The 118,312-nt window shown below is 41.6% G+C and overlaps 1 protein-coding gene, 1 long non-coding RNA gene and 1 other non-coding gene across 3 annotated transcripts; 1 reads left to right on the top strand and 2 right to left on the bottom strand.

Moving 5' to 3' along the window:
- Positions 1-7,234: 7,234 nt before the first annotated feature.
- LOC124621789 lies at positions 7,235-11,128 on the bottom strand. The gene is made up of 2 exons (XR_006980567.1): positions 10,981-11,128; positions 7,235-7,425 (listed from the first exon to the last, which is right to left on the bottom strand). It is a non-coding gene; the product is annotated as an uncharacterized LOC124621789 (long non-coding RNA).
- Positions 11,129-11,897: 769 nt separating this feature from the next.
- Trnas-cga lies at positions 11,898-11,972 on the bottom strand. Its single transcript has one exon. It is a non-coding gene; the product is annotated as a tRNA-Ser (tRNA).
- Positions 11,973-14,201: 2,229 nt separating this feature from the next.
- LOC124622694 lies at positions 14,202-104,748 on the top strand. The gene is made up of 4 exons (XM_047148484.1): positions 14,202-14,272; positions 82,984-83,130; positions 96,639-96,791; positions 104,600-104,748. The coding sequence occupies exons 1-4, from the start codon at positions 14,202-14,204 to the stop codon at positions 104,604-104,606; spliced, it is 378 nt and encodes a 125-aa protein (XP_047004440.1). The 3' UTR covers positions 104,607-104,748.
- The last annotated feature ends 13,564 nt before the right edge of the window (positions 104,749-118,312 follow it).

The raw sequence follows: 118,312 nt of genomic DNA, 5'->3' as shown, positions 1-118,312 counted from the left end.
AGTAAGGACATTTCTTCACTGTATGTGTCCATTTAGTTAGAAGTCTGTTGACGTTTCATTGTATTTATCTGTGTTTTACTGTGAAACTTATAAGCTCTGGGAAAAAGCCAAAGAAATTGTTATTTGTATCGACTAGCAACGATAATAGCAGTGCTTGTGCGTTGTAAAATCTTTGGGTAGGGAGTTGTTGCACAGAGCGCTCAGAGAGAGCGGGAGACGGGTTCCTGGGCTTGTAGTGTGAGGAAGTGTGGTGTTAACGCTCTCGCAGTAGAGAGTACCATTGTCGGCGGCATCGTGTGCGCCCGCCGGCCTGATGTCTAGAGCAGGAGTACGGACGGTGGACGGGCGGAAGAGGCTGTATTAATTACGATTGCACGTTCCTATAATTAGCCGTGGCTCTTCAGCAACAGCAGCAGTTCCTGCAACACAGTTTTGTCGTCGGCTCCGAGTTTCGTCGTATGCACAGCACTGAAGTAAGGCTGTTCATTGGTAGGAAGTATTAACAGCTAACCCAGCAGCACAACTGAATGTGATTTGATTGATAAGATTTTTATAAACAATAATCAGTTAAACTCAGGGCGATTGTGTCCTCATCGCCCCCAGACATTGTTACCAAGCAGGATCCTTGTTCCTCTTTTTTTCTAATATGCTAACTGAGTGTCATAAGAAACAAACTGAATAGTTACAGCCAGTTTATTGATGAATAAATTCTCTTTTAAGAATTTTAGCCTCAGTCTACTTTCAATTAACTGTTGTACAACAGATGCTTCAGTATGTGACTAAAGTAAAGCGATTTCATTTTTCAAGTCTGAGAATCAATCATTGGAAAAAATCCAAATGTAAAGAAATGCACAAATTAAGAGTACGGAAGTTTTATTTATTTTGGACATGGCTGTTTAGTTTGGTACGCGTTCTAGTATTTAATTCTGTTCAGGTCAGTAAAAAGAAGGCTCAGTTGTTCAGACAATAATATGAAATCCAATTAGCGAAATAAGTACGGAAAAGTAAAAAGTGCTTGCTTTTTTTCTAAATTTCTTTGATGACGTTATGCTGAGGTCACTGAAAGTCATTGTTCACGTAACGAAGTTCAGTACTAACGTACAGTTTAATTGCATATTTTCAAATCATTACTCGATTGCCTTTTTTAAAATTTAATGCCAAACATAATGTAAGAGTGACTTATCAGTTTTCTGTATCATTACACACTCACTTAAAATTAGTGTCAAAAAACAGGACAACCTTCAGTTGCCACGTCACTGTTTAATAATGCATGTTTTTCTTTCCCATCATCTTTTACAGGATTTTGGATGTAAATTGCCCTGGTGGGCTGGCGACCGTTAATTATTTCCTTTTTGTTCATTAGTGTAACTTTTGGATTCATGATCAGTGGTATCCCTTTTTCTGTCCAGTGTTGTTCGTGAATGAATGCACAAAATAACTTTCATTTTCCAAATTACAGCCTGTTCGGTTTAATTACTTTCTATTTTCAGTAGACATTCCATCAGAAGGGTAGGTTGTACACTTTCCTCCTACTTATCGGTATCACTTCTTCGGGAAAGATAGCCTTATCCTATTAGAAAAATCCATTAGGCATAGACGCGATCCACGGTCATATTTTATATTGCTAGCAGGATAGGCCGATTAGTAAGAGGGAGGTTACACATTGGTACCACAGGTCCCGTGCAAGCGCAGGAGAATACCTTCCATAGCACAATACTGCTCCCACCAGTCTGTGTCCGTGGTGCGCTGCATCTTTCGAACCGCCCTTCAGGTCGATGACGGCGTTTGTGGAGTCGACCACCGACCTAGTGTAGCAAAAATGTGATTCACTCGAAGAGCCGACACGTTTCCCTTGATCGAAGGTCGAATTCCGATGGTCCCGTGCCCACAACAGTCGTGAATCACGATGTCGTTGGGTCAACATGTGGACACGTAGGGGTGGTCTGCGGTGGAGCTCCATCTTCAACAATGTACGATGAAACACTTGTGTGTGCACCAGCGATATTCTCGTTCAGCAGAGATGCCGCAGATCACCGCCTATGCTACTTCGCACAGCAGACAAGCATCCGAAACCCACTTTCTGTGAAGAGCCGTGGACGTCCAACCATTTGGTGCCTAATGGTAGTTTCAATATCCTTTCACTTCTTTCTGTAGATGCTCACGACATTACCACGTGAACATTCGACTTGCTTCTCCGTTTTCGAGATGCTCGTTCGCAGGCTCTGCGTAATAATAATCTGCCCTATGTCAAAACTCGATCATCTGAATGGATTTCCCCATTTGCAGCATCTTCGCTAGGGTGATACCCCGTCCGTGTCTGCTCCGCTTGCTACAGCGTCACGTGCCCGCAACGCCACCAAGCGGCATGCGACGTCGCGGCGGGCAGTGGTCGTAATGTTTTGGCTTATCAGTGTAAGTGTCCCCGTATACTTCTGATCACGCACTCTAGCTTATCGTTGGGATGAATATACAACAATGTCAGTGACTTTTCCGCAAGACCTGGCACGCCAATTTCAACATTCCGTGACGTGAAGGGAGGATATACAGGGTGAAAAGTATTTAAACCGACAAACTCTGGGAGGTTGAAGAGGACATAAAAACAAATATTTTTTCCTAATGTCATTTTTGCCTATGAGGAGTACTTAAACCGGTGGAGGCCGTATTACGCTCTTCAGTTGTTAGAGGCCGTATTACGATCTTCAGTTGTAGGCAACTACTGTCCACCAGTGTAATAGTGCATTGTCTCCGTTTACTAACGGAGCGATACACCTGGAGTGAGTACACTGATATGGTTGGTGCGTACTACGTAGCGCACCGCAACGGACGAGCTGCACAGCGGGTTTATCAATAACAATATCCTAATCACCGTATCCCGCATCATACGACCTTTGCTGCAGTGTACCAACGTCTGCGTGAGACCGGGTCATTTAGCAGGTTACCCGGACAGGGACGCCATCGCACGGTAAGAACGCTGCAATTTGAGGAAGCTATCTTGTAGCATGTGGAGCGGTATCCTTCAATCGGCACTCGTGCAATTGCACATAACATGGGGACGAATCAGACGAATGTACGAACAGTCCTTCGAGAGCAATTGTTACGGCCATTTCACTTACAGCGTGTCCACACCCTGGAACCAGTTGATTATCCACCCAGAGCACAGTTTTCGCAGTGGTACCTGGAACAGTGTGAAATGCAACCTACATTTCCATCCTCTGTGTTGTTTACCGATGAAGCAACGTTCGGGCGTGATGGAGTCTTCAACATGCACAATTCGCATGTATTGAGTGAGGATAACCCACACGTCACAGTTACTTGCGCTCATCAAGTGAGGTTCTTCATTAATGTGTGGATCGGTGTTGTTGAGGATTGTTTAATTGGACCGTATCTGCTACCTAGGCCATTAAATGGCAGGGACTATTACAATTTCCTCGCCAGACCTTTGCCAGTATTGCTGGAAGGGTCCCACTCCCTACAAGACAACGCGTGTGGTTGCAACATGACAGGGCGCCGGCACATTTCAGTCGTCGTGTGCGTCGATTCCTCGACCGATGGTTCGGCATTTTTGAAAATCTACTGTAATTGAAATTTGATTGTGGTATTGTGTTGTCTCTTGGTCATAAAAAATGGAAAAGTGTTTGTTGGTTTAATTAATTAGCCGCCAGAGAAATCTTCCTCTGCCGGTTTAAATACTCCTAACAGGAAAAAAATGACATTAGGGCAAAATATTTGTTTTGATGCTCCCTACAACCTCCCAGAGTTTGTCGGTTTAAATACTTTTCACCCTATTTACAGTACGTTCAGTTTTACCGTTTAACTGTTAATCGTTGAACTATTTGGGTACCTCCATCATTATGAGGAAAATTATTTGAACCATAGCATTCATATTTGTGAGAGATGTAATAAAGAAACTGTCATCTGAATGTGTCACCGCTTTAAATAACACACTAATCTGTCAGATCGTTTGAAACGTCCCATTAGAAAAATTATGAATGACTGTGCTGATAAACCTCTTACGTTATTTAATTTTCAAACAGTTGAGCAAAACTGAACGTACTCAGACTTTTATCTCTTTACTTATTCTGATCATCAGTAAACTGACACACAATATTTTTTTAGCGCAACGCCATCTGACTTTCAATAATCCCTACAAAACAATGGCCCTGACTAACAATAACCTACACTTTTCATGAATCACTTATCTCACAAAAATCTTCGTCACTCTACTGCAATACAGCGAGCATAATACTGCCAGCTGAATAAAAGATTCTAACTACTGAAGGCACTAACTACTGATAGGCACAGTTAGCAAATGAAAGATTTTGATAGAGAACAAACAATGTATTTACCTTAATAGTGTTCAAAAGCCATCAATTCATGACATCCATCTTTACAAATTTCCTTTTTCTGGCGGACACACGTCCAGGTCGTCCTCTTATAGTGACCTCTCAAGACTCTGGCATCTCTCGCTCCACATCCAACACTGCTGGCGGCTCACCTCCAACTGCCCAACGCTACGTGCTGTTCGCATCCAACTGCCCAGCACTACACAAGCGAATATTCCAACAATGAGTCCAACCAGCCACAGACTGCACACAGCACCGTCAGTGATTTTCATACAGGGCGCTACGTGGCGTTACCAACATAAGAACCTAAACAGTCTACTTACACATTTCATACACATGTACTGCTATAGGATCTTGTGGTGGATAGTACACCGGCATTTAATCCATGGCGGTCAAGTATATTTATTAAGATACTCTATGATAAAGCATCGAAGGCCTTGTGCTTCGTGATGAAATGTCTTACGGCTTAATAAGTCCACTAGTATGGCGTGGGTGTAAGATTATTTTGAAAACATAACAAGACAGACAAGATGATACATTGAATTGTCTTAACGGCAGACAGCTCATTTCAATATCCTTACCAGCTTTTATTTAAAGATGTAGTTATGGCTGCGATAGTTTTTGAAATTACTGGCACTATTACAGTAGGCTCTTTTCTTTCAACTGAGTTTCTGTCTCCTTTCTTATACCTCGGCAACACGATAGTTGATAGGGAACTGTGTCTGCTTTTCACATCTGATGTGTGACGGAATACAGAGACCAGCTAACTGTAATTACTTTTTTTAATCATAAAGTTAGAGAAACTGTAGATATCGTCTGCTCTAGAATTGAGCAGTTTGGTGACTGCATATGCAATGTTCGTAGATTAGTTAATTTTCCAATGGAAAATACCTACGTTTACCAAGATTGTGCTCGTTATAGTTAACCCCAGTAGCCACTGGACTGGGTGTTATTTTGAATTATAGCCACAGATTACGTCAAGTACAATGCAATCCACAAATTTTATACAAAATGACTAGGTATTCTGTTCAGTCTATTTTTTTCCAATCATATGTTCCTGAAGTATATAGTTTCATGTCTCCTACCGTGATCTACACATCGAGCATCAATGACAAGTGACGGAAAACAATTTTTACAAACCACTGAAAGTGATTAAATATTTATTCGTATCTTATCGACCAGGACGCAATGTCTTTGATATTAAGGATGTGTCAGAGACGAAAAAACAAGGGATTAATGAGAAGGAGGTGTGTATCATGCCAGCACTGAAGTAATTGGGACTGCAGATGACAGCTACAGAATAAGATATGTAGCTACTCATGTGGGCTATCAGAATGTCATGTTGTTTAGTCTTGGGGGAAATCGAAAGGGACATTGTTACTGACATTTCAATAAGATTTTGTCCAATTCAGTGCAGGACACCGTAAGAGAAACTTAAACTAACTCCAATCCAAAGAGAATTCATCATGTAAAATGGACTTAAATGTATGACGTGGTTTTGCGATTATCAGTGCCACATCCTTCACCCATCGGACGTTATTACAGCAAAGTAATCAATACAGTCTGAAAAGTGGGCAAGAGGTTGTAAGCTAATTATGCTTTCCTAATTCTATGAATACATGTAAATATAGATCTGCAAACATGTACTGAATAATCGCCTTTTTTGGTGTGTATAACATCGTACACAAGAGTAACGAGAGGTGGGCTAGAGAGGGATGCAGCAACTGTCAACATAGGAAAGCTGGTTGGGAGCAGAAATGATCAGCAAACAAGTTAACGATGTAACAGAGAATTTATTTAACTTGTACTTCTCGAAGGATATGAGGACTAATTACAAATATGGCAGCAAGAAACAGAGTCCAGCTGACACAATAGAAACAAGGATGAGGCTAAACTAATGCATGAATGACAGTGCTGGAGACGCAACGAGGCAGCACCTCTGTAGCGTCACATAGTGAAAAGGCTCCCAGTGTGAATGGGCCGTGCCGCTACTGCCGGCCATTCTAGATCGCAGCAGCAGAGGGAGCTCGTGGTTCGGAGCTACGTGACGTGTGGCTCAGTGGGCACGCTCCATTGGGTTCGCCGAATCCCACACGATTGATGTTAGCATCTGATGCAAATGTTGCAATTCTGTTGCCAACTTTGACACCCGAGGGATCGTATCGATACATGATGACACATTTTTCACGTAAAGTTTAGATCCACAATTTTCACGTAAAGTTTAGATCCAAGAAATGATACCTAACGCAAGTTGACTCTATTTCAAAAAGTGGAAAGGAACATATTAAAGGTTGTTACTACTTGCTTTGCACAATGGAAAGAATAGTGGGTATAAGTGAGTATTTAAGTGAATTTGATTATTCAACTTCATTTCTACAAGCTAATAATCTAATTCCAAGAATGTGAAGTTAACATCCCTTATAGCCAAGTAACATGCAATGAGCATACGTGGCTCAGTCTGTTAACTGAACACTTTGTACCTATAAACGTGAAGCCTAAAGAGAAATAGCAGTCACATCACACATAATAAGACATGCAGCCAGTTCTCTCAGAATTTTCGGGCCGTCACTTACCTTCTGACCTGTAAGGCATACAAAGACCTATAAAAGTGTGTGTGTTTGCTGATAACATTAGCGCCTCTCATCGACTACTGTGTCTGCCGAAGGCAGAGAAGGTGTAAGGGTTCATGAAGTTAAATGCCTATTGCGCTGTCCACACAGTAGCAAGACAGTAATAGAATCCTTAAACATGAACTTTTCGGTGACAAGGAAACAGGAATAAATTGGTAATTATTTAGTCCAAAACATAATCATTGGTACAAGAATGCATACGATCGTCTATACGTGAAACACATATCGTAGTAGACTACTAAAAGAGAAATATGCGATGGGTAGTTTTGGAAACATATATTTTGGATAAATCAGTAATACATTAAGAGACAGAAATATCTAATTCTTTGCCTAATTTTATCTCAGACACAAACATGTCAACGCAAAATAAATTATAACAGCATGCAGAGTGAAGTCTCCTTTCCAAGGGATTCACAATCAGCTGTGCTGACAGGATCACATCACCACGCAACCTAGAATAAAAAGTGAAAAACAAGTTAAGTATTGCAAATGCAATCATTAGAACGATTTTTTTTTACGAATTTCAACATTAAGTTCTCTTCTTCTGGAACGAATGGAAATGTAACGGATTTTTAGTATCTTATAACTGTGCACTGCGCTCCACATTCCCATTGCGATTGTTAAATTTCGGAATTGCTTAATTCACTCTCTCGGAAGGCCGCACAACTTGCAAAGAATGTCAGTTTAGCCAAGAAAACATGGGAACAGGCCGGCCGGTGTGGCCGTGCGGTTCTAGGCGCTTCAGTCTGGAACCGCGTGACCGCTACGGTCGCAGGCTCAAATCCTGCCTCGGACATGGATGTGTGTGGTGTCCTTAGGCTAGTTAGGTTCAAGTAGTTCTAAGTTCTAGGGGATTGATGACCTCAGAAGTTAAGTCGCGTAGTGCTCAGAGCCATTTGAACGTGAGAACACGTCGCGGCACAGGAGAAGATAGGATATAAAATGCATACTGGAGATAGCCAGCAAAGCATTTCTGAAAAAGAGGAATTTGTTAAAAACTAATATAGTGTTAGAAAGTATATGCTGGGAGTTTTTATCTGGAGAGTAGCTTTATACAGAAGTAAAAAGTGCACGGTAAGCAGTTGAGAGGAGAAGAGAAGAGAATCTTTTGAATTGTGACTCTACAGAAGAGTGCTGAGGATGAGATGTGTGGATCTAATAACTAATGAGAACTGAATAGAATTGCGGAAAAATGAAATTTGACTAGAAGTAGGGATCGGTTAATAGCACACATCAAGAAATAGTCCATCTGGTAAGGCAGGAACGTGTGTGAGATTGCAATTGTAGACAGAGATTTAGGCATGAGTGCTGTAGACAGGTTCAAAAGAATGTAGGTTGTAGTGGTGACTGAGAAATGGAGAGAGTCGATCTGCCTCTAACCTGGAGAGCAGCGTCAAACCGATCTTTGGTCTGAAGATCACAACAACCCCAACAATAACAATAACAACAAGCATTGTAACCATTATTATAATAACTCCCGCAAATTTTGTGAAACACCCGGTCATCAATATTTCATAGCACATTTGGGAGTGATATTTTTGGGGGTGAAGGTGTATCTTCAATTTGATTTGTAGTTTCTTCAGTTGATGCACACGGCTTTTCGGAACTGTTGGAGCTCTCATACCCATGTGCTATGTCCCCACGCATTTCTGCGTTATGATGTATATATAATATGCTTGCAAACAGCACATCTTTCACTTCAAATAAATCTTCATTATCCAGAACTTAAATTCGACGTGCGTTTCACGCAGCAGGTTAAAAACGTTCACAGGACTTTGATGATGAAACTGAAATTCAAACATTAGCTGCTGTCAAGCACTGAAGTAAATTCAGAGGTGACAAAATTTGACTCTAACACGGGTTTTAGCCTTACGCGAGTGGTCGACTTCAATTCTTCGGCTATCTGAGCAAGCTTCACGTTCAACCCAATTTTCCAACTTGTCACACTGTACGTACGTAGCGTCTCCTGTCCATTACCCTCATGGGTCGCAGTCACACTTTGATTCCCGGAAAAGGTCAGACGAAGAGTGCATCTGCACTGAATGATCGTTAATTTTTGCCGTCAAGGTGTATATACTATGTGATCAAAAGTATCCGAACACCTGGCTGAAAATGACTTACAAGTTCGCGGAACCCTCCATCGGTAATGCTGGAATTCAGTATGGTGCTGGCCCACCCTTAGCCTTGATAACAGCTTCCACTATAGCACCCATACATTCAATCAGGAGCTGGAACATTTCTTGGGGAATGGCAGCCCATTCTTCACGGAGTGCTGCACTGAGAAGAGGTATCGGTGTCGGTCGGTGACGCCTGGCACGAAGTCGGTGTTCCAAAACATCCCGAAGGTGTTCTATAGGATCCAGGTAAGGACTCTGTGCAGGCCAGTCCATTACAGGCCGTACATTATGAACAGGTGCTCGATCGTGTTGAAAGATGCATAGATTGACATATGATCAAGTGCCAATATTATAGATTAATGCATTAACTAGATAATCTTGTTCATGCACTGGTACGGAGTTTTTTCATTCTTTTCTTGCAACGGCGTGCCGCGGGGTACGAGGGGTCCTCTGGGGTCACGTTCCTCCAACCACTTCTCTCCTATGCGTAATTCTGGCGTTAGCGCTAACACAGGGCGCTGATTGTGTGCGGAAGTACGTTTTCTTTCATTGCTTCTGTAGCTATTTGAGCCGGCCGCTGTAGGCGAGTGGTTCTAGGCGCTTTAGTGCGGAATCGCGCTGCTGCTACGGTCGCAGGTTCGAATCCTGCCCCGGGCATGGTTATGTGTGATGTCCTTAGATTAGTTAGGTTTAAGTAGTTCTAAGTCTAGGGGCTGATGACCTCAGATGTTAAGTCCCATAGTGCTTAGAGCCATTTGAACCATTTTTGTAGCTATTTGTTTGATAGATTTTTATATTATTCTGTGTATTATGAAAGCTGTTTACTGTTTATGTCATTATCTATAATATTGGCGCTTGAGCATGTGTCAATTACTGTCTCTTATCTCTTCTTCTTTTTAACATTGTCTTTTGCCGTGTTATATTTCATCGCTTTTTATTACTGTAATGCATCTTACAAGCCCATTACAGACTTTACCGATTGTATCCCCCCATTTTATTTTATGTTGTGCAATTAGTCATTGAAGACTATGTGTATACCCACAGTAGCGACATCTGGTGGACTTAACAACACAAACATTTTGTGGCTACTGTACTTCAGTTTGTTTTGAACAATAGTGCTGCTGACAAGACGACTCTTGCATATGCTGTTACTTATATATATTTGACGACGCTGGTGCGATTAACATTTGACGATGCCACACTGGCTGCAGTACATCAGGACATGATTTTATAAAATAAGTATGCCTCTTCAAACATAAAGCGCAAGAATGTTTATGTATGTCAGTAGTAATTATCATTATGGTCTATTTTATTGTTTTAGGGTGTAGACAATCTGCTAGTGTATTTATGTTTTTCCCTATTTTGCTGCAGATCTGAAGATGGTCATTATACTCCGAAACCGATGGTCTGATGACAAAAAGTTTGTGACCATAGACGTAAAGTAAAGGAAATTTACTTGTCAAGTCTTTTCCTCAGACCTTAATGTTGTTTCAGATTTTCATCTCCTGATGACATATGAAGTCCTCATTGATCCTACTTCCAAGATATTTAAATGCTCAGCGTCAATCAAGGCGTTTTAATTTATTGTTTCTTTTCTACAAACTGTTCGCAACACATTTGCAGATGGTATCCGCATACACCACTGAGTGTACATGCAAAATTAGATCATTGTACGACACACAGTTCAGGAGATATCAGGTCATGAACACTGTGTTGCGTGAAAAACTAGCTTTAGTTAAAACGAAGCGAAAATTATTCCGACTATACTCATCAAGTGTTTGATAATGAGTGTACTTAGTGTCTTCCAACAAATTTTAAACGTAAGTAGCCAGGCGCTTGAAGCTGTTTTATACATGTATGTTCGAAATACAGAAATACAGAAATAAGTACCGTCTTTCTGCTGACAGTTGTGCACTTCCATGAGACAGGGGTTGTTGAATTTCTTGGTGACGCCTCCCTTGCAGCGAGCCGTAAGTGGGCGGAATTCTCGGGTGCAGATGGATGGGCACTGCGCCTCACAGCTCGCCAGCAATGACAACAGCACTGCACAAGAAGAAAACACGGGAATAGCACCACATTATCGTGTAATTCTAAACACGGCATTATCAGTAAAAATATAGAAACCCTTCAGATTCCAACATTTGCTAGCGAACGTAAAATCATACCTCTCATGACAACAACAGTCGTGAAAATCGTTTATATAGTAGCACACTGCAAGCATTGATTCACTGAAGAGCCAAAGAAACTGGTACACCTGCCTAGTATCGTGTAGGGCCCCCGCGAGCACGCGGAAGTGCCGCAACACGACGAGGCAGGGACTCGACTAATGTCTAAAGTAGTGCTGTAGGGAACTGACTCCATGAATCATGCAAGGTTATCCATAAATCCGTAAGAGTACGAGGGGGTGGAGATCTCTTCCGAACAGCACGTTGCCAGGCATCGTAGATATTCCTAATAATGTTAATGTCTTGGGAGTCTGGTGGCCAGCGGAAGTGTTTAAACTCAGAAGAGTTTTACTGAAGCCACTCTGCAGCAGTTCTGGGCGTGTAGGGTGTCGCATTGTTCTGCTATAAATGCCCACGTTCGTCGGAATGCACAATGGACATGAATGGACGCAGGTGATCAGACAGGATGCTAACGTCCATGTCACCTGTCGGAGTCGTATCCAGACGTATGAGAGGTCCCATATCACTCCAACTGCACACGTCCCACACCATAACAGAGCCTCCACCGGCCTGAACAGTTCCCTGCTGACAAGCAGGGTCATGGATTCATGAGGTTGAAACTTCCTGGCAGATTAAAACTGTGTGCCGGGCCGAGACTCGAACTCGGGACCTTTGCCTTTCGCGGGCAAGTGCTCTACCAACTGAGCTACCCAAGCACGACTCACGCCCCGTCCTCACAGCTTTATTTCTGCCAGTACCTCGTCTCCTACCTTCCAAACTTTACAGAAGCTCTTCTGCGAACCTTGCAGAACTAGCACTCCTGAAAGAAAGGATATTGCGGAGACATGGCTTAGCCACAGCCTTGGGGATGTTTCCAGAATGAAATTTTCACCCTGCAGCGTAGTGTGCGCTGATATGAAACTTCCTGGCAGATTAAAACTGTGTGCCAAGCCGAGACGCGAACTCGGGACCTTTGCCTTTCGCGGGCAGGTGCTCTACCTCCGCTGCAGAGTGAAAATCTCATTCTGGAAACATCCCCGAGGCTGTGGCTAAGCCATGTCTCCGCAATATCCTTTCTTTCAGGAGTGCTAGTTTGCAAGGTTCGCAGGAGAGCTTCTGTAAAGTTTGGAAGTTAGGAGACGAGGTACTTGCAGAACTAAAGCTGTGAGGACGGGGCGTGAGTCGTGCTTGGGTAGCTCAGTTGGTAGAGCACTTGCCCGTTAAAGGCAAAGGTCCCGAGTTCGAGTCTCGGCCCGGCACACACATTTAATCTGCCAGGAAGTTTCATATCAGCGCACACTCCGCTGCAGAGTGAAAATCTCATTCTGGGTTCATGAGGTTGTCTCCATATCCCTACACGTCGATTCGCTCGATACAATTTGAAACGAGACTCGTCCGACCAAGCAACATGTTTTCAGTCATCAACAGTCCACATGAGCGGGCCTTCGGCTACGAAAGCCCATATCGATGACGTTTCGTAGAATGGTTCGCACGCTGACACTTGTTGATGGCCCAGCATTGAAATTTGCAGCAGTTTGTGGAATCGTTGCCTTTCTGTCATGTTGAACGATTTTCTTCAGCCGTTGTTGGTCCCGTTCTTGCAGGATCTCTTTCCGGCCGCAGCGATGTCGGAGATTTGATGTTTTACAGGATTCCTGATGTTCACTGTACACTCGTGAAATTGTCGTACGGAACATCCCCCACTTCATCGCTACCTCGGAGATGCTGTGTCCCATCGCTCGTGCGCCGACTATAACACCACGTTCAAACTCATTTAAATCTATTTGATGACCTGCCATTGTAGCAGCAGTAACCGATCCAACAACTGCGTCAGACACTTGTCTTACGTAAACGCTGCCGACCGCAGCGCCGCATTCTGTCTGTTATTTGAATACGCATGCCAATACCAGTTTCTATGCCGCTTGAGTATAAATGAGACGCTGGTGTTATAGGACAGGTGGACGGGAAAGGCTCTTAACTACACATCTGTGAGCTGTGGAGGAAGGAAGGGGCAGGGGACTGGCCTGTTAACACGATGGATTGTCAGGAGAAATGAAAGCGACAGGAGAGAAATGGTTTACAGTGGTTGTCCCACGTAATTGCACCAGTAGTATTTCGTAAACCATCCAAGGGACAAACTTTTAGACAAATGGAAGAACACAAAACTCCGAATATTTATTTATGTGCCATATGCAGTTTAGAATAGAGTTCTGAAAACTACTGGTCTTTTTCAATGTGTTTGGAGAACTAAATTACATTGCTTTTAAGAATTACAGTACAATGATCAAGCAAGTGTTAATATTTTATAAGAGCTTTAACTGAAGTTGGCGTTAAGGCTGAAAAGGAAGGTTTCACTTTACCAGTTTTTGCTAGTGACAGATGTCAGACTGTACTGTTGTGGTACTTTGTGCCTTCACGTACACGCATCGTTTTAAATCCATCATGCAGTAAATGTGTGTTATTTACCAAACATTTTTTTTCTGTTTCTTTCAGACCTGTCTACTTTATGTGCAAAGATATTATGTCTTTCATTTTTGCTTATTAAATTGAAACAGACGATTTTCTCAAACATTGCAGTATTGTCATCCGATAGCGACTTCAAAACCAAATATCAACGTGTCACCTGTGGACAGGAGAAGTCATCGCGGAGCTGTGTGCTCTCAGCTGTCCTCCGGGGTTTCACTCGTGAGTCCATCTCGCTTTTCTCGCTTTATGTCAATGACATTTCATCTGTGCATCACTCTTGTGACTACCACTTATTCGCTGATGATATCCAGTTGTACCTGACTGCCAATCCAAAGAACCCTGCTGTGGCTGTCGTAGGTATGAATGACAATTTGTGATAAGTATTATAATGGGCACAAAACCCATGTTTTAAATCTACAACTAAGACGTCACTGATCATCCTTGATGCGTCGTCCGAAGATCGGTGTGCCAAAGCAAGGCATGGCCACCCCTGCTCCAGATTCTCCACCCCACCGCAACGGCTCGTCTACTGCAGCTCGGCCCAATTTGGGGTCAGTGATCAAGGCGGCAGCAACGTCTTAGATAGGCCACCAGTGTGTTAAATGCCCTATGCGGAACATCATGTCCATTAGCCTTCAAGTGAAGAGTCTTGTAAATTTGTCAGTATGAAGTGATATTTTATTACTCAGAGACAGTTTTAAATACTCAGAACTTTCGTGTGGAAATGGATTACACAAAGTTATGCAAATCTTCACATCTTACACGTTATAAGCTCCACTTCATCTCCTTCTGGAGCAAACCAAAGAACCCAACAAGGGCCAGCGAGTGCACTTCCACATGGCAGGACAATCCTCATACCAAACTGAAAGTTGATCAGCTGACATTTTGGGGAGATACTTCTTAATTGTATCCAAATATACATATCACAAAACAGTAAAAGACATTGCGATAATCTTAGAAGAGTATCTAAATTGCGAAGGAAAAAAAGCTGTTTCATCGTGCAGGAAAGATCTTTCCTTTCTACATGAAACGCAAAAATTTAGAAATATTCACCCACCTCAAATTAGACAAAAACTAGAACATTCTTTGGTCCCGCCAAATCTTCATTATTGTGATGTAGTTTTGCATGGCGCAAATGCTGTAGTAAAAACTGCAAAACTGCAGACGACGCTAGCTAGCTGTGAATACTTGCGTAAGATATGTCTGCAACATCTGGTTGTTTGATCACATCAGTCCTTCCTGCACTCAATTAAGTTGGATGTGATGTTCACAAGCTCAGTATACTCGTCAGTTTCTTAGTCACTGGGTCGGTAACACCTCTCCTCACATATCAGATACTTGCCATAGCTGCTGTACCAGGTGGGATACTTCCAGCATCTGGGCTGTACCTTGCATAAAACTAAGTCTTTTTCGTTACGTTATCCGTTGCAGCTATAAATCTTTGGAACAAGTTACGCTGTGGCCTGCGCCTTGCCGAAAACCACTCAGCATTCAAAAGGATACCAAGGTTTTCTTTTGAGGATCGGCGTAGGTGGAACCAATGTCCCTGTAGCGTTGTAAACTATCTATGCCTTTCTCATCCATTTCTGTTTCTGTTTTTTATCTCTCCATCTCATCTGCTAATATTACCCTGTCATTTCTCGCTCTTCCTCTGACTGGTCAACCTTTTCTCCACATGGATTCCTTCTGTGCTGTTGCCACACATTCGTGTAGTATCATTATCCACGTTCGACAAGAACCTAATAAGGAAGTTGTTTAATTAAATGTTAGTAAGACTGACTTTTCTCTAATTACATGCATTCATTATTACATGCTGCCATTATTATTATTATTGTTGTATGTATAGCTCACATACTATACAGATTGTAATGTTTATACACTGAGGAAGTCTGACTCAGGGCCTCAAGGCTTTAATTTTGCCAGGTAAAATTGATGCATGGATAAATAAACAAATAAATGTACTGGGTGCAGCAAACAAAGTCTTCCAGAATTTCAGGACACACTTCCCATACCTATAAAAATGCTCACGTTGTGTACAGCTATGATATGGTTGGGAAACTTTTCAATATGATGCCCCTCGTCATTGGTTTACATCCCATTTTGTTGGCTTCTTTACTGAAATTATAACACGATATTAGCAGTGGTGGTAGTTCTGCAATAAGAAATGAGGCCGCATCTACATTATAATTATGCTACTTAAATACACTGCCTAACAAAAAAGTAACAGATCCGAAAGACATGGTCGGTTATCAAGTAACTTCGTACATGTACACAACAAAGGCAGGTATTTCAGATGATTAGAGTTGCAGTTTTTTGTGGCTTGGTAGAATGACTACCGGCGTGAATTAGCGCTGTTCGTGTTTTGTGTTGTTACCAGGACTGGTAGGATGATCAAGGGGCTTGAAGAGCGTCAGATGTTAAATGACCAGTCTGAAGGAGACGGAGACGCCGCACACTCGTGTGGGCGGTGTTGTCAACATCTGACTGCTTTCGAAAGCGGTCTCATCTTGTGTCTTCATTTGTCCGGCTGGTCGAACTGAGCAACATACAGTTTTGGGGCATTGGAATGTGAGGACAGCATGAGCTTTGACTGCATGGGAACTTGAGGGCAGCCGTACTCTTCGTTTAGGTTCCTGTCTACCAGTTTTGACCACCACGAGGGAGGATCGCTGTTTTTTGCTCCAAACACCTCATAAACAGCTATACACCTGCGCCTGCCATCCGGCAAGTAATGGTCTCCCTGCAACACACCGTGTCATCACATACCATGAGTCAAAGACTTGCAGCAGCCATACTAAGGAATTAACATTCCATGCTTATAATTACATTTTCCCTGAGACATTTCAGTCACGTCTTTACGATAATGTTGGAAGCCGAAGAAATGAATTAAAACTTGTCCCGCGGCCGGGACTCAATCACAGGTCTTCTTGCTTACTAATGCGAAAATGCTGACCATTACACCACAAACTTCAGTTCATCTCCAGCTTATTTTCCTCTTACATTGTCACTGTTACCAGGGCTCTCCGTCATTGGAATTGCATCCCAGCGTTGGACGTAGTGTGAAAGTCCTGTACTACACGTGATCGTATAGATCTTATAATTAAAATTTCCCTGAGACATTTAATAGTGACAATTAAAGGGGGAAATAAACTGGAAATATTAACTGATATTTGGGAGGGCATTCGACTTCGGTAGTTCTTGTAGGAATGTCGACCGTAGTCTTGCGGTGGTGTAATGATCAGCATTTCTGCTTAGTACACAAGAAGACACGGGTCGCGACACAAATTTTATTTAATTTCTTCAGCTTCCAGTGTTATCGTAGTTCCATGCTTAGATTACCGTTACCACCACAACACAAACGGCTGTGTTTGGAGCGAAGCCGTGGCTGGAAAGCATGGACGGTATCAGCTATCAACTGCAGTTCTGCAGTGCAGTGTATCAGATGCATCATCTGCAGCTAGCATTGCTGCCTCTGGCTCACAGGGTCCCGAGTTCGACTCCTGGCCTGGTTGGGAATTTGCTCTGCCCAGGGACCGGGTATTTGTGTTTCATAATCATCATTCGTGACGGTGGTTACGCTGGACTGTGTAAAAAGTGGGACTTTGTACGGGCGATGATGACCGCGCGGTTGAGCGCCCCACAAACCAAACATGGGTGAGTATGTCAGTGTCCCGGGAAGAGCTCTTCCAGTGTTTTGGAGAGGCGCAGCGGAGTTATTCCGGTATGCAGAGACATCAGGTGTGGCTGGCAGTAACTGGGGGAACACCTGGTGACGCAACAGCACGTGACGGATAACGTCCGCCCTCCCGCGTTACTTCTCATGCCACAGTTTCGTGGTGCCCTTTAAAAACATGACAATGGTGGCCAGACATGGCACGTATCTCTAAGAACTGTCTACGTGATGCAAATCTTCACATTTATATTGCAATAAGGTGAACTAATATCTTACACGTCGTAGCTCCAATCCATCTCCTTCCGGAGCAAACCAAAGAACCCACCGTGGGACCGCGCAGTTGAGCGCCCCACAAACCAAACATCGGCGAGTATGGCAGTGTTCTGCGAATCGAATCCGGTACCCTGTGAGACAGAGGTAGCAACGCTAGCTGTGGTCGATGCATCTGATGCACTGCACTGCAGAACCGCACTTGATAGCTGATACCGTCCATGCTTTCCAGCCACGGCTTCGCTCCAAACGCAGCCATTTGTGTTGGGGTGGTGACTAACATGATGTTCAGGCCTGTCCCCGATAGAACATGTATGACAGACCAGCTCGGAGAGGATACTAGGGCCTGATGACACCCTCTCCTACAGTAACAGTGCAGACACCGCGGCCAGAGGGTGTGCGACCTCATGTGGGTAGTGGCCTCATACTGCCAAGTTCTACGGGAATCCTATCGATTTTGCAATCACAGGAAGATAATCACTTACCCTCTCAGTAGGGCGTGTCAAATATTTTGACTTCTTTTTTTAATAAATGAGACATCAGAATGTGGTGTTTTGGTTAGCAGTTCCCAACTATATTTACGACAAAAAGGTAAATAGCTACTTCCATTTTGCGATTTTTCGACGTTTCATGTAAAATTCTCAGCAAACTTTCTTCTTTTAAGAAATGCCTTCTTATTATTAATTCTGTCTGTACTTCCGCTCTAAGGATAAGAATATCTTTAAAACGTACAAACTCTTTTTATGACACTTGTAAAAGTTTTTAACTAGTAACACTCGTTCGCAGTGTCGTGTCTTTCTGTTAATGTCATGCAGGTAGTGACATTTTCTTGTCTGTCGTTTCTTCCACTTGCAAAATCTGAAATTTCAGAAGAATGGGTCGTAAAACGAAGACGAAACTGGTAACTACGACTCAAATCAGTAACTTCATTGGAACTGGTCGAGAAATGCTGCCTTCCGAACTATGCGTGAGATTATAAGAAATGGGCGTCTGCTAAGAGACCAGTATGGAGAGAATATCAGAAATCATCCAGCAACCACCCTTGCGAAGGATATTTATCAAAACTACTTGAAAAATGGGGTCTAGCAAACGGCTTTTGTGTGTATTAAAGCCACAGTCCTGAAGAAGACAGTAGAAAACTTGGAAAAGGCCAAAAACATATCACTTAGCAGAGGAAAACTGGAAATGAAAGAAGTTTTCATAGTAACGGTAGACAAGCTTTTTCATATCCTCAACTGCAAGTGTAAGATCATGTTGTATACAGAATTTGAGGGTCCACGTCCAGGTGGTGTTGTCAGTAAACATGAAGTGTCCTTCTCAGAACTAGTGTTTATTAAAGAACTAGTGTTTATTAAAGGTTAAAGAGAGAAGGTAGGATCTATTGGTGGGCATAAAATTGGATTACCAGAGGTACTTGAGCACAGAAGACAAATTAAAAATCGGAAGAGGCAAGAAGATGAATTAAGAAGAATTTCTGAATATAAACAGAAAATTAAGAAAGGGTTAACATTAGAACCAAATGAAATTCTTTTCTCCAAAGAAAATGGAGGGACAACTGATGTTAAAGAGGAAGATTGTGAAGATCCTTTGCAGACACCATGTCATGATTCTGATGTACCTTTTACTTCAAGTGCATGTCAGTAAATACATCATAATTGCACGTTGTTGTATTGTGCAGTAGTATGGCATGGTGTTGGTCTACATGCTACAGCTACTACTGCTACAGCTGGATTACTTATTGAAGGAGACAGGAAACTTGCTGTTGATCACAATAAAGTAATGTGGCCCAAGAAAAAGCATGAAATCACATGACGAAAAATGTAATGCTCGATGCAGGATATGCAACATTGAATCTATCTTCTTTAATGAACGCCAAGATTCAACAAGCAGCTAACTCAAGTCTTCAGTTTCCAAGTACGGTGAAAGAAGAACATTACACTGTATGCAGTGAGCAAGGAGGAAGATATCTTCGACATTTTACTCCAGTAAAATAATTAACGAAAAGGAAACTCGCTGAAGTTATTCGTAACCACTTGTGGATTTTCTAAAGAATTTCAGCACTGATGAAAGTTTGCAGGCTACTGGTGATGACTTGACGGATTTTAACACTGATTGGGAAGGAGGGATCACGCATTGGGTTGAGACAAAGCTGAATCGTAAACTCATTTAGTTGGTTTGTGCTCTTCATATTAATGAGCTACCTCTATGCCACTTGATCAAACAGTTGGATGGGGAAACTTTGTCTAAGAACAAGTGTAGTGGTAACATTGGCAAAATGCTTGACTGTGCAACAGAACTAGAAATCAGTCTCTCATTCGTCAGAATATCCTTTCCAGACCATTTGGTTTTACTGAGTGACAGTGTTGTCAAAGTCGTCTACAGATCAGGCTAATGGTTGCGGACAACTCAGGCTGTTAAGACAAGTCCGCTTCCAACTGATCTGACATTATTAGAAATTGGTCCTGCAAGCCAGTCTCGGAAGCTAACAGCTGCAAGTAGGATATGTCGCCTATGGGTTTTAAAACATTGCCCTAATGGTGACAACTTGAAGGCGTTACAAGTGATGGTGGAATGCACTGTCGGCGTTTACTGTCGCTGCTGGTTTACAATCAAACCGAAAGTCCGTTGGATGGAAGGATCCCACCACATTCCTGCTCAACTGAAGCTCCTCAAATCCTGAAAGAAGCAGTAGCAGATATTGTTTGGCCAAGAATCCTACATTCATCGGGGTTAACATTTAGTGAAATGGTGCTTCAGATATTTCTGTGCTCGGAAGACCAAGAAGAAAGAAAAGCAGGGCTCAAGAAGATAACTGAAATGAGGAATGAAGACGATGATAGGCGTAAATCCATCTTCACTTTTGGAACTGATTGACTGGTCAGAAAAAGTATATGACCATCCACTTACTTGTGAGCTCAAAACAGCAGAAATGACAAAATTCGTTCAAGAGCCAGTGCAAATTCTAAGGCGAAATGTGTAAAACGTGTAACAGAGGCTTCTGGGAAAATGTATACACATGATAAGCGAGAAGGCTACACTGGAGGCCAGGAAACAACCAGAACAGTGAGGTGTAGAAATGAATCGAAGCAAGATTTGATGAATACGTCTTTTTTACAAAGTGTTTTGTTTGTGATAGAAAGAGAATATAAAGAAAATTGTTTCAGTTTGTAAGTAGGTTGTTTAGGTTTTTATGTTGGTAACGCCACGTAGCGGTCTGTATGAAAATCACTGACTGTGCTGTGTGCAGTCTGTGGCTGGTTGGACTCATTGTTGAAATATTCGCTGGTGTAGTGTTGGGCAGTTGGATGTGAACAGCGCATAGCGTTGTGCTGTTGGAGGTGAGCCGCCAGCAGTGGTGGATGTGGAGAGAGAGATGCCAGAGTTTTTAGCGGACGATCTGGAAGTGTGTCCGTCAGAAAAAGGAAATTTGTTTAATTGGATGTCAAAAAATTATGTATATAATGACTTTTGAACGCTATTAAGTTAAATACATTGTTTTTTGTCTATCAAAATCTTTCATTTGATAACTATGCCTATCAGTAGTTAGTGCCTTCAGCAGTTAGAATCTTTTATTTAGCTGGCAGTATTGGCGCTCGCTGTATTGCAGTAGTTCGAGTGAGGTTATTGTTAGTCAGGGCCATTCTTTTGTAGGGATTATTGAAAGTCAGACTGCGTTGCGCTAAAAAAATGTTGAGTGTCAGTTTAGTGATGATCAGAATAGGTAAAGAGCGAAATGTCTGAGTACGTTCAGTTTTACTCAGCTGTCTTTGTATCAAAGAACGTAGACGTTTTCCAGCACAGTAATTCATAATTTTTCTAAGGGGACGATTAGAAGAATTTTGAGCACATTTTCGTGGAGTTTATATTAATTTATGCGCTTTTTCCGGAAATTTCGATATACATTACAATCAAGAGCAAATTCACCAAGCTAACTGTATTTTTGACCTCTAAAATGGCACGCCCTACCTCTTAGCCTATGAAATCCTATTTCGTTCCTCCTCCCCTTGTGGGTCCTTCACTTTTTGTTACACAGAGTAATTCACAAGTTTATTTGGAATGCTAGACTCGCTAAGTTCGTTTTATTTAATTTTTATGTTTTTATGTTTATACACATTGAATTTCAGAACAAATTGTAAATATTTAATCTGAGCTGGAGTGTACTTTAACGTTAGCTCTCTCGAGCTCCACTCAAGCAGTAGAAGTCTTGCCGTCGGTTTTTTAAAACCCAAATGATAGAGGGAATCAAGTTTCATCTCCTTGACATGACACTGTGATCCAGGCGCGACCATCCCGCTTACTTTAGTTACGCACTGCGACAGCAGCGCGCCTAGCGTTTAGTGAGCCACACTTTAGAATACGATATCTGATGAAAGCGAACAGTATCGTCTATATGGATCGTAACATGATTTTTACCAAAAAAAGGACCACCTTTGTCATGTTTAACGTTTCGTGAAGACTGTGTGAGGTATGTCTTGTACCCTACAGACATTTAACGAAGGTTAATGTATATCTTTAAAAGTAAACAGTACAGCGCGTATTGGACCACAGTCTCTGTAACAAAGTATGATTGAGTAAATGGTCTCTAGCATGGAAATCATGCATTTCCGGACGTAAGTTCATTAGCTCTTTTTTGTTCCTTATCCTCGCATCGATCAATTGCTAGGCTTTGTACACGATGGAAAAAAATCACCCTGTATGTCTTAATTTACCCTAAGCTATTCATGTTTATGTATATAATATTAATAGATTTACCGGAAGCTGTCCAAACGGTACGAAGCCATATTTACTCACAACCCTAAAAACACCAGTGATGAACACTCTCCTACTAATCGGTGAGCCATGTAATCGTAGCGCAGTCCACTTCCTGCTTTCCCCTCCCGTCACACAATGTCACGCGAGTTCTCTCCATACAAGTTCAAACTGTATTTTGGTGGTCTGTTAAAGTAGCCCCAAAGACGGTAAAAATTGCCCTGAAAGTCAAAGTAACGTCGTTTTACGGAATGTCTCTGAAGATCTTCAATACTTTCGAAATTGCGATCTGCCAACTCCACATTTTTGTACAATTCCATTGAAGTAAACTGGAAAACAAGTCCATAGTTATGAGCCCGCCAAGTAACTGATGATCACTTGTCCGGTTGATGCTGTGGGTACAGTAGGTAATGAAGTGATCGCATGTCAACTTAAGCGGTGACGTACCTCAACTGTTTGTCTCAGCATCAGTCACGTGAGGAGGGTAGTCGAGTAAAACATTGAAAACTTTATTAACATCTGTTGTTTGGATAACTCACAAACTGCATTACAGTATATTGATAATTTTTACTTATGGACTGTCTGACAGCAACTGAATAAAACACAATTTTAGTGCCATACGCGTTTCGCCTTTATTTTCTGCAAGGCATCATCAGTGGCAGGTTGCGTGGACAATTTCTTACATATTACGTTCCTGTTGCATTTTTGGCGTTGTTATTCTTCTTATGAATACCAATTTGCGGTTTTTTTTCACATTCCACAGCACTATGAACTGAACGCTTGTTTCAATGCAATGCCTTGCACAAAATAAAGGCGAAACGCGTATGGCGCTAAAATTGTGTTTTATTCAGTTGCTGTCAGACGGTCCATAAGTAAAAATTATCAATGTACCGTAATACTACATGCAACTGAGGAAGATAGGACGACAAAAGTTGAAGAAGTCAGAAATTGCACTTTGATTTTGTGGTTCAATGAACAATGCAACATCAGCTCAATAGCGCGAACATTCAAAATGGACAATAAATCGCATGTTTAACACTAAATTGTTGGTGAAGCACACATCGTATTACCCACAACTGCGAAATACACGATTCACGTATGGAAAAGAAGACCGACATGTGATGGTCAGTAGCACTTCTTAATTACATTAAGCAATTTGGGGAAATGACTATTAGTGTACTACTCACCCAGGACAGCATATTAAACAAAATACAGTGTGTAACTGGCATACATGTAAATATTTTTATTGCTGACTGATGACTCTGAACCAAACAACATTACATCAGTATTTACTTAATTTGTACATTAATAATTATATTAGAAGAACGTTTTTAGGTTGGTTAGTACCTGCAAGTACATGTGGAAAGAACAAGCGATTAATACGGCACAGCAGATGAAGCGCTGAAGCGTGGAAGCGAGAACGTAAAACATTTAGCTTATACTAACATATGTAGTCTACTTAGTTGTGCAGTTACGACGGTGCAAAAACATCAGGTAGTAAATTATGTGACGTGTTTGTGCAAAGACTATTCGACTCAGAGAAAAACAAGCAACACTCTGATGTGTGGACATATTAAGGTATCATATACAAAAATATTTGCACTTACGTCCTGTATACGGCACACGAAAGTTACAAAAACCTTACTCGTCTCATAGCACAGAAAAACCGACCTCTCATCATGTGGTCCAGTACAAAAAGAAAGTAGAGTGAAATCGGACATTTAAATACGGCAGGTAATTTATAGGAAAGCATTAACCAAATAGTTCCCAACATTTTCAGTGGTGAAAGAAACTAAACGAAAATAGCATGACTAAACTAACCTATAGTGATGTGGTCCAGCACACAAAAAAAGTGGGATGGAATTAGACAACTGAATACTTGCGTAGTATTTACAGCAGTGGCAAGAGAACTACTGAAACGTTTACTCGTTTTATAGCATCACTAAACTGAGCTATGGCCACGTGGTTCAGTACACAAACGAAGTGGAATGTAAACAAACACTTAAATCGGTGATATACAGGAAAGTAATAGGCAAAACTATTCTGTGACGCATGTGGAGGGAACGACAATTTCATTAAAACATTAACGTAACACTCATAACATATGTTTATGAGGAAGAAATGTAATTACTTCACACGCCTGACCAGGTATGCATGAGTGGACTAAACCTGATGTGTCTGCCCCCAAGCACCAAGAAAAAAGTCCCCTTTGTCCGTTATTGAGCACACACGATTTGAACATCTGTATGAATAACCAAATCATTAAATATGGGGATAATCCTCGGTATCCTGGAGTAAGGCTTTGCTGGACTCTAACGCACAGAGCCCACTAGAGGATACAATACAAAAATTGAAAACTAGAAATAACGTCCCTTCCAAAATCATTTGAAAAACCTGGAGGTGTGTTCTTTCCGAAGTTCAGCGATGGCACTGGCACATAGCCTAACCGAGTATCGTGCGCCTGTATGGGCCAGAAGCGCCCACCTAACGAACATCGATACTCAGCTAAGAAAAGCATTGATGATAGTTGGACCGCTTAGTCCTGCACATGTTGATTGGCTACACGTATTAACTAATAGAGGACCACCAGAAATCGGAATAACTAAGTTACTATTCAGAGAGAGTGTACTGTGAACATTTCAGTGACAGGGTTGTTCTCGTCAGAATCGACAGCAAACCAACACCGACAACGATAGTTCAGGTATACATGCCAAGGTCGCAAGTTGAAGATGAAGAGATGTAGGAAGTATATGAGGATGCTGAAAGGATAATGCTGAACGTAAAGGGAGATGAAAATTTACTGGTCATGGGGGACTGAAATACGGTTGTGGCAGAAGGAGTAGAAGAGAGAGGTCACTAGAAGCGTCCGATACCACCCGTCGCCTTTGACCCGTGACGTAAGTCTGGTGTGGTATGTGACGTCACCACGGCGCGAAGTTCAGTTTGCGAGTGTCGCGTATTTGTAGATGTCTTGTTGTGCTGTCTGTGGTGCTCGCTGGTGGCGTGTTTGTAGGTTGCGGGTAAGGTTTTGTTGTTGATTTAGTGTACGCTTGTGACGTGTTTGTAGGTGGCGTGTCGTTGAGGTTCGGTGGTGCTCTCTGGTGGGGTTTGTGGTTTGTGTGGTGTGTGTCGTATTGGGTTCATTTGAGTTGTTGACGTTGTCGGCTGTTGTCATGGTTAGAAGTGAAGATCAGTGGCATACTGTGCAGTGAGTTGATGGTTTAATTTTTGTTTTTTTCTGTGGTAATGTAGTGTTGTATGTGGTTTGTCGTGTTTGAATTTTTGAGATTGCTTTTTTATGTCGTTGTTAGGAATGGATATGACCGACAAAGTGAACAGTTTTCGGCTGTGGGGTATGATGGATGACACTGCTATGTCGCTCATCAAATTTTTGCAGCTTTTTGGATTACTGGCCGAGCTGTTGAAGTGCTCTGTATGTGGCGAGTACATGAAGTTAACGGAAGTTCCGGTGACTAGGACCAGGGACGGCTATATGTGGAGGTGCCGGCGTGACAACGTTTGGCGCTCCATTCGCCGGCGTACCTGGTTCGAGGAGTCTAGGTTGGGCATGCGTGAAATAGTGTTGATGAGTTACCATTTTTGTTATCAGTCCTCACACAATTTTTGCGCGCATGAGGTGGGTGTGAGTGAGCGAACGGTTCGTGATTGGGATTCTTTTTGTCGGGAGGTTAGTTCGGAATACATTAAATACAGGGGTAAGTTGGGTGGGCCTGGAGTAAAGGTTGAGACTGATGAGTCACAGTTTGGTAGGAGAAAGTATGGGAGGGGTAAGCCTGTGGTTGGTTTATTGGTGGGGGTGGCTGTGGATCGTGGTCTGGTTCTTCTGAGCGTGTGTTTGGCGTTGTGGAAAATCGTACAAAGAGGGAGTTAGTGGGGTTGATACAAGATTATGTAGAACAGGGGAGTACTGTAGTTTCTAATTGGTTTGCGTCTTATAGTGGGTTCGGTCAGGAGGGTTACAATCATTTAGTTGTTAATCACAATCTAGATTCAAGAATTATGAGAGTGAGGCCTGTATAAATACTATAGAGGGTTTTCGGGGGGTGGGGCTGTTAAATCTGTAATAGGGAGGGGGAAGAGGCGCTCTTCCAGCCTTCAGGCTCATTTAGATGAGTACTGTTCGCGGAAAAGTGTGCCTCAGGGGTACCGTATTTTTAGGGTTTTCTTAACGGCTGTTAGTAAGATGTACAGGTCCAGGGTTGTGGGTTAGTGAGGTTTTGAGGGTGGTAGGGGGGGGGGGTTGGTGAGGTTTGGGGAGGTAGATGGGTGGGGAGTGGTTGTGGATTTTTGTTTTTGTTGTGGAGGATTCGTTTTGTTGTGGTTTTTTTAGTTGTAGGCTGTGTGGTTTATTTTTGTTTTTGGTTAATGTTTGTTTCTTTGGTTTTGATTTTTTTTGGGGGGGGGGTTGGGAAGTTTGTTTGGTTGTTGCTTATTCTGTTGGTGTGTGTGTGTGCGTGTGTGTGTGTGTGTGTGTGTGTGTGTGTGTGTGTGTGTGTGTGTCTGATTGTGGTGTCCGATCTAGTAGGCAGCGCCGGAGCTTTTTCATGTGGTGAATTTTCGTTTCTTCTGATCATGTTTTTATCTGGTTAGATGATCATGTGTCGGAGGAATTGTGTTGTTGGTATTCGTGAGTTGGTATTGTGTGTTGTTGTTGATCCTGTGAGGTCAAGGGAAGTGTTCGATTCCAGATTTGGTGTTTTCTTGTGGTTTTTGAGGTAGTGGGGTTTATGAATTAGTTTTGGGGTTTATGATTGGTACGGTATCGATACTTTCCGTTAACCTATATAGGTCAAGGGAAGTGTTCGATTCCATTGGATATTGTTTCTAGTTGATTTTGAGAATGTTCTGGTCGGTTTATTTTACTGGATTTGTCATTTGGTTTAATGGTGCGTGAGAAAAACTTAGATACACTGAAAGTAACTGCGAAGAGACCATGGGTAACACAAGAAATACAACAGCTGATCGATGAAAGAAGGAAGTACAAAAACGTTCAGGGAAATTCGGGAATACGGAAATTCAAGTCATTGAGGAATGAAATAGCTGCATGAAATACGTGAAGAAATTGAAAAATAAATGATTCTCTGAAGGATTGACTCAGCATATAGCAAAGTCAAAACAAATTTCGGTGAATTAAAAGCAAACGTGGTAACATTAAGAGTGCAACGGGTATTCTACTGTTAAATGCAGAGAAGAGAGCGGATAAGTGGGAAGAGTACATTGAAGGTCTCTGTGAGGAGGAATATATATGTGTCTGATGTGATACAAGGAGAAACAGGAGTCGATTTAGAAGAGACAGGAGATCCGTATAGAATCATAATTGGAGGACTTCAGATCAAATAAATGATAGATAACATTCCATCAGAATTTCTAAAATCACTGGGGGGAAGTGGCAACAAGACAACTATTCTCGTTGGTGTGTAGAATGTATAACTCTGGCGACATCTGACTTTCGGAAAAATATCATCCACACAATTCCGAAGACTGCAAGAATTGACAAGTACGAGAATTATCGCACAGTCAGCTTAACAGCTCATGCATGCAATTAGGTGACAAGAATAATACACAGAAGAACAGAATAGAAAACTGAGGATGTGTTAGGTGACGATTAGTTGGGCTTTAGGAAAGGTAAAAGCGCCAGGGAGGCAATTCTGATTTTGAGCTTGATAGTGGAAGCAAGACTAAGGAAAAACGAAGATACGTTCATAGGTGAAATCCCTTGCTATACCCGCAGGACAGGACAGATAGTTTAACTTGTGGAAAGGGGCCAAAATGAGTGGCTGTCAGTTGCACTCGAACATACTACTTTATTCATTTGGCGAACTTTACAAGAGTAAAGAAAACATTAAAAACGGAGCAAGCCAAAATTAATTTGAGAACTTAATTCCCTGTTAAATGCTCGGCTGAAGGCCAATAACTTAAGACTCAAAACAGGAATTTGAATTTTGAAAGGCAGAAGGTCTTATCCTAAAATTTCTTTAAATCAGGCTGAAGGCCCAAACAGACTCAGGCCTTAAGGGCAAGACAATCCTCAATTTAAAATCGGCTAGGAGCCACACATAAACAAACAACAAGGACAAATAAGAAAAGCAGCACATCAAACGGCGCCAGAAGTTTCCAACGATCGGCCTGGAATTCAAACACTAATGATCGCTTAGGTGAGACAGGCAGTCGGCCCAACAATTCTCAATCCGACGACAACCCAACCGACAAACAGTCAACGGACCAAGTGACAGGATAACTTCCGCTCCACCCGACCAGCACACAACAGGGAGTCCAATGGAACAACGCAGAAGGTATCGGCGCCCACAACGAATTACACATTCAGTTGTCAAACTACACGCCGTGTTGTACAGCCACAACACGACAAGGAAAATACACTGCCTGAATTTACGTCAATGGCCAGGGCACGTAACCGGAACGTTAACGGCCACAAGGCAGAAGATTCCGATGGTACACTTTAATTAAAAAATAATCAAGTTAAACTCTACAGGAGGGCGGCTAGAATTTCGCCAACTTGAAAACAGACGTTGTTGTTCGCGGCATTGTCCCAACAGCCCACAACGAATTTCAAACGACATAGTTATGGCTGGCTGGTAGATTAAGTAAGTGTCCGGTATCGGTGAACCATGGACCTCGTAGCAATGGGAACAGCCCCTCACACTCCGACTGCGAGTGGACTTCACCAGCGGCCCCGGCCGGAGACGCACCCCGGAGACTTCCTCGCTGCTCCACGCCAACCGATCAACCGCCCGCACACGGCACAGCCGGAAACTATACGCGCGAGGCCAAAGATAGTACAAGGGTGCGAATATCGATACATGCTGCTGCTGCGACTCGCGGAAAGAGAGGATAACAGCATAATCGCGATAACCGCGGGAGGCTAATCACAGAATAGGAACCAAGGTTTAATGTAAAGCAGAAACGAGCCAACCACGGCTCAACCTTCCTCCCTTAAACTCAACACAGGTGGGGGGTGACTCAACCCCTGAGCTACCTGAACTTAACTTGGCTAAGGTGAACCCGATACTGCTTACCCGAAGAGTTATCCTTGACCAACAGATTTACTGTGCCTAAAATACGCACGGGGAGTAAATTTACTAAAATTCCCGCCACGCGCCTGCCTCCCCGGGAAATTGCTGACGTAGACTTGATCCCCTGGGTTCTCGATTGTTTATTATGGGCTCTGAGTACATTGCGTCTGGCCCGGTTGCAGTTTTCCTTGATAACTTGAGGACTAGTATCCACTGGAATAAAATCTTGAATCTCCCATAAGATCGAAAGAGGGGAATTAATGGGATAGGAAAGGATCAAGGAGGTGGGCGTAGCTCGCAAAGCTTCATGACTGGCGGTATTAAAGGCAAAACTAAGCCAAGGAAGACTGTAGTTCCATTTACTAGGCGTTTTCTGATGGTAAATAATCAACGTGGACTTAAGATTTCGGTTAACTCTCTCCGCAAAGGACCCCTGAGGATAATACGGGGTGGCCGTCATATGCCTGACACCGTTCTGAAAACAGAAGGCCTTTCAAGGAGCCGAAAAAAAGCAGGAGCATTATCGCTAACAAGCTGCTTAGGTGGGCACGAAACACTGAAGACATTAGTTAAATGAGAAATAGTGGTGGCAGCGGTAACGTTATGGCTCGGGAGGAGCCCAGTAACCGCGGTGGTCTCGCGGTTCTAGGCGCTCAGTCCGGAACCGCGCGACTGCTACGGTCGCAGGTTCGAATCCTGCCTCGGGCATGGATGTGTGTGATGTCCTTAGGTTAGTTAGGTTTAAGTAGTTCTAAGTTCTTGGGGACTGATGACCACAGATGTTAAGTCCCATAGTACTCAGAGCCATTTGAACCATTTTGAGCCCAGTAAATCTGGGGTACGCATCGATAATAACTAGCACATATCAATGACCTTTCTTAGTACGAGGTAAAGGACCTAAATAATCAATGTAGAGCTTATGCATAGGACAGGACTCTCGTTCAGAACTGAATAAACCCTGTTGAAGAGCATTCTTGAGTTTGGCTACATTACACAGGTGACATTGGGATATCATCTCTCTCACATCGCGGTCCATGGAGGGCCAAGTTAAATGCTCCTTGAGATTTTGGAGAGTCTTATAAGTACCCATGTGGCCACGCACCAACGAATCATGAAAATAACGAAAAACCAGTAGCACCAAAGCTTCAGGCAAACAGATCTTGCACTGCTTAGCATCGCCCACTCTCTTACAGAGAATACCACTCTTAACAACATACTCATCCGACAGCTCTCCTGCCAACACACGTTGCTTAATCGTGGACCAAACAGGGTCCAGATCCTGATGCTAAGCAACATCCTCAAACAAGAGGGGAATTTTACTCAACACCACACAATTAAGATTGTCTCCCTCTACCTTACTATGTGTAGTTTCGGCGAACATCCGGCTGAGGATATCCGAAAGGATATTTTCAGAGCCTCTCACATGTTTAACTTCAAACTAAAATGCCGAAATACGTACCACTCACCTGGTAATACGGCCAGTTTTACGCGGCCTAGCTAACGCACAGCTCAAATCCTGATAGTAGGTTTCTAAGTGGAAACCCCGATGTTCAAGGTAGACGCGGTACTTCTCTAATGCAAATAAAACGGCCAAAGCCTCACACTCGTAGACAGAGTACTTGAGTTCGGCGTCAGTTAACCGACGAGACGTGTACGCTAATGGCTGTCTTTGCCCCTCAAACTCCTGGAGGAGAACAGCTGAAATACCGGCATTAGAAGCGTCAGTTTGAACATCAAACCTTTTATTAAAGTCGGATACTCCAAGAACCGGAGGATTGGCTATTGCTGCCTTTAGCTCAAAGGCAGCTTCAAAATGCTCGCCCTTCCGGGGTAACAGATTTAAGGGTGCCGCCAACTGAGCAAAATTGGGAGCGAAACGCCTAAAGTAATTCGCCATGCCTATGAATTTAGTAATTCCCAGCTTATCAGTAGGCGGAGGCAACGCCCGTAAGTTCGCTCCTGGTCAGTGCGAATACTCTGACCCGACACTATATGACCTAAAGAAAGATACCTTCTGCTTGGCTAGCGTCATCTTACTAGGCTTAACGGCCAGCCCGGCTCCCTGCAATCTTAAAAGAACTTGCTAGATATGCTCCAAATGGTCCTGAAACGAACGGCTATAGATAACTAAGTCGTCCAAACAGCCTAACTTCAAGTCGCCAAGGATATTAACCAGAAAACGAGTAAGCACAGCCGCACTAGTCGCTAGCCCAAAAGGAACTCTGTTAAACTCAAACGAGTTCCAGTCAGTACAAAATGCGGTAACATGTTTACATTCTTCAGCCAAGGGAATCTGATAATAGGCCTGATTCAAATCAAGCACCGTAAACCAATTGGCTCCGGCAAACCAAGTAAAAGAATTATGCAGATCAGGTAGGGGTACAGATTCAAGGACAACCTTAGCGGTTAAACGGCGGTAGTCAACCACGGGTCTGAAATCGTGCCCCTGATCTTTAGGTACAAAGATATTGGGGAAGCATAAACGAGATGTAGAAGGCCTAATCACTTCTTGTTGGACCATCTGAGATATTTTAGCCTTGAGTATCTACACCTTAGGGGGTGAGAGGCGATATGGGGACTGCCTAGCCGGAATACTGTCGGACAGACGGATATGATAATCAAGATCGTTAGTAAAACCCAAGTTATCACTCAGGAGCTGGGGAAAACTGTGCAGCAAATCGCGTAACTGAGAAGCCTGATGGAGCAATAGATGGACCAGATCAGACACGTAAGCTACGGCCTCAACAGCCAACGCGCCGACATTTCGATGCAGAATAGGTTTAGCGCATTTGCAGAGGCCAAACTTCTCCTCTGGAGCGAACAAAGGAAAAGGTGTGCCCGGAATACTCCAAGACCAACCCCGTTTTGTTGATGAAATCACACCCCAAAATTAGATCATCCGGCAGCTCCTTAACCAAAGCTAAAGACATAGGCCAAGAAAAAAATTGCCGACCGACACTCCCCCGGACCCAACCATGCAGAGGCAACAGTTGGCCATTGGCCACCCGAAATCTCTGCACCGGGGAAGTGACCGACCGAAGTTTCGTAAGTTTCCCAAATTCCAAAAACCACTCGAAGCTCAATAATGAAAAGGAACTACCAGAATCCAAAAGAGCACATATCGGCTCTACACCTACCCGAGAACAAACGTAGGGCAAGGGCGGTGATGAGGGAGCGACCACACGAGTACGCCAAGTTCTGAATGCTCGATCCCGAGTTCGCGGGCCAGCCCGGCGTCATCTACTGGCTCTGGGTGCACGAGGCTGAACACAAGCGCGCACCAAATGAGTCGTAGTGCCGCACCTGAAGCAACGCCGGGGTTCCCTTCTGATAGCTTCACTGGACGCAGACACTCCGGAACCGGCGCCGACGTCGCGCCCCTTAACCTCGTGACGTACATGGTTCTCAAGTGGTAATGCGGATGCTGCTACGACCACGTCACGGAGCTCTTCCCAAGCTGAAGGCTGCTTACGGTAGATAAAATGCGACTTATCCGCGGCGAGCATTCCCCTAAGAACGATAGAGACCAACTCTTGTTCAGGTAAATCGATTAACAAGGCCAAGAAGGCTGTCTGAACTCTATCGACATACTGATGTAACTGCTCCTCAGCGCGCAGCACTTCCCAAATGTAACGACACTCAAGCTGTTTAAGAATCCCGGTGGTCAACCTTTGCCTAATTACGAGCTCCCTTAATTGTTGCTAGGAAATCCATTCCGCCATCGCTCGCGAGAGGAGATTCTGCAACTCTCCTCTAGCTAACGGGTACAACAACGACAAAATTACTTGGTGCGGAATGCGAAAGGCAGCCGCTTGTTGTTATAAACGAACCAATAACCATAATAATTTTTCAACCTGATCAAGTCGCTCCACTACCAACTCGGTAATATCTCGGAAGAAATAGGTCAGAGGATTAGGCAACTTGTCAAATACAGAATATAACTTGACAGAGGATGTAACAGTACCACTCCCGGGTTGACACTCACCCTCTCCCTGACAGCCCAAGTCCCGATCTTCAGTCCTCCTCCCATCCAACTCCAAACACGTAAGCTTAAACTGCGCTCACAGAAATTCACAACTCAACGGTTAATTTTCTGTGATGATCTTCAAAAGCTAACGTGCCTAAATCCGCTATCCGATTAGTTAAATGCATTAACTGTGCCCGCATCCTATCTAGCTGACTGTCAATAGGTTGGGTTCCCTCCAAAACACAAATAGTGTGCTCAAGGCCTCTTAACAGCCTCAAACAAAAATTCAGCTGTCGCTTCTGTCTCACCCACCACCGCCCATGTGACGTCAACCGGATGAAGAACGGCAGCCCTCAATCGGCTGGTGCCTTATTGCCAACACCTAAACAAGGTGGTCCTTTCTGAGCAGGCCGATCCCCGGACACTGTCTGAATGCCATTACGATACGCACCTGAAACAAGTGGCAGCCAAAACAGTATGGTGCCAGAGAACACCAAAAGAGAACAACAGTGGCTGCAACTGGAATGGCAAGCACAAGCGAAACCACGCTCTGCTACCAGTGAGATCCCCTGCTATAGCTGCAGGACAGGACAGATAGTTTTATTTGTGGAAAAGGGGCAAAATGAGTGGCTCTCAGTTGCACTCGAACATATTACTTTATTCATTTGGCAAACATTACAAGAGTAAAGAAAACACTAAAATCAGAGCAAGCCAAACATTAATTTTAGAACTTAATTCCCGGCTAAATCCGCCATTCAATCTCACGCCTCAAGGGCACAACAACGTTAATTTAAAACCGGCTGAAGGCCAATCACTTAAGACTCAAAAACAAGAATTTGAATTTTAAAAGGCAGAAGGCCTCATCTTAAAACATATTATAAGCGCGATGCCAAAGATAATACAAGGGTGTGAATATCGATGCACGCTGCTGCTGCGACTAGCGGGGAGAGAGGATAACAGCATAATAGCGATAACTGCGGGAGACTAATCAAAGAATAGCAACCAAGGTTTAATGCAAAGTATAACACGAGCCACCCACGGCTCAATAGGATTAGGCCTGGAAAAAGCGTTCAACAATGTAAAATGGTGCAAGATGTTCGAAATTCTGAAGGAAAAAGGGGTAAGCTATAGGGAGTGACGGGTATATACAATATGTACAAGAGCCAAGCGCGAATAACAAGCGTGGACGACCAAGAAAGAAGCGCTCGGATTAAAAAGGGTGTAAGATAGGGATGTAGTCTTTCCCCCTACTGTTCAATCTGTACATCGAAGAAGCAATGATGGACATAAAAGAAAGATTCCGGAGTGGAATTAAAATTCAGGGTGAAAGGATATCAATGATACGATTCGCTGACGACATTGCTATCCTGAGTGAAAGTGAAGGAGAATTACATGGCCTGCTGAAATGAATGAACAACCTAACGAGTGCAGAATATGGGTTGAGAGTAAATCAAAGGAAGACTAAAGTGACGAGAAGTAGGAGAAATGAAAACAGCGAGAAACTTAGCATCAGGATTGATGGTCATGAAGTAGATGAAGTTAAGGAATTCTACTACCTAGGCGGCAAAACAACCAATGGCGGACGGAGCAAGGAGACTTCAGAACCAGACTAGCAATGGCACTGTCATTCATGCCCAAGACAAATCTACTAGTATGAAACATAAGCTTTAATTTGAGGAAGAAATTTCCGAGAATGTGCGTTTAGAGCACAGCATTGCATAGTAGAGAAACATGAACTGTGGGAAAACCGGAACAGAAGAGAATCGAAGCAGACGACTATTGAAAATTGGGTGGTAAGGAATGAGGAGGTTTGGCGCAGAATCGGAGAGGAAAGGAACACGTGGAAAATACTGTCAAGAAGAAGCGACGGGATGATAGGACATCTGTTAAGACATCAGGGAATAACTTCCACAGTGCTAGATTGAGCTGTAGAGGGTAGGAAGTGCAAAGGAAGATAGAGATTGGAATACACCCAGCGCAAACACAGGAGAGGAAGTCGTGGCATCAAACCAGTCAGGAAGAAACAAGAAAAAAAACTCTGGAAATCGAGGTCACCACATCGCAAATATACGAAAAGGTGTTTCCCCACGATCCGGGAAAGTAATGGAAAAGCTTGTGGAGTAGAAGGAAAGTGAAGAATAGAAGCCAGATTGATGATCCAAACAATACAAAGGAGGGATTTAACTTTTCGAGAAGTATATCGACTATTCTAAGCCGTGTAAGGATAAGTGTCGAAGGATGCAGGGAGATGATGCCTCAAGAACGACCCTCAAAGCGGGTGTGAACCCAACTAGTCGGTGTTCCACCTGATATAGTTGTCGTGAACTTGAGGACATACATAAACTCGCGGACAGTGCCATTTACTGGCTTAAAAATGTCTTATTGTGTAAAATTTAGCAACACGTAATGCTGAGTGTTTTTTATTTTAAAGTGTAATTACTTTTTTTGATATTCGCCTTGTAAATGCCGAAGGAACAAATGAGTGAAATAAATACCTCCCCTGGCGATCGCCAAGCGGAGAGCTTTCTTGTTACGTTTTATTGCGAAGCTAGGTCGCAGTAAGCTTATAAGGCTTCTAAAAACTTCTCTGAGATAGAGATTCGTATGTGCAAACACAGAATCAAAGTTACCCTGAGCTGTCGCTCTGAAAAGTTGGTGCCATTACTGAAGGGCGCTACGAAAGAACTCAACTACGATTACAAGGCTGATCTTAAAAGAAGAATGGGGAACACACCTTCAGCAATCAAATCTTGGTGAGTTTAATGCGGCTCGAGCTGTGAAAGCTGTTGGTGGATTGCCGGCCGTCACGTTTCAAAATGAAGCACGTAACATTGGTGGGCCTCACCAACTGCGACATGGTCGCGTATACAAACAGTGATCCAATACTGTCAAATGTTTTTTATTCAAGTCTTTGATCACAATATGAATTCTTTAGACGATGACCGGTTTCAGTCCGTAATGACCATCCTCAGATCTATAATATACAAATATATACACCTAGTGAGCAGTGTGTCTTTCAACATAATACAGCAATACGTATCACAATATACTATCACACAACCAGGGAGATGTACAGAAAATACGGTAAAACGTACCTTTTTTACACCAAGTCCTAAAGTGATAACGCCATAATGGCATCGTCAAAACATATAAATATGATCAGCATAGCATCGTCATATAGATCTAAAATAAGCTGTAGAATAGGCCGTATCGTCCACACAGTCATTATTGCAACTGGCTACTGAAGCACAGTAGCTACCAGAAATCTGTTTGCCTACATCATCCCTAGATGTCGCTACTGTCGGCTTAGATGTAGTCATTTATGCAAAAAAATACTCTGATAGCGAATACAGTTACCCATGTAAAATTATTAAAAGGAAATATATGAATAGAATAGGACCGATCCTTTTCCTGGTGAATTTACGGTCAACAATTAATATGTGTATTACATTGCCTGTAGCAACCTATAAATTGCCTATGAAAGATAAAATGTCTATATGACATCTGAAAAAAGGACAGATCAATAATCAGCGCCATCTGTTGGGTCGGCCGCCAGGATGTTATTTAGGCGTGCACCGATCTCAAGAACTTAACCACTAGAGGACGTATTGTATTAAACGTGATATATCTCCCACAGGAAACTTTTAAACAACATATTAACAGTCAATAAATAAAATTATACAGTCTGGTTATACATTCAATGAGCAGGTAGAACATAATCAGTTACAGGATTAGTGCGATTAATGTATGGAAGTAAGGCAAATGACTACTGTTTTCGACATAAATCATCAAGTCAGGCTAGGTATAAATACGCGAGTATGGGTAACTGTATTCGTCTTTTAATGTATCACAATTTAGTTTCTATGATAGTTATCAATTTTAAAAGTCTGCTACATGTATTTTAGGTAATGTGCTTCTATCAGATAATGTTTTTTGCATAAATGACTGCATCTAAACCGACAGTAGCGACATCTAGGGATGATGCTGGCAAACAGATATCTGGTAGCTACTGTACTTCAGTAGCCAGATGCAATAATGACTGTGTGGACGATGCGGCCTATTCTACAGCTTATTTTAGATCTATATGACGATGCTACGCTGATCATATTCATATGTTTTGACGATGTCATTATGGCCTTATCACTTTAGAACATGGTGCAAAAAAGGTGCGGTTTACCGAATTTTCTGTACATCTTCCTGGTTGTGTGATAGTATATTGTGACACGTATTGCTGTATTATGTTGAAAGACACACTGCTCACTAGGTGTATATATTTGTATATTGTAGATCTGAGGATGGTCATTACGGACTGAGACCGGTCATCGTCTAAATAATTCATATTCTGATCAAAGACTGGAATAAAAAACATTTGACATTGGTGGGCAACCTAAGAATTACTGCGTCACCAGACGGAAGCAGGAGGGCATTTCAAACTTTGCATATGACAAAATTTTCATGTTATATCGAGGTAGAGTGCTTTCACTGATTAATATAGTAAGGGGAGAAAGCAATAACATGGAAATAAATTGTTTTCATGTCATACGTGTGACAGAAGAAAAGGTCCTGAAATTTTGCAGCATACTTTTGTTGGAGCCTGATTCTTTTTGACCTGCTTATTCTCTAGCGTACTACAACCTTTGAGTAAGTTTAGTTGTAGACGTTAATGAAACTGACGTGTATAACAATCAAATATGGGCTTAAAAAGACTTACAGACTAGAAATGGCAAAACAGCCAGTACAGAGTAACCAAAATGGTGTTAATGTTACACGACCAGTGCTGTTACGGTGAATGAAATCCTTACCGAGTACAGCGGCAATGTGGCACTTCATGGTTGCTGGTTGTGCTGTCGGTGGTCTGCAGGGCTCTTTGTTCGAGGCGCTGTCTGTCGCAGAAGTTGCCCTTCCAGTGCTTACGTCGCTTCTGGTGCCCTCTGCTGGAAATACGACCTACAACGTACTATCGTTTTACCAACGGCTTTGACAGTGCCTTTGCTTCTACGTACTCGTTGTAGATAACAGATTGGAGTACTGACATAAGTCGCAGATACTCTGCGTAAAACAATAATGTTGGCCACTGATGGAGCGTGTATATGGATCGTAATAATCCAGCATCAAAAAAGGCCTGAAGATGGCGCACTGAAGCGCTGAAACTGGTAGCTAGACAATAGACGATAAGGCACACAATAGATCATAAGAACGGCTATAGGCGTTTCATTTTCCCCAAGGCCTCCAGTCAAAAGGATGGACATGCAAAAGGTCTTATAAAGATCTCCCTATCGCTGCCGAAGATCACTCTCGATGGTGACCTTCCTTTATGACGTCCTGCTGTAACAGTGAGAATCGCAGGAAAATCAGTCATAGCCTCTCAGTAATGAGCACATAAAATTTGTTCCAAGGAATGCATTCTGCTATTCTAGGCTGTATTTCTTGACACAGCACTGTTGAGTTTACACACAAGGTGCTATTACACAACATGCAGTACTTGACGCTCGTGAAAAATAATGATCCCATTTAACACTCTTGCTAATCATACACGACCGGCTTGCGCCAGACTGCTTCTGAGAAAAGTTCAATACAATTTTATAAGATAAGTGTTCGGTGACTTAACATCCGCGTCCGCCCTTGTCGGTGACCTGCACCCAACACTGTACCGTTGTCCTCCCCTCACACTGTAGGTTCTCTGCCATATGCACCATATTACGATTTACTCGATACCGGTGGACTATAAATGTTACCCCATACTCCACGAATCACCTTAAGGCATGTGGCGCACGTGGCCACTATTATTTCTCCCTTTTTCTCTCTCAGTTGCGAATGATGTGCGGGCCTCCACTTGAGCTCCAGGTATACAAAGGACGAAGAAATTTATTCGTTAATTCTTCTCCTGACGTAGGCCTCGGAAATGTTAGCGGGATGCTCAATACCCCGCCATCAGCTTCTGCCAGTGGCGTTTGATGAGCTTCTCAGTGACGCTTTTTGCTTACTAAACTGATCTTTGACTTAACGTGGACCTCTTCTGCGTATCTCCTCTGGTTCCGTTACCAGTTAGATCTTGAGGAGAATGAAAATAACTTTAAAATAGCTGATGGGTAGCGAAATAATAGTCACACAACGCTTCTGGATCCTTTCTTTATTCTCTGAGCGTTTCGGGCTCAGCCAGTCTTCAGATAACCTGCTGACTAGTATATTTTTTTACAATCTTGCGAAATTACAAACGCGTATAAATGCAGCCCCTATACAAACCACCATATAACAACAAGACATTTAAGATGTAATACATACCCTTTGATACAAAGTGGACATACAACTCAGACAAAATTGTCAAGTAACGTCTAAAGCGACATAAGATTTACAATTCCACAGAGCGAAATGAGGTTTCACCTAAACATTTGTGCTACAAACAGCCGAATGACGTGGCTGGCGAAAGTTCCCGCGTAAGAGAACTACACTGAAGCCCCAAAGAAACAGATATAGGCATGCGTATTCAAATACGGATTCATGGAAACAGGCTGAATACGGCGCTCCGGTCGGCAACGCCTATGCAAGACAAATGTCTGTCGCATTTGTTAGATCGGTTACTGCTGCTACAATGGCAGGTTATCAAGATTTAAGCGAGTTTGGATGTGGTGTTATAGTCGGCGCACGAGCGATGGGACACTGCATCTTCGAGGTAGCGATGAAGTGGGGATCTTCCCGTACGACCATTTCACGAGTGTACCGTGAATATCAGAAAAAGATACTGCAGAAACGGGACCAACGACGACTGGAGAGAATCGTTCGACGTGTGACAGACGTGCAACTCTTCCGAAAATTGCTGCAAATTTCAATGCTGGGCTATCAACGAGTGGCAACATGCGAACCGTTCAACGAAACATCACCGATATGGGCTTTCGGAACCGAAGGCCCACTCGTGTACCCTTGATAACTGCAAGACACAAAGCTTTACGTCTCGCCCGGACCCGTCAACATCAACATTGGGCTGTTGATGGCTGGAAACGTGCTGCCTGGTCGGACGAGTCTCGCTTCAAATTCTGTCGAGCAGATGGACGTGTACGGGGATGGAGACCTCGTGAATCCATGGACCACGCATGTCAGCAGGGGACTCTTCAAACGGTGGAGGCTCCGTAATGGTGTGGGGCGTGTGCAGCTGGAGTGACGTGGGATCCCTGACACGTCTAGGTACGACTGTGACCGGTGACACGTACGTAAGCATCCTGTCTGATCATCTGCATCCTTCATGTTCATGTGCATTCCGTAGGACTTGGGAAATTCCAGCAGGACAATGTGACACTCTACATGTCCAGAATTGCTACAGGGTGGCTCCAGGAACACTCTCCTGAATTCAAACACTTCCGCTGGCCATCAAACTCCCCAGTAATGAACGTTATTGAGTGTATCTGGGATGTCTTGCAACGTACTGTTCACAAAAGGTCTCCACACCCTTGTACTCTTACGGGTTTATGGATAGCCCTGCAGAATACATGGTGTCAGTTCCTTCCAGCACTACCTCGGACATTAGTCGTGTCTATGCTACGTCGTGTTGCGGCACTTCTGCTTGTTCGCGGAGGCCCTTCACGATATTAGGCAGGTGTACCAGGTTCCTTGGCTCTTCTGTGTAATTGTCACTAGGTGGCGTACAGGCTTGGCGCTGCTGTCGTGGGTGATACGTCATTACAAATACAAATAATATCATAAATTACAAAAATTGTTCAACTTTTCGTGAACAGTAATCTTTTTTATTAGAGTTAAGGCCAATTTCAATTAATGGCACTGTGGGAACAGAGACAACTTTAAATTGACATGCTTTTTCATAAGGCATATTTATGTAAAAAAGTAATAAAAACATACGATAAAAAAACGATCCGATTAAGACCTGTGTCATGAGATAAAAAATAGAAAATGAACAATAAAGCGTACAGATGTCCACAAACTAACCGAAGGATGTACGAAAATGCAAGTTTTTTGTGTTTACTTTTAACTTCTATTTGTTCAGTAACAACTTGTCAGAAATGCTAAAGAACCATTGTCTGTTGCTGGAAACGTGTACGTTCATTTTTACATCTGGGGTTAAACGGCGGTTAGTATGAATTTCAATCTCTTAAAGGATATCCAGTGTTCTGCCTTATTGTTCCGTAGGCAAAATGGTTAGGCTATTTTCGGTTGACTGCAAACAATGGTTTTGTTCTCTAAGGTGACTCCCAAGGCCGCTATTGTCGCTGGTATATGTGTGCTCCCTAAACATTGTCTGAAATTCTCTACCCATCTGGCCAATATGAAAACTATCACAAGACCCACTTTATTGTATGAACACCTGTGTTACTGTACTTGTTGTATCCTTAACAAGATTGTGGCGTAAAATTAGACCTAGTTTATTATTTGTTGGGAAACCTGCTTGTATATTAGATTTTCTGAAAGCATCAGCAAATTTTTTCGGAATGTGAGCCGATAGAGGAAAGAGAAATATGGGCGACTGCGTTTTTAACGCTAGCTGTTTGCTTGTCCACCTATTTAAATATTTTTTTTACCCAGTTTCCGATTTTCTTTTTCGGTAAAGGCATTTGCTACCCCACTTGAACTACCGCGTCAATTTCCCTATCAGCTGTATCACTACCTGAACCAAGTTTTGCAATCCGATAAAACACTAAAGTGAAGTATGCTCGTTTGTGCGTCACAGGAATGATTACGACTGTAGCGGTGGGTTTACGGAAGAAGCCAATATTTAATTTTGTACCCCTTTTCTTTATTTGCAAATCCAAGAAACTAACGGAGCCATCGGTTTAAAATTCTGTAGTGAAATGCATTTTTTCATGTGTAGTGCTGAGAACCTGTAATAGTTCCTGAATTTCATCCTAACTACCTTGATAACAAACGAATATGTCATCGACATATCGACGGTACAAAAGAATTTTCCTGCAAAGATCCTTAGGTGCTTCGAAAAATTTGTTCTCAAAATCATTTAAGAGTATTTCGGACAGGATACCTAACAGACTGGGTCCCATTGCAAGACCGTTTTTTTTCAAAATATGGCTTTTGGTTAAATGTAAAATAGTTAAAAGACAACAAAAGTTTTGTTATTCCATAAGTTCTACTGCATATTCGTATTCTACCTTTCCAAATGACAGGAGGCTTCTAAAGACAATTCTTGTCTCTTCTAAAGGTATGTTTGTATAAAGGCTCTAGTATTTCAATGAGAAGGTCATCAAGAAAAGGATTACTGAAGTAAAAACTTGTTGCGAATCATGCAGAGTTTAAAAATTCTCACAAGCTAATATAGCGATAAAAACTTGTAGTGCTTTGTCGACAACCGTAAGTAAGGTACAGTCATCAAGTAAATTACTTTCCGAGGTAAAGAACCTCAGTCTGAAGTTACACCACAATAAAATTTTGGTCGCTAAGGCAGATAAAAGTAACTTCCTCGTGCTGATTGAGACACTGATTACATTTGAAAGACTTTGAAATTTTTCACGGATAATGAAATAGTAGAAGTGGCATCTATTACACTTCGTCATATGTGCTCCATCTTGTACAGTGGATTTTTAAACTGTCATCGTTCTGGTGTGTTTCTGGTGTGTTTTAACTGTGGCCAACCTTTATCTTGTGCGTGTGGCTTCAGTGTAATTTTATGTGCTATGCACGCCGCCAACTGTGTTTTTTATCTTTATGTGGACATTTTTTTAACTGTCCTACAATGAACATCTCTGAATAAGTGAATATTTTAACCCCCACTGTCTCCTCTTATTTCCTTTCTTAAGTCCCCCTTTTATCGCCTTTTCTGTGTATGATTTTATCTTTTTATTTGTACTGTCACTTGGCTGAAGAGAGGAGCACTGTGCCACTGACAGCCCTCCCCTGCCCATGTGGGGCTGGGGAATGAAATTACAATAAAGAAGAAAAATTTGCAAGATTGTAAAAAAATATATTTTCCACCAGGTAGTCTGAAGATAGGCAGAGCTCGAAACATGTACAGAATAAAAACAGGACCCAGAAACATAGTGTCACTATTATTTCGCGACTAACCAGCTATTTTAAAGCCATTTTTATTCTTGTGATTACAATGGTGGCACGCCTCTACCGCGAGTTTCAGTCACGTCTTCTGTGGATCTTAAAGGTGTGCAATTTTGGGAATGGGAGTGGGGGGGGGGGGGGGGGGGAGGAATACAGTATTGAAGGTGTCTTCGTCGACCTTACTTGGTGTATTGCGCCCTTCTCTCATCGCCGCCGAAGAAATATTTAAACCAGCTGCTGTGAGCCACTGCTAGAGGGCTCCCCAGTTGCGTGCAGCTGGTGCTACACACGACACCAGAGAGGGTGGCGGATTCGCACTACCTCACTGCCTACAACTATGATTGGTCTGCGCGTCTTTTTAAGCGCTCACAGCTCGTCCTCAGATTACCTTCAGTTTATCCTGAGACTACTCTCAGATCACCCTGAGTAATACATAGTAGAACATAGAGAGGTACAGTAAAGAGACTACCGGATACAAAATTATGTATGCTTTATATTGCATATATCATAAATACTTTTATGTTTTAATCATTCTATAATGTATGCTGTATTGTGGAGTGTCACCTATTTCATTACGTCGACGCTAACAACACTTAGTAGTACTCTCAGGATGGCATCTACCTTTCCTACAATGTGTGTGGATTGTGTATTGAGCGGGGGACCCAGAAACGATGGAGAGGCTTGGTCCCCGCAGTAGCCCGCAGTGGTTCACAACCCCACAACAGGCTACAGCAATCCATTCACCCCACCACTGCTCACACCGAACCCAGGGTTACTGTGCTGTTCGGCCGCCAAGTGGACACCCTCCTCCCCCCCCCCCCCCCCCCCCCCCGCACCCCTCATACCAGACGAGTGTAGCCCCAAATGGTTGCGTGGTAGAGTAATTATAGTGTATGCATACGTGAAAGCAGTGTTTGTGGAGCAATCGCTGACATAGTGTAACTGAGGCGGAATAAGGGGAACCGGCCCGCATTCGCCGAGGCAGATAGAAAACCGCCTTAAAAACCATCCACAGGCTTGCTGGCTCACTGGACCTCGACACTAATCTGCCGGGCGGATGCGTGCTGGCGTGTGGGACCTTCCCGCTCGGGAAGCATCGCGTTAGATGTTGCGGCTAGCTGGGAGGGCTCCTACAATGCAGTCGTTACGCTTTAAATTGCATCATAGCCATACTCTCAGATGTTTAATGGAGGCAGCTGCTTCCCGAAATTATTCGGCTGTCATGTATTCCTACAATTATGGGAATTTCCACCTGTTTATGAACAGTACATACATTTGTGTATGTTGAAGATCCACTGCCAGTCACTGCAACAAGCATCGAACCTGTGCAGTTTTTCTTGCATTCTAGCTAATATTTGCATATAGGTCGGAGGATGGCATTCACGTATCGTACAGCCATTACGGCGCCTTCCATGAGCACCAGCGGCATACGTCGGCCCAAAATAATGCCATCCCAAAACAGCAGGGAAACTCCACCTCGCTGCACTCGCTGGACAGTGTGTTTTCAAGGCGTTCAGCCTGACTGGGTTGCCTCCAAACACGTCTCCGACGATTGTCTGGTTGAAGGCATATGTGACACTCATAGATGAGGTGAACGTGATGCCAATCCTGAGCGGTCCATTCGGCATGTTGTTGGACCCATCTGTAATGCGCTGCATGGTGTCATAGCTGTAAAGATGGACCTCGCCATGGACGTCGTGAGTAAAGTTGCACACAGTTTGAGTCGAAACACGACGTCCCGTGGCTGCACGAAGAGCATTATTCAACATGGTGGTGTTGCTGTCAGGATTCCTCCGAGCCATAATCCGTAGGTAGCGGTCATCCAGTGCAGTAGTAACCCTTGGGCGGTCTGAGCGAGGCATGTCATCGACATTTCCTGTCTCTCTGTATCTCCTCCATGCCTGAGCACCATCGCTCTGGTTCACTCCGAGACGCCTGGACGTTTCCCTTGCTGAGGGCCCGTCCTGGCACAAATAACGACGTGGACGCGGTCGAACGACGGTATTGACCGTTTAGGCATAGTTGAACTACATACAACACGAGCTGTGTACCTCCTTCCTGGTGGAATGACTGGAGCTGATCGGCTGTTGGATCCCCTCCGTCTAATAGGCGCTGCTCATGCATGGTTGTTTACACCTTTGGACGGGTTTAGTGACGTCTCTGAACAGTCAAAGGGACTATGTTTGTGATACAATATCCACAGTCAACGTCTATCTTCAGGAGTTCTGGGAACCGGGGTCATGCAAAACTTTTTTGATGTGTGTATGTATGTTGCAAAGAGTAACGGTTGTGTAATGTTCCCTTGAGGTATCCCTGAAGTCACTTTTACGTCTGAAGGTTCTTTTTTCCAGACACTCTTAAAAACAGTCACAAAAACAGATCTGGGACTCCATACACAGATATTGTGTTCAGTGGACAACAGTGCAAAACTGTTTTGTTTGTCTTCCAGAAGTCAAGGAACGGCACCAACCTGGTCGCCAGTATCTACAGCCTCCTGAGTCTCATGGACGAACAGAGGGAGATGAGTTTTACACGACAGTGTTTGAAGAACATTCTTCAATATGTGGTCTGTCTATGCAACCAAATGTTTGTTTGTTTTGTGCTAGACGCGTTTCGCATCTTTTTATTTATGCAGCATCTTCAATGGCCTGCAATGCATGTTTGTTTTATATAAATAATGATTGCGCTGTATGATGATTATAGGTACTGTACTATGTTACTGTTTTTTGTTATTCTGTTATTGTTAGGTAATAAACAACTTTTGAAGCGCAAGTTTCTTAAGATGAAATTACTGTTTGATTCTACTTCCGATTTTGTGATGTTATTTTTTCCTACATCAGATCATAATAACAGCAGACCAGGATAATGTTGAATGCATGCTTCAGAAGTTTAAAGAGGTGTATGAAAGCTGCGGCCTCACAATTAACTTGACAAAAACTGAATAACTGAAGGATGGTGACAGTACTTTAGAGGATCTGAAAGTTGAAGCCAGTAAGATCATAGCATGTAAGATATCTCTTAGTTACGATGTCATCAAATGGAAAAAGAGTAAATGACATCCATACAAATTATAAAAGTGGATGCTCGTTCGTACACGTGTGTATATATATGTATGTTCCACATCTTCACCTAAACCACTGGGATGATTTAAAGCAAAATTGGTACACGTATAGCTTACTGTCAGGCGAGAATCACTGGTCTAAGGGGCACCTTCGTACGAAACGGGTGAGGGTGAAAAAGAAGCGTAGCCCATGAAGCATGAATTCATAGAATTTATTCTTCTAGTATTTTGAGAGCATTTAGCAACTTGCAACAAACTTTACACATAATTTCAACCTTTACGAAATTTTTTCTCGCTGACAACCCCTGCAAAATGATGAAAGGAAAAATGTTTATCGCTTGCTGCTTATCTGCTTTCCATGCCGCAAAAGTACCGTTTAAGGATAATATTTGTATTTTATTACTTATTTCTGCTAACTCTATTCGCAACAAGATTTCACAGACGATATCCCCATATACCGCTGAATATACCTAAAGTATTATATCACTGTACGACACATAGTTCAGAAGATATGACATCATAAATATTAAGCACAAGGCCGGACACCGTGTGTTTCAGGCATGGATGCACAGCTATAAGTAAATACCTGGACAATGCGAGGTTTCTCCGCTGGTAAATAAGTGTCTGTTGTGGAGGTTAAGTTATTACTTTGTCCGGTTATGTGCTACATCTGTGTTATTATTTTAGTGGCTAACATGATCAGCGAGTTTTACTTGTATTAATTTGTCATTTATTACTTGCCTGTTTGATGCCAGGATTTAAGTTCTTCTGCAGTGTTAGTAGTTTTCTGTTGTAACTGTTCATTCTGGTAATTTTCATATCCTATCCCTTGTTAGATGCATTGTGCTAAAGCTTTATTCGGTGTTCAGTAAAGGAGGCAGAATTGCTATTTTCGTACTCCCAGCTTTTTATGTATTCTTTGTGACCAATACTGACATTTGTGCCTGTAATCTTCAGGTACGCTCATTTTCAATGTTGACGTCCTAACTAGTGTGGAGGCTGAATCGCCTTAAACTTATACTGCAAATATTGCGGAAACGGAAAGTCCTATTGGTGTGCGGTTTTCACAAAATGGACTGGTATTCAGGGACTCGTATTAGCCAATAAACAGACTGCAGTAATACATAGAAAGTGTATTTTTGTGCAATCATAATTTTTTTAAAAAATGGAACAGTTCCTGTTGAGATTAGCAAACTGCTCGTAGAAGTAGGGTTAGTTAGAATGTCTGTGGTGTTTGCTGCAGGATAGTAGTGCGATTCGCTTCCGAGATGCATTTTGAAGAGTTCTCACACCGACACTTGTCTGTGGCGTTCAACCTGTGCAGTTGCTAGTTGCGACGTTGTTATGTTTGCTTACAGTGTACCCCCAAGCTATGCATAGCACAATACTAACACCTCTTCCTCTTTTTAAGCTCAACATCTCACTCATTATGGAGGGATGCTTATTCAGTTTTTCAGGATAGCAAATGGGAAGAAATTGTGGTACAAAATATGGCCCAGAGATCACCATTGTGTGTGTATGTGTGTGTGTATGTGTGTGTGTGTTTGTGTAGTGAGTGAAGTGCTATGAAACAATGTGTGTATAGTGTGTGCAGTGACTGATAGTAAGATACGAGTGAACAATGTGGCATTACATTATTTAATAAGTTATTTGTAAAAAAAGTATTGTATACCAGAGTAAAGCTAATGATTGTTTCTTACTAGAAGTCTGTAAATATATGTGTGTACGAATTATCTTATTTTAAATTGATCTAAATTTGTAAATACTTTGACATCTCCTATATCCTTGTAAAAAGAGATCTACGGATAAATAAAGCTACTTCTTCTTCTACTACTACTACTACTACTACTTTATGTTCCTTGAGTGCACTGCGACTTGCTGGTCAGTTAGTGTGCGACAGTACAAGCAACAGTTCTTGAGTGGACGATGGGAAAAAGCCGACATGCTCATGGTGTATGGAGATTGTAGGAACGAAGCAGTTCGTTCTTGTACAGTGTGAAGTCAACCCTTTCAGCGATCATTTTTCAACCTCCAACCAATTTCCTGAAAATGGTAGTGGAACATCTAGGTTGGACGGTGGGGGGAAATTACTGTTCTTCCTGTTTTTGCAGTTCATCCGCACGTTAGCTTCTGCGCAATTGCATGAGGAAGTGGCATGTGTCAGGCAAGTGTCCTACAAATTCTCCAGTGTTATAGATAGGTTCCATCCCTATCATATCTCTCCCCTTCAAGAGCTGCATGGAAACGATTATGAGAATCGTGTTAGCTTCTCTATACGGGCATTAAGACTTGACATCCAGGTGTATCATGTGTCTTGTGTAGTGATGAAGCCACATTTACCAATCGTGGCCAGGTAAACAGCCAAAATGTGTACTATTGGTCTGTTGACAGTCCCTGATTGTTTCGTCAGGTGGAATATGAATGTCGATGGAGTGTAAGCGTGTGGTGTCGGTGCAGTGAATCATCAGCTCATAGGCCCGTTTTTCACAGACAGATACTGAGGGAGTGGTGCAGTATTAGCACACTGGACTCGCATTCGGGAGGACGACGGCTCAAACACGAGGCCATCTTGATTTACGTTTTCCGTCATTTCCCTAAATCGCTTCAGGAAAATTACGGGATGGTTCCTTCGAAAGGCCACGGGCGACCTCCATCTCAATCCTTCCCTAATCCGACGGGAGCGATGACCTCGTGCACAAGTATCGCAGCCTTCTAACAGTCCATCTTCGACGGAGCTAGAATACGTTCTCCTGCAGTCCAAGAGGAAACCGAGGTACAAACATGATGGCTGTGCAGCCAGCCCATAGTGCACGAAGTACTACAGCATGTCTTCACGAATTGTTTCCAAATCGATTGGATCCAGAAGACCTTTATATGGCCAGCGTGTTCGCAGGATTTGACGCCTGTCTCAAGGACATACTATCTACTCTCGATGATATGTAACGACGTATTACTGCAGCCTGCTCGCACATCCCGTTGAAATGCTAGCACGTGTGCAGCAATCTTTCCATAGCAGACTGGAAACGTGTATTGCCACTGCTGATGGTCATTTTTAACACAATCTGTGATGGTCAATTGTCTTCTTACCGGTCAGAATCCACATAACTAGTGTGTGCACGTACGTCGTTCTTTAGTGTATGCTACGACAGGTATGAGAACTTTTCAAAATGCGACGTAACAAACACCACTGACGTTTTTCTTTGCCATGTTTTTAGACTGTTGACCTCAATAGGCATTGTTCCATTAAAAAAGTGTGTGTTTGCACCAACAACAAAATTTCTAAGAACTATTACTGTCTGTTGATTGACTAACAATACGAACCCCTGACTACCAATCCATTCTGTGAAAACCGCACGTTAGTAGGACTTCCAATTTTCGAAAGTTGTGGTGCCAGTTTTAAGTGATTCACCTGTATATCAGATCCTTGGTATTTGTCTAGTTTTTCTATTAGTCTTTGTAAATGTGACTTTAGTGTGTTTCTTGTTCTGTAAGCTATAAGTAATCCTCGTTTATGCAATATACTTGTTATCATGTATGTTGCTTTCATTGTTATATTAAAGTGTACCATTTATTTTTGTTAATCATATCCTGGGTGCTCCTGTTCTGCTGTGTGTTTGTGCATTTGGTAGTATGTGTATTTTGTGGGGTTTTGTGGTGCTTGTATCCTCTGCTTATCTTCATTTTTCTTTAGTTGCATTTTGAGTTTATGGTTGAGTCTGTGTATCATATGGGCAATATAACCATTGTTTTCCACCATGACTTGTATTGCTTCTAATTCTTTTTCATAGTTTTCTTTGTGAGTGGGATTGTATTCAGTCTACACATTGTCTGACTGGGAGCTGCTAGTTTGTGGTTTTGTGTCAGTCTGGAACCGCGCTGCTGCTACGGTCGCAGGTTCGAATCCTGCCTCGGGCATGGATGTCCTTAGGTTAGTTAGGTTTAAGTAGTTCTAAGTCTAGGGGACTGATGGCCTCAGATGTTAAGTCCCATAGTGCTCAGAGCTATTTGAACCATTTGAATTAGGCAGTTAAGAATACTGATTTTACTTATTTCAGCCTATTAACTTACATGCTTCATTATGTAATAAGGTTGGCTATTATTGTATGCAATATTCGATTTAAATCCTGATACAGTTGTTTGAATTAATTGGAAAATGTTGTGGAGTTTACTTAATACAACGGGTATACTGGCTGAGTAAGTTGTTCACAGTACATTTATACACAAGTAACTTTTATTTTTCTCATCTGCCCTTAGGCGATAGGTGCTGTGCAGGTACTTGGCTCTTGTCATCATCAGCATATCATTCACTCAGTCCATCACCATTTGACTGCCTTACTACGTTCATTATAATACTAGGACAGCATTACTGCACCTGTTTTATAAATTTAAATTCAGATAGAAATGACTTCCAACACTACATTATGGTTGTGGTAATGAGGCGATTTTCTTCCAGATTCATAGACAATAAACCATTATATAGTTTGTAAAACGTATGGTTGTAGACCTAGCCAGGTTCTGGAGCAGTCTGCATCGTCTTGCCGACTCAGCACAATCAGGAGTACCTCAATGTAGCCTTGGACGAAACAATTATTGAAGAGTTCCATGGACCACGGCCATGCAACCTCACTGGTCTGCTTGCACATCTTATGATGCTGCCACTAGGTCCTGTAATGGTTACAGCCGCCACTCCTGCATCAATAAGGAAGACTCCACAATGCATCGCACATGACCATTATAGAGCACATCTCTGGGTAACACCACACCATACCTGCCTGTGCTGGCGTGTCTGTACCTGCAGTTTGGAATGTGGGTAGAGGTACATCAGTCGCCTATTGTATTCTTCAAGTTGTACACCACCTTCACAGTTGGGTACACGATTTCGTTCTTTAGAACTGCGCGGCATCATATTGAGCTGTGTGCTGCGCCTCCTCAGTTACTGTGACTGTAGCTCATGATCTGCGCCCATGTCTCCCCCCACATTCACAAAACACAATAACATAGTGATTAACTTAGGTGTATTGGGGCATGCAGTACATTCCAACATAGGAACCCCGTTAACAGACCCATTCCTAAGGCCCTAACCACCCTTCAGTTTCAGAACTGTGCAATATACTATTTGTGCTACACAAACTGTCATGTTCATTATGGCCTTGCACCAACAGGTAACTGGCCATTGCATTCCTTGGGGTGTGCCCATTTTTTACACGAAACATTAATGTGAAGGAATACACAGTTGTTTCAGACAGTAGAACGATTCACATTTTCAGTCCTCAGGGATGCAGTAACGTAGAAGTGCACTAAAGTTAAACCTCTGAAACGTTAGTGAGAACTGTTTTGGACCTTTCAGTCGTTGGGAATGCGAGGCTATTAACATTAAAATGTAGGAAATATATTTCCAGCACCTTTGTTACTTTCATCTAACAATGTTTCCTGTGTATGGAGTTCCATACACTTTGGGGGCAAACTTTAAGGGCATAAAATGCCAATGCTGCAGCCAAAGAGAACGATCAGCATTCAAATGAACCATGTGTCAGATTTCCATAACGATATTTTAGCTAGGTGGTGATGAAAGCACACGTAGACTCTCTCTATTACTCAGTGATTCTGCGTGACACAAAGTCTTGATAGGTTTCCAGATGTATATAGTATCAAATTTTTGTGATATTCACTTCTGATTACGGTTCAGAAATCGTGATTTCCCGTTCTTCTGACACGAAGAATGCTAACCTATAAGAGAGTGATGTGATTTAAATGGTATATGAGCCAAGAAATCGCCTGCTAGCGCCACTGAACACATGTAAGAACCGATCACGTGAATAAGACCGTGATTTAACACGGAGTGCCACACTTCACGTGTGCACGATGTGCAAGCTTGGCCTGTCTCAGCTTTGCACCGTCCTGCTTGGAAGTACGCAGACCAGCGCGACATATCATTGGGTAATGCGGTGTGGCATTTTTCGGACGGTACAACTCTCTTTAGTTCGGCAAAATCGTCCTTTCAGCTCTGTTTACCCTTCCCTATTTGTTCGTGGTATGAAGGGCAATCACAGGTACAGTCGCTGTGTGGAAGTCTGACGATCTACCGTCACAAGCTTTTAAAAATGACTTTTAATGGCATAAGGACGGACGAGTATTCAAAATATATATTATGCAGTAGCAAAAGAGACGGGCACTGCAAATTTGGTATGAAATGGCATTTCAATACCGTGTAGAATGACTTTAAATACTCAGTTGAGAATGAAACAGTAAAAAATTGCAGTAGCCATCAAAAGGGACTCATTGTTCTACATAACAATAAGCACTTTGTGCTAAATTTGCATACATGGAGCACATGAGAAATTGGTGGTACAAATAATGGAATTTCTTAAGGCACACGCATTATTCCACTGTCAGTTACGGCTATTTTTGAGAGGACTGAACGAAGAATATGGAGACTTTATATAGACTTTTTTTTTTTAAAAAAAAAGACCCATCCCGAAGGAATTACCCGAACGCGACGGAAATAGTTTGCTGTGATGTATATATGCAGATGAACAAAATGATTACAATTTCAGAAAAATTAGATGATTTATTAAAGAGAAAGAGCTTCACAAACTGAGCAAGTCAATAATGTGTTGGTCTTCCTCTGGCCTTATGCAGCAGTTATTCGTCTTGGTATTGATTGATAGAGTTGTTGGATGTCCCTCCTGAGCGACATCGTAACAAATTCTGTCCAATTGGTGTGTTAGATCGTCAAAATCCGGAGAATGTTGGAGGGTCCCGCCCATAATGCTCCAAAAGTTTTCTAGTTGGGGGGAAATCCGGCGACCTTGCTGGTCAAGGTAGGGCTTGGCAAACAAGAAGACAAGCAGTAGAAACTCCTCGTCATTTGCAGGCAGGCATTATGTTGCTGAAACGTAAGCGCAAGACGGCTTGCCATGAGGACAACAAAACGAGGCGCAGAATACCATCGACGTATCGCTGTGCTGTAAGAGTGCCGTGGATGGCCACCAGAGGAGTCCTGCTATGAAGTGAAGTGCCACCCCAGCACTTCAAGAAGACGACAAAGGCAGATGTCGAAGTATTGTGAGCAAAGCAGAATTCTTTGTACAGAAATACGGAAACGTACAATCAGTCAACTATGCTGAGAAATCGCACCATCATCGTTAACACATGTGCAAAAGAGAGAGGGAGAAAAAAGGATTTTGAAACCACATATGCGAATGAATTAAATACTTAGGGGAGCAGCCTGGAACAATACAGTAAGTTCACATCTTTAGTGGTATGTTAAACTCCAGTCATCCTTCCTATAAACAGAAAGCCATATAGTATTCAGGATAACACAGTATTTTTAAGCACTCACATAAACGGCAAGTGTTTTGTTATGTAAATAGAACATCTAACATCATCAGCGGATTTCTAATGGCACTTTCTTTTCAGGTGGACCTGTGAACCATATGGTATTGCCTTGCTTGGAAGCATTGAGATGGAGATGCACTGTTTCTGATTTCAGTCGCTCGATATTTCTAAGATCACATTCTGCAGCATGACACAAGTAGCATGAAAGTCAGCTGTTCACAAGCACTGTATCTCGAGAATGATACTGTGCATGGTGTTCACATATTTCGAGTCTTCTTTTTGTTTTAACCAGTACCTATGGTAAAATGCCAGTTTTTCACAGTTCGTTATTAGTTATTCTTATAGAAAAAACTGACTAATATTAATATGTGTCCATCTGACCATTGCAGTGAAAATGAAACCCTTGATGGAAATAAACAAGTCCAAGGTATCAGCGTTTGAAGTTTGAACTTAACAGTAAGCTTCATATATTATGCTAATGTCATGAACAAGAACAGAACAGAACACTAGACCATGTCAATTTATTTCACTATAACTGCCAACCAAGTGACAAGAAAAGTGTGTGCTTAGCACTTACAGAATCTCATCACTTCGTATCATTGATTTAGAACCACTACAGCTATAAAACTCAACGACTAAATCTATATCCAAGGTGTTTGCAAGTGTATCAGATATGACAGAGGACCACAACTAGGATGCTGAAAGTTTCAAACAAATTTCCAATTAACACTGGTATTAATTGCTTTGGTCTACAAGATATGCATCTTCTTGGTCTACAAGAAATGCATCCTATGATGTTCCCACAATGCTTCTAAATACAAGTGTGATATCTTGAACAAGTACATTTGTGCGGGTGGACTCTTGCTGACCAAGGTTCTAAATGGTCGAGATAGTGAGTATGTGTTGGTATGATTTACGCTGGACTCCACATGATGCATTCTTCAAGGTTTTGCATAGGACTCTGACATCATAAGTCTACACAATCCCCATAAATTTTGCGTATAGAGCTAGTGTCCAATAATGCATACGGTCTATTCATATCAGATTAAATGATGTTTCAAGGCACTCAAAAATAATTTGAACCTTATTCCAGAGACAATTATGAGTGTACTTGTGCTGGAAGTCTTTTGCTGATCATGATAACGAGTGTCAGGAGTTGTGATGTGGAATGATTGTGTGCGTGGACTTCGGAGAAATTCTACAAGTCTACTAGACTGTAGGACATTGAAATATGTTCGACTGTAGTAAGACTTTGAAATTTTTCCAACAAATGTCACGTAGAGTTATTCACAACTGGGAGGAGCTTGATTTTATGAAGGCTGCTCTGAATTCGGACTCTGAGTCTTTTATATGATGTACGAAAATGGCAGGGAAATTGAACACTAGATATATATAATACTTTATCCCATACATCTTCATGTTAAAGCAAAACTGTAATAAATTGCCCCCACAACTGTAACAAATTGCCCTAAAACTGTAAAAAAATTACGCCGTGTTTTTAGCAAAAATTGTAACAAAATATCCTCAAAAACGCTACAAATTGCCCAAAACCGCAACAAATTGCCCAAAACAGTAACATATTGCCCCAAAATTGTAACAATTTGCCCCACATCTCTAAAAAATTGCTACAAACTGCAACATTTTGACCCAAAACTATAAAATATGACTGACCTTAGCGCAGTATTCATGGTGACCAACCAAAGGTCTTGAGGCTACCGGTACAGTCTGCATGGCGCCAAGTTTAGAGTTCGAGGTGGCCGTACGTAACATCATTGATTACGTCAGGATCCATGTTGGCGATACACGATGATGGACCTGGGATGTGGCTACAACCTGCAACATTGCCAGTACAAAATATTCCTTCCAGTTTCGGTGGCCCTGAGTCGTTCACCCCCACCACTCATCCTGAGCATGCGGGCTTAACCAGCAAGTGGACCTGCATTTGGGCTCTGTACTCCACAGTGAAAGGTTGGTCATCATCATGAAGCTCATCAGAGGTCTGTCACCCCCAGACAGAAAAACTAATTCCTGCAATCGATTGTGACTATTAAAACATGTCTCTCTCTCTCATTGTTTATCATTATTGTCCATTGTGCGTATTTGTATGTGTTTTCATAGTTTTCATTTAGTTCTGCCTTAGCACAGCAACAGCTGATGCAGTGTCTTATACACCTGAGCAGCAGCAGAAACCGACAGTACACAGAAAGCCGCCATGGTGCAGCTCCTGATATATCGCAGCAGCACACGTAACTGTTTCCAAACTTCAGGTTTCCAGTATATCTAAACAATGCTCCGATTGTCGCACCACCAGCATTGCATATTCCGTGTGATACACTAGAGCAGAAACAAAGTCAGCATGCATGGTTATTTCCAGACTTTTTGTGCTACAACCAAAATCTGCACCACTCATCAAATCACGCTGATAGCGTGGTATAGTGCTGCTATGAATTTGGTGTTATTCTCTGCATTGTAGAAGCTAAATGTGAGTGACAGTAAATGCATGGTTGTAGACCTTTCCTCATATCTTGTGTTAAACGCTGTGATAATTTCTGAAAATCCACGCTTTAGCGATATGAAAGTAGCGCTTGCAAACTGCGAATGCCATCAGTTGTGTCAGAATTAAACGCAGACAACTGTAATGTTCAATGCTCAAATGTCTGTAGCGTAAATGGATTGTCATACAATATGTTTTGGGTACTAACCAGGAACAATGACAGTAGTGTGAGTGTTTTTTGGATTTTATGGGAACTCACCAGCTCCCTTACACTCATTAAAACAAACGATTGTAGGGATAATCTCTAAAATTGCTGCACACTCAGGCACTCGAAATGACCACTCAGTCACTCTATCTCACATACACTAGAACAACTTAGAAAGAGGGAAAGTAGCTACACATGAAATTAAAACACAGAGAAAACAAAACACAGAAGAGCTGGAAGAGAAGCACAAGGAAATGTGATTCCGTCGCCACATATAAAAAACTCTTAACACGTTAAAAAGAACTCCTTAACATTTTTGGAAAAATATTGAAGAATTCTCAAAACTTTCAAACTCGAACCACATTCGTTTCAACGTTGCTTAAAACAGAGGGCAGATCCGGCGGCATATCCGCCGCGGCCCTCTAATCGGAAAAGAAAATACAGTCCAATAAAATGTGGCGCACAGAGATCTGTACTCCACCACACCACACACACTGGAGGGTCCTCTCACCAGAACAAGAAGCCATTCGTCATAGGTCTGTGACCTATACGAAGACCTCGTCCCGTCAACGTGACAGGAAGGAAATATGCCACGGCCGCGTTGTGAGCTATAGTAGATGTAGCGTATTGTCTGTCACGTCCAGCCACTTGTCTGCCCGTCGATGCATGATTTGTACCTCAACACTGAAGTGACAGCATGCAGGTGGATGGCACACTGAAATAACTGAGGACCACGACACGCCACCTTGGCTACTTTCGTTCCCCACAATACCAGTGTGAAAAGGTAACCAGCAGAAAGAAATTTCCTTCCCCAACCGTTGTACTTGGAGGAGGGTGTTCTGGATATTGTGCTTTACTTTATCTGCTGGGTACAGATGTTGGCGAGAGTGAAGGGCACTCAGAAAATCGAAACAGACAAGAAATCTAGCAGTGGAAGAACGTCTCATCCGGTCCAGTGCCCGCAAGATCGCATATAATTCTGGATCGAAGACAGTAAATCCTTGAAGCAGTCTGAGTTTTAGGACACGATACGGCGAAACGACAGAGTAGCCAACTGAAGTCCCCTGTTTAGACCCATCCGCAAAGAAAGGTACATAGTTATGGTGCTCATATAAAAGTCAGAAAATATCTCCAGGAGAGCACTCTTTCCCGTACTGTACCAAATGTCAAATTGTCCTGGGTCTCAGTGGTAACCAGGGAGGCAGACAGTTAAAACCCTGCAGTTGCGATCGTATGTGCTCCACACCGAGTAACTCCAGCACACGGCACACACGGATCCAAACTGGCATAGTGGCTCCGGGACAGTTGGAGAAATGGCGTTGCATAGGCGGACGAGCAACAGTACAGTATGCAGATGAAGTCAGATCTGCGAGGAACTTACATACCTGAAGAGCTGCCGCCGTATGCTGAGTGGCAGAGACTGGGTATGGATGGGTCTGGTCCTACAAGCAACCGTGGCCAGCCGAATCCCCTTGTGGTGAACAGCGTCAATCATCTTCAATTAAGGACTTGCTGATCCTTTTTTTTTTTTTTTTTTTTTTTTTTTTTTTTTTTTTTTTTTTTTTTTACTGTGCACCCATAGTCCAGCTACGAACATACGAGAGCCCTGCAATGCTGGAGCAGACGCGCTCTGTCTGCTCCCCGAGACCTATAGGTAGGGTATTTTGAGACGTTCAGTGCCTTGGGGGTTCTGGTTTTCAGGTCTCTCAGATGCGGCAATTTGGAGAAACAAATGAGCCCAGAAACTTCACTGAGTCTCTAGAACGTAGGACGGTGTCCATCATATGCAAGTCAGATAAATTGGAAGTATGAAGAGAGCTATTAAAATGAACACACACACTTTCCTGGAGGCAACTGAAACCCTATCTTTGCAGCCCACTCCTCTAAACTCCAGAATGCAAATTGCAACTGATGACTCGCTGTTACAACTCTGGAGGAGGAACAGAAAACATCAAAATCGTCCACAAATAAGGAGCACGGTGCAGGATGTTTTATCGTAGGCGCGATACTGTTTATGACTATGGCAAAAAGGCTAAAACTTAAAACACTGCCCTGAGTAGCATTACTCTCTTACTCGAAACCATCGGACAGTATGTCACTGAGACAGGAAAAACCTCATGAAGAAGAAGAGGGGGCCACGATAGCGCCATTGAAGGCGTTGTGCAAAATACAGTGTCTCCAAGTAGACTCGTATGCCTTACTGACATCGAAGAATATTCCGATACAGTGATGTTTACGTAGCAAAGCATAATGAATAATCGCCTCTAACAGAGTCAAGTGGTCGAAGTGGACTGAAGTCTCTGGAATCCACACTGAGAGCGGTAAGAAGTAGTCTGGTCTCTAACAACCAGACTAGACGACGGTTAACCATTCGCTCCAGGCACATTCCTACACTACTCCGATAACTACTGGGACATGTACTTTCCTCTCCTGCTTTGAGGAGAGGTACCAAAATTCCAAAGGAATGGCTCTGAGCACTATGGGACTCAACTTCTGAGGTCATCAGTCCCATAGAACTTAGAACTGCTTAAACCTAACTAACCTAAGGACATCACACACATCCATGCCCGAGGAAGGATTCGAACCTGCGACCGTAGCGGTCTCGCGGTTCCAGACTGTAGCGCCTAGAACCGCACGGCCACTCCGGGCGGCAAAAATTGTCTATGGGTTGGGGTATTGACCTGACCACCATATCAAATTAAAACGTGTAGGAGGATTTCGTTTGATACTGTTGACAAATGTTGAAGCATGCAGTACTGTGTTTGATCGTGACTGGGTGCAGTATCCTGAGTCTCAGACAGTGCCGATTCCAGGTCCGCTATGGAAACAGAGCAGTTGTAAGAATCGTGGGATCTGATGTTCAACTTACAGTCACACAGTAGTGATGGACCTTCGGATCTTGGCTGGCACTGGCAATGGTTTTCGCAAAATACTCTGCCAGCGTCTGAGCGATGTCTCTGGGTGTTGTTTGGAGACGCCGCTGTTTCATCACTGTTGCTATCGGTAAACTACTGTGTTTACCACAGGTCCTCTGCACGGTTTCCCATACTTTCGTAGAACAAGTAGAACGATTGATAGAGTCTAGGCACGCTTGCCGTGACATATCCTTGCTCTCCTTAATTACAGATCGACCCTTGCCTCTTGAAACTCTAGAGGTTATGAGGTTGTCTGCTGTAGAGGCGGAATTTAAACTGTCGAAGGGCCACACACCTGTCTCGGATTGCTGAACGGCACTCATCGGTCCAACAAGATAGAGATCGCCTCCTAAGATGACCTGAGGACTTTGGGGTGGAGAAGTCATCAGCATGACGGCTCAGTCGCGTTATATAGTCCACCCAGTCCTGGACGCTGTTGCGGCGTTCAAGTACAGCTAGCTAGCTGAACAGCGCCTAATTAGACTTGCTCATCATCCATTTCGCTGGCTTCTGTTCAACCAACCCTCTGTCTAGTACGTGGATACACAGTGAGAAGTGATAACTGGAATGAAGGTCATCAGTTGCTTCCCACTGTGATGAATCTGTAACGGTGAGAGCAGGAGGAGAGGTCGATGGCTGAGGACGACCCCATAGCAGCCGAAAATGAGTGGATCGCCCCCGCCTGTGTTGAGGATGCACAGTTCCTGAGACGTCATGAAGTTCTCCACGACTCGATCCTTGGGCAAGTTCAGTTTGGATCCATAATACACTATGGGCCTTGAAATTACCCAGTATGAGAAACATATGGGGAAGTTGCTCAATAAGGCTTGCGAGAGTCTCAGAGTCCATGGCATCATGCAGAGGTAAATACAGGGAGCAGATTAGTGATCTTTGACCCACATGAACGGCAATGGCTACTGCTTATAATAGAGTAACCAAGAAGAGCAGAGGACTGATGTGGGTTATTGACAAACACAACATCTCCCTTGGTTCTGACCACAGTCAGGTCAACTTACGGTGGTGGACATAGCCCAGTAGCACAGGGGCATCCGTAGCTTTGAAATGTGTTCCCTGTAAACACAAGCACAGGGGGTCTGCCTATGCCTATGCCAGCCCCTCCACAATGAGTCCTGAACCCATTCACGTTCCACTGTGTTATGGGAGCCATCTATCATGGGGCTGTATCCTGTATTTCCACTGGGACGGAAGTGGATGGAGTTTGAGTCCATTGGCTCTGAAGCAGAAGCAGCAGAGCCCTCAAGTCGAATGACATCCACAGTATCTGTGATTGAAGAATTCCATTTCCTTTTTTAGACTGCGAGGGGTTTGGAGGAGTTACCGTAGTAGCGATTCCTGATTTTTTACCGGGCTCTGCCTTTGGAGGTACTGGAAGGTCCGCAGTGGTGGCAACTGCCACTATATTTGATGTTTGTGGGAGTGCTATGGGCTCTGAAACAACTGCAGCTTGAGATGTTCACTGACAAACGTAGCATCCTCCTCTTGTGTAGAAGCGTTGGCTGTCGAAATAGGCTTTTTAAGCGCTGGAGCAAAATATGTAGTGAATGTGGGAGGCTGCATGGCCTTATAAATCTTCTTGGATTCTGTGTGTGGGATGCATTTTGATGTCTTAATCTCTTGTATCTTCCATTCGTTGAGGAAGATACTGCGATCCTATTCCACGCAGGCTGATACCCAGAGCAGTTTGGGAGGGAGGAGCAGCTAACGCTGTCATGGTCGGTCTTTCCACATTTACCACAAGTATCTTCTCTGTCATATCATAACGTGGTGTGCCCAAAGAGCTGGCATTTGAAACAGCATATTAGCTTAGGGATATATGGTTGTGTGCTTAGATGAAGGAAACCCTCCTTGACATTCTCTGGGAGTTTTGTGCTGTTGAGGCTTAAGGATGGAGTCAGATGTTATGAGATCCCCATCCACCCTTTTCAAAATATTTTGCTCACTTGTGATACCTTCCTGAGCCTACGAATCCATCAGTTCTTCCTTGAGAATACTGTATACACTTAGAAAAATCCACCCAATCACTTGCATCAAAATCACATTCACTTTTCCCCATCCAACCAGTATTCCATTCAGCCTCTTCCACACCCCCATACTGCTCATCCTCACACACTACATAATTATTCACCTTTTCAACTTCATCTCCCTCGTCACACACTAATTTTCCACAATCTGTAACCCTGCAGTTACTCTTCACAGCACATCCTACCATCACAACACATTTGTTGTTGTTAAAGGTGCTTTGGAGCTCCGTTTAATTGGCGTATTCCGCAAGGTGATTTTTTTTGAACTAGCAGTTTCAATCAACAAAGTCCCATTATGTAATAGCTTGATGGATTTCAGAATACCTGAGATGCGCTCTAAACCTATCTGAATATAAAAAGACGAAACCTTCTCATGGCTGTCCTCTTTGAGCTTCACAATCAAAAACACGTTGTGACCAGCAGCATGCATCCTGTTACTAGATACATAAGAACTCCGTATAACCACTGAATCAGGAGAACTGGCTATATGATCCCTCTTGTTAGACTGGATGATAGCACCTACCAGCATCCCACACTTTCCGCTTGCAGGTGGACAAGAAAATTTCGCAGGATCAATTTCGGTCCCACGATCAGCTAGGGAAATAATGGCCCAATCAGAGTCCCCCATGCCTCAGTAAGCCTTACACAACTGAAATGCAGCAGGTTCCCCAGAGGTTGCCTGGTGACAGCTGTTTCACCTCAATATCCATGCATTTCAGCAGCACACAGCACACCTTGAGATTGATAGTTTTTTACAGAACTTCATTCCATCCTCGCGACCTGGTCAATCCAGGAACCCCATTCCCTGAGACACACAATGGTCCACCGCCGTGCTGCACGGTAACAGAGCACTGGCGGTGCTAACTAGCCCCCAGCTAAGGAACGCAGCGGTCGCCAAGCCCTTACCCAGCAAAACGAATGCCGAGCCCCTGAGGACAACAATGAAAATATAACGAAGCGCATTCTCTTTCAGGAATCTACATTCAGAAGCTTGATGTGTGGTAACTGATGCACCCCCTACGCCATGTATGAGGGGCTTGGGTAGTGGAACTATGTGTATGGATTTTTTGGAAATGTGCGGCATGTTTTTATAAAGTTTACCTATCAGAACACTTCAGAGGAAGTCTTTGCCCCTAATTTCATGCATATTGCGCTTCAGCATGCGGTATGTATGATGCATTAGAGTCATCACTATCTGAAGTTGTTAGACAATTATGAGCATATCTATACTTACTTGCATACCTTACAATGTGAGCCCAAATTAGAGAGAACGAAAATAAATGAGTAGTTATCTTTCTAAAATGTATTTCATTTAATCAAAAACCTCTAACATGTTGAAAAAATTTGCAGTTAAAGTTATTAAAGTACAAATGGCTATTAGAACAATTTACATGTTCAGTAATTTATATAAAGAAATATGCATCCACGTGTATCTCAAGGAAGCAATGGAAACATTTACTTATATGTATGAGTGCACAGCAGAACTGTACAGTCATGCTCAAAAGCATCCGAACGACCTGAACTACATTTCGCCTGATTCGCATGCAACCCACATAACGCAGCTGTTTAGCAGGTTCTCTAATCACTCCTTGGTACAGTCGTTTGACTATTGAAAATGGTTCCAACAAGACACCACGAGAAAAAACTGCTCTGTATCGCAATAACTCAAGATGTAAAGCTATACCAAGATACTACAAATATCAGGGAACACCTTATCACAGATAAGACTGTCATTAAGGCTTGTGAGCTCGCATTTATTACAATAAATGACGTGCCTGAAATGTTACTACTCTCAGTACTACGTCAGATAGGTAACGCACGAAGTACGTTCGTCGTTTTCATGATTTTCTCCTCAGAGTAACATACCGTACTTACTATTTAACACAAAATACATTAAAAATTTAAGTTATTCACGAGCAGCTAGATCAGAATATGTATGAACTTCAAATGACATGACGAACCGTCTCGTTCTTAATATGGATTCAAACCCAGGTCATGCAGACTAAGCAAAGATTTCGAGACTGACGGAAACTAACAGACAATCCTGACTATGCATACAGAGAATGATACACCTCGATTTTAGACAGTATCACTTAGCAAATATCAACTTAAAATTACATAATGTAAACATTTTTAACAAACAGGAATTCCTATCCAGCCTCTATTGACCCAGTTAATGAACTACGAGAGATATTAAATATTCCTTCTTCACAAGTAACTTACTTGAAATGCCTTCAGGCAAAGCTTTGTGTTGGACAGTGATTCGAACCCAGAACCTAATCAGATTGTTATCGATGTACAATCAACTGTGCGTATCGGATTTTCTCGGCAGTAGCTAATGGTTTAAACTGAAATGACGAGACAAAACATTAATTTTTTCCTTCCCAGGACTCCAACCCGACGCCTATCTCTGTTATATTCTAGAGAAAACGAACATTAAATATGAGTTCGTTACACCAGCAGCGACATAGGAGCATGTTTGAACTAGAAATAATATGACGAAGAGTTCAGTGCTGACTGGGAATCTAACCCCACACATATCGTTGTTGACTACACACAAAGAGACATCAGCTACCGAATTTTTCTCCACCATCATCCTTGAACTTACAGGTGTCTCGCAAATAGTTCTGTGTCTCACTGGGAGTCAAAAACGTCAGATATCGTTAGTGCTGACAACGAATGAAAATACGTTAAAAATCAAAATTATTATCCACCAGCAGATAGGTGTTCTCTTGCTAGCGCTTGATAATACATGATGAAAACTTTAGTGCTGGACCAAGATTCGAACCAATTCAAGCGCAATATGTGTAAATGTTGAGGAATCTGCAGTTTTGAAAGGGAATCAAATTCCACGTTGGGGCGGTCTGAGTTGCATTCCCAGTTCAGAACCAATTTTATCGAGATACAGAAGCTCAAATAAAAGATGGAATAAGCGGCCTGTACCCTACATAGCGTTTGTTTCGTCACTAGAAATGAATAACTATTATAATAAAGGTTACTGGTGATAGAGTTTCTACATTCGCCACTCCTGACTTTATTGTGGTTCAACGTAACGTCTACTTGGTAGAGAAGGAATACCATGTTTAATGTGAATTTCAGACCACAATGCCATTACACCTTCTTCACTTGGCGTAGCCAGAAGAGAATAAAATCTGTCCCTCCCTATCAAAAATCATCGGCAGAAGTTAAAATCGAACCAAGACCATACGTATATCAACATATTATCAATCTAACAACCTACTGAATCCTCTGCTCATAACGCTGTTGCGCGACAATGCAACAGAATTCTGACACAGAGGCTCCATGTAGTGTTTTGGAGCATGTTCAGTACATTCATTTACTCGCATGACCGAATCGCCATGAACTAGCTGCCTCAGTTACCCAGAGCATACATTCGACTCTATTTTGTAATCACCGAAATAAAATCACATAACTGCCTCCTACACAGAACTGCCAACAGCGTATAATGCAGAAATTTAAATAGGAAGTGCTCCTTTCCACTTGAGCTACTCTATTGCGCTATCTGTTTGTTGAAAACGTCGTGCAGTGCAAAAGAAAAGCTGTAACTGTCTGTCTCTCAGAAGTCTAGATCTGGTCATATGCATCATCTCACAACACTGTGGAATGCAGAAGTTCTGGAGGAATTGTTACTGACTTCTGGACATGTAATAGCTACGTGTAAGATAGTGGTGTCAAGATAAGCGTCGCGCATCATAGGTAAGCTATCGCGAGTTCGAGTACATTCACTGCTGAAGTTATCGATCTAATGGAACTTGGAACATAATTCCATTCACTTCTCAACCCAAAATAGTCGCATGTGGAAAAAGAGCTAACTTCTGTGTTATTTTGTTCTTTTCAGGTTTAATAGACGGCCAGGCAGCAGATGCGTCTCAAAGCCTTTGTATTATGTATGGGGAGAGCGCATAGCGCCAAAATACGCCAGAAAAGTATTTTCTACATTAGCTGTCACGTGGTGGTGGCATTTTACTCTTCTTCAAACCTTGTTTGAAAGCTGTAACTCAGAACAAGTTTTCTGCATGCATGTAATCAATAAACCGTATGTGCATTGTCAGACTGTTATAGATAATATCAGAGAATTTGCAGAATCGTTGATGATAAATTTCTCTCTCATGTTTACTATTGTTTTAACAACACAAAAGAAACTGTACTATAATAAATGAAATAAAACCACCCATGATAGCCTTACGAGGAAAGTCTGTTTTATTAAAACTATCTGTACACAAGCACGCCTCTTTTTGCATGATGTAGTAAAATACTACTCACTTAGATTTGGATTGAGTCTGTGCTTAATTGGTATGCTGTATCACTATCAAGAGGTATGCAAATGTGGCACTTAATTAATAAAGTTATGTATTCCTAGAAAGCCAAAATTAGCTTGTCATCAGCGCTAAGAGGCGTTACCTGTAGTGCAGCATTGTAAGTTTTCCACCACTGCACTATGAGCCGAAAGTATTTTCTTGCAATTTCCTTATCGATGATTGATCTGTTTGCTTGTAGCTCCTTCACAGAAGGGATAAAAACGTTGACGTCAGGGAGACTGGAACCGCGAACCTTAACAAACGCATTTTCACGGGTCAGCACGTACCCACACAGCCAGCGCTGTGACATGTATTCTGGTTTCATCTTACGTGGCCAATTGTGGCTAGAACTCGTAAACAGATACTTAAATGACGAGATTAATCGCGATTTCCACGTGCAACGACTTTCCTGGGCCGAAAACCGTAAATTTACAATCATTTGTTACACTTCAAGCGATAATAATTCAGATTATTCAATGGAAATGACACGGAAAAATCAAGTGAACTTTGATGCTTAATTCCGTACACACCAGAAAGTAACTCAATTTTGGTAAACATTTTTGGAATACAGTGACCAATTAATTGTTATATTTAGATTAAAGTTCAGTCTTGATCACGTTATGTCTGTTTTAATGAGTAACCGGTTTCGGTTTTTTCTATAAAACCATCATCAGACCCATTGGCTCCCTTGGGTTGGTAGGTGGAGCTCTCCTTGCTGCTGTGCAGTCAACTGATCAGTTGACTGCACAGCAGCAAGGAGAGCTCCACCTACCAACCCAAGGGAGCCAATGGGTCTGATGATGGTTTTATAGAAAAAACCGAAACCGGTTACTCATTAAAACAGACATAACGTGATCAAGACTGAACTTTAATCTAAATATAGAAAGTAACTCGTCGATCACAGAGTTGCCAAACATACCTTGCCGTGTTGCCAAATCTCAGTTACAGTCCCAGCAGGAAGAAGGCGAACCGATGTGATCCTACAGAGACTTGGGAAGAGACCATAGCTGGCGTCTCAAAGACGCAGCTGCTACAGCCTGAAATATGTAATGCGTCTGATTCGAAGTTCTGTAACTAGGTGTAGGGACTGGAACGTAGCTACTAATAATACTCAGAACTGACTGCAAACTAAGCATCAGAAATCAGCAACTCTCATAGTTGTTTTTATATTCTTTTCGTAAGTGTACTCAAAATTAAGAAACTCATTCAAGGATGTTTTCGTACCTCACCGATAGTCGAACACAACAAAGAAATAAAAATAAATAATGTGTTTGAGTGTGTGTGAGAGAGAGAGAGAGAGAAGAGGGGGAGAGAGAGAGATAAAAATAAAGAAGAATGAGAGAGAGAGGGAGTATAAAATTGTTGTAAAGAAATTGAATCATGTTATGTAAAGAAATGTTTCATTAAAACGACACGTTCCACATCATTACAAAATGTCGTATTCATGGTCTATGGAAGAAGTATTAATCTAATCTAATCTAATCATCTCCTATTGCTAACTAGCCATGAAGAGTCATGAATTACCGAAATTTTCGCCAATATCAGTAACCACATCAAAACTTGAAAATAAAAGAGGACAGTTTTTATAATAAACCAGGACTCCTATCAAGACTCTTTTGTCCCTGTTAACTGACCACGAAAGATGTCTGATATACCTCCTTTCAGAAGTAACTAAGTGTGCATGCATTTAAAGATGAAGCGCATGATGTGAAGTTCTGTGATGGGGATACGAACCAAACACATAATCGGATTGTTAACTAAGTAAAATCAAATGTTACTTATCGGTTTTTCTTACCAGCTGCTAGGTGTTTCAATGTAAAACAAGGATACAAATTTTTGTGCCTGAGCGACAATCGAACTGCACACCTACCGTCCTTTATCATCCACGAATATACCTTAAGTATCAATTGCTTACTCACCAACAGTAAGATGTGTGTGTTTGACCAGAAATAGACACCTATTGCGATTGTTGGCAACACATGAACAGACATTAAAAATGAACGTTATTTTTCACTAGCAGGTCGGTGTGCACGTGATAGGACTTGAAATGAAATTATGAATATTTTTGTACTGGATCAGGATTTGGACCCACATACTTACCTTTGGAGGAGACCTAGAGAAGATTGCAGTCTTGGGAAAAGGAACGAAATGATTGAACTATACTGTTCCGAGAGATTGAGATTCTTGAAAGAGGGGATACGAATTCGAATCACAGTCCAGCACCATATTTTTCAACGACTCTAGTTCAATCAAGTACAAGAAAATAAGAGCCCTATTCCTTTAAATGGCTACCGGTTCATCAAATAAAATAAAATTTTCTAGTGTAAGTAAGTTCACTGGCGACAATATTTCTGTTTGCTGTGCCTTTTGCCTATGTCATTTCCCAGTTGGTAATGAAGGAGCGTGATGTTTAATGCCTATTCTGTGTGATAACGTCTTTCTCTCGAAGGTCCCAGAGGTAAAGTAAATACGTGTGTGCCTCTTAAAAGTAAATGTCTGAACCCACGCATTGCACATGTGATAGTTCGTTCCACCAGAACATTGTGGCCACATTGCCCAGCCCCAGGAGTGTGCTGTAACGGATGATGTGCTTAGCTTACAATATTAGTCACGGTGGAAAAAATGCGAGTCTGTTAAATGGTTAAGTAGAAGCAAGCTTCTGACGCTGAGATTATGCTATTCTCATGTCAGCAGAATTGAAAGACTCTTCTAGGCATCATAGCCTCGATGTGAAGCCATTTTGAAATTTTCGCTAATTCGGAAAATTTCTTAGTTCGAGAAAATCCATTGTGAAGTGTGAAGTTACAGGATAATTCGAATAGTACCGTTATTATTATTATCGTTTTCTTCATACTGCTGCTGGAACACATGTGATTGAAGATCATTTAATGCCTTTTGGTCATTAAAGGATAGTTGCCCAAGAACAGGTTCTTTCCCTGTCTACAGAATCATTTTCATGTTAATATCAAACATCAGCAACTACTCGTAGATTACATTGAAACTAAAGTAATTGATTAAGACCTTATTTGATAACAAAAACGCGCTGCCTTTCTTCATTTACTTGCGACTAGAAATTGCCGTCGAATACTGTCAAACCAAAAGCCAAGGTATCTTACTGCCTTCCGATATACGTCACGGTCAGTTCTTCCATTTGAAGTGGTCGATGTGACCTGTTTCCAGTTGTGTATGACAGAGAATGTTTTAGAAAATCAATTGTTTTCCTTTGCAATAAACAGAAATATTTTCATTCTAAGCTATCCAATTCCAAATTTTCGCAATGTTAGTTCCTATTTAATATTCGCTTCTATAATGTAGGAAAGTATTTCACAGTTGCAAAACCTGCATCCAACTCATTGACCTTACACTTAGTCGCTGGCCATACAGTCCACCTCAGAGTGATACTAGTTTAAGTAACCCAACGTAGCGAAGACTGTTTGCCAGTGCTCTTTCTCACCGGAAAATACGCAATTCACTCACTGGACTCCATACGTACACTGTAACAGTAATTTCTGTGCGTATGCAATGCATGCGGATTGTAGAATTTAGTGTTGCTCTCTCTTCCACATTTGTATACAATGCGCCTGACCTAAACGGGCCCTTTATCATTACAGGCCCTGGGCAGTGCAACATCATACTGACAACAGTAATGTGCTTATATTGACAACCTCACTGTTCGTTTTACCTGATTTGGTAATCATTTAAATAAAACAATATGACCTTCCAGTGGGAGACATTTCGTCCGACTTTTCCTTCTGTGAAATTTATCACTAAGCTTTTTTGGCTTCCAACCAGCGAAATGCGGCAGAGTACGGCCGGTAAACGATTCACAAACCACGATTTAGTGCCGTTAAGACAATTTCTTTAAATATTGTCATAGCTGAAGGAATTTAGTTTCTTCTTAAATCGTCTTAAACAGCAACGTTCACAGATATCTCAAATAGGAAAACTCTTTATCCAGGTACGAAGGTTGTAAAACAAACTTCACACAGTTTGTGTCAGGTTGATCTTTTCGTCCTGCTGACATGAGAACAGCATAATCTCAGCGTCAGAAGCTTGCTTCTACTTAACCATTTAATAGACTCGCATTTTTTCCACCGTGACTAATATTGTAAGCTAAGCACATCATCTGTTACAGGACACTCCTGGGGCTGGGAAATGTGGCCACAATGTTCTCGTGGAACGAGCTATCACATGAGCAATGCGTGGGTTCAGACATTTACTTTTAAGAGGCACAAACGCATTTACTTTACCTCTGGGAACCTCGAGAGAAAGACGCTATCACACAGAATACGCATTAAACATCACGTTCCTTCATTACCAACTGGGAAATGACATATGCGAAAGTCATAGTAAACAGAAATACTAGCAGCTGGTAAGAAAAACGGATAAGTACATTTGATTTTACTTAGTTAACAATCCGATTATGTGTTTGGTTCGTATCTCCATCACAGAACTTCACATTATTCGCTTCATCTTTAAATGCATGCACACTTAGTTACTTCTGAAAGGAGGTATATCAGACATTTTCCGTGGTCAGTTAACAGGGACGAAAGGGTCTTGATAGGAGTCCTGGTTAATTATAAAAACTATCCTCTTTTATTTTCAAGTTTTGATGTGGTTACTGATATTGGCGAAATTTCGGTAATTCATGACTCTTCATGGCTAGTTAGCAATAGGAGATGATTAGATTAGATTAGATTAATACTTCTTCCATAGACCATGAATACGACATTTTGTAATGATGTGGAACGTGTCGTTTTAATGAAACATTTCTTTACATAACATGATTCAATTTCTTTACAACAATTTTATACTCTCTCTCTCTCTCTCTCATTCTTCTTTATTTTTATCTCTCTCTCCCCCCCTCTTCTCTCTCTCTCTCTCTCTCTCTCTCTCACACACACTCAAACACATTATTTATTTTTATTTCTTTGTTGTGTTCGACTATCGGTGAGGTACGAAAACATCCTTGAATGAGTTTCTTAATTTTGAGTACACTTACGAAAAGAATATAAAAACAACTATGAGAGTTGCTGATTTCTGATGCTTAATTTGCAGTCAGTTCAGAGCATTATTAGTAACTACGTTCCAGTCCCTAAACCTAGTTACAGAACTTCGAATCAGACGCATTACATATTTCAGGCTGTAGCAGCTGCGTCTTTGAGACGCCAGCTATGGTCTCTTCCCAAGTCTCTGTAGGCTCACATCGGTTCGCCTTCTTCCTGCTGGGACTGTAACTGAGATTTGGCAACACGGCAAGGTATTTTTGACAACTCTGTGATCGACGAGTTACTTCCTGGTGTGTACGGAATTAAGCATCAAAGTTCACTTGATTTTTCCGTGTCATTTCCATTGAATAATCTGAATTATTATCGCTTGAAGTGTAACAAATGATTGTAAATTTACGGTTTTCAGCCCAGGAAAGTCGTTGCACGTGGAAATCGCGACTAATCTCGTCATTTAAGTATCTGTTTACGAGTTCTAGCCACAATTGGCCACGTAAGATGAAACCGGAATACATATCACAGCGCTGGCTATGTGGGTATGTGCTGACCTGTGAAAACGCGTTTGTTAAGGTTCGCGGTTCCAGTCTCACTGACGTCAACGTTTTTATCCCTTCTGTGAAGGAGCTACAAGCAGTCAGATCAATCATCGATAAGGAAATTGCAAGAAGATACTTTCGGCTCACAGTACAGTGGTGGAAAACTTACAATGCTGCACTACAGGTAACGCTTCTTAGCGCTGCTGACAAGCAAATTTTGGCTTTCTAGGAATACATAACTTTATTAATTAAATGCCACATTTGCATACCTCTTGAGAATGATACAGCATACCAATTAAGCACAGACTCAATCGAAATCTAAGTGAGTAGTATTTTACTAATTCGTGCCAATAGAGGCATGCTTGTGTACAGATACTAAGTTTTAATAAAACAGACTTTCCTCGTAAGGCTATCATGGGTGGTTTTATTTCATTTTTTATAGTACAGTGCACAATTTGCGTAAGGTTTCTTCTGTGTTGTTAAAACAATAGTAAACATGAGAGAGAAATTTATCATCAACGATAAATGCAAATTCTCTGATATTATTTATAACAGTCTGACAATGCACATACGGTTTATTGATTACATGCATGCAGAAAACTTGTTCTGAGTTACAGCTTTCAAACAAGGTTTGAAGAAGAGTAAAATGCCACCACCACACGACAGCTAATGTAGAAAATACTTTTCTGGCGTATTTTGGCGCTATGCGCTCTACCCATACATAATACAAAAGTTTCGAGGTGCATCTGCTGCCTGGCCATCTATTAAACCTGAAAAGAAGAAAATAACACAGAAGTTAGCCCTTTTTCCACATGCGACCATTTTGGGTTGAGAAGTGAGTGGAATTATCTTCAAAGATCCATTAGATCGATAACTTCAGCAGATCGCAGAATTGCGTTTTTAAAAAATGTAGCAGTGAATGTACTCGAACTCGCGATAGCTTACCTATGATGCGCGACGCTTATCTTGACACCACTATCTTACACGTAGCTATTACATGTCCAGAAGTCAGTAACAATTCCTCCAGAACTTCTGCATTCCACAGTGTTGTGAGATGATGCATATGACCAGATCTAGACTTCTGAGAGACAGACAGTTACAGCTTGTCTTTTGCACTGCACGACGTTTTCAACAAACAGATAGCGCAATAGAGTAGCTCAAGTGGAAAGGAGCACTTCCTATTTAAATTTCTGCATTATACGCTGTTGGCAGTTCTGTGTAGGAGGCAGTTATGTGATTTTATTTCGGTGATTACAAAATAGAGTCGAATGTATGCTCTGGGTAACTGAGGCAGCTAGTTCATGGCGATTCGGTCATGCGAGTAAATGAATGTACTGAACATGCTCCAAAACACTACATGGAGCCTCTGTGTCAGAATTCTGATCCACTGTGGCGCAACGGCGTTATGAGCAGAGGATTCAGTGGTCTGTTAAATTGATAATAGGTTGATATATATATATGGTCTCGGTTCGATTTCAACTTCTGCCGACGATTTTTAATAGGGAGGGACAGATTTTATTCTCTTCTGGCTACGCCAAGTGAAACCGGTGTAATGGCATTGTGGTCTGAAATTCACATTAAACATGATATTCCTTCTCTACCAAGTAGACGTTACGTTGAACCACAATAAAGTCAGGAGTGGCGAATGTAGAAACTCTATCACCAGTAACCTTTATTATACTAGTTATTCATTTCTAGTGACGAAGCAAACGCTATGTAGGGTACAGGCCGCTTATTCCATGTTTTATGTGAGCTTCTGTATGTTGATAAAATTGGTTGTGAACTGAAAATGCAACTCAAACCGCCCTCAACGCGGAATTTGGTCCCTTCGTGATGACACAGCTCGACTACAATTTGTTGTTGGTTCGAAACTGCAGACTCCACTACATTTACACATATTGCGCTTGAATGGGTTCGAATCCTGGTCCAGCAATAAAGTTTTCATTATGTATTATCAAGCTCTAGCAAGAGAACACCTATCTGCTGGGGGATAATAATTTTGATTTTTAATGTATTTTCATTCATTGTCAGCACTAACGATATCTTACGTTTCTGATTCCGAGTGAGACACAGAAATATTTGCGAGATAACTGGAAGTTCAAGGATGCTGGTAGAGAAAAATTCCGCAGCTGATGTCTCTTTGTGTGTAGTCAACAACGATATGTGTGGGGTTTCGATTCCCAGTCAGCACTGAACTCTTCGTCATATGATTTCTAGTTCAAACATGCTCACAAGTCGCTGCTGGTGTAACAAACCCATATTTAACGTTCGTTTTCTCTAGAATACAACAGCGATAGATGTCGGGTTGGAGTCCTGGGAAGGAAAAAAATTAATGTTTCCTCTCGTCATTTCAGTTAAAACCTCTAGCTACTGCCGAGAAAATCCGATATTCACAGTTGATTGTATTTCGATTACAATTTGATTAGGTTCTGGGTTCGAATCCCTGTCCAACACAAAGCTTTGCCTGAAGGCATTTCAAGTAAGTTACTTGTGAAGAAGCAATATTTAACACCTCTCGTAGTTCGTTAACAGGGGCAATAGATGCTGGGTAGGAATTCCTGTTTGTTAAAAATGTTTACGTTATGTAATTTAAAGTTGATATTTGCTAAGTGATACTGTCTAAAATCGAGGTGTGTCACTCTCTGTATGCATAGTCAGGATTGACTGTTAGTTTCCGTCAGTCACGAAATGTTTGCCTAGTCTGCATGACCTGGGTTTGAATCCATATTAAGAACGAGTTAGTTCGTCAAGTTATTTGAAGTTCATACATATTCTGATCTAGCTGCTCGTGAATAACTTAAATTTTTAATGTCTTTTGTGTTAAATAATAAGTACGGTATGTTACTTTGAGGAGGAAATCATGAAAACGACGAACTTACTTCGTGCGTTACCTATCTGACGTAGTACTGAGAGTGGTAGCATTTCAGGTACGTCATTTATTGTAATAAATACGAGCTCACAAGCCTTCATGACAGTCTTATCTGTGATAAGGTATTCCCTGATATTTGTAGTATCTTGGTACAGCATTACATCTTGAGTTATTGCGATACAGAGCAGTTTTTTCTCGTGGTGTCTTGTTGGAACCATTTTCAATAGTCAAACTACTGTACCGAGGAGCGATTAGAGGACCTGCTAAACAGCTGCGTTGTGTGGGTTGCATGGGAGTCAGGCGAAATGTAGTTCAGGTCGTTCGGATACTTTCGAGCATGACTGTACATCAAGGTTAAACAAACAGTTTTCCTTATACATCATACATAGATATCTTACAGAACTGTTCTTGATGCAAAGAAGCATAACTTTGCAATTCAGTTATGCCTTGTCGATGCGCCGTAGCACATTTTTTGCATAATATGAAAAGTAATAGTTTAGGCATTGCAATGGCAGAGGGTGAGAGAGATTTAACAGTTATAGCAAAAAATACCCTACGTTACAATAAAGTTGTAGCAAAAATCTCCATGTGACATATGTGTTATATAGCTTTTTGCAGAAATGTCTCAAAACCGACTACTTCAGACATCCGCTGTATAATGGGTGTAGAACCATAAGAATACATCTAGAGAAAGGACTTCACAGTCCAAGTTGTTGCTGTGTTGAGGTGAGTTAGCACACCTTACGTAAGATGAAATTTAAAAGTTAAGGTGATGCTTTTTCAACTGTCATTGGACTTAAAAGTTGATTAGTAGAAGAGACAATACGTGTAAATGCTCAAAAAATAAAGTCTTAATAGATGAACCATGCAAAATATCTGGGGGGGAGGGAGACGAACTCTCCTGTGTAGCACCCTTACGTTTGGAATAGTACATAGCGTTAGGCAGACAGTATAGTATAAAGCCGTACTTGAATGCGATTCCTTAATAGGACAGTATAGTGCGTTAGCCAGATGGTACGGCGTAACACTGTACTCAAATGCGCTACTTTACAGGTCACTGTAGTGCACTGCCCAGATGGTATGGTACAGTGCTGTACCCAAACACTGTCGTGAGTTTATAAGAGTGTGCAGTAAGAAGGCACACATGAGGGGCAATCTCCCTTCCTCCCAGAGACCTCCTTTATCTGAAAAAAGTGCATGCTGAACTCTTAAGTTTCATCTCACTTCTGGCATTTGGCTATAACCTCAACCTTTTGAAAGCATAAGTGTTGTAACCTCTTCTCTGAAAGCTATAGCATCACGATATAAATTACAATATATTCATTATAGTAGCCTGGAAATCTTTTGTATCTTGAAAGCGAAGCTTACTGCCTAGCCTACGTATCCTCATAGCCTAATGTTAATGCCTGTATCATTAACAAAATACCTGCTGATCTCAGGTTCCTTTGCCTGTCCTAAAGAATGTGATTGACTGTTATATCATTATGGAATTTCTATATCAGAGGAAAAAATTCGTTTCAGAGAGTACGCCATTATCCGTTCCCATATGCGTACAGTTTCAAATAATTCTAAAACCCTACTTAATAACTAATATTAATACAGAGAACCATACAGTGATTTACAAAATCACACAAAATAAAACAATTCTCTTTGATACTCTAGTCTGAAACTGCTCAAAAAATATAGAAAAGGTCATTATTTACTAGCAGTACGAACAATTCTACCAGCACTGCAATCTCGAAATATTATTGGCACCTTTATTCGAGGTTTTAATAGTATCTTGCCTGCATACCTTAGATAGCGAATTGCGACCTACATTGATGATATACTAATAACAGAGATTACTTGGCAAAGTCATAACCAGGTGCTGGACAAGCTTCCAAGTGTTGTTTATGGTTGTGGAAGTATATTAAACTTAGAAAAATGAGAGGTCAAATTTGTTGGGCATATTGCGATCGTCTTGGGGACCCAACCTGTTCCTGATAAAGTTGAAGCAATCAAAGATTTCCAGTTACTTCAAATAATTAACAAATTTGTGCATTTTTTAGATCTTTCAAATTTCTGTAATAGCTTTGTCTATCTCAGAATGTGGTAACTACACCACTTTTCAGGAATTTCATAACATGGAATGCTGTTCTATCTGATCAAAAATACCCAGACACCCGTTGGTGAACATTAAAATGGGTTGTGTTCAAACTTTATCTGCATGATGACATAAACTCTGCTGAGGATACTTTCATTTAGATGTCTCAATGTGTGCTAAGGAACAGCAGCCCATTGTTTCTCAGGAGTCGAAACCAGAGGAAGTAGAGATATTGGACACTGAGGTCCGGAGCGAGGTCGACGTTCTAGAGCATCAAAAAGGTGTTCCATTGGTTCAGATTGGGGGACTTGGCTGGCCCGTCTGTTTTAGGAATGCTGTTGTCCACAAACCATTCTCTCACTCATGCTCTCACATGAAAACAACTGTTCTGTGCAAACAATTACTCTAATGAAATTTGCTGGCAGATTAAAACTGTGTGCCGGACCGAGACTCGAACTCGGGACCCGAGTTCGAGTCTCGGTCCGTCACACAGTTTTAATCTGCCAGGAAGTTTCATATCAGCGCACACTCCGCTGCAGAGTGAAAATCTCTTTCTGGAAAAATTCCTATAATTTACGCAGTGTGCAATACTGCGAAATGTGTTCACATCTTTTTGAATCTGTCGTTTCCTGAAACGCAGTAAGACAACCAAACCCTAACTGTGAGAAACACCCTCGTACCTTAAAACAGCTTCTTCTGTAGTTCACTGTTGGCAGTGGACATGATGGCAGTTAATGTTCTCTAGATATTCGCTGAATCCAAACCCTTTCATTGGACTGCCACAGTGTGCAGTGCGATTCATCTATCCAAGTCACTCGTTTCCCTGTCGAATGGTATAGTTCTTTTCACCACCTCAAACGTCGCTCAACGAAAGGTGAATACAGGTATGCGTCGCTTATGAGCAGCTGCGCGGCTGTTGTACCTCACTGTTTATAACTCCATATGAACATTCACTGTACTAGCTGAACTGCTGGCAGTACTTTAGAAATCACAGGGGATTCCTTCTGTTGATTTCATGTGAAATTTTACAACAGTCCTCCACAATGTTCCATGCATTCTGTCCACCAGTCTATGAGATCTGCCAGGTCTTGGGTTATATGGGGTAGTTCATTCACGTATCCACTTCACAATCACATCACCAACAGCCAAACTGGACAGTTTTAGAAGGCATGAAATTTCCATGGTGGGTCTGTTACTCAGAAGAGGTCCAACGACTGTTTGATCTGGCTCTCCTCACTGACCCAATCTGCTGATATTGCTTCTCAATTTACGACACGATACTCCCCACCTCCTTTCATACTGCCAAGCCCACTTCTTGCGAATTTAATGGTCAATTTCACGTTATAGAGGGGTGTCCGGATGCTTCTGATCAGATAGTGTATGTCGTCGGATAATTGAATTCTGTCCTCCAGGTTCTCATAAAGTATGAACATAACTGTTAAGTTACAGAGCTGAAAGCATTGGCTGTTGTTGGCGGTTCACTAAGTTTCGTTGTTATTTATTTGGTTGAATGACAAAAGTTTATACAGATAACACAACTTTACAATTTTCTATGAGCACCAAGCTAGTACAAGGAAAGTCAATTTCACTGTCGTTTAAATTTTTGGAAAGGAGAATTTGTCTTTTGTATTTAGGTGTGACATTTGAGAATTTCATCACATGTTCTCTTGCGGATATAGTCAAGAAGCAGGACAAGGATCCCTTCTTGAAGGAAGTCATGTTGAATGGAGAAGTTGGTACACTCATTACAGTTATGTGAATTCTGGACCTAACATGTACTGAAACAAACACTTTGATATTTGTTGTTTCATTAACATGGAAAAGAGGATTTGCTGTATCTCAGTTACATGCAAGGCATGTCGAAAGGCGGAACCTCCGATGGTAATTCATCAGGTTTAATTGTTTTCTATCATTAGTACGAAGTTAAGGGAATATGCTGCTTTTGACGTGTTTGGACTTGTGGCAAGAACCTCCAAGGGTATTTCGTAGATCGTTGTAGCTGTTTAATTCACCTCGAAATTTATGTCTTTGACATTCTGAAGGGAACCACTAGTAAATCTGTGTCACATGCTTTTGTGAAAAATTTTCTTATATTGGTTGGTCACATGGAAGTAAGAAAGGAGGATAAGAGTTTATCATCCCGTTGACAGTGTGGTCATGAGACATGAAGCACTAGCTCGGAATATGAAAGTATAGGAACGGAAATTATCTGTGCCGTTTTCAAAGAAACAGTCCTGGAATTTGCCTCGAGCAATTATACAAATAATGTAAAACTTAAATCTGGATGGCTAGATGGGGATTTGAATCCTCTTCCTCCCAAATACGAATCCGGTGTGCTAACCACACTGCCACGTCGCTCACTTTGGTCATATTCATTATTCATTTCTGATGACAGTCTGCGATATTGGAACAGAACTCACTGTCGACGGAAATTTAAAACTGTTTTTATTTCAGCATATCAGTCTACATCGAACTCATCAAAGGGTGTAATGAATGAACTTAGGAAGTTTGTCGTCTTTACTATCATCATCATCATTGGTTTTGGGAAACGTAATTCAACAAATGTGAGCAAGTTATTAATGAGTTACCAAAAGACTCCATTTCGTTGTGAGAGTACTTGTACTGAAGAATAAGTATCCTCTGGATAAGGTTTGGGAGCGTGTGCATTTATCTTGCATCTTGAAGCTACAGCATACACATGCGATAAAATAGCTTCGTCTAATATTCAGCAGGCATTGTAGAGCCTCTTCTATTAGCAGATCGACGAATAACTGTTTAACCAATGATTGATATACGAATTCCGATTTCAGTACATGATTTATGGGTGAAATACTTAAGTCTAATGATTGAGGAAAGTGTACACACCGCCAAGGGCACGATGCTGGGTTTAAACAATTCGTCATTCTGAGCTCTAGGGCCCATTGTTGCTAGTTAAGTAATTTGGAGTAGCTAGTAAAACAGTCATTTTTGACTGAATCACCAGAGAGTCCGAAGGGTAATGGTAATCTTTGTACATAAGTTAGGATAAGATACTGTCAACACTGTCTTAGTATATGAACACATTGGTTAGTGTGACCTACCTGTCACTCATTAATGACTCTTTTGACATGTAGGCACAACAAAACTTCACAAGATTCATGACACAAAGCTGTATATCTTCCTTTTATTGTACTATCGAACGACGAAATTGAGCCGTGGCTGGCTCATGTTGTGCATTGGATTAAACCTTGGTTGCTATTCTGTGTTTAGTCTCCCGCGGTTATCGCGATTATGCTCTTGTCCTCTCTCTCCACGAGTGGCAGGAGCGGTGTGTACGAGTGTTCGCACTATCTTTGACCTAGTGCTTATAGTTTCTGGCTGTGCTGTGTGCGACCAGTAGATCGGTTGGTTTGGAGCAGCGAGGAAATCTCTATGGCACAGGGTGTGGCCAGAGCCGCTGGTGGCGTATACGTGTGGTCGGAGTGTGTGGTGCTGTTCCCATTGCTACGAGGTCTGTGGCTCACCGACCTGGACACGAAAGTTGAGTTTTGACTTAATCTATCAGCAAGTCACGGCTTTTCACATTGTATCGTTTGGATTTGTTGTCAGCTGTTGGGACAGACCCACGACCAACAACGTGTGTTTTCAAGCTGGCAAATTTTAGCCACGCTCCAGTGGAGTTTAACTGTACTTGGTTATTTTGAATTGAAGTGCGCCAGCGGAATCTTCTGCCTTGTGGCCGTTAACGTTCCGGTTACCTGCCCTGGCCGTTGACGTAAATTCAGGCAGTGTATTTTCCTTATCGTGTTGTCGCTGTCCATCACGGTGCCTAGTTTGACAGCTCAATGTATAATTGGTTCTGGGCGCCAACACTTTCTACCTTTGTTCCATTGCACTCCCTGTTGTGTGCCGGGCGGGTGGAGCGGAAGTTATCTTGTCGATGGGTCAGTTGACTGTCTGTCTGTTGGGTTGTCTTCGGTTCTAGAATGGTTGGGCCGACTGCCTGTCTCACCTGAGCGAGCGTTAGAGTTTGAATTCCAGGCCGACCCTCGCAAATTTCTGAGCACTGTTGGGTGTACTGCCTTTTGTTATTTGTTCTTGTTGTTTGTATTTGTATGGCTTCTAGCCGATTTTTAAATTAAGGTTGTTTTGCTCTTCAGGTGCCAGATTGTTTGGGCCTTCAGCCTAGTTAAAGAACTATATTAAGTTAAGGCTTTTTGGCTTTTAAAAATTTAATTTTGGTTTGAGTCTTAAGAGATGGGCCTTCAGCCGATTTTTAAAAAAAATTGAAGTTGTTTTGCTCTTAAGGTGAGATTATTTGGGTCTTCAGCCTAATTGAAAAAATTGATTCAAGATAAGGCCTTTTGCCTTTTAAATTTCTGATTTTGGTTTGAGTCTTAAGTTATTGGCTTTCAGCCGATTTTAAATTAAAGTAGTCTTGCTCTTAAGGCATGAGACTGTATGGCGTATTCAGCCAGTTATTGTTGTTGTTGTTGTTGTCTTCAGTCCTGAGACTGGTTTGATGCAGCTCTCCATGCTACTCCATCCTGTGCAAGCTTCTTCATGTCCCAGTACTTACTGCAACCTACATCCTTCTGAATCTGCTTAGTGTATTCATCTCTTGGTCTCCCTCTACGATTTTTAACCTCCACGCTGCCCTCCAATGCTAAATTTGTGATCCCTTGATGCCTCAGAACATGTCCTACCAACCGAGCTCTTCTTCTAGTCTAGTTGTCCCACAAACTCCTCTTCTCACCAATTCTATTCAATACCTCCTCATTAGTTATGTGATCTACCCATCTAATCTTCAGCATTCTTCTGTAGCACCACATTTCGAAAGCTTCTATTCTCTTCTTGTCCGAACTATTTATCGTCCATGTTTCACTTCCATACATGGCTGCACTCCATACAAATACTTTCAGAAACGTCTTCCTGACACTTAAATCTATACTTGATGTTAACAAATTTCTCTTCTTCAGAAACGCTTTCCTTGCCATTGTCAGTCTACATTTTATATCCTATCTACTTCGACCATCATCAGTTATTTTGCTTCCCAAATAGCAAAACTCCTTTACTACTTTAAGCGTCTCATTTCCTAATCTAATTCCCTCAGCATCACGTGACTTAATTCGACTACATTTCATTATCCTCGTTTTGTTTTTGTTGATGTTCATCTTGTGTCCTCCATTAAAGACACTGTCCATTGCGTTTCCTTAATCTAACTTCTAAGATAAGTCGTAGGGTCAGTATTGCCTCACGTGTTCCAAAATTTCCACTGAATCCAAACTGATCTTCCCCGAGGTCGGTTTCTATCTGTTTTTCCATTCGTCTCTAAAGAATTCGCGTTAGTATTTTGCAGCTATGACTTATTAAACTGGTAGTTCGGTACTTTTCGCATCTGTTGACACCTGCTTTCTTTAGGATTGGAATTATTATATACTTCTTGAAGTCTGTCATTGTGTATCCAATGACAAAATGCTGAAATTGGGCTGTCAAGATCGTAAAAACAGTTCAGTAGCAGAATGAGATTTTCACTCTGCAGCGGCGTGTGCGCTGATATGAAACTTCCTGGCAGATTAAAACTGTGTGCCGGACCGAGACTCGAACCCGGGACTTATAGTATACAGTATATTAGAAGTATTGGCATGCTTTAGTTTTAAGAGGATTTGAGTCCTGTGCAGTGTTTGTAGTCAGTGTTCAAGCTTGTAACTTGCGGAATCCCTTCAGAATAACACCCAGTTGTTCAAAGATATGCCACATCCGAAATACTATTATGGCAGTCATATTGCCTTGTCATGGTTCTATGATAAATAATTTTGGGATACATTTCAGGGCAAACCATGCTTGGAGAGTTTCATGAACATCTAGAGTTAATTTTTTATGAAGTGCTTGTCTTCCAATCAAACAATTGTATGGTCGATGTACATCTTTTGAGTCACAGACAGATTCAGTGAGGAGAAATGAAGGTCTAATATCTTGTAGTATATTGTCTTAACGGGCATTGTAATTCTCATCAAACAGTGGCGAACTATTTCTGATAAATTTAATAAGTGAACATAAAAATTACGAATGTTTATTTTAAAAAAAGCTAATCCCTGAAGGGGCGGATACAAGGTGAGTACGAATGACGAAGCATACTACACCTTCCATTCTCTTTTTATGAAGAACCGGATGTCCCTCGGAATTCTGCCGAAAGCTATTATCAGTGCCAGATTCGAAATGCGTTAACATACTGACCAGTCTGTTTCCGAGACGTTCAATACAAAGGCATACATGTGCTAAACTTACTTGAGGAGTTCACAGCTATGTTTCTTCCAGTCAAAATTCTCGTTAATATCCACGCCTTAAACTTCGGAACATTGAACATTTGGCAACTCCTATTCATGTGCTACTATCTCCTGCGATGTTACACTCTTGGCTGCGTTTGTTCCATAGTAGGGAGAGTCTATTAGTAGACTGTTTCATCAGAAAAATTACTCTCAGTATCTTCTGCCGTCTTCTATCTAAGCGTATCTGTAGTCATTTACGTGGAATTTACCGCACATCAGAAAGCATTAAGAGTATTTGCACAGCCACCATGTTCTGATGGATACGCACACATGCGTGTGTAGAATTTATAAGCTGGAGGAACTAACGGGGTTCACCGACGCGTGAAACAAAACTCGTTTCGAGGTCGTTGGGAGGAGACCGTGTTCGTAGAAAAAACGAAGGTCCAAGTGACGTGATCTACGCACTGGGATTCACACCAAGAGGCTGCTGCTTATATAAAAGACCAGCTGCTGCCGCTGCTAGCTCAGAACGGACTGGACACCGCAGCTATGAAGTCTTACATACTCGTTGTACTCGGTAAGTGTCCGTGTTATCTAATTAACAACATACGTCACGGGCGGTATGTAAAATGCTAAATCTCACGTAACGTGGACGACGTTTATCTGTGCACTTAATTACGGATATTCAGCAAGATAGATTCGTGTGAACCAGTGACACCTGAAGAATGATCCGCGTTGAATAACAAAGAGCTAGTAATAACACTTAAACTGTTTATTATTCATTTATAATAATTATGCCTGTATATTAGCTGGATGCAAATTCCAAAATTTCACTACTGAAATATGCTTGTAGAGATACAAAATGAAGTGTTTAATATTTTGTTGGTATCCATAACACAGTTTAAACATCGTTTTCCATCAGGCACTTTAATTTTCTTTTTTTACAGTCTACGACGCAGTTTGATGCGTCTGACAGAAATCTCTCTGTGACACAACACTAAATATTTTTTATTTTATTTTCGCTGCAATTGTAGCTCAGTTTTGCGATGCTGTGTGCTTCGTGTTTCAATACAAATTTACCTAGTTGTTGCATTACAATATTTCTTTCTGTTCGTACTAAACACGGTGCTGTAGTACCGATAACACAGAGACGAAGTTTATGTGATAGCACACCGCGCTTGGTACACGCGGCTCTCGGGGACCAGACTACAGCTACAATACCTGAAGATGTCCGAAACCGGTCGTGCGAAAATAAAGAAATTTACAACGGAAGCGGTATTTTCAACCTCTGCTAATTTTTGTTTGTTGGGTGTGAATACTGTACTTGTATCATCAGCAAAATCAACTGGATTTGCATCTTTATGGATATAGTAAGAACAATAAGGGATGCAAGACTGAATACTATAGGTCCCCACTGCTAGTTCTTGTTTGGTTGGTTGATTACTATACTTGTATCATCAGCAAGGCTTTCCATCTTCGTGAATATAGAGAGACAAATCATTAAATATAGTAAGAACAGTAAGGGACCCAGACTGAACGCATTGGGACCCCATTGGTGGTACCTCCCCAGTTTGTGAAATTTGCAGATTTTTTTCATTATGTGAACTGTTTAATTCAACCCTTTGCACTCTTCCAATTAAATGTGAATTAAACCATTCGTGCGCTGTCCCACTCATACCACAATACCGAAGCTTGTTTGGAAGAATTACATAATTTACACAATTAAAATACCTTGAGAGATCACAAAAAATTCCAATTGGTCATGTTCGGTTATTCAGAGCGTTTAATATTTGATCATTGTGAGCACATGTACGATTTTTTGTTGAAACCCTTTTTAAAAACAAAAGTGACACGTTGTTAGTGCTTTAGTTCCACAGATATGTGAAGCTACTCTTGAATACATTACTTTTTCAAGTACTCGTATTTTGGATAAAGGTGTCAGAAGTGAGATTGAGCAGTTAGTTTTTCGAACATCAGATTTATCCTTCTTTTTATGCAATGGCTTAACAATAGCATACTCAGTCTATCAGGAAAAATGCCCCGTTTCAGTGAGCTATTACATATGTGGTTGAGAGTCCTACTTATCTGCTGGTAACAAGCTTGTTGTACTCTGTAGGAAATGCCATTAATTCCAAGTGAGATACTACTTTTGAGTAAGTTTATTATTTTCCTAATTTCAGAAGGGGAGGTGGACAGATTTTCAATTTTAGCAAACTGAAATAAAGATTGCCTTTTCTAAAGGATATATGATTCCTGTTTCCTTCACAACTATTAAAAATGATAATTATAAATATTTTCAACTTGTGGATTTTTAAATAAACTTTCCATACAGTTCAATGGAGTGCCCATCTTCCTATGCTCTTTGTTGCCCTGTTTCCCTTTCAACAATACCCAAATTCTTTTAATTTTACTTTCAGATGTGCTAATTGCAGACATAGTACATGTGCTTCTGGATTTTTTAATAATTTTCCTTAATAACAGTACAGCACTTTTTATAGCACAGATATTTGTCTGTTGCTCGGCCATTATTCTTTCTTGCTATTACATCCACTTCTCTCTTCTGGTTACCAGGAATTACATGGTTTCTTAGAATTATATTTCACTGTCTCCTTAGGGAAACTATTTTCCAATTTACTCACAAACATATCATGATACAAAGTTATAGATATTTTAAATATGCATCAAGTTCTTGATACACCTCATACTGTTGTAACTGCTACAAGCTTTCCCTAAAATTTGCAGTTGTGAAGTGGTTAATTGAATGCACCATTTTGGAGGATTTTTGTGCATTCCTGTATGAAGCTACCTCAGATACTGGAATCAGCTGTGCATCATGATCAGAAAGATCATTGTTAACAGGATAAATCATTAATTGATTAAATTTTATCTTGGTCTATGAAGATATTACCTATCAGTGTTCTGCTTTCCTGTACTACTCTAGTATGAAGAACTATTACTGATGCCAAACTGAAAGAAATGAGTAATATTTCAAGGTCATTCTTCCTGTCAGGCTGTTTGAGAAAATCTACATTGAAATCACCACAAATAATAGATTGCTTTCCACTGTCTGACAGGTAGCACAACAACAGTTCCAAGTTTTTCAGAAATAACTGTCCCAATGGGGACCTATAAACATTTACAATCATAAAAGCACCATATTTAGTTTAAGCTCAGAGACACATGCTTTTGTACAATGATCTACACAAAATTTTTTAGTTTCTAAATTTTTGACACTATAATAGCTTATATATGACCTCCTTCTTTCTCCATATTGGCTCTCCTTATATGTGCTGAAAGCTCATATGCACCCACAAATACCTTTTCCAAATCTGTGATCATATGATGTGCAGACAGGCATAGAACATCTATTAAATCCTCTGTTTCTAAACCTTCAAAACAAACAGGAATCTCATCTACTTTGTTTTTTAATCCTCTGATGTACTGATGCAACACACTAACATGGTTTCTCACTGCACTTTTATAAGAATCTTGTGATATTGTAACATCTTTAGTACCTACCTGCCCACTGAGTGAAACAATGCGGTGTTCAAAGGGACCTTCGTGTTGAGGATAATTAGAACACTTTAAGTAAAAGAAACTTTGTCTGTCACTCCCAGGCAGAGAACTTTTTCATCCTAGTATGAAAAAATTTCACTATTCTTAGGCCAAGGATCAGTGATACAACTGCACAAGACAGTCATATTCTCGTCTTTTTTGTCGCTTTCTGTCGTTCCTTACTTGCAGCAAAGTCGATGGAGGTGTGTTCTGTCTATGCAACTAAATGAAAGGTAGTTTGCTTTTTGCCATACGCATTTCGCTTCTTTTATTTGTGAAGTATCTTCAGCGGCCTGAAATACATGTTTCTTTCTATACATATAAGAAATATATTACATTGGAGTTAAAACATATTACTATGATACACTTTGTTATGTTTTTGTCTTGTTTTTCGCATTAGAAACAACTCCTGTAGCATAAATATCGTGATGTTAAATAATTGTTTGGTGTTACTATTTACAGTGTTCTTAGTCCATATGTGTGGTCCTGGAGATGTGTCCATTCGGTGATCATGCTTCAGTTGGCGGATCTCTGGCGCTTTCTCGCCAACATTTGTTATAACGTATCACCTGCACTTTTCATTTTGTGATCTACATGTGCGTGTTGTTTACAGAGTGTAGTGCTGCCAACTGTCGCCTTGTGTTCATCTTCCCTCTCTTGTTTGTCTGGTATCTGTGGACTGATATTTTTCATTTGTTGTGTGTTCATATATATATATATATATATATATATATATATATATATATATATATATATATATATGTGTGTGTGTGTGTGTGTGTGTGTGTGTGTGTGTGTGTAAGAGAGAGAGAGAGAGAGAACGAGAAAGAAGGGGAGGGGAGGAAGATATACTAATTACAAGTTCTCATTACATTTCCTATTTCTGTTTGTCTGCTTATACTGATTTCGTCATTAATTACCTTGTTTTTCATTGCAAGGGCTCTTTGAATGTGAAAGTTTTCTTGTAATGGCAGGAGTTTTTTGTTGTGTAATTTCGTATTTTTCATAAACGCATCTGCAGTTCGCAAAACGCGGTTTCTTATCCCTGGTGGTGGTCATTTCTTCCTGTGGGAGGTTAGGGCTGATTCTGAATTTCGTTTACTTTTCCTCTATCTTTCTCTATTTGCAGGTAAGCTACTTTATCTGTTTGTGTTGTCTTTTCTGTATAGTTCCTTTAATGTGTTAAGTAATGTGCCTGTACAGAGAGTAGTGTTTTTATTTAAAGCTAGTTTGCCTTATGCTGTTGTCATCTGTATGCTGAAGTTCTATTGCCACGTTGTTGTATAGGTTGTGGCTGGATTTCAGTATTTTTAAATCTGTTGGTATTATATATGGGTGGCGGTTAGGGGCTATTGGGTGGTCAGCAAATGTGTTACGGGTGCTGTTACTTTTTAGGGGTCTGAGGTGTTCTGAGTATCTTGTTTTGAAGATCCTGCATGTTTATCTGATGTATACCGATTGGCAGGTGTTGTATGTAAGTTCACATATTCATGATCTGTTGAATTTGTCTCTGCCTGTCTCCTGTTTTCTGAGTCTTTTCTATGTTGTTTTGTTTGTCCTGTATCCTATTAGAATTCCCTGTTTGTTCAATATGTTGCCTATTCTGTGGACAGTTTTGTTATTGTGGGTCAGTATGTGCCATTTCTTGTTTGTGTTGTTGCACAGTTGTGTCTTACATAAGACAATTCTTTGCATGCTGTGTTGATCTGTGTTGTGTGAGGTTTTGTGTGTGTGTTGTGCATTTATTCATTTTCTCTTTACAAATTTGTTGGTTTAATTTCTCTGTCATATGGGGCTTGTAACCATTTTAACGGTTTTCCTCTGCTATCTGTTTTATCCTGTTTAGCCCATGTGTGTAATTCTGTTAGCCTATGGGTGTTCTGTTCAATCTGTGGAGCATGAATATGAAGTTTGCTCGCCTGTGTGCTACTGGGTGCTTCGATAGATTGTGAATGGTGATGCTTGTGATTGTCAGTTTACTGAATATTGTGCAGTCATGGGTGTTGTTCGCTTTTTGTGTGATGAGGTCCAGAAAGTTTAGTTTGTTGTCTGTTTCTATTTTTTTACTGAGAAGGGAATTATGGATGTAAGTTGTTTACTTCATTGTGAAGCTGTTCTGTATGTGTGGTTGGTTATCAATGAGGAATATTATATCATCAATGTAATGGTACCACTATACTATTTTTTTTTTTGTCTTACTATGTGTGTTAAGATCCTGTTTTCTAAGTTGTTCATGAATATGTTCGCTAGGAGGTCACTAACTGGTGATCCAACTGGCAGCCCTTCATGTTGTGAATAAAATACTTTGTTGCCCATGAACTAATTTTGTCCTGTTGTGGCTTTGAGTATGGTTGCAATTTCATTAATGTGTGTGTCTGGTGTCTTTCCTTGTTGTTTTACTCTTTGTATGGTCATTTTGATTTTTTCATTTATTGGAATACAAGAGTACTTGATGTGACATCAAACAATAGAAGGCTTGCTGTTTCTGATATGTCTATGTTCTTAATCCTCTCCACTAGTTCCATTGAGCTTCCTAGGTTCCTACTGTTTTTAGAAGCATCTATTTTGCTTTAGTATTGTATGTGTATGTTGGGCAAGGTGGTATGATGGAGTATTTCTGAAACTAATGACCAGCCTTAAAGGGGAATGTTCTTTGTGTTCCTTTGGTAGGGGTTTTAGAGATGGTGCCTTTGGATTTTTTGTGTCATTCATTTTATCTGGCCTACTGAGAATGTATTTTTGATGTATTTGTTTCGATGTTTCTCTGATGTCTTAATGTTAGGTCACTGGTCAGTTCAGTGATGTTGTTGTCCTTCAGAAAAACTAATGTTTTATCTATGTGTTCCTTTTTGTCCATAACCACACTAATGTTCCCTTTGTCTGCCCTTATTAGCATGGCATTGTTTTGTTTTATTTTTTTAGCTTGTTGGTTTTAGTTTCCTCTGGTGTTTTGTCATTACAGATTATGGTGGATTTGTGTGTTCTGATTATCTCTGTTTTTTCTGCAGCATGTAATTGTCTTGTTTACGTTCACATTAAAATTTGTTCTTTTATAATGTGCTCAGATTCTTTATGAGATCTTCTATTGTTTTATATGAAATGTGCGTATCAATGTTGTATTTTGGTCTCCTTTGGAGTAGGATTTCTTCTAGTTTGGCGAGAGTGATGTCAGTTAGGTTGACCATTTTCTCATGGAATTGATGTTTTTGATTGTGATGACTGTTTGTGGTGGGTGTACCTGTGCTGCTTACAGTCTGTTAAGTTTTTTTCTTTTGTTTATCCTATTTTTCTTTCTTTATTTTCTGTATGTGTGCCTTTTCTCTCTCTGTTATTTCCTCAAAGTGAGCTGATATTGCAAATTTATTAGCCAATTATAAATGTATTTTGTAAAGTTCATTATTGAGTAACCGTTTTTTTAGAGTGTAGTTCCCTAATTTCATGTTTTAGCCACATAATCTCCACCTTCCTTTTCACTTTACTTGGTTCAGATGACATGCTGTTTACAGAGTTTTTTTATATAGTTTGGAATTACTTTATGAGTTAAACAATTTGTATTAAACTGTTTGTTGGCAGTTGTCTTCCAAAGTTGCATTAAGGTGTTCCTGTGTTTATTGTAGAGTTTGCTGGGGAATGCCAGACTGGGCAGAACCTATAACCTATAATTCAACTGCAAACACTAAAAGAAAGACATTGTTGCAGATCCAAAAGATGAATATTGTCAGTTGTTGTTTGTAAATGTGACTAATTTGTTTCTTGTTCGGTAAGCAATGTTTAATCACAATTTCTTCAATATGTTTGCTATACGGTGTGTTGATTTGTGTTTGTATGTTAAAGTGTACAACTTGTTTCTCCCCCCCCCCCCCCCCCCCCCCCGCCCATGAACCATGGACCTTGCTGTTGGTGCGGAGGCTGGCATGCCTCGACGATACAGATAGCCGTACTGTAGGTGCAACCACAATGGAGGGGTCTGTTGAGAGGCCTGGCAAACATGTGGTTCCTGAAGAGGGGCAGTAGCCTTTTCAGTAGTTGCAGGGGCAACAGTCTGGATCATTGACTGACATGGCCTTGTAAGACTAACTAAAACGGCCTTGGTGTGCTGGTACTGTGAACGGCTGAAACAAGGGGAAGCTACAGCCGTAATTTTTCCCGAGGGCATGCAGCTTTACTGTATGATTAAATGATGATGGCGTCCTCTTGGGTAAAATATTCCAGAGGTACAATAGTCCCCCATTCGGATCTCCGGGCGGGGACTACTCAAGAGGACGTTGTCATCAGGAGAAAGAAAACTGGCGTTCCACGGATCGGGGCGTGGAATGTCAGATCTCTCAATCGAGCAGGTGGGTTAGAAAATTTAAAAAGGGACTGGATAGGTTAAAGTTAGATATAGTGGGAATTAGTGAAGTTCGGTGGCAGGAGGAACAAGACTTTTGGTCAGGTGAATACAGGGTTATAAATACAATATCAAATAGGGGTAATGCAGGAGTAGGTTTAATAATGAATAAAAAATAGGATTGCGGGTAAGCTACTACAAACAGCATAGTGAACAAAATTATTGTGGCCAAGATAGACACAAAGCCCATGCCTACTACGGTAGTACAAGTTTATATACCAACTACCTCTGCAGATGATGAAGAAATTGATGAAATGTATGATGAGATATAAGAAATTATTCAGATAGTGAAGGGAGACGAAAATTAAATAGTTATAGGTGACGGGAATTCGACAGTAGGAAAAGGAAGCGAAGGAAACATAGTAGGTGAATATGGATTGCGACTAAGAAATGCAAGAGGAAGCCGCCTGGTAGAATTTTGCACAGAGCATAACTTAATCATAGCTAACACTTGGTTCAAGACTCATGAAAGAAGATTATATACATGGAAGAACCCTGGAGATACTAGAAGGTTTCAGATAGATTATATAATGGTAAGACAGAGATATATGAACCAGATTTTAAATTGTAAGGGATTTTCAGGGGCAGATGTGGACTCTGACCACAATCTATTGGTTATGAACTGCAGATTAAAACTGAAGAAACTGCAAAAAGATGGGAATTTAAGGAGATGGGACCTGGATAAAGTGGAAGAACCAGAGGTTGTACAGAGTTTCAGGGAGAGCATAAGGGAACGATTAACAGGAATGGGGGAAAGAAACACATTAGAAGAAGAATGGGTAGCTTTGAGGAATGGAATAGTGAAGGCAGCAGAGGATCAAGTAGGTAAAAAGACGAGGCCTAGTAGAAATCCTTGGGTAACAGAAGAGATACTGAATGTAATTGATGAAAGGAGAAAATACAAAAATGCAGTAAGTGAAGCAGGCAAAAAGGAATACAAACGTCTCAAAAATGAGATCGACAGGAAGTGCAAAATGGCTAAGCAGGGATGGCTAGAGGACAAATGTAAGGATGTATAGGCTTATCTCACGAGGGGTAAGATAGATACTGCCAACAGGAAAATTAAAGAGACCTTTGGAGAAAAGAGAACCACTTGCATGAATACCAAGAGCTCAGATGGAAACCCAGTACTAAGCAAAGAAGGGAAAGCAGAAAGGTGGAAGGAGTATATAGAGGGTCTATACAGGGGCGATGTTCTTGAGGACAATATTATGGAAATGGAAGAGGAGGTAGATGAAGATCATATGGGAGATACGATACAGCGTGAAGAGTTTGACAGAGCACTGAAAGACCTAAGTCAAAACAAGGCCCCGGGAGTGGACAACATTCCATTAGAACTACTGACAGCCTTGGGAGAGCCAGCAAGATGTATGAGACAGGCGAAATACCCTCAGACTTCAAGAAGAACATAATAATTCCAATCCCAAAGAAAGCACGTGATGACAGATGTGAAAATTACCGAACTATCAGTTTAATAAGTCGCACTTGCAAAAGACTAACGCGACTGACCCTACGACTTATCTTAGAAGTAAGATTAAGGAAGGGCAAACCTACTATTTTAGCATTTGTAGACTTAGAGAAAGCTTTTGACAATGTTGACTGGAATACTCTCTTTCAAATTCTGAAGGTAGCAGGGGTAAAATACAGGGCGCGAAAGGCTATTTACAATTTGTATAGAAAGCAGATGGCAGTTATAAGAGTCGAGGGACATGAAAGGGAAGCAGTGGTTGGGAAGGGAGTGAGACAGGATTGTAGCCTCTCCCCGATGCTATTCAATCTGTATATTGAGGAAGCAGTAAAGGAAACAAAAGAAAAGTTTGGAGTAGGTATTAACATCCATGGAGAAGAAATAAAAACTTTGAGGTTCGCAGACGACATTGTAATTCTGTCAGAGACAGCAAAGGACTTGGAAGGGCAGTTGAACGGAATGGACAGTGTCTTGAAAGGAGGGTATAAGATGAACATCAACAAAAGCAAAACAAGGATAATGGAATGTAGTAGAATTAAGTCGGGTGATGCTGAGGGAATTAGATTAAGAAATGAGACACTTAAAGTAGTAAAGGAGTTTTGCTATTTGGGGAGTAAAATAACTGATGATGGTCGAAGTAGAGAGGATATAAAACGTAGACTGGCAATGGCAAGGAAAGCGTTTCTAAAGAAGAGAACTTTGTTAACATCGAGTGTTGATTTACATGTTAGGAAGTCGTTTCTGAAAGTATTTGTATGGAGTGTAGCCTTGTATGGAAGTGAAACATGGACGATAAATAGTTTGGACAAGAAGAGAATAGAAGCTTTCGAAATGTGGTGCTACAGAAGAATGCTGAAGATTAGAAGGGTAGATAATATAACTAATGAGGAGGTATCGAATAGAATTGGGGAGAAGAGTAATTTGTGGCACATTTAGACCAGAAGAAGGTATCGGTCTGTAGGACCTGTTCTGAGGCATCAAGGGATCACCAATTTAGTACTGGAGGGCAGCATGTAGTGTAAAAATCGTAGAGGGAGACCAAGAGATGAATACACTAAACAGATTCAGAAGGATGTAGGCTGCAGTAGGTATTGGGAGATGAAGAAGCTTGCACAGGATAGAGTAGCATGGAGAGCTGCATCAAACCAGTCTCAGGACTGAAGACCACAACAACACAATAACAATTTCTTTCTGTTAGTCATGTCATGAGTGTTATTGTTTTCTATTCCTGTGTGTGCTATAGAGTCTGTGGGGTTCTTTGGTGTTTGCTTTCTCTGCTTGGTTTCATTTTTCTTTAGTTGTGTTTTGATCTTTGGTTGAATGTTTCTACTATATGGATGTTATAACCATTGTTTGTGGCGCTAGTCTGTGTAATATGTGTTGTAGGGCTGCTAATTTTTGATTTCACGTATTTTGGATGAACCATATACAATTTTATCTGTGTCTGTTAGCTTTCTGAATATTTCAAATGTTTGCTTATTGCATCTGTCTTTATTAATACACCAAAGAAATGTATTTGCTTTTGTGTTTCTTTTTCCATGGTGAATTGAATATTTCTATTCATGTTGTTTATGTTTGTGTGAAGTTTATCTATTTTCTCTATTGGTTCATCTACCATATCTATTATGCCATCCACATATCTGTAACAGTAAACAATGTTGTATCCTTTCTTTGTGATGAATGTATTGAATATACGTTTTCTATGTGACTGATGAATATGTTTGTCAGTGTTTCTGAAACTGGGAAACTCATCGTTTTGCAAGTAAAATTTCTTTTAAAATTGGAAGTAATTTTGGGATATGATTGCTTTGAGGCTTTTGGTTATTTCATTAATATTGTATGTAGGTAATTTGTTGTACATCATAAGTTTTCTTCAAGTAGCTTTATCTTATCTACAGTGAGTATCAAGGTGTACATATTATGGATGTCCAAAGAGATGAGCAGTGCTGTTTGAGGAATGTGCAAGCGAGTCTTTTATTTGTATTATGAGTTCATTTGTGTTTTTCACAGTTCTGCTGTTCTTCATTTCATAATGTTGCATTATGATTTTGTTCATGTGCTTTATCACATGGTATGATGGTACATTCATGAAATTAATAACAGGTCTCAAAAGAATAAGAGTTTTGTGAATCTTGGGTGGACTCCTGAGTGTTGGTGCTTTTGGGTTCTTCTGTATGATGCGTTGTTTTTGATTATCTGTGAGTGTGTGTTTGATATCTTTGAGGCTGTTTTTATTTATGAAACTTTCTGGCAGATTAAACCTGTGTGCCAGACACAGTCGAACTCGGGCCCTTTGCCTTTTTACTTATTTTTACAAAAGTGCTCAGATTTCAGTTTGGTGGTGTTGTTCTTTAGTTTTTCTATATATTGTTCTTTATTTATCTGTGCTGTGCTGTTTCCTTAATCAGGTCTTGTGACCATAGTGATGTTAGATTGCAGATTTAGTTTCTTAGTAATGTTGTTTTCTGTTTGAAGTTTCCTGTTTTGCTCTTCCTTTGAAATGATGATTACATTGTTTATTTCTTTCTTCTCTAGATATCGTGTTTGCCCGATATTTACAGTTTATTTTTTTGTTTCTCTTCCTCTGTCAGGATACTTTCTGTTCATACAATCAGGTTTTCTGTGTAATGGTTATGTATTTTTGTACTGGTGTTGCGTCTGAGACCTTTCTCTAATAGCAGTGATTATTTCTCTGTTAATTCCTTATGTGGGATGTTTATTAGTTTTGTGGTGGTAGGTGCATTGCACTTTGTTATGTTTTTCTTTCTGCTTATTTTTGTTAGTGTTCTGAGTATTCTGATTATTCATTTGTGTTTGTCCTGTGTATATTGCAGTGTTCTTGCTGTGATGTGTTCAATATTTTACTTTATGTTGATCATCACAGTTGGCTTGTTACTAAATGCAGATAACTCGAGGTGTACATCATATCACATTCCACCAATTTTTTAGTATAAAGTGATTTGATATAATTTTTTTAACTAAGTCTCTTCTGCAAATGATTTCGTTCTGTGTGCTACCAAAGACTGTTACTGACCTTTACATTAATGTAAGTTAATTACATTATTTATTGTGAAAGTCTGATTGAATATAATGTGTTGAATGGTATTGTGGAGTCTGAGATAGATATTCCTCAACCTGTTATATAACTAGACGAGAAATGCCTGATACGGCCGTGTTATCATCGTTTTTTTCTTTTTCTCGTTTTCTGTAGTTCCTTAGTTGCTACAAAATACATTGAAGTGTCTTCTGCCTATGCAACTAAATGAAATAGTTCGCTTTTTGCCAAACGTGTTTCTCTTCTTTTATTTTTGTAGCATCTTCAATGGCCTGTAATACATGTTTATTTCTATACATATAAGAAATTTATTATGTAGTAGTTAGAATATATTACTATGTTACATTTTGTCATGTTTTTCTTCTGTTTTTTCAGATTAGAAACAAGTTTGGTAGCATAAATATCCTGATGTTAAGTTATTGTTTGGTGTTACTTATTATTTACAGTATTCTTAGTCCACATGTGTGGTCCTGGAGATGTGTTCATTCGGTGATCATGCTCCAGCTGGCCGATTTCCGGCGTTTTTTCACCAACATTTATTATACCATATGACCTGCACTTTTCATTTTGTGATCCATATGTGTGTGTTTACAATGTGAAATGTTGCCACTGTTGCTCTGTGTGTAACTTCCATCTTTTCTTAGTGTTGTGTGTGTGTGTGTGTGTGGCTTGATATTTTTCATTTGTTTTGCGTGTGTGTGCGTGTGCATGTGTGTGTGTGTGTGTGTGTGTGTGTGTGTGTATTTTATGTTCTATTCCTTGTGAGAGTGTTTTTTTAATTTTTTTGAGTGGATATTTGTGTGTGTGTGTGTGTGTGTGTGTGTGTGTGTGTGTATTATTTTCTAATCAGTTAGCTCTTACTCTTGAGAGGCTTTTCATAAAGTGTACCACATGCGATGATAGTGGAATTTGCACCAGAGAGCCCAAATATTACTGCCGTAAATTTTATTCACCATCATCATCATCAGTTATACTGCCTACATGCATGGTAAGTTCCTGACGCCACTGCTATTTCCATCTGATCCTGTTCGAGTGCAGCTGCTTCCTAGTTTCCTATCTTCCTCCCTTCATATCATCCAGCATTTTTATTCTTCTCCTTGCTAATTTTATCTGTCCTTCCACTGTAACATCGATACGTGACACAAGAACTCCTTTTTCTCGTAATATATCCTACACAGTCTGTCTTCCTTTTCTTAATCGGGTCCAGGAGAACTCTTTCTTCCCGTACCGTTTCCAGTACGTCACAGTTCTTCACTTTCTCCATCCATTTTACTTTCTCCATCCTCATCCAAATCCTAAACTCGAATGATTCAATTTTTGTACCTTTCTCTCTTCTTCATATTCCAGCTTTCACAGCCGAACAGAAAGATACTACACATGGAGCATTTAACCAACCTTTTTCTTAATTCCAACCGCAATTTTCTGCCAAGCTTGCACTGTCAGCGTAATTCTTGATCTTATATTTTGCTGCTCGTCCAATTATCAATTACAACGCTCCCCAAATATCTGTACAGTGCTACGTATCTGCCCAATTATCCATATATTCTTTTCAAGTTCATATCCTCTTTGTCATGTAATCTCATCAGCTTCGATTTCTTTGCTGTTGTTCTTTCACAGCTGTGGCGGCGCTCATTGGCTGCTCCAGTGCAAAAGAATGCGGCACCATCTGCCCTTCAGTTTACCAGCCTGTGAGAGCAAGGTGTGGCTCCGTCACCCGGCAGTTTGGAAACCGCTGCAAGATGAACGTCTACAACTGCCAGCACAACGCCGGTATTATCACTGTCATTACTAATGTTATAATTATTATTATTACCATCAATATCGTCTTCACTTTTATCTACATATTTGTCTGGAATAGTCGCTTCCTTGCTAATACGGAAGACAGTCTCCACTGTATGGTATTGGCTTTAGCAACCACTCTCAATTTTAGACACTTATTCGCATCTGTTTACTCGTTTTCCTCTACGTGTGCCTTGGAATTCCGACACCCTGGTATTTGAACGTGGGAACACTGAACACAGAGTTTACTCGACTCGCAGGCAAGTTGGATAACGACATTCCTTCTCTTTGATTGCGGTGATTCACCGACAGGGACAAGAGCCAGGCCAAAGTCATGCGCGGATGCCAGAAAGCGAGTCTGACAAGAGGAAAAAAGTATCCTTTTATCAACGGCAAGTAAATAGCTCACCGGTCCCGAAAAGTATTTATACTAGGCGAGTCTACTTGACAAGTGCTCTGTTTGACGTAGGGATAACTTCCTTTAGCGAGACATATACTAACGTCTCATCACTGAATCAGCTAGTGGACTGAGTTGTTGTTACCGTGCTGTGCTGCAGATACTTATTACAGGACACATCATAGCACAAACAGTAACTATTCGTAGGGATGATGTAACGCACTTAATAATTAAGACAAACATGAAGTAATGCACTGTAGGACAACGAACCTACCCCGGATCAACCATGTCTAAAATATATACGTGTTATGAAGTGCAAATGAAGAGTTACAGAACACATCTGTACGCTGTATGCACTGCAACTGTTCATTTGCACTTCATAATATTTGTATACTTTTGACATGGTTTTTGTATTTTCGGAAATACCATCTGTTACAATGATATGAAGACAGGTCCTGGCCAAAAACTAGTCATCGAGTAAGTAAAAAAGAGAAATTTGCAACTTTTGATGGTTTTTCTTTGTATTGATTAATAGGAGTTGCTGACCAGCAATTATTTCAGCAAGCTGGAAGTTTATTAACACTAAGAAAGTTTAGAGAACTACAGACCGCTTCTGCTGTCACCGACGAAACGAGAGAAATTACTGTTCGTACGGTGGCATAGGGACAGTCCCATTTCCCTCCCTCCTTTTGCGAGTGGAACAGAAATGGGAATGACTAGATAAATAGTAGTGTATAGCGTGTAAGGTGTCGTCCTCTTCCCTCCCCCGCCCCCCCACATACCACCCCCGTATGGTGGCTTGCAGGGAATGAATATGGATGTGAGTCCAAGGGAATTCAAAGGAAATACCCCACACAGCGTAACATGCGATTCCTATGGAGCAGGTAAACCGCCACCTCCGCCCTGTGGCGTATGAGTCAAACAGCTGGAATTTGTCTTTCATTATTCCATGTTCGTTTCTCAATGTCCCCGTGCTGGTGGAATCGTTTTTGTTCGGACAATATTGACATATTCATGCATCAGCTACTGCTATATAATTTGTGACAATTAATAATGACGGGCGAGTCCAAAACATCAATGCCTATCAGCTGAGGCATAGTTTTGCTTCACAGAATGGCAAGTCTCGAAGCTCTTGTTCTTAGACCCAGTCACCTAAATGTAAGTTGCAGTTTCACACTTTTTTTTTGGTAGATAGTACTGAAATCAGAACACATGTGGCTTTTATATGTCGGCTCTTCAGTGACATTCGACGGGTTGTATGTCCTTACGCGGTATAGCCACTACTTTCTCCCATCTTCCGCGCAACAAGCAAATCCCGCGGCGGAAGAGCTGGGCGTCTTTTCAGGATATCCATGAATCGATCTAGTTCCGCACTCGTTCATATTACCGAAAGTGCTGGTCAGCCCGGCCATGTACCACTGATTGAAAAACGTGGTAGGGTGATGGAACAATGCCTGAAGAATACGGCGGGTGGGTGAACTTCCATTTCAGCGCCTCCAAATATGTTTTGACAGGTTTTGCGACATGGTGTCGAGCATTGCCATGCTGCAAAATCACCTTTTCATGTCCATCGCTGTATTGTGGCCCGTTTGTCTATCAGTTCTCGGCTCAAACGCATTAACTGCTTTCGATAACGATCTCCTGTGATTGTTTCCAGCGGTTTCAGAGGCTGCTAAACCTCCACTGTTCTACCACCATGCCGGTCATCGACGTCGAAATCACCTTCCTTGAAGCGTTGAAACCATTTACTGCCCGTTCCTTCACTGGCGGGTGCCTCACCATAGGTCTTATCCAGAATTTTATGAGACTCAGCCGCAGATTTCTTCATTTCAAAGCTGAAAGTTAAAATTTCCCGCAACTGACGGGAATTGGCTTGTAATTTGATGTATTCAGTCGAGAATAGCCTTCTGATGCATTAACAAATCCACTAATATTTTGATGGACTATTCTTTTCACAAATGTCTGAGCTTATTGTGTGACACTTACGACCTACCACCTGCACCACCACTTGCCGCTACTGCCATCTATTTCAAAACGGCAGAAGCAAAGTTGTAGACCTAATATAATGCATTAATAACAGTTTTTCCAGTTTTCCGTTGTTTACTAATTTACTGGGCAGTATACGTTTCGGTAGTAGAATATCATAGGCAGATACCTTTTTACTGCCTTTGATTGACATTTGCTTGCACTATTTTGCGTAGGTTGATGATGTCGGTAATATTAACTTACAGGTAGCTTTTGAAATACATGTGAATGGGATAGTGCCTAGCTCTATTTTGACAACATGGTTGTAAGTTGGCGAAGTTAGTGAAAGGTAATGGTAACAGTATGATCTGCAGCATAGCCCGAGATCTAAGTCTGTCATTGGCATCATTCTCCCCAGATACAACTGACGCCACTATGACGACATTTATCAAATAAAAAATAAAATGTAGAGAATGTGATGGTCCTAAACCACTTTCCAAATACAAGTGTTCATAGACTCCTAAGCTGCAGTGTAAAAATTGATAGGTACAAAGTTAGAAAGAAACAGACTCCGTTGGTAAGTCAGAAATCTAGATCCTGAGACTTTACACAGCGTGAACTAGTTGCCCCTACCGATATTGTTCTATGCAGCCATCACTACGTCTGAATCAGTAACAGTATACACACAGGCAACAGCTTGGAAGTAACCCAATGAAAATTTTATACACACAGGGTGATTCAACTACCTTCACCGATGTCGTTTTAGGCAACCCCACATGACAGAAAAATGTTGTTGGCCAGTTCACTTTGAAGATGTGAAGCACATTGTCAAAATGTCGCAGAATAACTGATAATGTATACAAAGACATATTAGACCTATCGTATACATTTTATGAAACTACTGTAGCACAGTTATATATAGCATAAATTTGTTACTTCTGCACTTTTCATTTTGATATATCCCATTAATTTCATTGCTTCTGATAAAAGAAGGACTAGAGACATTTGGGTAAGTATGGCAAAAGTAAGGTAATCTTGGTCGAATAATACCATGTTACACATGACCAACCCTCACTTGTCTTTTTAACAGTATAATTCCGTCTGCAAATAGTCTCCCAAAGCTCTGAGAGGAAACTTATATCGATTACGTGGCTATCGCCTATCTGGAACCATTCCTAATTCAGATGTAGTGCAGGTTGCACCAAACGACACCGGTAGGAGCAACTATATCACTCTGTTTGAGAATGGTGGGAGAGCTAGATTATATTAAAAGCGTCTTGAAGACTGAATGTTATGTAGACAATAACATAATGGACAATTGCTTAACAAAGTGGCCAGTGCAACAAATGTGAAGCCAAACTAAAGAAAATATTTTTTATCCTTAGGAATTGTAGGCAAATTTGTTGCAGTAGAGTTCAAAGTTGCCTATTCCATATAATATACATTTGCAAACACTGTGCATTCTTTGTAACTGAGGAAGCAAAACTGGTCACTTACTAATAAGAAAAGAAGCTCTTGAATGACAGTTTCAGGAGACCGTTTTCTACGATATGTTGCGATTAATTTCTGTATTTTTTTTTCTAAATTCCTTAAACTTCTATTACTAACAGTTAAAATTTCATTGCTGTGCTGTAACGTAACGATAAGTTTTAACGCAATAAAAATACAGTTTATTGTCCCATTCTGTCACAGTAAAATAGATAACTTTATATTTTTAAATTTGGATACGATATTTTCAATTTAAGTGTATTTCATAAGTAAGAAATATAAGGGAAAACCGTATAGAAAGCAAATAATTCACAACATAAAACTTTAAAGATGAAATTAATTTTCTATAACCTGTACCATTCAGCTTAAAAGACTAGTTTTAGGATGCACTGAAAAAATAATTATATTGTACTTTAATCAACTTCAAGCTACTGAGTGTTTTTGTGTCTCTTGTAATGTATGATATTTTTCCATTACAGGTAAGTGTATTGTATTTCAAGTGATAATGCACAAATAATATCGACCTTACATTAGTAAGTTCATGGGAAAAGAATTGTTGAAGTACTTGGTGGTGTATTGTTCAAGTACTTGGTGTGGTGTGATCTGGCATGCAGTTTTTGATGGAAAATATCAGGCTATAAAATCAGCATCTTTTAATGAGCGTACTAAAAGAGAGAAAATCAATTGTGGCCAAATTTTGTTCTAATGATCAATGTCATCAGCTGAAGTTCTTATTCATGATGTTCATGCACTCGTCGTGTACACTAAGTGTATGCTCTATTCCCCTATACAATAGTTAAAAAGAGCATGCCATTGCAAAAATAATTGTTGTTACTTATTTTCAGAGAAAACTGCAATGGTAATTCCAGGGTACCCTCTAACTAGTGAAGTCAGTGGCCATATGGGTGACGAAAAGAAAGATATATATTTATAGATTCCATTGTTATTGTTGAATTTGCAACAAAAACTCAATTAAACACTTCATAGGTCAAGTATTAACAGTAGACATTGACGACCAAGAAGTGACTTCCTTTAGAAAGAATAGTGCAGACAAATTTTCATTTAAGTTGATAATACTACATGGATACCAATTTCTCAAATTGTTGAAATTGTCGGCGAAGGTTTTCGTTCCTGGCACAGACATCAATGATATTTCATCTTTTCGTCAAAATTTAACATTTGTGCACCTGTCAGGTTGGAAACAAATATCTTCAGAATAAAACAGTTTAAAATGAAACTTTTACTCTAGTCCCACTCTGCCTCAAACAATGATCATTCTATAATTTAAATATTAAAATAACGGTTGGGACTAACAAAACTAATAATGCTGGCTGGACTACTGACTCTACTTATCGAACTCAAAAATTTCAGATTTCGGAATTCGCACCACAGGATAGTGACTGTTCCCACCACAAGTACAATGGCCAATAAATCAACTAGTATTTCTTTGCCCACATAAGAAAATGGGACTTTATCTTTCTAGTTGTCACGAGTTCTATCTCGTACATGAATATTTTAACAATGAGTAGTGACTGTTCCCAACGCAAGTACAACAGATAATAAGTCAACAAGTACATTTTTCCTGCCTTCTGATAGTGGGAAAATGGGAGCTGTACTTGTCACGGATACTCTTTCCTGTATGAATATGCAGAGTCCAGTCACATTAACGTGACCACCACCTATGTTCGACGTGAACATGGAACAACAACTCATTGACGGCAGCAGTGGAGGGCATATGAAGCGTGTCGGGGGTCGCGGAATACCGTTCAGTCCTTGTCGTAATGTGGGAGCGGAGCCATATCTGATGTCGAAAAGGGCAAGATCATTGGCCTTCTGGCTTGGGGTTGTGGCATTTTCGAAACGGCTAAGTTTGTTTACTGTTCGTTTGCGGCCTGGTTGAAGTACACCGTGCATGACAAAATGACGCTACCCAAAACCGGCGCTGAGGCGACTACGGTGTGCCACGGACTGTCGATGACAGGAGTGAATGACTACTGTGGAAATGTATATGTGTGAATAGACGAGCAACTGTTGAGCAACTGATTAGCCAGAAGAACCAACTAGCTACCAACGGTGTCTCCTCAACGATTATTCAGTGAATATTGCTGCGGATGGGCCTCGGCAGCTGGTGTCTGTTTCATGAACCCATGCTGACTGCTGTTCATTGATGGCGAAGGCTGGAATTTGGACGCCAGTAACGCAACTGGACGTCCACTGAGTGGCGATGGGCCTTTTCAGACGAATCGCGTTTTATGCTCCATCCGACGAATGGCTGTTGGAGTGTAACGGTGTGGAACGTCTGAAAGCAAACTCCATTAAGCAGTTATGGTCTGGGTAATTGTTTGGTGAGGTTCCCTGCGCGATCTCGTGATTCTGGAAGGCACAATGGACCAACGTAAGTGTGCATTTATACCTGGGGACCATGCCAATCCCTGCTTGTAGTTAGTTTTTCCTCCGCACCGTTGCATATACCAGCAGGACACTGCAACGTCTCATCCAGTTCAAAGTGTCCGTGGGTGGATTGAAGAGCATCAGGAGTTTACCGTACTCCCCTGGCCACATGACACCCCAGATCTAAACCCAATCGAGAATCTGTGGGTAGAGGGTAGTGATACGAAGATGGTTGTAGTATATTTCTGGACTCCCCGTTTAATGCTACACCTTGAAAATTTTTAAGCACGCTTTCGCGGCTGAGGTGGTGTCTATCTTCAAGCGTCTGTCAGTTCAATTGTTTCAGCATCTGCACGGCGCTCTCCCATGGGTCAAAAAAACTTGTCACCCTTTGTACCGCCTTTCCTTGTGTATTTTTAATAACCCGTGTTAATCGTATTCGGTACAGGTCTCACATACTTCAGCAAGTGTAACGAATTTACTTTGTAGACTATATACATTCGCGCATTAACCTACCAACAAATATGAGCGTATCACCTGTTTTACCTATGACTGAGCTTATGTGATAATTCCATTTCATATCAGTATAACCTGTTACGCCCAGTTATTTGCATGAGTTGGCTGATTCCAGTTGTGGTGAATGAATACTCTAGTCATAGGATATTGATTCTGTTCGTTTTGTGAATTTCATCTTGAATTTACTGTTGTTATTAACCGAAAATACAATTAGGGACTACCATTATTATCACGCGAATACCCCACCCATCACTGTGTGAAGGGTTCTACAATATATAGAACAATATTCTTATGGCACATTTCTGTAGAATGAATACGTATTTCACCTTAGGCAAATTGCCACACCAATGCTACTATAGCAGAATACTGAACGAACCTCCACTAAGTAGGCCAGTAATGCTGTTTGCAGATTAACGCAATGAGAAGAACTGGCAAGTACAAAGCACGAAAAAGTGAAGTTTGTGGTTAACTTACCGACGTGCTGGTGCCACTCGATTCCTAGAAATTTTTCACCCTGAGTTTCATTCTGTATATGCCGACTGGCATTTACTTCTCGTAACTGTAAGTCATTTCTACATTTCTAGAATTGTATTATACTTGCTGCTTTTGAACCAATATGACACCTCTAAGAAAGAATAGTCGAAATAAAGAAGGTGGGTAGTATGATAGCAACCACGTTTGAGCCACCTGTCGCTGTATTTTCTGCAACGTTGGTAATGGTGTAAGGAAATTTCATACAGGCTCTTAAAAAAAGTCCTACTCTGAACCCGTTGGAAATGATATCCAGAATATGAAGCAAAACGTTAATGATGACGCTGGTGATAATGATGATGAGGGTGTACGGTGAATTTTTTCAGCAGAAGCTGTTCTTACTTAGTCCTTAACGAATCAGTTGGGCGAGATATATACGTCACACCAAACTTAATATAAGTAGTTTATAACTGCATTTTATAAAAAAATTTCTGTAACCACATACAAACTATCTTGTTTATTAGATGTACGTGGAGAAAGTGTTTAATGTCACCATCGTGTTTTGTTGCAGGTTGTAGGGCGGTTTGATATGATACCAAGAGCACTTTGATGATTAATGAAGGAGCTGAAGATACTGCCAGAGACTTTGTAGACTAGATATAAATTAACTGTAAACACTGAATAAAGAAATGTTGTCCTAAAATTATATTATATTATTAACATAGTTTATTTTCGTTTCGAATATCACATCCCACCCTTGATTTATGTTCTTTGCGTCAGTGTCCTTGGACTGTTGGCGGCTGGCGCGTCCAAATCACAATCGATCTTTCCGAAATATTCTCGTTTCACATCATTGATACTGAAATTTGTACGAGTACTATGATTGTAATTTCCATAGTACTCTAACCCTCCTTAAAATTTTGGTATAGAAATCGAATCACGCGAAATTCGTTTATTGTTGAAAGCAGCACTGTTGTTGCATGAGACACTGTCAATGAAGAGTAATATTTTTAAAGACAACAATTTGCTCGCATTGTTACCTAAGTACATAACGCACGTAAAGTTACGTTTAAGTTACTGCTGACATAATACGTCGTCTGCTTCACAATATGTTTAAATTAATATATCATTTTCACTCTTACATGTGAACGCCTCAGTACCACAGAAGGACTATCTTTTTAGTCTAGGTTCCAGTCCTTTCTAAATATGTTTGGCAGTTCCTTCACATTTTGGCAAAATTTTCCAGAAAACGTTACTACAGTGTGTACAGAAGTGTTTTTGATTTTGAGTATTTTGTCCAGAAGCTGTTCACAAAACTTTTGATTCTGGTTTCTTAAATATGGACACTGGCCCTAGTTTATATAGACATTTTCTGTAACGTAGACTTTGAAAATGAGGAACGTACAAATTAGCAACAGTTGTTTTCTGTATTCAGTAATGTATATTTCACAAGAAATCGTGCTTTGTGGTTAAAAAATGCGTCTTACATATTCTCCTGTCAGATGAAAACATTCTTTTCCCGAAAGTACAACTCCGTAGTTTAAACGTGCGTGAAATAAAATAGAACAGATCATAAGAAAGAGATCAAAGTTTTGTTATCCTCATAACAATAATTTATTAACTACCTCCTCTAACTTTGTGTTCCAAGTAACTTATCATTGAGATGAGCTCCAAAGAAATTCCCTTTCCCCTTAAGGTCATTAACGTCTGCAGTAAATTTCCCGAGGAAGAAAAATGTGTGTTCAGTTATACTATCATTTAGTTTTAACTGATTATCCTTGAAGCACTGGGTTGGTTCTTTCATCACGAAGTCTACCATCTGAACAACAACAACGCTCAGGACTGTGTGGGATGTCAATAAAAATCTCGTCTACATACATTACTGCTTTAAACAATGGATCAAGTCTGCAAAACCATTAACATTTCCGAAGCAGGTAGCTCTCTTTTCGTTAAAGTGCTGCGCTGCCTAACACAGTTTTCAGTGCTGAACTGTAGTCTATAAGTACACAGGCTACGAACTTTCAATTACGGTCCAGTATACAGGCTACATTTCTGGATTTGGGAACATCACTCTAATCTTTCTAGCACGCTAAGGTTAATTGTGAAGGTTCCAGTGTGTCCCTGGATGGTTGAAGAATGTCGGAAGATAGTGTTGTGTTCACATGTAAAACACTATTTTTCGCCGGCCGCGGTGGCCGTGCGGTTCTAGGCGCTCCAGTCCGGAGCCGCGCTGCTGCTGCGGTCGCAGGTTCGAATCCTGCCTCGGGCATGGGTGTGTGTGATGTCCTTAGGTTAGTTAGGTTTAAGTAGTTGCAAGTTCTAGGGGACTGATGACCACAGCAGTTGAGTCCCATAGTGCTCAGAGCCATTTTTTTAAAAAAACACTATTTTTCCTCTCTTTTCCTGAGAAATGGCGGTACCGGGTAAAAATTTTCAGGATGCTATCGGTGGGCAGTCGTCATGGGTAGACACTGAAAGCACGTATTGTAATAGAGGGAGAATCTACAATATTATTGTTGCGGTGCCCCCTCGATTGTTTGCTAGCTGTGGCTGGGCGGCCGGCAGTCGCGAACACAGAAGTTGACATCTCGGTATTTCAACTGCCCCACGGACTTTTCTTTGGTCAATGTTATATCCTCTGGATAGCATTCGTATGTTCTTAAGATCCATAACCTTATCACATTCTTTTAGAGCTATCGCTGAATTTATATTTTGTGCTAAACGTCTGTGGCGTTCGTGCTCTTTAGTCCGTTCTTTTATTGTGCTTCCCCTTTCGCCAATACAGCTTGAACCAGAAAGCCGCCGACAAGCTTTTAGATGTTGTTCAGGGGTAGCCTACTATAGCGTCTGTCCCCATGTTTATCCTTCAGATCGTGGAAGGACTTTTAGTTTACCTTCAAACATCAGAACTAAATAACGAGAGTGCTCTAAGTAGGAAACGGAAAATTATTCTCCCCTTCTGAGATAATATCTCTGAATTTAATTTAATTACTTTCTCTCATTATTTCTCGGCAACGAGAATTACGGTGCGTGAAAATTCCTATCGAGAATTTTTCTTTTGTTAGTCCAGTAGAGGCCAAAGACTGTTGCGAGTATGAAGATTTGTAAGCTGAAATATCACCGTAAGTTGCTGTAGTATTATTCAGAAAGGTAATGAAAATCGGAATTACTACTTTTTTCACAGGAAGTGAGCACTTATTTTTATATTTTAGAAAATTTGAATTGCCTGTATAATGGCGGCGTATTGTAACGCTCTGAATGGACGACACCAACGATGCTAGTATTGGCGGCTGCTTTTGTGCTTAAAATCCGGACATGGAGAAGGGTGCGAATATTACGTAAGTGCGTACAAGGTGGACATTTAAGAGATATATTCGTAGTATTTTGTAAATTACATACACAGCAGTTCATATACACTGAAGAGCCAAAGAAACTGGTGCTACAACTGCCTAGTATCGTGTAATGCCCCCTCGAGAACGCAGATGTCCCGTGGCATGGACTCGACTAGTGTCTTAAGTAGTGCTGGACAGAACTGACACCATGAATCCTGCAGGACTGTCCATAAATCCGTGAGAGTACGAGGGGGTGGAGATCACTTCTGAAAAGCACGTTGCAAGGTATCCCAGGTATGCGAAAGTGTTTAAACTCTTTAAGATTGCTCCTGGAACCACTCTGTAGATATTCTGGACGTGTTTGGTGTCACATTGTCTTGCTGGAATTGCCCAAGTTCGTCGGAATGCACAATGGACGTGAATGGCTGCAGGTGACCAGACAGTATGCTTACGTACGTGCCACCTTTCAGAATCGTATGTAGACGTATCAGGGACCCCACATCACTCTAACTGCACATGGCGCACACCATTACAGAGCTTCCACCAGCTTAAACAGTCCTCTACTGACATGCAGGGTACAGGGATTTATGAGGTTGTCTCCATACATGTCCATCAGCCCGATACAATCTAAAAAGAGACTCGTCCGACCAGGCAACATGTTTCCAGTCGTCAACAGTCCAATGTCGATGGGCTCAGGAGAGGCGTAAAGCTTTGTGTCGTGCAGTTATCCGGGGTACACGAGTGGCCCTTCTGCTCCAAAAGCCCATATCGGTGACGTTTCGTTGAACGATTCGCGCGCTAACACTTGTTGATGGCTCAGCATTGCAATCTGCTGCAAATTGCGGAAGGGTAACACTTCGGTCACGTTGAACGATTCTCTTCAGTCGTCGTTGGTCCCGTTCTTGCAGGATCTTTTTTCGGCAGCAGCGATGTCGGAGATATGATATTTTATCGGATTCCTGATATTCACGGTACACTCGTGAAATGGTCGTACGGGAAAATTCCGGCTTCATCGCTGCCTCGGAAATCCTGTGTCCCATCGCTCATGCGCCGACTATAATACCACGTTCACACTCACGTATATCTTGATAATCTGCCATTGTTGCAGCAGTAACCAATCCAACAACTGCACCAGACACTTGTTGTCTTACACAGGCGTTGACGACCGCAGTGCCATATTCTGCCTGTTCACATATCTCTGTATCTGAATACGCATGCCTATACCAGTTTCGTAAAAATTTTTTTGTTTATTTATAAACGCAATCACATGTTTATGACACAGTCATAACCGGTTTCGGCCATACAATGACCATCTTCAGAGTCTCAAACAATACAAAAGAAAATTTACATTAAAACCTAACAATAAGTGCAATATTTAACCAGGCTTATTAGTAATTTTCTTTTGTATTGTTTTAGAATCTGAAGATGGTCATTGTATGGCCGAAACCGCTTATGACTGTGTCATAAACATGTGATTGCGTCTATAAATAAACAAAAAAATTTTTACGAAATAATCAGTCACACACTTAACTTCGAACACAGATAGAGCAGCAGTAATTATTGTACATTCTCACAGGAGAGAAGACAATAGATTATACATTAAAATAGTGAATCGCCTTTATTTATTTTATTTTGTCTTTTGGTTGATCCCACATTTGATGTTTTTTAATATGGGGACGCTATAATACCTTCTGAGTATTTTGTTATCAGGGAGCCACGGTCTTCTGTGGCTCGTTACCAAGTAGTAATGTAATTATAATTGGTTTGTGACAAGAATCATCCTTGTCTCTGTGAAAATGCCTTCACAGCCGTGAAGTAGCCTGTAATATGGAATGACCAAAATGAACACCATACGATACAACACGCAGAGTAACGAAACAAGCCTGAGATAAAAAATGCTGTGATGTGGCTGCCGTCAGCGCGTGGACCGCTCAGCCATTGCGTTCAGTGTACCCATACACGAGGAGCATACCGGTCACTCTCCATCAGTAAATCTAGCCGTAGAATTTTGTATCACTTTTAACGTACAACTAACACTGCCGTCAAAACAGACCTGACACCGAACCGAACAGTAATGAACGCAGGCCGAATGGTAACATGGGTTCTACTGCTGTCAACAGCACGAACCGCGAGCTAAGGGAAACAAGACACGCAGCGCATACCGTCGACATTTGCGCTATTGTGTACTGTTTTCATTGCAATATAGGTACAAATGTAATTGAGGCAAGAAGCCAAACGGAATGTAATAACACTGTACCTAGGCGCCGGAGACCGTGGGTCCGCTGTACAAAAATACTCGGGAAGTATCACTGAACAGCCTCAGAAAGTTTGTTGGCATAGTTCGCTATCAACCTGTACACTATATTTTCAAAAGTATCCGGACACCTGGCCGAAAATGACTTACAAAAAAATGGCTCTGAGCACTATGGGACTCAACTGCTGAGGTCATTAGTCCCCTAGAACTTAGAACTAGTTAAACCTAACTAACCGAAGGACATCACAAACATCCATGCCCGAGGCACGATTCGAACCTGCGACCGTAGCGGTCCTGAATGACTTACAAGTTTGTGGCGACCTCCACCGGTAATACTGAAATTCGGTATGGTGTTGGCCCACCCTTAGCCTGAGTCTTGATGACAGCTTCCACTCTCGCAGGCATTCGTTCAATCAGGTGCCGGAAGGTTTCTTGGGGAATGGCAGCCCATTCTTCACGGACTGCTACACTGAGGAGAGGTATCGATGTCGGTCGGTGAGGCCTCGCATGAAGTTGGCGTTCAAGAACGTCACAAAGGTGTTCTATAGGATTCAGGTCAGGACTCTGTGGAGGCCAGTCCATTACAGGGATGTTATTGCCGCGTAAACACTCCGCCACAGGCCGTGCGTTATGAACAGGTGCTCGATCGTGTTGAAAGATGCAATCACCATCCCCGAACTGCTCTTCAACAGTGGGAAGCAAGTAGGTGATCAAAATATCAATGTAGGCCTTTGCTGTGATAGTGCCACGCAAAACAACAAGCAAGCCCCCGCCATGAAAAACACGACCACATGGCAAAACCACCGCCGACGAATTTAACTGTTGGCACTACACACACTGGCAGATGACGTTCACCGGGCATTCGCCATACCCACACCCTGCCATCGGATCACCACATTGTGTACCGTGATTCGTCACCCCACACAACGTTTCTCCACTGTTCAGTTGTCCAATGTTTACGCTCCTTACACCAAGCGAGACGTCGTTTGGCGTTTACCGGCGTGATGTGTTGCTTATTAGCAGCCGCTCGAACATGATATCTAATTTTTCTCACCTCCCGCCTAACTGTCATAGTACTTGCAGTGGATCCTGATGCAGTTTGGAATTCCTGTGTGACAGTTTGGATAGATGTCTGCCTATTACACATTACGATCCTCTTCCACTGTCGGCGGTCTCTGTCAGTCCACAAACGAGGTCGGCCTCTACGCTTTTGTGCTGTACGTGTCCCTTCACTTTTCCACTTCACTACCACATAAGAAACAGTGAACCTAGGGATGATTAGGAGTATGGAAATCTCGCGTACAGACGTATGACACAAGTGACACCCAATCAGCTGGCCACGTTCGAAGTCCGTAAGTTCCGCGGAGCGCCACATTCTGTTCTCACAATGTCTAATGATTATTGAGGTACGGAGTACCTGGCAGTAGGTGGCAGCACAATGGACATAATACGAAAAACGTATGTTTTTGGGGGTGTCCGGATACTTTCATCACATAGCATTCGTCTGTTGTCGGTCTGAAGAAGCTTTTTATCTTCTGTTTATTGGAGAACGTAATCCATAAACCATTCGTTTGAAGGATTTTGATTGTGTGCTCAGTCACACTAGTAACAAACGGAAACCTTACAGAAGGTGCATAGAGTTCTTCGTCATCCATGTCTACATTATTGCACTGTTGTTGAGAAAAAGAAACAGAACACCTTGAACGACTAGAGATAGGACGTTCATATTCATAGGATATGAACATTAGTAAGTCCTGCAGAAATGATTAGCATTTAAACAATGTCGGCCCGCGGGTCAACATCGATATCGCGGCGCAACACCACCCACAGGTAAAATGTGCCTGCGGCTCTCGTGGTCGCTATAAACCGAAGGTAATGGATCAGTGACTTGAGAAGACGTACAGGATGCCTCGGAGACGTATAAACATAAGTTCATCTGTGGTGGTTGGCGTTGGGTACTGTACCTGTGTATTCACCATATCGAACACATTTTCGATTAGCGGCAAGTCTGGTGATCTGCGGGCCAGGCAAATGGCTGACATTTTGTGACGCCATAAAGGCACATGTTCGTGCAGCAACATGTACTCGTGCATTGTCTTGCTGATAAATGGCGTCTGGGGTATTGTGCAGAAAAGGTACAGCTGAGGGTCGCAGGATGTCCTTCACGTACGTCACACTGGTCACTTTGCCCTGGACACGCACCAGCTATGATTTGTGGTTGTACCCAGTAGCACCCCACACCATAAGACCTTGAGGTGGCGCTGTATGCCTTGTGCGAATGCAGTCAATGTGATGCCGCTCCTTCTGTCTGCGTCGGGCCAAAACGCGACCATTATTTTCAAACAAACAGGACCTGGGTCTATCCGAAAACACTGTCTGGTGTCAGTCGTGTGCTCCGTGACGTCGTTCTATACACTATTGCTGTCTAGCACGTTTCTGCACATTCGTCAAAGGTAGGCGGAGAGGTGGACGACGCGCACGTAACCTATGCCGCAATAACCGGCGACGGACTGTCGCCCCTGATAGTGTACGATGTGTTATACTGTTCCACTAATGCGTCGGGGCCGAAGATCTGCCCTGCAATGCCACGCGGATGAGGTTCAAATGGCTCAGAGCACAATGGGGCACTTAGAACTACTTAAACCTAAATAACCTAAGGACATCACACACATCCATGCCAGAGGTAGGATTCGAACCTGCGACCGTAGCGGTTGCGCGGCTCCAGACTATAGCGCCTAGAACCGCTCGGCCACCCCGGCCGGCCGCGGATGAGGTCTTGTCGATAATCTCGGGGGTTGGCTGGGAGGTGCGACCTGACCCATCTCGTCCAGTTCTACGGCCTTCTGTGAACCGGTCTGCGCACGCCCTGTCCCAACAGTAAAAAATATATCATTCACATTCAGCGTAACCTACCAACAGATAAATTCCGTAACCTTGTAAGAGGTCCGAACAGATGTAATTTCGATGTATTGCTCATGCGCTGCCTCCAATAGGCAATGTATAAGAGAATCTCTGACCAGAGAGCAGTGTTGACTGCAGTAGGAACTATGTAGCTGTAGCAGTAAGTTGTTGCTAGTCTGGAGTCTGCTCTGGTCTGGTATGGTGTATCGTGTTGGCTGGCCCGGTCGCTGTGCAGCGATGCCGGAGCCTGGGTATTATTGTGTAAGGTAAAAAGCAGCCTCGCGCATATGCAGTAATGTAGGAAGTCGCTGATGGTTTGCGGTTGTTTGTTGATGATGCAGTGGTGTACGGGAAGATGTCAAATTTGAGTGACTGTAGGAGAATACAAGATCACTTTGACAAAATTTCTAGTTGGTGTGATGAATGCCAGTTAGCTCTAAATGTAGAAAAATATAAGTTACTGTGGATGAGTAGGAAAAACAAACCCGTAATGTTCGCATACAGCATTAGTAGTGCCTTGCTTGAATTTTAGATTTCTGGTTGTAACGTTGCAAAGCGATATGAAATGGAACCCGCACATATGGATTGTGGCGGGGAAGGCGGATGGTCAGCTCCAGTTTACTGGGAGAATTTTTAGGGAAGTGTGATTAATCTGTAAAGGAGACAGCACAAAGAACGCTAGAGCGATCTATTCAGATTAAAGGTGAACCGTGATTTATTTTCAAAGAATATTCTTAAGAATTTATTTTATTTACTAGCGATTCATCAAGAACATTAACACATTTAATCACACTATGTAAGCATTTAAGTAGTTGCCAGGGAGAGACTGATGAAATCATAACCAAATTCCTTTTAACAAATGGGAATTTTATTCACTTTAATAGTGCCTAAAAGCATTTTTTAAAAGAAACAAATTTAAAATTATAATCAGAAAGCACTCTCTAAATATCAAAGTTACAATTTATTCAGAGGCAGAAAGAAACAAGTTTTGACTGTAAGAGCTTTCGGGCGGAGAACCTTGCCGCTCCCTTTTGACACGGCCGTAGTTACGACCGCTCACAACAGCCTCTGAAAGACTGCACTGGTGCAAATCTGCAACACACCAGATAACTTTAAACTAAGAGTTTTAACAATTTACACAAGCACACATACTATGCATCCCTCGTAGGAGGGATGGAAATGGTAAAAAACGTTAACAATTAAAATATTAACCTTACCACCGAAGGTGCAACTTGATTTTAACTTCTAAGAAAAGTATTACGGTGAAAGCGTGGCAACTTTATGTACTAAAATGATCATTTAAATATAAGCCCATGAAATGCAATCTTATATAAAATTCTACAAGGTTGGCCAAACAATAGTTAAGATGCTCTACTGTACACAGATACCGCCTCTCAAGATCATAGGCAATAATATCAAAGTTTCCAAAGATCAAAACATGTTTCAGGTATTAGGCCGTTACACTCCAAGCAATAAATTCGTTAACACATCATATCCGACAAACATGACAGAGGCAGCTACTAACGTACGGTAAATTGGTAAGGAGATTACCGGACAACCCGAACCGCAGGTTGCTCTAACCCGCCCCTACTCCTCAAGGGAAAAACGGACCACCCAATTTATAAACAACCACCTTCCCGCAGGTGGGCAAACGGAGAAGAATGGTGGGACGACCCCAAAGCAAAACGGCTGGTGACCTCACGAAGAAAACAAACAGAATTTAGAGTAAATCAACCAACATATCACCAATCACTTAACTTCTAATAGACTGCGGTTTCTGGAGAAGACCTGGTGCAGCACCCCCAAATCGCTCTCCCGAACCGTCTGCTGCCAGCCACTTCAACGGACGCAGGAAGGCGCGCCGATCTCCCGTCTCACGGCGTCGCAGCTCGCACCGGCCAGACTGATGTCGTGGGTTGACTCCTGTTGCTCTCGTGTCGAGCGCAAAGTCACTACCCCTCGCTATACGCCACGGCCCACTGGACTCACGTGGCGACCTCACATGCGCCGACGCTCAAGACGGACAAGTCATCTTGTGTCTCAGTGCGCGACCGACCAACCGAACGATCCAACCGCCAATGACCATTGCCTGAGCAAACTCGAGCAGACTGGCGGCCTAATGCACAGACTCAGATGCAGGAACTAATCCCCGACCGGGCGACCACTCGCTGAGTTCTCTTACTGGCGGAGCAGAAAGACTCTCATTCTGCCGGCCTTAAAGGTTGATCCGAACGACAGACATGCTAGCAAAATGCGGACGAGAGACAGACTAGCAAGCTGGGGACGAGAGACTGACCCAGACCGACTGACGAGCTCAAAGCACCCCTTAAATGCACGTGAACAGGCAGCCTTTCCCCTTTCCCACCAAAGCTGTGATTGCCACAGCGGCGCCACCGCCAGAAACGGAGGGCGACTGCTTCACACTACACACTCTTCAAAACAGCAACTTTTACCACGGCTCAAAGGGCATTCAGAGATGGGCTGCAAGATTTGTAACTGGTAGGTTCGAACAACACGTAAATGTTACAGTATTACGGAGATGCTTCGAGAAGTGAAATGGGAATCCGTGGAGGGAAGGCTACGTTCTTTACGAGGAACACAATTGAGAAAATTCAGATAACCGGCATTTGAAGCTGACTTCAGAGCGATTCTGCTATCACCAATATACATTTCGCTTAAGGGCCACGAAATTACGAGAAATTAGCACTCAAACGGAGGCATATAGACAGCCGTTTTTTTCTTTCTCTGTTTGAGAATGGACTAGGATAGACAATGACTAGTAGCGATACGGGGTACCCTCCGCCACGCACCATACTATGGCTTTTGCAGTATATATGTTGATGCAGATGTGGAACGTGATATGGGCAATTTGCGCGCCATAAATTACAGTGCCTCAAAAGATATACACACTTTCTTATTTTAATATTTGTCTGACTCCGTTTAACTTAAGGTTATACACTACTGGCAATTAAAATTGCTACACCACGAAGATGACGTGCTACAAACGCGATATTTAACCGACAGGAAGAAGATGCTGTGATATGCAAATGATTAGCTTTTCAGAGCATTCACAAAAGGTTGGCGCCGGTGGCGACACCTACAACGTGCTGACATGACGAAAGCTCCCAACCGATTTCTCATACACAAACAGCAGTTTACCTGCGTTGCCTGGTGAAACGTTGTTGTGATGCCTCGTATAAGGAGGAGAAATGCGTACCATCACGTTTCCGACTTTGATAAAGGTCGGATTGTAGCCTATCGCGATAGCGGATTATCGTATTGCGACATTGCTGCTCGCGTTGGTCGAGATACAATGACTGTTAGCAGAATATGGAATCGGTGGGTTCAGGAGGGTAATACGAAACGCCGTGCTGGATCCCAACGGCCTCGTATCACTAGCAGTCGAGATGACAGGCATCTTGTCCGCATGGCTGTAACGGATCGTGCAGCCGCGTCTCGATCCTTGAGTCAACAGATGGGGACGTTTGCAAGACAGCAACCATCTGCACGAACAGTTCGACGGCGTTTGCAGCAGCATGGGCTATCAGCTCGGAGACCATGGCTGCGGTTACCCTTGACGCTGCATCACAGACAGGAGCGCCTGCGATGGTGTACTCAACGACGAACCTGGGTGCACGAATGGCAAAACGTCATTTTTTCGGATGAATCCAGGTTCTGTTTACAGCATTATGATGGTCGCATCCGTGTTTGGCGACATCGCGGTGAACCCACATTGGAAGCGTGTATTCGTCATCGCCATACTGGCATATCACCCGGCGTGATGGTATGGGGTGCCATTGGTTGCACGTCTCGGTCACCTCTTGTTCGCACTGACGGCACTTTGAAGAGTGGACGTTACATTTCAGATGTGTTACGACCCGTGGCTCTACCCTTCATTCGATGCCTGCGAAACCCTACATTTCAGCACATTCTACAGATCTCACACCAATCGAAAACGTATGGTCAATGGTGGCCGAACAACTGGCCAGTCACAATACGCCAGTCACTACTCTTGATGAACTGTGGTATCGTGTTGAAGCAGCATGGGCAGCTGTATCTGTACACGCCATCCAAGCTCTGTTTGACTCAATGCCCAGGCGTATCAAGGCCGTTATTACGGCCAGGGGTGGTTGTTCTGGGTACTGATTTCTCAGGATCTATGCACCCAAATTGCGTGTAATGTAATCACATGTCAGTTCTAGTGTAATATATTTGTCCAGTGAATACCCGTTTATCATCTGCATTTCTTCTTGGTGTAGCAATTTTAATGGCTAGTAGTGTACATCCTAATGGGTAGACTATGACAGATTTTTAAACTTTTAAATTCGGCTAACAGTTGTATGAAGTACAGCAAATGAAATTTTGTCATCCTTGCAAGTCGTTAGCTGGGCAACCTGTAAGTGGACCTGGATGATTGGTTGACCGTTTCAGCCACTTGGTAATATAGGTACTTCCATATCCTCTGTCCTACGGCAAAAACATACAACACTATCTCGCCTCTTTATCATCCCACTTCTATTTGCACGTCCTCCCATCACGCAGCCCAGACTTCAAAGCTGCATTGCGCAAAACACTGAAGTCTGATGCTGGTGGTACGGTTTCATCACGTTTCGAATACAGGTAACAGGTTGTAACATCACTATCAGATGAGGGACCGATGTTATGACGGAATATGTCTGCCACACAGCCACAGCGGGCTAGGTACTAAAACGCCGTTCATTGAGATGGGACGAGGTGTCTGCCACACCTAAGACACAGGGCAGCGTCGCCACTTGGCGCTTATAGTCTGCTACCGGACAACGAGAGAGCCTCAGACATTGTGGCCGAGGAGGTCGCGAAGTCTAGGGGTGGGCCTCCATCTGTCATTGTCAGGCAGAATGCGGTTATGTGCTCACCCCGTGTTACGGCCGATTCACGCTCTAAAGAATGGAACAGGAGGGAACATCAACACATTCGATAGTGAAGTGCAAATTGTGGCAGTCACACAGACCATTAAAGAAACGAGACTAAACAGGGAGCATATCGTTAAAGTAGAAGTTTTTGTCACTGACAGTATTGATGGGGATGGTGTTGTTGTCTTCTTCTTCATCTTTCGACTAACCCATTTGGAGGGTACGATGAATAAACTTGGGCTATTAGATTTCCTTAGTTTCCAAATTTCCTTCATCCTTTTAGAGTATTGTTTCCTTCTTCTTGGTCCACTTTCGTCTAGTTAGTTGTTTTCTTTCTCTCCTGAAATTCTGCCTTTTGAACTGCGTTTCTAAAATGTGCTCTGTTTTCTATTGTGTCTATTGGAATTCCAGCGTTTTCCATGTCCTTTTCAGTCTCTATGAACCATGCGGGCTTGGATTTGTAGCTGTTGAGTAATGTGAATGTCTGTTTGGTTAATCTGTTGTTACCTATTCTGAATAAATGCCCAAAAACTTGTAGTCTTCTCTTCCTCATTACATCAGTTAGTTTTTCAATTTTCAAGTATAGCTCTCTGTTTGGTCTTAACCTGTATTCACTACTATCGTTTCTTTCAGCTCCCAGTATTTTCCTTAAAATTCTTCTTTCGACCTTCTCTAGTTTCTAAAGATCTCCATTTCTTGTTAGATTAATTATTTCTGCAGCATACAGAGCTTCAGGTCTGGCCACTGTTTGGTAGTGTCTCAATTTCGTGTTCCAGGACAAGGATTTTTTGTTATAAACGTTTTTGGTCATATGAAATACTCTTTCCATTTTGTGTACTCTAGTTTCTATAGCTGTCTTTTCTTCTGCATTGTATGTAATCCACTCTCCAAGGTATTTGAAGGAA

The sequence above is a fragment of the Schistocerca americana genome, chromosome 7 (genome assembly GCF_021461395.2).
Source record: "Schistocerca americana isolate TAMUIC-IGC-003095 chromosome 7, iqSchAmer2.1, whole genome shotgun sequence".
Lineage (NCBI taxonomy): Eukaryota > Metazoa > Arthropoda > Insecta > Orthoptera > Acrididae > Schistocerca > Schistocerca americana.
This window is presented reverse-complemented; position numbering and strand designations above follow the sequence as displayed.

Excerpts from the sequence above, each read along its gene's own strand:
- LOC124622694 (XM_047148484.1), top strand. The coding sequence starts at position 14,202 with ATGGCCACCCCTGCTCCAGATTCTCCACCCCACCGCAACGGCTCGTCT. Across the intron at positions 14,273-82,983 it reads GCAGCTCGGCCCAATTTGGG|AAAAAACGAAGGTCCAAGTG; the intron begins GTCAGTGATCAA and ends CCGTGTTCGTAG. Across the intron at positions 83,131-96,638 it reads TTACATACTCGTTGTACTCG|CTGTGGCGGCGCTCATTGGC; the intron begins GTAAGTGTCCGT and ends GTTCTTTCACAG.